We start from the raw sequence: 144,179 nt of genomic DNA, 5'->3' as shown, positions 1-144,179 counted from the left end.
TTGAAGTCTTGTGGCTTGCGTTTAGCTGGAACAATATACCTGGCCTTTAAGTAAAGCTTTTTTTCACTGTCTGATCCAGGATGAAGAGCTAATTTTATTCTGTTTTGCCGTTAGTGAACAAATTTCTATGGGTACAAATTCATAAGCACAACTGTTTTCTATTTTTCTAATGAAAGAGGCATTTACTTCAGGACGTACTTCTTGGTGCATAAAACTTATTACAAAGATACGACTTTTTTAGGAGCATCTTGTCAGCCTGTTCTAGTAGGGAGCGCAAGCTTCTTGAGAGCATGTGTGTGGATAAGTTTGGAGGAGTCAGTTTTGTGAACATATGTCTGTTGCTTCCAGAAAGTGAAAATTTCCATAGAGGAATATTGCTACATGTGTTTAGATTAAAATCATGGTGGTGTTTGTTTGGGCTGCTAGGGAAGTGCTAAGCATCTAATAATTTAAGTAGTCCCCTTCTTATTGTGGTCAAAAGAAGTGGGTCGTTTTGCAATGTGCGTGAAACAGAGAGAAATATACTCTGTGGCAGGATACATTGAGGCTTGTTGCTCAGGCATGCAAAAGACGATGCTAAAGAAATACTTTTTTTATATATATATATATTCTTTACTAAACTTAAAAACCTGGCTGTGGGTTGAATGTAATATTTGGATGAACAGAATCTTTCTCATGTTTTTAGCTGGAAGGTGAGGATGGGAGAAGAGGAGGAAGGCCCTGACCCTGATAAGCTGACTTGTGTAGGTCATGAGTGGAAGGGTAGTAAGCGTTGGTTTATATTTCAATCTTTTTTTTGGTAATTATTTTCATTTTTTTAAATATATCCATGGCCTCAGGCTTTTGAAGGCTCAAGCAGACTAATGCCCACTTCTTATGAATTCAGGTGGTAGATGAATAGCTGTCTACTACAGGGTTTCTGAAAAATGTAATTTGTCCTTTATTTGCACAATAAAAAAAAAAACCATAGAACTGGGAACAGATTATTTATTACTTAACTATAGGTTCTGTGCTTTAATCACAATCATGTGCTTCCATTTTACAAATGCTTTTACCATCTTGCAACTATTGCATCCCATGTAAACACCTTCCACTTGAGGACGATCTTGAGCTTCAAAAAAACTACAAGTTTGTGGAAGGAATAGGAAGGGAATATTTCAAAATAATAATGATAATATTTTTAAGACCCTGTATTTTTATTTATTTATATACACACATATATAAGACATATATGTGTATATAAATGATTTTTTTTTTCAGCTGGCTTCAGTAACACTGAGTAAGATGGCTGGTTAGGGTAGATTAAACCATTTTTGTAAAACCCAAAGAGAAGGAGCATTAGGGTTGCCTCTGCCTCTGAGGGAGCAGCTGTAGGGAGCACAGGTGCTCTGGCTGGGCAGTGCACAGGGAAGAGGGAAACACCACCAGCAAACACAAACTCATGATGCCATTTGGTGTGCTGGGTTGTTGCAGTGCCACTCACTGGTCAAGTCTACGTCAGTTTGCTGGTAATTGTGTCAGATAGAGTTGAGGCTGATGACTCCGAGAGGTCCTGCTCCTTCTGGAGTTAGTGGGTGCTTTGCCCTTGACTGCTGGGGAGGAGACTGGGTAAACTCGCAGAATAAATTGAAATATGTGCAAAGCTAGAATTATGCGCATCTTGGGTGTCTTAATATTTTGTTGCTGCGAGAAGTGTTTTCTAGAAGAACTTTTCTGAGGGATTATTGCAGCCCTAAATTAAGACAGTTTAGGATGGGTGCTATAACTGAAATACTACACAGAGACATGAAAGGTAGGCAAAACTAGCACAGTGCTTTGTGTTGCTTTTCATGAACAGGCAACACTCTTTAAAAAGCTCCTTTTTTCTGCCTTCAAGAGAGTGATTTTTGAATTTAAACATCCTGTCTCTTCTGGTTGTTTGGATAGAGCTCACACGAGTGCAAGGAGGAGAGAATAGATGCTTTATGCACAAGGAAGCATTCTGTTTAGCATCGTCAAAGGCTGATATGTGCCAAATATATAGAAGCAAGAAAATAGCTCTTTATTACTGAGGAGTTATGTATTTAAGGGGGGCGTAGAGAAAAAGGAAAGAAAAAGTATGACGGGTTTCTTCCAGCCCTGACTGATAGGATCTCTGTTGCTTAAATAGTTTGTGAAAAGGAAATAGTCCTAATGGTTTTTCATGGATCATTGGTTTATGGGCTTGGCTCCAGAAAACCTTCTTGCAGAGAATAATTTAGTTAAAACAGTGATGCTAATCAAGTGAAACTGAGAGGGTAGATGCTCAGCAAGTTAATAACAGGATGTTGATTCTTTTGTTGATACTGTCTCCCAAGTCCAGTAACGGTGGGCTTCCTGGTGTTACTTGACTTTCCTAGGTGGCACATGAGAGCTCCATCTGACTTGGGTTTTTTGGTGTGACTGCCACCAGGGTTCAGGCTGGAAGGCAGAGGATCCTCAGTGAGGCTTCTGAATTTGAGGTGGAGGTTTTTGAAAGTAATTTTACTTAACTATGTGTCCGAGCCAGCTTTGGCTCTAGCAGAGACGGTGTTTTCTGGAGGACTGAGTGTGCTGACACCAGGTTCTGTTGGCTTCCCCAGAGCAGCAGGCAGTGCCCATATTTAGCAGGGGGGTCTTGTCCCCCAACCCTGTATGTTAACAGGTCTTTCCACCATCCTTAATGGTCTTCCCCTAGCTTCCGTAGCATCTCCCTTTTGCTGCTTGGCAATGAATACCATTTGGGAGTGAATCAGGTCAAGAAAGCCCTGAATTATTGGACATCTGAGGTTCCCAGAATGATAAAATTCTTGTTGCCTGCAAGATTATTTTTTTCTAGTGGAGGTGTCCCTGCCCATGGCAGGGGGGTTGGAACTCGATGATCTTTAAGGTCCCTTCCAACTCTAACCAGTCTGTGATTCTATGATTCTGTTTTTTCTAAACAGTATCATAGCTTTCTGAATGAATTCCTTTTTACTGGTAACTCCATGAGCAGGCTTATTTTCATCAAGTTGCTAGCTTGAGCTAGAAATGGAGATTTTGTTCATTTCCCCTGATGTCAAGCTCCCTAGTGGGAGCAGAAGTGCACTTCTGTGCAGAAGTAGGTGATACCACAAGCTGATATGAGCTTGTGCACAAGAGGTGTTAGGGCTAGCAACGCAGTGGGATGGCAATAGGTCCTGGAGCTAGTATTGCTGCTGATCACAGCATCACAATGTGGAAAAGCTATTGGTGATAGCTAGGTGTTCCATACATGTTTTAAACTTGTCCATGGCATGCTTTTATCATGAGCAGTTAAATACCAGTGCCAGTTTGAAGCCTCCTCCAAACCACGGATTGACCAGTTCTTCCAGCAGCATGAAGGTATAGCAGGGAAGTTCATGTAGGGGTGATGGAAACTTGGTGCACCAGGCTGTTACTGACACACAGCACCAGCGATTCCTTTTGCTTCTCCCTGCAACTCATAGGGTGTCCTCTTCCCAAAAGTCAAACCCAGATCCACGTTAAGCCTGGCGATGAAATTCAAACCTACAGACTCTCAGAACAGTAGTTTCCTTATTAAGAGGCTAAGGATATAAATGTTTTCTTACACGTGAGATGTACCTGCCATTCATATGGGTGCTGCTTGGGTATCACTTGAAGGATGCTCCGTTATGTTGGTGGAAGAAGTGGTGGGAATGCTTGCTTAGAGTGAGTTTCAGATCACTGGTGGTAATAAACCCCATATTTAGCCCCTTGCATTTGAACAAAACAATTTATGTATTGATTTTTCTGTGAAAATTTTCACGTTGTCAAGTGAGTTTTCCTTCTCCTCCTACTGCTATGTGACACCAACAGCTTTGTTCAGGAAGAGTTTTTTGCTTTTTGGTGTGGGTGGGGTGTGGTTGTCATGTCTGCTTTTGCCTGCATATAATCCCTAAACAAAATTAACTTGCTGTAGTGTATTTTCAAAATCAAACATGCTGTCAAAAATAACCATGTGTTCCTGTGGAGTAGGGAAGGAAAGGACAAGGATAGAGTTCTTATAAGTGGGACTAACTACATTCTTATAAGGCAGAGAGAGCTGGTAGGAGAGAAATAGTAAATATTCTGAGCGGTTTTGAATAGGTTGCATACTGTCTTTTCCCCTGTCTTTTCCCCTGTCTTTTCCCCTGTCTTTTCCCCTGTCTTTTCCCCTGTCTTTTCCCCTGTCTTTTCCCCTGTCTTTTCCCCTGTCTTTTCCCCTCTCTTTTCCCCTCTCTTTTCCCCTCTCTTTTCCCCTCTCTTTTCCCCTCTCTTTTCCCCTCTCTTTTCCCCTCTCTTTTCCCCTCTCTTTTCCCCTCTCTTTTCCCCTCTCTTTTCCCCTCTCTTTTCCCCGCTCTTTTCCCCGCTCTTTTCCCCGCTCTTTTCCCCGCTCTTTTCCCCGCTCTTTTCCCCGCTCTTTTCCCCGCTCTTTTCCCCGCTCTTTTCCCCGCTCTTTTCCCCGCTCTTTTCCCCGCTCTTTTCCCCGCTCTTTTCCCCGCTCTTTTCCCCGCTCTTTTCCCCGCTCTTTTCCCCGCTCTTTTCCCCGCTCTTTTCCCCGCTCTTTTCCCCGCTCTTTTCCCCGCTCTTTTCCCCGCTCTTTTCCCCGCTCTTTTCCCCGCTCTTTTCCCCGCTCTTTTCCCCTCTCTTTTCTTTTCCCCTCTCTTTTCCCCTCTCTTTTCTTTTCCCCTCTCTTTTCCCCTCTCTTTTCCCCTCTCTTTTCTTTTCCCCTCTCTTTTCCCCTCTCTTTTCTTTTCCCCTCTCTTTTCCCCTCTCTTTTCTTTTCCCCTCTCTTTTCCCCTCTCTTTTCTTTTCCCCTCTCTTTTCCCCTCTCTTTTCTTTTCCCCTCTCTTTTCCCCTCTCTTTTCTTTTCCCCTCTCTTTTCCCCTCTCTTTTCTTTTCCCCTCTCTTTTCCCCTCTCTTTTCTTTTCCCCTCTCTTTTCCCCTCTCTTTTCTTTTCCCCTCTCTTCTTTGCCTTTTGTTAAGCTGCTTGTCCTACCCAACTGCTTTACTTGTATCCTCACTTTGCCAGCTTTTGAACAGTAGAAATGTGACATACAGGTTGATGACCTGCAAACGACAACACTTGAACATAAACTGAAATAAAACAGGATGTTAACTCTAAAACTGTAGTTCCAGGTTCCTATATACATGTGATAACCTTTTCTTATATACCAGTCTTGCCAAGGCTTTTCAATGAGTTTTGGACTTGATCATTTATACATAGAAAAGAATGATAAATTAAAAAAAAATGCTGCAGTAGTCTTAACATAACTTTTGCCCTTTATTCTTCCTTTCAGTTACCTTTCTTCTTTTTGCCTTTTTTTTTCTTTTATTGACTGTAAAGTCACCATTAAGCAGGGATAAAATCAGAATCAGTTATGCAAATCAAGTGCACTTTCCTCCTTTCATAGTTCATCTTTACTGCTTTGGACTTGACAGTAGTCTGCTGCTTTCAAACAACTGCAGACCATTTTCCACAGTTTACCATTGCATAATTTAGTAAAACACAAACCAAACCCCATACCTACACCCTCTCTTTCTCTACACACACATACACACACCCCCAAGTAAAAAAATAAATAAAATTCAAAACAACTAAGGATGGAGAGCTGAAGTTCATTTTTAAATAGGGTGCAGACATATTTGCAAGTTGGAGAAGGGAACTATTTTCAAAGCTAACAACTCTGAAGTATTGTAGTGTATGACAAGCTGAACTTGTCTTAAAGACAAAAGAAAAGACTAGATGCATAATACATGCAAAGTAATATGTAAATTTGCTGAAAACCAGTCACTTTTGAGTATGCATATGATTTCTATTGAAGCATCATACAGATATCCTTTCTGGGCCTTATGCCTTACTAATAATACAGAAAGAAGTAACATGCATGTATGTATATCTTTACAATTAGATGATTACAAATTAATTTTAGATGCTAGTGTATTTTGTATATTATACCCAGGGCAGGTAGTCCTGTTTGTGGGGTGCCATGCAAACTTGGGAAGAGAACAAAAGTTACCGTGAGGCATTTCTAAGCAAATGAATTGGAAAGAAGCGTTAAGTTTCGTTGGTAGTCCATGCCAGTTAAACAAACCAAAGGTGTTCCCAGTAAAATGGGATTAAAATTCACTTTGCAACATCTACAGTTTATGTCTGTGAGCTGCTAGGCGGTGTGAGCCTGATTTGTGGTGGAGTAAGTTGGGGAATTCCAGTTTAGTTTTGAAAACTTATTTCTGTTTGAAACCAAAACCTAAATAAATATTTCCTTTTTCTTTTAGCACTGAGATTTTTAGCAGTGGGGAACTTCTTGTCAAAGTGCTTAGTGCATACCTTGTAATGGAAATTGTGGGAGAATGTGAATAGAACAGAAATAGACCCAGCGTTTATCTGATAGTTCAACAAAAAGTAAATATTGAGATTTGTTTCTCTTCTTGTAATGGACTATTAAAGTACAACTGACTTGGGAATGGAGGGCTGAAGGGGACAATTTCCCCAAACAGTCATGTAAAAAAGAAAAGTTTAAATCTAGATGGAGGTGTTGCTCACTTTCCCCACATGTTCGAGCAAATTTAAAGCCTTAATAAAAAGGCTGGAAGAGTGAATAAACTGTACTATGCCCTAGGGAGGCAGCAAAAAAGATCAGAGACATTTTTTTCTACATCCCTGTTACAGCAGGGAATGTACTAAATGTAATTGTCTAGCTGAGTGAGGGAATAGACCATACCTAAACTGCAGAACTCTGACGTAGGAAATACTCGCTCAAAAATATGAATGAGGTGCTGTGCAACTCTCCTGAAGTTTGTCTTCAAGTTGAAGTACAGCTTGTTCTTCAGCTTTCCAGCCGGAGTAATGCCTCTTGCTTCAGGCAGAGAGAGCCCTTCCACTCCTGAGCCAGGCGGTGGGCTCTTGGAGAAATTTTTTTCTGTCTCTCAGGTAATCAGCAGAAGCTATCAATACAGAATTTAAATTAATATAGTATGTGGTGCACTAACAAACCTTCTTTGAACTGCCTCTTGGGAAATTGGTCAGATTGAACACCTGAAGCCTCATAGCAGGAGCACTTGGGTCGCCTTTGTTCCTCACATATTTGAGATTTCATTTTGAAACAGTTTTTGCTCCTGATCTGCCCCATCCAGTTTGACAGGTGCTTCCACCCTCTGGGTTGGGACAAGCCTCTGCTTTTGCACCTTAAAAACCCCTTCCTTTTCCTGTGAGGTCTGCTCTGCTTTACACGAATCACTTAAGGAGTTCTGTTGCTTTCAGCACTTAATTGCTAGGCTAGAGCATTCCAAGTGCTTTAGCTTCACTCGTAAAATAGTTTTTTCTCTATCCTGTATCTTCTGAGTAGTCTTCTCTGCACCTCTTTCATTTAAATTGCTTTTGGGGGAAGGCATGTCTTTTTGTTTTGCTTTGGACTAGCTAGCCACAACTGTATATATAAAATTACAAATAGTGATTTATCGACACTTTATATAATTGATCAGTCCTGGATTTCTACTAAAAATATCATTTTTTTTTGTCTTCTTTTTTTTGGTGCGTGTAGAACTACTGCAAAGCATCAGCGTCAAACAGCTGTTAGAAGGGCTAATAGATCCTGTGATCTTTTGATGCACTGACAGCTCCCTTCTCCCCTTCATCTCTTGTTAATTGGCCCCAGATCACAGCAAAAGTCATTATTCATAATTTTCTTTCACTTTGTACATGCAAATTTCGCTGCATTTGTGTTACTCCAGCTAGTCCAAAAGACTAATTCTGTGAGATGCTTTAGGAGTAGAGAATTCTCTGAACTTTGGTCTTCCAGAAGTCGTCAGTGAATACCTGCTTTTTCGTACAGTCGCTACATAACTTACTTAACAGCCCTGATCTCACAAACCTAAGGAATACAGTACGTTTCCTTTGTCTGCATATTTATTGTCTTTCTTTCAACCAGTGCTTTGTTCATCTCTGAAATGTTATAGGTCTGTACCTTAAATATTATTCCATGAGCTATCACATCAGTTCTTGCTTTAACTCCAGATTAAGTTCACTGTATTATCCTTTTTTGAGGAATAAATTACCCAGGTAAACTAAAATTTGCCTCGTCTTCATGTCACTGTTCAATTACATTTCCTTGATTTCTTTTGTTCAGATCTTGTATTATCGAGGTCGTGCTTATGCGCTTGTAGGGCCAAGATTGCTTTTCCTTCTCTCCCAAACTACTTCCTTTCCTTCTCCCTCTCGTAATGATTTTTGGCATATCTGTCATTGTTGTGGATGCCTATTATTTCAGTGCTGTGGGATGGAGATTATCCAGACCTTCTTATTTCTTTATTGTAGATGGTCTAATTTTGTTTCTATACTGTATGTGGTAATAACCATTATCCTATCCTCATTTTCATGGTGTCATTTTACTGTCTTTCTTGAAACAGAAGGCAAAGTATTTGCTTCAGTGTTTTTTTCTGCTTATTTTTTCCCAAACATCCTCTTAAACCTCAGTGTGTAGGTAGCTGCCTTTCTCTCCCTCTCTTGAAGCTGTGCTGCATACTAACAGTGATGACCCTGTTATTTCCTTTGCGTGATTCAGCTCAAGCAGGCTCCCAGTTGGTTTTTACTCTTCTGTTTGTACCTTGTAACCTCTGAAACATACTTTTCTTTCTTAAGCTTCTTTCCACTTTGTGGAAAAAAGGTTTCCTGCTTCTTTTTAGCGTTATAGGTCATGTTTTTATTCATCCAGGTAGTCTGGAGTTCTCCTCACCAGATTTGTTCTTTACCTTGGAAAACAAACCCAATGAGTAGAAACAGTTTCAGTAAGAGTGAAAATACCTTCTGAAATCGGTCTGCCTCATCAGGCCCATTAACAAATTCCAGTCATTTCTTGAGCTTTGCCCTTCCCAAATTCCACACTGCTTGACACGTTCTTGGGAAGTGATTGGAAACGGTCGGAATTGGCCTGTGACTGCTTGAGCTACTGGTCATCTCTCCTGTCCAACAGCGTGAGTTGACTCTGAGACAGCAACCCTATTGACCTGTGACTGATGATGACTGTTGACCAAAGGAGTTTTTCAGCTGTCGTGTCTGTGCCATTGCTAACATTCATGCGTTTTGAGTTTTTTTAGATAAAATAAGTTGGTTTCCCAGGAGTTCACACTTCTTATTGGCAGTGTATGCGGAGTAATGTATGGACCGCAGCCTGTGTTCAGGTGTAAATCTCTGTAGAATCCCAGTTGCTCTCCAAAGTGATAATTGCCAACATCTGTTATGTTTCAACTGTTCTTTATTTCTTAGCTGTTCCATTAGTATGTAGTGCTTCCTCACTCCTTTATTTATTTAAATTTTTTTTCTCCAGCTTGAATATTTTGCAGCCTTTGTTATCTGTGTAGAGGTTGCCATCAGTGCGTAGAGGGCAGATGTTGCCCGTGTGCTGCACAGCAACTAGCTCTGTGTTCTGCAGTCAGCCTGATCCTCTGCAGCAGTAAAACATGGCAAATCGAGCTCTTAAACTCACTGATATGGTCAGTTGCTCAGTCTTTCTACGCTACTCGGTTTTGACGGGTGGATGAATCCAGTGATGAAGATTTGTGTGCGTTACTACTTCTCTTCCCTTGTTTTTCTCCTCCCTCATTAACTATTCTACCTGGCATCCCTACTTTGGGAGAGTATTGGCTACCTCTGAAAGGTAGATTTTCTGAATCCACTTCTTGCATTTCATAATGTGGCAACGGCTCATCATTTGCAAGACTAAATGCTTTTTCTTTTGAATCTCCTAATTGCCCCCTGTGGCAGGACAATCCAGTGCTAGCGCTGTCATCTTAATGTGGAAAACGATTCATCACGCAAGAGAACTGTGTGGCTGAATTATTTTTTCTGTGTGTTTAAAAAAAACTTTTCTGCAGGAGACTATTACTTTAGGACCAAAGACTGCATGGGAGAGCTGAAATTGCTGGAAACATGTTTATAGGGGAAATTCTGGTGGATTTTTAACTACCATACAAGAAATGTGGCTCTCTAAAAACAAGTTGTACGATTCTTTTTCCAGATGTGATCCCTTTACCTTTAATTGCAATTTTAGGATATGAGAAGGTTTAGGAATGGAAAGACTCATATAAAATGTCTAATCACACCAATAATTGACTCACCCTTTTTTTTTTTTTTTTTTTCAAATTCAATGTGCCCAGTAATGCATCTGCTTGAATGTGCAGATACTGTCGATGCAGTTGTTAGTGGCTCCTCTCTCTAAAACTGGAGGGATAGATGTTAATCATGCTGTGAAACTGTGTAAGCTTTGAATGGTTACAATTTACTTGTGTGTCTGGGTATGATACATACGTTGGTATACCATTTCGGAATGCTCCCTTCATTGAGGACTCGTCTAGACCGTCTCCTGTGCTTGCTGAGTTTTTGTGGCTTTGTTCTGTGTGCATGTTTCTTTTCCTTTTTTCCCCTCTTCTCTTGCCTTTTTTCCCCCCCTACTTTTTTTTTTTTTTTTTTTTTTTTTAAATTTTGGGGGGATTTCTTTGTTTTCTTTGCTTAGCTCCGGTAGGGGAAGGCATTATCAGATCTGTTCTTTGTGGGTCTGTAAGTCTGGGTGTACAGAAGGTATGGGATATTTTTTTGTTGTTGTTTGATTGTTTTGTTTTTCTCCGTTAATGGTGAGGAGAGACGGGCAGAGGGAAAGCGTTAGCAAGTCTTGATGTCTGGCAGGGTTTGATTACATTTGAAGTAACTAGTTGTGATTTATGTTGTTTAGTTTTCGATGAGGAGGAAGAGGAAGTGGGACACATCCTGCCTAACAACTTCTTGTAATGCTCTATGATTTATCTTTGCACCATGTGCAGCAATACTGTTCAGATTATTTTCTATGTGAAAAATGTTCGGTATTGTCAGCTGTTGAGACTTCTGCGTAATGTTGTCTGTGCTGGGGGACAATTGCAGTCTTGACTCTTCTCTGTGGACCTTTGTAGCCAAGGAGTCCCAGGCATATTGTTATTGCTGCTCTCTTAACAGGTGAGCATGTTTTTAATATTAATGCCACCGGACATGGGGAAGGATCCTGAGTGATTCAGAAGGGACAGGATGAGATAAGGTCTCTCTACGTTTGGAGTTAAGTTGCTTCAGAGCTGTGGGGGTTTAAGGTGCTACTGACCTGATGCAGCACATTGGTATCGGTCAATGTCCTTGTAGCTGGTTTGCCCCATGAGAGCTGCCCTCCGCTGCCGCAGGGTGAAGTTGGGGCTGCAGCCAAGTGCTCCCCGAGGAGCAGGCATGTAACCACCCCGGCACCAACGTGGATTCCTCCATAGGCACCCACTGCCTGTCTGTGTCTGTAACTGCAGTGGGGGAATGAGATACATTTGGGTGACAACTTCTTAAAGAAGTCTGTGAAATCTTGGAGGCTGCTTTTTCGGTCCTCTGTGCAGGTGGGATCTTGTTTGCTCCTGTCACTAAGGAACCTGCTTAACCCCTGCTTAACATCATTTTTAAGATGACTTCATGTTGAGATCTGGGAACTATTATAACAGAGTCCCACTTTGTCAAGAATGGGAGCCTTTAGTCTTTATTTGGGAAAGTGCAAATCTTATTGAGTGCTGAGTTCTATTATTTGTCACTTGACAAAAGAAGGGTTAGTGCCAGGTCTTTCAGCTCGCTGCTTTTGGGCTAGGAAGAAGGGAGAGAAACAAGAAATAAGCGTTGGAAATAAATCTTGTTAATGTTTGCTAATCCAGATGTAGATTTCATTTTTATCAAGGCCCTTTTAGGGAATGGAATGAAGCGTAAATTTTAAATCTCTTCTCTCTGTCTGTCCTTTTAATGCTCAGAGGGGGCTGGAATTGTGTATGTTGTGGACTAAGGATTTCTAAGCAGAAATACTAAGAGAAACTTATTAGATTGAGAAGTAAAAAATATCCTTTTGTAATACATCTAAGCACCTCCTTTAGCATAAGAGGAGTCTCAAAACAGTTCCTACCATCAACAATTCATGCTTTAAATAGGCAAGAAAAGCAAAAACAAGGTAAAAGGAAATAAAGGTATTTTGTTGGCCCTCCGTTCTCCCCTCATTGCCAATGTCCCCTATATCCCCTATATGTTATTTCCTGCTTGGTGCTTAGTGTCAAACATGCCCATTTTACACTTTCTCTGTTCCCAAAGAGGTGGAGTTACCACCTTTGTGCACGTTGACAAGGAGGAGCAAACAGTTTTAGTGTCATTGTTTAAAGGCAATCCCTGGAGGAATTTGGGAAGGGAGACAGACCCGTGGTTCGAGCGCTGCTGGGAGTTTGCAGCGTCTCCTTCGGCGGTGCTCCCAGGAGAGCGTCATTGCTTTGGAGAGGCTGTAGGGCTGGTGTGTGTCACATCTGTCACTGGGCTGGAAGCAGCCCTCGCCTCATATTCGATAGAAAAGCATCGCAGCCAAGGTTTGGGAAACAAAATACTGGCTGAGGTGGAGAAATCCATCCTATCACTAGGAGAGCATAGGAGGATTTGTAAGGTCATCTGTGTTCATGTGGCTTGTGTTTTGGTTTTTACATTGTGCATCTGGAATACTGTTGTGCGTACCTCTGAGTTGTTAGACATGTCTAATAAATTACTACTTTGCTAGGTTTTACAGTGGAGTGGAAATGTGGCTGTTCCCTTAATATGGAAAAATCATGAGTTTGTTTTCATTGATATGCTTTACTGCTTTGTTTTTGTGATATGTAAAGGAATTATAGAATTGTAATAGGCACAAAATTTTGGCATACAACTGGAAGAATGAAGACAAGCAAAAAATACAGTCTTAAACTGAAATTTGAGGAATTTTGCACTGATAATTTAGATGTGTGGTTTTACTGTTAACGTGCAGCTCTTCTTAACTGTGCTGGGAATAATCCAGCAATGTCAGCAGAGCAGTCTGCCTAGAGCAGTGTATGTGGTTACTTTTTTTTTTCAGGAACCTGAAATTGTATTAATCTTCAGGAAGGTTAGAAAGGCAAACTTACAGTTCTTCCTTATCAGTTATGTGTTTTGAAATTCCCTTGGAAATGTAACTGCCCATATATATGGCTACAGGTTATTTCGCAGAATGGCACGCACTTTGGTACTTTCTGATATAGCCACTTGCAATTCAGATAGATTAAATAGAAAAGAATTTTAAAGGCTCTCTGCTTAATGCTCCAGTCCAATTAAATCCTGGCTTTGTTTGTAGAAGATACAATCAGCATGCATTGGAACAATTTATATGACCCATAAAAATAAGAGGCTTTGGTCATTTTTGTTGTGACTGTTCAAGTAAGGCAAACTGAAGTGAGTTTTACCAAGAGCTGCATGTGCTGGGACTGAATTCCAGCAATCCTCCTGGTAGAGGAGGCCTTGTGTAGCTCCTCCTGATGTGGGTTTTTTTACATCACCAGCTCTAGTGATAATGAGTATGACTTTGTTGTGAATGTTTCAAAAGTTTGGTTTTCTTTAAAGCCACTCTTGATGAAGCTATGAAGTATGAAGAAGGGGATGTCTGTGTGTGTTTAATAAAACCGAGAAGTTAGCAGCCATCAAAGTTGCAAAAGGAAAAAGCGTGAAAACAGACATCTCAGGAGTGCAGCGTTAAGGAAAAAAATAAGTATCCTGAATTAACAAACACAAGATGACCAAGAAACATTGCCCCCCTCGCAATAATTCAGTGTTGAGGTTGGCCTTGTATTCCAGATCTGCTTTGTAAGTTATAAAAACTTTGATGTGGCAGATACCCATGTATAATATATGGCTTAAACAAACATATTCAATTGAAACTGACACTGTTTATAGCTGTTCTGCTCAAGCTGCTGTCTCCCTGAACTGATCCTGCAGTCTAGTGGCGATGCCCAGCAGACAGCCTCACTCAGTTTATGGGGGGCTTCACTCTCCTCTGGCTACCCCATATATTGAAAAATAGTTTTGCAACTGTAGAAGAAACTTTTTCCTAACCAATAGGAGGCTGATATTCCTCCCTTCCCCATTATCTGGAAACACTGGATCATTTCAAAAGCAAATCCAGAGTACTCAATAGTACACCAGTGGTTTATGTCAGCTGTGTTCAGTTCAGGGGAGCTTGAAACACCGATGCTCCTGTACCTCTTTGGTGTTTTGTGAAGCCAGCAGGACGCTTTGAGTAAGTTACTGCTTTGTGTAGGACTGTGTGCTGTCTTGCTTATACTGCTTAGGTTGGATCGTAAAGAAACCCAAAGCAATGGAACATTAAAAAAAAAAAAAAATTGAAAAGTGGGATACCTTGCTTGCGGAGTTAGTTTATATTACTCCATAACATAAGGGGTGGTATCTATAACAGTACTAGGACAGCAACCTATAGGGGGAAAGGATGACTTTCCATTATTAAGTATGAAGATATTTATTTTTCAGACTTCAATTATACAATCTTACTTTTTCTATTTAAGATTGAGCTAAAACATAAATGACAAATCAGTGACATTTTCTCTCTACGGAAAATGTCTCTGGTATTAACTGGTTTCAGATTTTAATAATTAATTAACTGATGTTGACCAGTTTTCAGGTTTACAGTCTCCTAGGAGGCAAAACTGTCCTTAACATATTACTATATAATACAAAATAATTTTAGTACATAGACTCACCTAGCATTTTAATACATGTTAGTGGAATTCATCTGGTGAAAAAGCAAGTCAGTAAAACCTGTGCTGGTCATGCTTTATGAAGTACTCTAAAGCAGTTTTTTCTGTGGAATTCTATTAAGTCAGCATATTTTGGGGGTTTTTTATCTTTATGAATTTATTAAAAAATTTTCTAAGAAAACAAGTATGAAAAATCAAAGTACTTGAATATTTTGCAAAAGCAGTTTTCTTAACTGGTGGGGTAATAATATTAATAGCCATTCTTTTTATGAAAGTAGCTCTGATAATTGTTGGGAACATTATGCTAGAAGGAATGACAGTATCATATAACATTTACTATGGCCCAAGTTGTCCAAATGCTATTTGGGTGTAGTTTTATTAAAATGTTGTTTTTCAAAAGACTGCAAGGGTCATCTTGAGGATGCCTTGCTTTAATAACTTGTTGGAATTGCCGTGTTATATTAAATTGTATCAGAGCAAAGGGTATAGTAGCCTTGAAGTGAGTCCCCGTTCCCTTTTCAGTCAGCTGGAGTTTCTCACTGGTTTTTAGCCTGTCCAGCCCCTCACTTAGGAGATGGTCTGTGTTCAGAACTGTATCTGCCTTCTGCCCAGTGCCACCAGCAGCGCCAGGCAACCTCCTTCCTGCCAAATTATGCAGCAGGATCTAAAAATTTCTTACCAAATCAAATCTTCCAGCAGTGAATCTAGTTTAAATGGCTAATTTGCTAATGATCTAAACCAAACTCCTGACTCTAGAGGTTTGTGCCAAGTATGGGTTATTTCCACTCTAATCCTTTTACTGAAGAGTGGTACCTTGGAAGCAGTTATCTGTGAGCATTTTTTGGCCAGTTTTCAGGGATGGCTGGATTCATTCCTACAGCTGGTGCCTGGCTCCATCCTGTGTATGTAGGACCAGTCTCCCCACCTGCATCAAAGTGTTCAATGCCATGTATACATGTGTGTGATACAGACAGCCCAAGGCGTTGCTTTGGGTTTGAAAATCAGTAATGTGTTCTTGTGGAGTGGAGGACTTTGCTAATTAACGTTTAAAAATTATTGCCACTACAGATTCAGGCGGCTTTTCTTTTTAATGAAAATAAACATCCAAGTCTTCTGTAGATGAAATGCTCGTCACGTGTTGACGTTGACACGTGATGCCCACGCGCAGTGGTCTCAGATGCAGGCTACCTCCAGACCATATTGTATGGCTCTGGGGTTAGGATCAGATTGCAGATACAGTTTACAGTGTCTCTAGTTTGTTCCTTCCAATGTGTATCCTGCCTAAGGATAGCAATTGATTTTTTAATGAGAAAAGGAAGGAGACGATGCAAATAAGCAGCGTTCTCTCAAGTCGGTTTTAATGCCATAGACCTGATTTCATCAGTGGAGACAGAAAACAGCAAGATGCTTCCTCCAAATTGTTGTTTAATTTAATCCTCTTCTCTCCACTTCTCCCAACTTCTCTCCAGTGCACATATCCTCCATGGGTTTTGAGATGCTGCAAGAACAAACTGATTTCCTCTGATTGCAGGTGTACTTTAAAACCTGTAATTTGCCTTAATGGAAGGTAACGCTGACCACTTCATAGTAGTGAAGCAGATAACTCACTTGGGTAATCAGGCAACCGATTACTGAGGTATAAATAAGAAAATCTTGAAAGGTATGAAGTATAGTCATTTGCAATCCACAACTGCTCTCTCTCTTGACCTTGTTTTGAAGGGGCTGGGGGGAGCTGCCTCCTCATGAGCCACCTTGCAGGGCGATAGACACTTTTCAACAAGGTGTATAGTGACAGGAAGAAACAGCAAAGCAGATTTTTTGCGGAGTATGTTTGAGTTACAAATATGTGTATGCTAAAACGTAAATATCCTAGCTATTCAAGTCTAGGAAAGCTGCACAAGTGACTTGCAATAATTCATTAATTCCTGATTGCTGTAGTACAATTTTATACTTTATTTTCCTTTGTGATGACAGAATGTTGAGCAATTTGACAGAGGAGTGAAAACTTGTGGTTTTGCTTGGATGATGCCTCTAAGGCTTCTTCAAATCTCTTACCTACCAACTGAGTGCATCCTCAAATGATGCCTAAAGAAATACACAACATTTAGTAAAAACCTTAGAAGAAGGGTCTGGAATTTTCTCTTCCTCAGTATTTTAGCTTGTCTTCTCATTCCTACTTAATATCATTCCTTTAATTCTGGTGACCTGTAATATAACTTGGTACTGTATGCTTTCCTGTAGAAGGTTTTTCATTTATGTTGGAACTAGAAAAAGCATATTCATGCTGTAAATACAGCCGAGGGAGAAATACGGTAAAATGTCCAGCATTAAAGGTTTGTTACTTTCAAGCAGATGTTGCTGCAGGCTCTGTTATGTTAGTAAGTCTCTAGCACTTGGTTGACGGAAATAGCTGACTCTTCCTGTTTATAGAGATAGCAGGCAAAACTTTTCTAATAAGTAAAACTTCCACTGCAAACGTAATTTTGTCAGTTGCTCAGTGTCCTGTAAGCTCCTGTGTTGATTACAAACTTATTGATAAATAAATCACTGTTACTGTTTATCTTCTGAAGCTTTGTTTTGACAAAAACTTTTCAAAAACAATGAAATTCTTTTGGCTTGGGGATAGAAAAAGGAAGAATGTGGGAGTTTTGCGGCTTGTATACTGGACTGAATATTTCAATGGTCAGATGTGACCAATGGTATACATGATATAAAATATCTTATTTTTGTTAACTAATTTAGAGCACTTTACTAAGGTTTAGACATCTTTTATGCCTCAAGACTGTCTTTAGATCAAGTCTCACTTTAAAAATTTGGAATATGAAAGAAAAATGTAGACTGCAAATATAATGATGCTTTATCGCGTCCATAATTTAAAAGCTGTGTAGCCATGTGCAGTTACAATTCTGTGATCCTCCATTTGGCTTTATGGAGTGCTTTAATCATACAAGCTGACAGGAGAAAAAGTGTTTACGATTCAAATTGAAGTTGCATGTTCAGGTTGTCTGTAGGTTAGAACTTTGTGTTAAAAAAGAAACACACAAAAATATCCCCAAAACTTGGATTAAAAAAAAAGCTATGCATAAAGGTATTTGTCAAGTTTGTATCTAAAAATCCCGTGGTGGAATTGTGCTTATGTCAGTCTTGAGCATGTAAACTTGCACGTTAGCGGCTATTTACATGGAGCCTACTGACTTCATGGGTTGGGGATACCCACTTGTATTAAGAAAAACACAAATACTGCCACAGTCTGTATTTCAAGAAAAGGCAGGGGGAGTGGGGTGGATAGGCAGGGAAATAGGTTTTTATTCTTTTAGTTTACTTCCTATGCAAACATATATAGATTATTTCTTATCCTAAGTCATCGGGAGTTTAGAACAGTCAGTACTGTTGTCTCTTCTGCTAGTGAAGAAGTTGCTTTAAATTGTAGTCCCATCACCCCTGGTATTTTATTCACTTTGAGAAGGATGAGAATCCATGATCTAAGAACAGATAGGTAAAGTCTTCGTTTGAGGTTTGATTAAATTCCTGTTAGTCGTGACTTCAGTATGTTTTGGATTGGTTTCTTGTTTTCTAGCTGTTATTACTTAAAGATGACTAGGTAGAGCTGGAGCACAGAAGCTTCTTGTGGTGAAGTAAGGACTTAGCCAGCTTGATCACATACTGCTGTAACCATCCCCAGCTCCTAGGGCCGGTGGTTTTGCAGTGTATGAAAATGCTTCTGACGTAATGCGATACCATCAAATTCCTGCCGCTTCTGACCTTTAGTGGGTCTCGGAAGCTTTGGTAAGCTGGATTCTTGGAAAATACGACTGCATTTCTTAAAGCCACCAAGGACCTTCTCCATTTTTCTTGTGTGGTGTTTCCCCCCACTCCCCTCCTCCCTAGTGTGGTGTCTTGTCTACACCGTGGCTGTTGAATCTTGTCAACTCATGTAGACCTTTACCACTGCACACCAAAATTTCCCCTCTCTCTAATTAGTGTTTTTGTTCTTTGCTTTGACCTTTAGCTGTCATAACAGGATTGATGATCCAGAGGAAGAAACTATTTTTTTCCTGACCCATAGAATGGTTTTTCTTGCGATATCAACACACATTTCTGTAGTCAAAAGTTGACCTCAGCCTTGACCTGTGAAAGAGCTACCAATAAAAATGGTGGGTTGTTTCTTGTCTCGTACTGTCTTTTGGTTTTTCTCCAGAGAGGCTGGCAAAGGTATCAGCTGCATCGGTTTTTGTAACATTACTGTTCTGACAGGAAGAATAAATTGGAAATCAATACCTGATTTTGTGTTGATAATGTTATGCAGACTTTCAAGTAAGCGTGACTTCTAGTTTGGCAGATTTCATTTGTTGACTTAGTTGAACAGTCTCTTTTGACCTCTGTCTGTGAACCAAGCTGGTTCCTTCTAATGACAATTTTTTATCAAACAATTCATGGAAATACTGTGGCTTGTTCTTCCCATTTTCTATTCACTATATTTTAAAGTGAAGCTGTAATATAATACTGAGGACACTACTGAAAAACAAGAGAAGTAAACAGGAGTTTCCATACTTGTCTGTTAAAAAAAAAAAGTATACCTTTTATGTTCTTCCAACAGCATAAACCATAAGCCCTGCCTGAGGATTTCACAATAGTTCAATCCTATATTTGTAAATAAACCATGATGTTTATTATTGTGACCCATTTTACCAAGAGTACAAAATCTGCTGTCAACTGAATTTAAAGGAATGACACAGATATAAAAGTGTCTCTACAGATTCCCTTTAAACCACTTTGTTTAGTAGTCTGTGCCATCAGAAGGGTAATTAATTTATGGACTGTACAGCTGTTATATATAATATGTCAAAACTGTGTGGCTGTAAATGATCTTTTGATAAGGTCAAGCTCTGAAGTGTTGTAATAGTTTAAGGTCTGACACCTACATCACATTTGTGTGTACCAGATAACATTTAAATGGGAGATACTGCGTTTATGCTGCATGGTCACAAATGCCAGAGGATCACCCAACCCCTCAGGTGGGAGATCTGGGTTCTGCTGGCGTATGCAGAAGTCTGGAAGCGGAAAGGTGTTCCTAGCCATCTAGATTAAGCCAGATTAGTGTCTGTGGTTTTTCTTCCTCGTTTATGTGCCATACCAAGACACGTGCTTACGTCTGAGCCCCCCTCTGGATGCATTTCTCGTCCCTATCTGCTGCCCACAGAGTAGCTTTCTGCGCACAGCCAGGACTGCCTCATCCCATTGCCCTGCTGAGCCAGTCACACACTGTGTGAGCCCTAGGACATCCTCAATAAGAATTAGTTTTGTGTCAGGGATTGCCCTTTCTGTTATTGGTGGTTTTGTATAGGCTTTTCTACTTCCCCAGCATCTCAAAGTGGATAGTAAATGAGAAACACTCTGGTCTCTGTCATAAATAGTGGACTCGCAAATTCTGCTGGGTTTTTTCACACTTAATTTATTTTTTACTACTTTTAAAAGTAGTAAAAATAGTCATCATTGCAGCAATATGTTAATGGAAACAGGCAACATTTGGAGATGTTTTGATATGCAAAAATGGCATTTAATCTTTTTTTGAAAGAATACACGACTCTTAAGCAAGGTAATATTTCTAGAAGTAGATTGCTTTACTTTGAAAGTACTTTATTAGAAAACACTTTTGCAGTTGGTCTCTTCCCTGCTGTTTCCCCACTTCTGCATAACAAAAGCAACGTTTTTCCTTCTGTTGGCATGACCTAAATGATTAGACAGCATGCAGTTACTTAACTGTAGCTAGTCCATAACCATAGCTTTGGTATAACTAAGAGTAGCCTTATTAAGAATTTTCTTTATTAGGAATCAAACTTTTGCTGATCGCTTTCAGGAAATGGAAATGCTTCGTATTTAACAACCTTGTATGATTCACCTGTAGCTTTAAAAGTTTCAGTTACGCAAAACTTCTGTGTATGAAACTATGTAGGTTCTTGACCAGAGATGAAACTGTTATTATCTCCACAAAAATGCAGACTGCACCTAACAAGGATGCTGCTGTTCAGACTCTTCCTTTTCTCAGGGGCAGGGTTGCACATTTTCATGGGCCACTGTATAGGATAAGTGGTCTGGAACATATGCCCAAATAACAGGAGAAACCTTTTCGTGGCTGTGTTTCAGGTTTAATACGTTCTTGTCTTGTTTGCTGGCTGTTTCTCTATTGCGCTTGATGGCTAGGCAGGAAAGCAGCTGCAAGCAGTCTGCTGTGCAAGTGCTCCAAGCAGGCAGCGGAAGGCATGCTACAGCTGTGGTTTGATGTTATGCTTGGTGAAATACCAGCTTTAAACATCGCCACCCTTCCTACGCTCTGCATCAGCCTGCTGCCACCTCTGTCGCGTTGATGCAGCTGCCCCTGCAAACTAGAGTAATGCAGCTGATGCAGCAGAAAACTCACCTAACAAAACCAGACATTCAGGTGGTTCTTCTTAAAATATGCCTGTGCATTTGGTGAGCTTTGTATTGCTTGTGGGTTCTCTTTTTTTGAGTTAGGCAATGTGGTTTTGGGAAAACAAAATTTTCCCCATTCACATCCCTTTCCTGGGATGGTTGACCTCATGGGTATGGTTTAGTTGTGGAGGACAGCCTCAGAACAACTTCTAAGATCTGATGTACACCTGTTGTTTCTCGTGTTTTCTGCCCGCTAGCTCTGTTTGAGAAAAATGCCCGTATGACGAAGGAGCTGAGTTTAGAGTCTGGGAGGGGTGATAAGGGAACGGCCTCTGGCACCACTGTGTGCTTTCTGCCACGTCCTGCCCTGGCACTGCTCGCTTGAGGACTTCACTCTCTTCTGTATCAGTTCTTGTTTCGCTCAGTTTTCTGGCAATGAAATGTGATTTACAAGTGTAGCTATTTCACAATCCCCTTAAGTCATCCGGGGGCAGAGCTGCTGTTGATGGGCACGGTTCCCGCTGTTCTTTCCAGAGGGTACTGCCACCTCCCTGCTGCTGCAACACGGCTCATTGTGCCATACGACTGGCCTGGTGAGTTTTCCTGTTTTGGTATTGAGGGATTAGTTTTCATGCTGTTCCATATCCCGGTGTGCTTCCCTCTGCAGCCTTGTGAGCGGTTGTGCCAGGAGCAGGATGAGGATGGGAAGGATGCAGGAGAAGGGCAAGGATGCTTATTTTAGCAGTAGCACTGCCGTATGCCAACTGTAAGTGACCTTAATCGTAGCCAAAGGTCCTGCCTTCCGTCACTCTTGGTATTAATGGTTCAGAGAATGGGATTTTAATAGGTTTTATTACAGTGCCAGCACCTGGAGTGAAGAGGAGTGAGCAGAGGCTGCTGGATCCCGCAGGCGTTAATGAGAGCGCTGGATCCTGTGAGGCTGTCCTTGTCCTTCGTAGCTTACTAACCTCTGTGCGCCTCGCAAGTCCTGCTGGAAACAGGCCTGGTGCAATAAGCATCCCTAACTGCAGTGTGTATTTTTAAACTGCTTAATTATTTTTGTCTCATTTGATGAGTTGGTTTTGATCTGTTGTGCTAGTTAGGTGATTGCAGATAAATCATGGTTTTAAAAACAATCTGTTGATTTCAGAAAGGATTCTTTTTTCTTTTTTCCCCTCCTAAGGAAAAAAGAATAAAAGGCCTCAAGTCTTTAGGAATTGGGTAGTTATTAAAGAAATCATTGTTATTCTCTCTTTTCCATGGGGTAAAGGTAATACTGGAACAGAGATGCATGCAGCTGCTGAAAGGTGATACTGTTTGGCCATGGGGTTAATTGCCAACTGAAACATTGCTGCAGTTTCTTTTCAGAAAGAAGAAAGCAAAATAATTGAAGGATTGTTTGCCAGTGGAAACATGATTTGTTTTATACATAAGAAGAAGAAGAATTAACTAGTGCTGCCCTCTTGCAGCTCAAGATCAAGAGAGTCATTAAACTAGTCTCGGTACAGTTATAGCTATATATATATACACACACACACAGAGAGGTTTTCTGAAGGAAAGGTAGGTAGGGAGAGTTTCCACTAATCCTTTGAAGGGAAGATAAGGGGATTGCTTCATGCAGCAGCTCTTGGATCTACAATCACCTAAATTTAAAGATGGAAGTTACCCTTGTTCTGTGGAAACAGACTTAAACTTTTTCCAAATTCCATGTAACTGCAGCTATTTTCTTGGTAGCAGGATCACTTGCCAAGGAAGCTCCATAAATAATCTTCCTGTTTGATTTTTAATGACTAAAGTTGTCCTGGGGAGAAGGTGTCTGTTCTGCAATTTATGCAGCTGGAGGTGCAGTTGGCTTTGGCAGGGGCACCCCTAGTTCCCCGGGTCATTGGCAGGCAATGGTTGGGCTGTGGAGCGGGGGACACGCTTCTTTCTCCTCTTCACATGGAAGCAATGACTTCAGAGTTCACGCCTTCCTGTGGCTCTCTTCAAAGAGCTGGAGGAACAGTTTTCTTCCATCTCTGAAGAAAAGGTGGATTGGAATGGTTTTTGGCGTGGGAAAACCTGAAGTGTGTCTAAAATGACTCCTTTCATAGCTTCATAATCTGACTACTGCTGCTGCGGTTGTTGAGACATCCTCTGTTTCTTCCAGGTGTGTAATGCTCCTAAACACCTGTATGTTGGGGGACAAAGAAACAAAAAAACAGTCTGTACTTGTGCAATGTGCGGGGCTCTATTCCTGATCTTTAACTGGCTTTACTGTGTTAGACTGAAGAGGGTTCGTTTTTTCATGGTGTAACATTGTACTTTGCACCACTAGTATTCTGAGATGTTTTTACCTAGGCAAAGGTTGCTTGCCTAGGTCATATGTGCTTTGTTTTACTCTGTGCCATAGTTTACGTGCTTGTTTCATCATTTGTGCTTACCTAAAACACTTCAGAGGAGTACCTCTTCGTCCCCAGTCATTCATATTAAATACCAGCAGGGAAAAGGACCCTGAGATGGTGTTTAAGGCTGGAAAGGTTAGAGACGGACATCTGTTGAAGATAGTGAGATTGCTTATGGGCCAGAGCTGGAAGAGTGAAAAATCCTGATGAGGAGTTAAGACTTTCATGAGAGACTTAAAGGCAAATCGAGGAATTTTAAAGTCCTCAACCCAGCAGGGAACAGGTGATGGGTGGACTGAGACTGCTTCTGCCATTTTCAGGGTGAGCTGTATGCAATGGGCCATCTGATATCTAATTTAAAATGTTACCATTCAGAGAGTCATTCTGAACGTGCTCTAACGTTTGCTTTGGTTCCTTCTGCCACACGCTGCATGCTCTTGATTCGGCAGGAATTAAGCTCTGTTTAAAATACTGCCCTAATGCAACTTCTTTTTTCCCCTGTGCTGAGGAAATTCCTTCTTTTTAGAGCGAAAAATCAGAGTCATAGATATCTGGAAATATCAGTAATTTATATCCTCTTAGTACAGTTGCAGATCCTAACCTTTTTTATACAAAGTGTCGTACTTACTTTAAAAATGAGATATTCTAAAAAATTTTTACTTGAACTATGTTGGATGCTTCCTGCCAGTTGTATGTAATCTGTCATTGTTTGGAGCACTAATGAAAACTTAAAATGGCAAATCAAGCCTCTGCCTGCTTTCTGTGCCAGTCTTTACCAGCACAAACAAAGTCTGTTTGGCCTCATGGAGGATTTTTGCCTGTAATTTCTTTCAAGGCTTCACAGTTGTATTAGGATGTTGAGTTTGAAGGGATACCAAAATGTACGTCTGTGCGTGTTAAATAATTCTGTGTCCAACCCACCCAAGATAAAACTCAGTTTAATCTGATGAAGTGAAGGTTGTTTAATGTGATGATGTGATGCAACACAGTGGTTGGGACAAGTTGGAAGCATGAGTTCTTGGTCAATCCTGGTGCCGTGGCTGTGTGTTGAAGCCCTTGGCTTTAATTAGGGCCCTTTCCTTAGTTGTGTGCCCTTGCCTTTTCCCTTTATCATTTTCGACCATGCAGTTTTTTAGTCCCTTCCTTTTATTAATCGCAGTAGTTGGCTGGCTTCATACTGCAGAGCTGCATTTAGCTGACTGCCTTTCTTTTCTTTTAAATCACTGCAGAGGTTGATTCCTCCAGTGTATCAGGAGCTGCTGGAAAATGAAGATACTGCTGAAATTATGTAGACTGATAATTCTGGGGAAAATATACAAACCCCATTGTGTGCTGTCTTAACTATATGAGTTGTTATGAACCTTCTTATCAAACATTTGTGAGGGTGGAAAAAAAGTGCTGCCCCTCCTTATTTTTTGAATGGAGACATGGACTTCCCCCGTGTATTATTTTTTTTTTTCCCCCCTATCCTAGTGTTGTCTAGAAATCAAAACTTTAATCCGGAGTTAATTAATATGCTTGCAAAGCTTGAAAATAATAAACTATTTGAAGTATGATAGAGAGAAGAGGCAAAATATATGCAGTATATATTCACAAATAGTTTTGTTTTGACATTTATCTTGCTGTAGTCATTCTGCCAACTGGCTTCAGGCACGGCTACCAAAAGAATGAACACATGTTGCATTCATTAGTTCTCATCTGGCTGTGCTTCATCTTGCAAGACAGACGAAATCATGATCGTGCTAAATAGATTGTAATGCGTTTGTAATACGAGTTCCCTTCTGCTGAGCAGAGCGATAGCTTTGCAGAGCTGCTGCTTTTAAGCCTCGGTGTTTTGCTTCGTTTTAATATCGTGGGTACGAGTGTATGGCCAGTGATGTCAGTGCTTTCTCGTCTCGGAAGATGTCATATGAAAAATATTCAAATATAATACTGAACAAACAACCACCCCCCTTCCTCTCCCCCTTCCCCCCCCCCCCCCCGTGTGAACTTTTCATGTCACGTTGTGCTTTGACTGACGTTAGGTCTGTGCTGCTTCTGACACAGGGACAGGACCACGCTTTGGAGCAGTAATGGCTTATCTGAATCGACCGAGTACAGAAATCCTTGTCGTCAGTCATTTCTGGTGTTTCTCTACGCTCCGGCCGAGGGCAAACTGATTGCTCTCTCCTTTTTGTCTTTCATGTCGCGATTTTAACATGGGCCCTCAGTACCGTGCGATGCGATGGCCACGGCGGGGGTGGCGGGCAGCCGGCGCCCCAGCCCCCTTCCCGCCTGATTTCAGGCGGGAGAGGGGTGCGAGCCCCTGTCGTGTCTCTAAACCGTAGCCGGTTCCCCGCGTGGGAGCCGGTGGCCGGGCCCCGCTTCCCCCGGGACGAGGCACCTGAGGCCGCCCACGCCGCGGCCTGCGGGGGGCGGCCGCCTGCCCGCGCCCCGCCAGCGCCCGCTGACGTCTGCGGGCCGGGCCCCTCCCTGCGGCGGCCGCCGGGCCCCGGCCCCGGCCCACCCCCTGCCGCCGGGGACCGGCCGCCTCCGGCAGGGAGGGCTGCGCCGTCCGGAAGGGGTCTCCTCAGAGCCGGCCGGGCCGGGGCGCGGGGGCTCGCTCTGAGCCTGCCCGGGAAGGGAGGCGGGGGGGGGGCGCGTTTTGGCGGCGGGGAGAGGGATGGAGGACAGCCTGCCCTGCCTGGCCGCTGCCTGCGACCCCTCGGCGCTCGTCAGCTTCTGCACGGGTAAAGTACCGCCGCCTGGGCACCGGGCACCCACCGCCCCGCGGGTCTGTCCCTGAAAACCACCGCCCGCTCCTTCCCTTCAGCGGTTCCCTTCCCTGGAGGGGGGGCGGGAAAAGGGAAATCGGTGAAGTAAACAGCGGGGTAAATATTTATCCGTGCCATTAAGTTAGCTCTGCGCCCTCATTAGCAGCCGGCGAGGTGTGCTGTGCTCCAGGGCTGCGGTGCGGCATCCTAATCTTCAGAGAGTTTAAAAGAAAAAAAGAAAAAAAAAAAAACCAAAACAACACAATTTTGATGCGTGTGAATAGCGGATAAAATGAGGGGAAGGAGGATGAGAAAGTTATTACTGGCTGGGCAGAAGGCTCCTGGCGTGGGTGCTGGCGGGCGCTCCCGGCCGCCGGCGCGGGTCCCGTCCCGTCCCGCCGGGTCCCCGTCCCGGCCCTGGAAGGGGGAGTATTTTGTGGGAGAGCCTCTTCGCGGTCCTCGGGAAGGAGCTGCCACTGGGTGTCCCTTTCGTTTCGACCCCTCGGCGTTAGGCTTTCCGAAGGAAAAGGGGGAGGAATCCCGGCGGGAATCCCGTCGGGAAGCCCGCGGGCCTCAGGCAGGAGGCGGTGCAGGCTCGGCCAAGGGTGCTCCCTGCGCATCGCTGTGCTGCTGCTGCCTCTCTGAAACGTGCGTTTGCCCTTCAGAACTAAGGTTGTTTGGGGTTTTTTCCCGGCTTTATTTTTTACTCCGTGTCGTAGTAAAAATGAAATATTTCCACACATACTTCTTTTCTTTAACAGCTGCTTATCAAGCCAGCCTCTCTTGAGCATAAACCGGGTAATCAATCACAGCATGCTAGCTGTATCAACCAGAAGTATACGAGTTAAGTCTTAGAAAGCCTGACCAAAAAAATAACCCCCACCAACAAATCGGATCAGATATACGTACAATGTTTGTATGTACGATACACAATATGTATTGCTCTTATGTGCGGTGGAGAAGTGAGTTATTGCGAAGGAAACAAACGTCACTGAGCAGCTCTTCTTTGTTTGCTGATTCATTCCCCGTGCTTTTGATACGAATACAGCATCTTGCATGGAAAACCTTACACTTTTGGCCTGAAACGTGATGATCAACAGGAAAGTTTATTTAAAAAAATAAGAATATAAAATAAGGGCAGGTATTTAATCTATAGATTTCAATGTGTATTTAGTGGGAGAAAGGAATGACCTTGCTACAGTGTACTTTCTTAAAATGAGCAACGCAGTGTACTTTATCTGCTTCAGAATTCAAAGCATTCAGTTTAGAATTCAAGATGTTGCAACGCTTGGGAAAGAGGGAGGGTGAATTGGAACTTTTAAAATTACAAGTGCTTTATACAATCTTTTGCAGGCTTGCAAAGATTTTTATGTTAGAAAAGAAAGACCATTGTTTAACTGTTTATCTTCAGAACAAAATTCAAAGAGCAGCAATTTTTACGACTATAACTTGCAACTTTGTTTCTGATGAGTTAAGAGATTTCCGTTGACTTTAATGGCTTTTAGCAAGAGTTTCTGTGATCGTCTGTAAAAAATATAGCAGTGTCTCAAACTTGAGCTTGAGGCATATCTTGAATTTCAGAAGTGAATGTGGCGTGATGGAGTTGCCTTCGAGATTAATCTAGAAATCCAGCAGAATAAAGTGCAAGAAATACATTAATTTCTTAATGCATGTGTTCTACTTTAATTTTTTTCTGCATCTTAGAAAATAATTTTGACTAGAGTCTTGAAACAAGACTGAGCATTTTGCTAAATGAGAGTTAAAGACAGCGTTTGTAATTAAAAGAAAATGTGGCTTTGGATACTCTTAGCAGTGTAATGTATTCTGGTGATTTAAAACTTGATTCCTACTTATATCATTAACCCTAATATACCTTTATATAAAGTTTTCTGAGGAATGTGTGTTGGCTGGCAAGTAAGCTTAAAGCGGTAAGAAACTGGTATGATGGAGAGTCAACAAGTGCTTTGTTCGTGTAAAATTTCTAACCTCATCCTCAAGAGCTCCTTGCCTTGAGGGTTTTTAGCAACTTTGCAGTGGTAACAAGTAAGAAAAAGCCTGAGATTAAGCTGTAGAAAGAATTTGAATTTCTTCATTTGGCCATACATGCTTATTCTTGTTTTATTTGAAGGAGACCAAGGCTTTGTTCTAACAGTAGGGTATTTCAGGTGAGATTCTGGGGGATGACTTTAATTTAAAAAAAAAAAAAAAGAAAAAGTATTCTACAGTAATATGCTTCTCTATAGGAACTTCTCTACCTTACCTTTAATTGTGTTTTGGTTTTGTACACATGTCCAACTGCTCATTTCCTGCTAAAGCTAGAAATACATTCCTAATCCAGCAGTGAAGAGCTAGCACTCCCTTTTAACATATGGGATATCAGTGCTGATGGGCATCTTAATCAGATTTTTAAAAAGCTTGTTTGATGTCAGTAGGGACAACTTCTTTTTTCTACTTGTATTTAATTAGCCTTTTATAATTAAAGCTAAGGCAAGGGCTTATATTATAACATGTCCTTTCAGGAAGATCTTAGCTATCAAATTAGACCTGGGCTAGAATTTAGCTTAGGTGATACAGATTGGGATAGAAATCTTCAGTTACCTGCAAACAAAACTTCAGTTTTGCATGCTTCGTGGTTAAATTTTTGCCTCCAATGACACTTAGCATTGTAAACAGTATTTATAGATGGAAAGAAAACCCCCACCAAGGTCCCCAGATTTGTAACCTCTATGGCTTTCAGATTCTTAAATTGAATTGGATACATTTATCTTTAATGTTAAGACTAGTAGAGAGTTTGCTTAGGTGGTGTTTCTTAGTGGAGAGTTACCAGTTGCTGGAGGCATTCATGGTAAGGATGTTGTGATGGCTCTTCAGGGCTTCTGCAGAGGTGACACCTAGTCCTCCTTGGGCTTAGTGCTGCTTACCGAGGAGGTGTCACCCTGCCTTGGAGGCCACCTTGGCCAGCAGAGGCTTTGCCCTCTGCCTTGCTGGCAGGAGGTGATGGTGGCCAGCGCATGGTGCTGCTCCTGCTGCCTTGCTTCCCTGCCCAGGTGCTCGAGAGAAAGAACTTATTTTGAGTTAGGGTCTAACATATGAAACTTTGCTTTAAGTATTCAGATGTTACAAAGGCTTTTGTCTCTCTGGTCCCTGTTTTGTAGGCAAAAATAGACAAATATGACATAGAAGTTCTACTTTCAGCTTGATATTTTACCTAAAATGGTTAGATACTGGATGGAGACCAGTTAAATAAACTAAGTATCAGCCTATTCCAGGGGATTACATCTCCCTCAATAGTGTTTTTCTTATAGTCTTGGACTGCCACAACTACATTTGTGTTGATGCAGTGAAGCCTTTTTAAATGAAACAACTTTTGCTGTAATTGCATTGAAAACTTTTGAGCTAGCTGTACTCTAGGTGCTGCCAATAATAATGATGATAAATGTAAAGCTCTATTTGACTATCTTAATACTTTTTTAAAAAAAAAATTCAAAAAGTCTGAAAAAATCTGTATTCTCTTAGTTAATTCACCTAAAATGTTACAATATTCAGTGTTTGATTAAAAATGTAATTTGCTCTATGTTTCTTACATATATACTTGACACACGACTATGTGAGAGTCAGTGCTGTCACAGCTAGTTTTAAAACTACTTTAAATTATTTGTTTTGAGTAATTGGGAAGTAATCAATCCACATTATCATGTCCATCTCCCAAAGGTATCAGACACAGAGCAAGTGCTCCTCCCTTCAGTTGATATATTTTTATGAAGGAGGGGAGAAATCCCACCAGCCTGCCTTGTAAACCTACACTGGTTTATCTACTACGAGATTTCCACCTGGCAAGACAGGGGAAGGCTTTTGACATACCATAAGCACTGCTGCAAGTCCAAATTTGAGCATTCAGTGAGCAGCCGTTCACTCTGGGGGATGAGGGTCAGCCTTACTGAGTTTTTGCTATTGGCAAGTTATATTAGTGAGGAGGTTTAAAGAATTAAAAGCTAGATTAGAATAATATTGTTCACAGGCCTGGGCTAGAAATGTGTTAATAGTTTCTCTGAACTTGCTTTCCTGTTTCCCAGAAAAAACTATTTGATAGTAGCATGCTTAAAGAACCTCAGTGAGTTTGCTGGGTGAAGAAGGCAGAGTGTTTTATTTTCTGGAAATAAAGAAATGCAACCCAGCTATTCCCCAAGAGCCCGGGGCTCCATCTCTCCAAGGTTACAGTATTCCAAATGCTTTGGGCTGTATTTTGTGAAAATTCTCTGCTTCTTATTGATCCCCTAACAGAAGGACAAACTGATCCCTACCAGGAGGAACAGTAGTCACCCAGAAATGAATGCAAAGGGTTGCATTTTTGTAGATATGGCCATTCATGCTTGTAATTGAAGGGCTTAAATGTCCAGAAATGGGGCTTTCCAAATGTAGAGATGGATGGGATATTAATGTCCTTTTTTATGCTTCTTTGCTAGTTATTCCACACTTTGTAGGAGGAGATGATGACAGCCACCACTCTTTACTGGCATAATTTCCCACATCAGTTCGTCATCTTCAGCAGGGATCCTTGTCTTAAGTTTAGAAGTGAAATCTCATCTCATTATAGTTCATGAAAATACCATTGTTGCCTCAACGCAGACATAAGTTGACTAGAATTTGCAGAATAATGTATACTTGCTTTTAAGTTTTTATTTAAATATGGTTTTACTTACCACCTTCTACTAAATTGCCGGAGTTAAATGAAGCTTTTATTGAGTGGTTATATTAAGTAATTATAAGCACAGTTGGACTAAGCAATATTTACTTGCTTTGTGAGTTAGCTGAGCCTATGCTTAATGAACTGAGCTGTAAGCTAGATGGGCTAGCTGCTTCCAGGCTTCATTACATTAAATTTATTGTCAAAGTGCCATTTCCTCTTCAGATACTACCCCCTTTCCAGGTAACGGAGAGAAGGGACGTGCCTGGTCTGACCTGGCTGTGCACAGGACGGGCTGGTGCAGTGGCATTGGGCAGAGCCATGGAGGTCCCTCTGTTGGGTCAAACATGGTGTTTGACTCTGCACACCGCGGACTGCAGATGTGTTGTGAATGTTTGCATGTACACAGCTCATTAAAAAAATCTATCAATGTATGTCTCAACTGAGAAACAAAAAAAAAAGTATACCTGGTACATACTTTGGTAAATACCTGCATTATTGTGTCTCAGCATGTGACTAAATATCTGTAATATTGCCCTGTAACAGCAGTGCCATGTAGATACAACATAAAATTACAAATATCGTAAAGGTCTGTAGGGGTTTCCATCTTACACTGTTTAGAAGGTTAATACTTACCCTGACTCAATGGAAAAGTCTCATTTCTTTAACTTAATAGTTAACTTACAAAAATGTGGTTATATTTTTTGGTAACGTTTCTTCTGCTTTGCTATTCGTGTCTCTATCTCACTTCTGACAGTTCTAGGAATATGTGTTAGTCATCAAAAGGAGGTTGATGAGGACTTGGGCAGGGTAATGGTTAGCATTTTCTTAGCAGTCACAGAAAGTAATTGCAAGGCGAAGTAACTGCAACCTTGAAGCTGCTGAAATATCAAATTTGGTGAAATATTAAGTTGATGCAGCAAACTTGTCATTAAAGGTCAGATTAAAAGGTTCAGACTGTACACACTTCTCAGCACTGAGTCTTTGCTCTCAAATTTTGAGTAACGCCCAGATTAAGAAACCTAAGAAAGTATTTTTATGAACCCTATATCACACCCTTGCTTCACACAGGTAAGTAAATTAATCAGGAAAGCAGCAGCATCGAAAACTTCCCTTTTGTGTTGCATGCTGCAAAAGTGCTTCTTCAACCTGCTCCTTGTGCAGGGAGCCAGAGTGGCTCGAAGAGCAGAACTTGCAATGAAACACAGAAAAGCTGCTGGACATGCAAAACCCGCCCTGTGAGCAGGGAAGAAGGAATGCCTGGATGTGATGGTCATTAGTCACAGTTGTTCATTGTGTGATGATAAGATGCTCTGATGTATCATAAAACCAGATAGAATTTAGGTACTATGTCTTCTGCCTTTGCTCTTCTCTCCCAGCACACTTTTTGTTCTTCATATGCTCTAAAAATGCATGAATTTGATGGATTTTGTCCTTGTTTGCCTGTGGTTCTCTTGAGAAGCATTTAAAACCATGAGAGTAACCACAGTCAGATTTCTGATACTTATGAAATGTGTCAAAGGGAGAGTTCCCTTCCAGGAGAAGCTGATTGAGTTGGTCCTTCAGGTTTCTGCATGCTGTTGCCACAATTGTTTTTACCCATTTGCTCAATGGCTTAAGTGGCACAGTGTCTTGAGCAATAAGGTTTTTGGGGGGTTGATGATAAAGGGGAAAATATTTGAGCTGGAAGTGGCTTTTGATTACTTGAGTGGCTTGCACCAATCACGTGTGGTTTCTTTATCAGGGTTACATTAGGTGGCTGGTGGTGAAGCAGCCCTGGGGGCTGTTGGGCAGGAGTTTGGCAAGAGCTGGCAGGGGCAAAGCCAGCCATGCTGGCCATGTCCTGGCCCTCCTTCCTGCTGTGATGCTGCTGGGGCAGGGTCTGGGAGGTCTTCCCCAGCTCTCAAGAGGTACAGGCTGTGGTTAGTGTAGTGCTCTCATAGGAGGACTTGCCATGCGAGTTGTGGGTTGCAAAGGATGGTCACACCTAGAGTGTGGGCTTGCACGGGAGCTGCAGAGGGCTAAGCGAAGGTGGAAACTTACAGCGTGTTGACACAGTATGTTAGTGAATGTGGATTAGTAGGTTAAACAGCCTGGCATTTACTCTTGAGTAAGAGCCTGCGCTTGAGTAGTTACTACGTGGAGGCTGTGGTGCTGTCAGCTCCCTCTCGGGCTCACTCCCTGGTAGTTCATGTGGCCGTACCCCAGGTTGTAGCCCAAAGAACATGCTCGTACTAGCTCCATTATAATTCTTCCCTTGCTAATGCCAAAAAAAATTTGTAAAATAAGATTATTGGAAAGATTAGAAGATGCTGAAAATGTGTAAAACAATTTTGTTCTTATTGATGTATTCTCTTGTGACGGGGGGATTTTTTCATGCATGAAGGATCCTGTTATTTTGGCTGGCAGTATTATGCAGAAGTAGCACGCTCCTGGATGGTTCTTTTATGTGTATAAATAGCTGAATTAGTGTAGCTAATGCTTAATAAGTGTATGTGGAAGTAATCAATCTTAAAACATAAGCATTAAAGGAATAAACTGGATAATTCTGTGGTTTAAGATGATAGCCGTTTTCAGAATACCTATTATTTTTTTGTTTTAGGCTGTCTCCCCCCCCCCCCCCCCCCCCCCCCGCCCCCAGATATATCAAAGAAAGTTATAGAAATCTGCAGGTTTTTAAAAGGGAAGACAACTGAATTGCAAACACTGGAGGCCTACAATGTAGAGCTTTTTCCAGTATATTTTGCAGTTCATTTGTTTGAAGTGTATTAGTGTGAAACTATAAACTTTCTTTCTGTGGGTTTGTTGCTGGTGTGTTACAGAAAGTAGAAAGAGATGCCCCGTGCACTGAAGAGGAGAGCTTTGTGGTAGGGCTGCCAGGGCAGACAAAATACCTATCAACTATTTGTAGTACTTGTTCATTTCTAATACCAGACGCATCCATGGTCAGTCCCATATCCCTTACTATTTGTAGGGATGTTTTCTTTACCTAAAACCCGTTACTTTGTAGCAAATCGTGGGAAAAGAAACCTGAAGATTTTTTTCCACTTCAGAGAAAGAACAGATAATAAGTAATCTGTTTATGATACAAAATGTGATGTATTTAAGCAACTTTGATAAAAATACGGTCCCTTTTATGTTTACAAAAATTAGGCAAACATTCCACATAAGAAATATATGTGTTTTCCTAAAGGATCCTTTGAGAAGGAAGGAAGAGGTATCCCCATGGAAAGGTGATGTCTTTCCCATGCACTTAAATTCCATCCACACATTCACGATGGTTTCATATGATTTATCAATAATGATTGTGGCATTTCAATTTTGTGTAGGACTTCTACATAAAATATGTTCGAGGTGAAATTTTAGAAGGTCTCAGCCTTCCTACGTCGTCCAAAATGTTCTGTTCAGTGATTGATTTTTCTCTGAGAAGCTGTAGCATCACATAACACTGTTTGTGTGCATTTGTGTTTGCTTGCAGGTAAATTGATTCTGAAACCTGCTTTGCGGCTTAGCCTAAATAAAGATGAGACCTAACTCTTCCCTTTCCAGTGGAGTGATCCATTTTAGGCATAATAGTGCCAGGATTAGCATATGTATTCATTTCTGTGGAAGCAGCCTAACTATAACTTTTATATATATTTTTATATATATATATATATATATATATAGTCACACATATAGAAGTCTGTCTTGCTCTTGAAGAGTTCTTCCTCTTCATAAATTAAATTAGCTTAATTTCACATTTGTTTGTAGAGTGTTCATGGAAACTTATTGTTGGTAGTGTCCTTACTGAGGAAAACATGGCAGCATTTGATGGTAGACCTGCAGTCTGAATGGTTTAAAAGAATATCTTTCTTTGTAAAATAATAAGTGTTAGTATTAAATATTTCTGCAGAACGGCAGGATTGATGACCGGGCAGTCTGTCTCCTGTCAGGCAGCAGCAGCCACAGCAGCAGGAAAGGTGTGAGCAATGCTTTCCACCCACACCTTGTTTATAGGTGTTAACTTCAAAAGTGTCTGTTTAATCGCTAATGTAATAAAACAAAAGGAGCTTAACTAAAGAACTAGTCAGTTTTTTAATTGTATTTATGCTTGCTTCCCCTTGTTGAGGGTGGCTGTTGACTTACACCAGTATAGATATTTCTGCTTGCTGCCTGGTCTGAATTTTTTTCTGTGACACACAATGTGCAAATATTCCCTTTATTTCTCAACACTTGCTCCTCTGTAGTAACTGAAATGGAGGTTGTGAGTAATGTGCGATGAGTAGTTGCAGATACCATCTCACAGGTTGGCTGTGTGGGAGTCACGCAGCTTGTGCTTCATTCTTGAAACTAAGCAGATAGCTCTGCAGAGTCTATACTATGACTACTCAAATATGAGGAAAAACTTCTTTACGGTGAGGGTGACAGAGCACTGGAACAGGCTGCCCGGGGAGGTCGTGGAGTCCCCTTTTCTGGAGATTTTCAAGACCCGCCTTGATGCAGTCCTGAGTAATGTGCTCTAGGCAATCCTGCTTTAGCAGGGGAGTTGGACTAGATGATCTCTAGAGGTCCCTTTCAACTCTGACAATTCCGTGATCCGTGATTACTCTGTACAGAGAAGTTTTGGTTCTTTTCTATGCGGGAGGAGGAGATGTGCTCCCCTAGTACCAAAGCAGCCAGCAGTTGCAGAGGTTGGGGAAGCATCTTAGTGGAGGTGAACAGAAGTGGGGTTTTGACTGCAGCTGTTGGAAGTGTGTGTTGGATCTAGCTGGTGATTAAAGAGATTTAGTCTCACACTCCCAAGAAAAAATAGACTTTTCAAAAAACCAAAAGCAAACCTTATGTCTGTTCTTGCCTACAAGATAGAGGAGAGGTTTAATGACTGCGAGACGGTGTCCCCTGCTGCAACAGCAAGTGTAACGTTTTCAACGCAGAGATGGGGTAAGGAGTGCCTTCTGCAGGAGATGCTGCCCATCACTCTCCATCCCAGAGGGCAGCAAGCACAACCCGTCACTCTGGACCACTGCGGCAGCACCTCAGCCATGGTGGGTGGGCACAGGAGAAAGCTTAACACTGGAATTAATACTCCTTCCAGAAGGCTTATCTCTTAATAAAGCTTGTTTTTTTACAAGGAAGGGAGCATATTATCATAGTAGTATTATTATCCTTAGCTTTTGGATAAAAAAAACACAAAGAAGGATGGTAACTTTTCAAAGTCAATTTAGCTTGTCCGAGAGAAGGGTGGTATTTTACTGAATAGACTCTGGTATTGAGAGGTAAATAAAGCAGTGGCCACATAGGGCTGTGAATAAGGGGAAGGCATTCCTGTACCTGAAATACCAAAAAACTAAGATAAGACAGTGACTTGCTAAGTCTCTTTCGGAACAGATTTTACCTTTATCTGAAATCACTGTGTCTGTCCTGTGACTTGGAAAGATAAGAGCTGTCAAATACCCACTGTGAGTACACAGCCCTGGTCCCCCTCCTCTCTTCTGGTGTAAGTGTGTTTCTGCTGAGCACAAAAACCTGCCAGATCCCGCTCTTCCCAGCAGAGCCAAAAGGGAATGCTTCCCCCATGGGAGAGTGGAGTCTTGTGGGAGAGGGAGCTTCAAGAGCCCGGGGGGATGCCAGCATCAGAAACCCAAATTGCAGTGGGTTGGTGGCCCTGGGAGGGCGCACAGGGCTCTGTCCCATGGGGAGAGCGTGGCATCCTGCCCAGCTGCCCTGGCACCCATGAGAGGTTCGCTGTGAGTTTGGGGGAGTGCTGATGAAGCAGGGTGTCTGCACTTTAAGGCTGAATTTTGAGCCTGAAATGACGCTATCAAGGACAGGCTTGGGCAGCTTTCCCTTAAGCATGAGGGATGATGAAGATGACTGAGAACAGCACACGCTATGCTCTGTGTTTGATATCAGTATCAAGAAGTGAATCTTTTTAATGCGGCAGTATCCCCTGATACCGATATTTTTATGTGCACGTCCGTCATTCCAATAGGAGAGTGTTCTTGTTGCATAAACATAATACTAAATCTACAAGATAACATCCCATTGCCTGTGGAACACAAGCAACTGCTGACAGCTGCACAACCTGTACAGCCTAGATTCATAAATGGACATTATGGACAAAAACATATTTCTTTTGGGAAAGGAAAATAGGCTTTATTTTTCCTGACTTCGATGGAGTTTTGCATAGTGGCATTTATGATAGAGTGGCTTGGAATAGCACAGAATGAGATCAAAGAAACTTAGTTTGTACAGTGGTATTTTTGATGTTACAAATTAGATAGTTATTTATGAGTCCTGGGGGAAGGAAAAAAGAGTGGCACAATGAAGCAGCCAGTACAACAAATTTCAGAAATGTTCCAACACTTTTATTTACAGAGGTAATATCTAACTTGATTGCTAGATAACAGAAGCTGGAGATTATTCATTTGTGTTTCAGGATTTGAGATGAATAAAATTTTGCAAATAAACACTGCATGGTACCAAATAAATTGTATCCGTAAAAGAGATTATGTTGCTTTGCCTGATGTTATCATGTTATCTCACTTAATGTTTTCAGTGCTTTTTTGTTTTGCTGCTGAAATTGTACCCTAGAGTTGATGAGAATATAGCAAGTTTAAAGAGTAGAAACAGCTTTCCTCAGGGGCAAAAACGTACTTGTGAAAAGCAAACCACAAACAAAAACTCAGATAAGTTTGTTGCTGGAATAAGCAATAAATATTTAAGATGTTGAAGGTTTTCCGTAAGTTTCAGATTAAACGTTATGTTAGTACTCCTGAATTCAATTTTTTTTGCAGCAGAGGATATGCACTGCAGTGATGGGGAATGTCGAATTTTCCCTGTGTTTTTGCAATCTAAATATTTAATGTTTTGCAAACTGGATTTTATTTGCACATTACTGGAAAAATACATTTTTGAAATATAGTGTGGAAAATCAGTGGTAACCTGTATGAATTGGTGCTTAAATTCTGGTAAAAAAAAGATACCCTAAATATACAGAGACTTCTCTGAGCATGAACTGGCATCATTGCTTTGACGAGAGCTGTTAAAAAATAAGTGGCCCCACGGGGAGGGAGGGGTGCAGAGAGAGGTGGAGAATGAGATTACTGTGAGTGGCCTTTTTTCTTCTCTTCTCTTTTTTCTTCCCCCCCCCCCGATGTTTGTGATCCTGATGCTTTTGTCCAAGCCTGAATGTGGTTATTAGTATTCATTCTGTTGAGCAGATCAGTGGTAATTAACGCTGCTGTCTTTGTAGATGTATGCACTAATGAAATACGGTTAAAGAAAAATGTTGTGATGGGAAGTCAAAGAGTGAACCTAAAAGCCAAAATTAGGGTAGTCTTTCAAGCCTATATTTAATCATCTGGATCATATAGGTATTAAGATGCAGCCTTAAATTACTTGATCATAGTCTCCCCAAGTCAGTACTCGGAAAAGGTGATTCTGCCTACAAAGCAGTTGCTCAGTATTTTGAGTTGCCTTTATTTTCTTTGCGTGGCTTCCTATGTTATTTTTATGGTAAGGCTTTTAGTCTTGCTTTTCAAGGAAATGTGTGAATTTCAACATTGACTTTGCTACAGCACTTATGTTAGCACCTCAGTAGCCCACAAGTGTTAATTAACCTTTATGCTTGCGTTTAACAGATGAAGAGTGGTGTTAAAAAAGAGATTAAGGTCAAAAGCATCTGCTAATTACCAATTTTCTTATTAAGTAATTGCCCAATTTGAAACTCGGAAGACCTGATTGTCAGAGTGCATAGGTAGGACAGCCCTGTACATGTCAAAAGCCTGATTGCTGCAGGCATGAGGTACCTGTGAGAGCTCAGCACTTTTCCATGCCGACGTCCGGTGTTTCAGGTTAGGCAGAATATGCGGGTTCTTCCCCCATGTGGCCTTGGCAGTGTGGGAGGGATGCTTTCCTCCTCTCGGCGTCCTGCTCTGGCCACCCTGGAGCCCCCAGCAGTGTCTGGCTTTGCCTCTGCCCTGCAAAGCTGGAGCCCGTTGAGTGTCTCCGTGGGGCAATTGGGGTGCTATCTGCTCAGGGTGCAGGGAGGCAAGTGGTGGCAGAGCCTTTGGTGACGAGGAAGACCTCAGAGATCCAGTCCCATGTGAAAAGTTGTTTTCTTCGAAAATTTTAACCAGATGAGTTTGGGCATGGGGAAGCATAGGGGAAAGGAACTCTAGGTGTGAAATTTTTAGCCTACGTAGTTTCATGCTTGGCAAAGTTATTAATTTGTAACTTTTAAATTAGCATTTTTATCATGGAAATGTTCTAACACTTCTAGCACAGCGTGAAATGTTTTCGGCAATGTAATACTAATATATGTGTGCTGAAGTGTTATTTTTAATGCATGTGTAACTTACAGTAGAGCAGTGCACTGCAGCTGTCTCTTTGGTTGCTATGTGAACTTCCAGGCATACGTGTTAGAAAAGATGCTCTCTGCTTCTCTCTTTCTCTTAGTGTGACATGAAAATAGGGTGCCATCAGATATTAAAAAGAGCTGGGGGTGACTGGGACTGCTGCTGAGCAAGTTATGTGGGGGATCCCAAGCAGGTGCCTGTAGCCACCATAAATTCCATCTACGGAGTGTAGAGGTCGCTCATCTTTTTAGCAAAACCACCTTTTTGGAAGATACAGACGTGTCCTGCTGGTCGAAGGCCAAGCGTTGAAGTGTCTTGAGCTTCAGTATCAGGACCATCAAGAGCTAAGCAATGCTAGGGGGAGAAAAATACTTAAAAACCACAAGGCCTTTTAAGTAGTGGGTGGTGAAAATCCTGTGAATGGTCTTACTGTTGAGATTCATCTTAATGGAGGTGGAGCTGATACGAGGTATGCAGTTGGGGAAGGACACGTGAGAGAGCCAGCAGAAATTACCTGCCTCTTCACGTAATTACGTGGATACCAATGTCAAATATAAGAAGTGTGCGTAAGTGTTGGCTTTGTTTTGTTTTCTTAATCTACATATCAAAACTAGTTTTGGCAAGTATAAAGTCTGACCTGTTTCTTCTTAAAACTTGTGTGCTCAATAAATAATACAGTTATTGGAAACTTAGGCAAGCGGAACACGCATGTTGGTCAAATACGGCATGGGTGGAGTCATGAATCTCATGCTGATATATTTCTAGATTATCTGTATTAAAAATAATACGAGTGTTTAGAGCAGCAGATGCAAAGGATTATTACAAAAATATTTTTGTCATAATAGCTGTAATTTGTGGTTATTATGAAGTTATTTTTTTCAGGATGTTTTTGTATCATCTTTTAATCTTTCTCCTTCCCTTGCTTTTTCATGTCAGAAAAAAATAATAAATCTGAAAGCCTATGTACACAAGTCTGTTTAGCATACATAAGTAGAACTACTAATTATTAGGCATGAAGCTGTAGATCATCTTGGGTGTCAGACCAACCCTTTAAAATGAGATTGCCTGAAAACACAGGTGATGTTCTCTATAATGTAATGGTGCAGCAGTAGACTCACAGACATGAACTCACTTCAAGTGAACCATAAAGCAGTCCACAAACAGCAAATATCAGTAGTGGCTATTGCATTGCAGAGTATCCACGTACTTGGGTAAAATGTTCTTACGGATCATCTACAGAGAAAACACTGCAGTTGTGTATATGTTGTGCTTAATTGAAAAGTACTAAGGAACCTTTGTCCGGTGTAGTTACATATCTTTGTTGTTCTTTAAAAATTTAATGCAGTGCTTTAATGATCTAAATGTATAGTTTATGGGCTGCTTTTGTTCTTTGGCTGGTTTTTTGAGTTTTGGGATGTATTATTATCTATACGGATCTGTATATATCTGTATACATCTATTCCAGATAGGTCAGTTTACATTTATTCAAGTCATGAATAAATTCTTAACATCATAAATTATATTCCTGTCCAGGTTTTGACTGAGATTTTTATTCACAGTCTAGATTTTCAGACTTAAAGGAGGGTTGGGATTTTTGTTGTTGGTTTGTTTGGGTTTTTTGTGGCCCAGGTCTGTATCCATCAGTTAACATGGTGGCTTGCACTGCCATATTTTATAAGCTATCTTTTTACATAGTTTATGACTAAAAATGCAGATTAGCCATTGGGATGATCACTTTTGATGTTTGAGGCACTACCACTGCACATTGCACTCTCTTTTTATGGTCTGATTCTGCAGTAGGATCTGTGCAAATGAACTTACTGCTTACTGTGGACTTGTGTTTCAAGTGGCTTGTGAAAGGCTAGTGCAGAGTAATACATCTCTTTTTATTAACTAGCACGTAGGGGACTGAAATCAGATTGGACTATGCAACATTAAACAATCTAATGAGCTGCACCAGGAAGACAGTTTCCTCAACGCGATGGTCCTCATGCAGCATCAATCCTGAGCAAACGATTGGTGTGTGACAACATGCGTTGTTCCTGAAAACCTGAAGAAATGTCTGTAGAAGATAAAAATACTAGGTTTAGCTGGTTTTGGAAGTACTAACAATGCCGCATATTTGAGAGCCATGAGTTGGGGACCACTGTCTGCAGTCAGTGACTTATCTGTACCCATCTCAAAGGATGTGCATTATTGTTCTACAAGAAAATACAGAAAGAGCTTTTACCTTTGTCTCCGATAATTAATGTGAGATCAAGCAGTACGTTGTCTTTAATTCTGAATCAGAAAAATTGGGAAATTAAGGAAAGAGATTGAAAAAGTAGGAAACGAAGTGAAAAAAAATACGTGGAGTAATCCAGAGTGTTAAAGGTCAGAGCCTTCTATTTGTAGGAAGGGAAAACTTGAGGACAACTTCCCACTCCGTTTCTGTGCCACAAGATCTAGCTCCTAGGGACACATCAGAAGTTAATACAGTAAGTTAATACAGTATTATTTGGGGACGGCTTTTTTAATCTTCCACACTTGTGTGGTTTAATTCCCATTTTTATGTTCCTTCCATGACTCACATCCTTTACAAAACCAAGATAGTTTGTGTGTGTGCTGACATTTGGAGGAGGTGAAAGAGATGCTATGGGCAGAAGTGTAGAATCTAATTCTACCTTCGTGGTTTTTTTTTGTTTTTTTTTTTTTAAAGAGAATTATGTATTAAAGATATGGAACAGAATTCCTGTTCTTCTGTAAGCACCTTTTATAAGCTAGTCTTAAGACAAATGAGCTGCAGAAAACTGCAGAGAATTTTCTTTCACTTAACAGTGTAGGAAAAACAAATTTGTCAGTTATCTCTCTGGAAATATAAGCCTCATCTAGGGTCAAAATATTCGCTGCTCTTCTGAATAAAAACTACAAGTTGTGCAAATACTACTTTCCTGCACACATGGACTGATCATAGACCTAGTGAGAAATGGTTCTTTTGGGCCAGTTCTCTTGAAATAGTCAGCCAGATCTTTATACCATTCCAAGCAATTTCTGTTGCATTTCTGTAATAAAACTCATAACACTCTGGGGAAAACATAGAAAACTGTGTGGGTGCCTTGGCAGGCAGGGATTTAAAAATATCTGTGGTTTGTGTGGCTTTATTGGATAAAATGCAGGATTTTCCACCCTATGGTTTAAAATTCCATGTGCTGGAGTTTGTAGAATTTGTTTTTCTGAAATGTTGCTTATGTCTAAAATGAATCCCTTACTTATGTTTAGTCGGGGCTGGCAGGGATCACTCAGAGAGGTGATAATGGATGCTTTGGAATTGTTGAGGGACCCCAGAATAGAGGTGCAGTAGTAAGTTGTTTTGTTTTCAAATGCAGCCAGTTCAAATATCTCCTAGGCAGTGAGTGATGAAGGGTGATGCTTTTCAAAAGCTGTTATCCTCACGTGCCTGGTTGGTGACATGTGAGGAGAGAAGTGATATGTGGGCTGGGAGTTTAAGTACCATCTCTACATAATGGATACCCCTTTCCAAGTTCCTGTCTAAAGTCTTAAGGGGCGGTTTGAGCTGCTGCCTTGTTCAGTCTGCTGGGAGTGGTCTGACACAGGTGACTGTGAGGAGTCACACTCAGTGCAATGTATCACTTTTGATGCTGTTCATTGGCTATAAAAAATGAACCATAATTTTTAGGATCATCCAGATGTCTCATGAGTACTGAGTACAAACATCCCATATACATCCCTGCTTACTCCAAAAGCAGGGGAAGAATTGGTGTTTTAAAGGCTAAAAGTCAAAATCAAACTAGTGAGCTATGATAAAATGATAAGACATCTTATTTTGAAAGTTACAGTACTGTATGTTTAGGCCTAGAATGTCTTTCCTGTCATTTGAGTACCAATACCCTTATTATATACCACTTTTTAAGACTGAAGGGCCTTAAATTCACATCTGTGGGTGTCTCCTCACTATGACCAGCAGGCACTGCAGATGGTGATTTTTTTGCAATGGGTCTTGTTCCTAGTGACTACCTTGAAGGCATATGTCATGGATGGCTTGGGAATTGTGACCAACACATCAGAAAGGATGCTGTTTTGTTGTAATAAAGATAACCAGGTGACTAAAAAGGTCATCTTAAAATGAATTAAGTGAATGAATCAATAGTCAATTACACTTACAAATGTCTTCCTATGTTCCTTAATCTGGTTTCCCTCTTTAAATAAATAAATAAATCTCCCTCTGGTTTAGTAAATTAAGAGTGGCTCATGGAAGGCCTGGATAGATGTCTGAGACAGCACGAGGGAAAGGCCAGATGTTTAGGAGTGGGAGAAGAGAAAGGGAGGAGATGGACTTTTGCTTCATAAGTGACTGACTTTGTACTTGCATAAGAGCTCTTACCCCTCTGAAGCAGGAAGGGCATGCCCTTGAAGGAAGCTTTTTGTTTAAACTTCTTTTGAAGTAGTTGCTTAGATTATAAGAACGTATTTTTAACGGAAGAAGAAATCTGGAAGAGATTTTGAAAACTTCTATGGCAAAAAAAAAAAGTACAGTTTTGTGCAGATTTGTCAAAATGATCTCAAGGACTGCAGTTGTGTTTACTTTCAAGGCATCTTCTTTTAAGCTAATCCCTTGACTTGACTGACTTTTCAAGACGTTGCCAAGAAGGGCATGTTGGAGTTCAGTTGAATATTTACTGTCATGGATGAGGTATTTGGGTTGGGAATCGTTCATTTTAAATCTCTAATAGTTGCCAGTGTAATGTATGATTGTCATCACTTGAAACAGATGCTGCTTCGGTAGAGTGATAAAGAACAATAAAATGACTTCCCAGTGTGCTACTGTGTTCTTTGATCAACCAAAATGTTCTTGATTTCCAAGTTGGCTTCTTGCTGTCCAACTTCTCCTTTCAGTGTCTGTATCTCATGTGCCCTCTCTGCTGTGCAAAGCAGCTGCAGGTGCTTTAAAACCTCTTCGCTCCCATTGTACACATGTAGCCCATGTTTTTGAATCACTAAGTGGCTTAACCTTCATGGTTTCCTAATCATGCCCCACTTACACAGCCATGAGCTTTGTCAAGGTTAGTTAAGTTTTAAGGTCTTTCTGCCTCTCCATGCCACGTCTAGGGGTTAAGCTTCCATAGCGTGGATTGCTGAGGTAAACGTTGGCCAACTCCTCTACCATCTCATTTGCAATGTTGAGGAGGTCAAAGCATTGCAGCTCACCCTTACCAGGCAGAAAGACTGGCTCTCCCATTCACCTTTGAAATTAGTGACGTAACTGTGGCTTTGGGAGCTGCAGGAGCCACCTGATATGCCCCTTTTTTGGGCTGCTGGGGTTCAGCAGAACCACGTAGTCAATGTTAGTAGTCGGTGGGGAAAAAAGATGCCCATGTCAGGCAGCCAGCGCTGTGGTAGAGTGCTTGCATCTGTGCTCATCGGAGAGACCGACCAACAGTGGAGCCTTTCCTGGTTTGGTAATTACTATTATTTGGACTCTACACCAGGAACACAGTAATGTCTGGCTTCTGAAATGATGATCTGACATAGCTACTTACTCCTTTTACAAATGTTTTATAGTAATCTGTATATTTATACAGCCTGGGAATTTATCCATAATTTATCCATTATAAGACCTTTTAATAGTTCATTAATTGAAAGCTTTGGCAGGCAAAAAAGGAACAAAATTAAGCTTTCCTTTTTTTTTTTTTTTTTTTTTTCTCCAAGGAAATGTCAAACTTCTCTCTTCTGTGTTTGGTCTACTATTGCAGCGTAAGATGAGATGTAAAGATCGTAATATTTTGAAAATAATTGTCACTGTTTTCTGCAATGTTCGTTTGTCCACTGCATGTGTTTAAAGGATAATATTGTGAAGATAGGAAAAGTATGAATTATATGGTACTTCTTTCAGTCCGTTTACTTCCCTAAAATAAAACTATCTCTTCATGAATTAATTTATGTAAGTTTACCTTAGTTCCTTTTTATATGCTGCATAAGTACATGTGCTTGTAGGAACTTCTGCTAGCTCCTTAAGAGATGGAGTTTTATGCTTTGAAAATGGGAGTTTTAATAAAAGAATCTTACACAGTCCTTCCCAACCTAGGGTAGCTGTCACCTGATCTGGATTTGTAAAGTGCTATTGAGAGAGCATCAGATATGCTGGGCTGTAGAGTCGTTAAAACAACTTCTCTGCATATAGGAGGTTCAGTTGTGGCTGGTGATACTAAAGGCATTTTGTTCACAGTTGTTCTGATCTGTTGTCTCCAGATCTCAGTCTGATTGCCTACCTTATTAGTTCCCCTGCAGTTCTTTTTATTTATATGAATGAATATAGTATCAACCATGAAGTGATACGCTTCTGCTTTTGGTTTAACCAAATAGTGAATTAAACCAATATGCAAAACTCTCTTCTTGTAGGAGTTGTTTTATCAAAGTAATCTTAGATGTTCCTTTCAGTTTAATAATAACTGTGAATACATTTCACTACTAATATTAGTTTGTTTTACTAATTCTTTGTAGGTATTTTGTTAGTGTTGTGGAAGTATTACTCTGATTCTTAATTTTGGCTAGTTCAGTTCTTGGTCCTTCAGTAGTGAATGTCATGTTTTAACTGAATGGAAGTTGGCATTAAACTCCTTGATTTCTTTCATATTTAATTCATTGCGGGGGTGTTGGCTCAGTGTTTCTTTTGCTTACATTTATTTTAAAAGTGCCCTTATGCAAGTATTTCAAAGATTAAGGTTTTTTTAGTGAAAAACAGTGGTTTAGGATTGTGGCTTATATTAACTTTTTTTTCCTTAGTATGTCTTCATAAGATTAGGGAACTAAAGTCTAGATTGTATATAATCACAGTAATAATACCAGCTATTTACTCTTACATGTCCATTCGCTGTTTGTATGTATTTCATAGAATATGGGCTTAAACTGTCTGTTTGTATAATACAGGTAAATTTTGTAAACCTGTGTTAGGAGTTCCTTCCTGAGGGTTTTAGTAAGCCTAAATCAGGATGGATAAGGAATTCAGTACCTTGTGATTGAGCAACATAGTCTTTTATGGGATTTATTTTATTTTTTTTTTAGTTGTTGGCCTGTGATTTATTGGAGCAGCCAAATATAAAAATCTGTTATGTGTTGTTTTGGCTTGGCAGAAATAATGCAAAGAACTGTCAAAGGCAAAGAGTATGCAGAAGCTGTAATTTCCTTTTTACCACTGAAGAATAGATTTGGCTGGATTATGCCTTCAATGCTAATCTATCTCTGTGTGGCCAAACAGATTTTTGGAACCTTTTTGTAGCATATTTATTTTCTGTTCACTTCAGGCCAAATGTTATAATGTCATATATTTTTTTGGCACGTGCAGGGTGGTGATGTGAAAAAAGTTAGAGAAGGAATTGGAGTTAGTAACTCTGATCTAGACCATTTGAATTGAGATTGCCACTTGATGCAATTAGGTCATGGCTAACAACACTTGCATGTTCAACTGCGGAATTTTACTTTTTTTTTTTTTTTTTAACTTTACATCTTGATTTAAAATTAGGGATCACATTTAAAATTCTTCAACAGTTCCAAAAGAATATATTGTGAAATTTGACCACAGTTTTATACCTTTTTAGTTAATTCAGTTGGCTATTTAAATAAGCTTAATTTCAGTCTTCCTTTTTCTGATGAGCATGTTTTTCTTTCTATGCTGTTTTAACAGAAAATGCATTTCCTCTTCCGATTGTAATAAGGCCACACTACTTAAGCCTTCTGTCTAAGCTAACAATTAGTAATGTTTCTGTCTTGAAGCATTAATTTGATACGTTTAACATAATACCCACTCTGCCTTTGCCTGAACATGCTTGAAAGTCTTCACTATTTCAAAATGATGGGACAGACATACTCATGCTGTATACGCTTCTTTTTCTAAGGCTTTTAGTTTAGAACAAAACAGTTAAATACCTCTTTCTACTCTATTTTCGCACTGCACAGATGACAGCATCTCAGCTGCGAGTACGTCTGATGTCCAGGACCGTCTTTCAGCCCTGGAGCTGAGAGTACAGCAACAAGAGGATGAAATCACTGTGCTGAAAGCAGCATTGGCTGATGTGCTGCGGCGTCTTGCTATCTCTGAAGACCATGTAGCTGCTGTGAGAAAATCAGCACCAAGTAAAGGTAAGCCCATATTTGGTAAATTCTTTCTAGAGTCAGGATGTTATCATTTAGAATGTTCTCCATTGATCACTTCTTTTTTCCCTTTTCTGTCTCATTTGTAAAGGCGAGTATATTTTGAGCTAGAGGGGTTAGTGTTTTTAAGAGTGGCTTTATAGTGTATGGCTAGTAGATATCTGAAATATGCTTATTAATTTTGCTGTTTGTTAACATTTTAATGTACTTAACTTCCCTTAAAATTTACCTTACTTCTTGTTGAAAGCTTCCTGTTTTAATTTAAAGAGTGAAACGCTTTACAGCTGAGATCTTTAACCTGTCACTTGGGGTTCTGGGGCTTATGAGGAGCTCTTGAGTCTCAGCTTTGACTTCATCTAGAAGTTACGCAACTGAAGGAGTGTATGAGAGGCTACGTTTTCCCTGTGTCTAAATTAAAAAAGCAAAACTAAACAAAGACCCCAAAACACATTGCCACCAAATAAGAAAGTTTTCTGAATATAGTTAGTTTTTGTTCATCTACAGAGATAACTGATCACTGCTAGGTTTCTTGTAAGAAGTGGCCATGAAGCCACTCAGTAATATCTCTTTTGCATAGTGGCTAGTAACTTTTACATTGTAACTTAGATATATGTAGGACTGTTTATAAGTAAAGAAACTAGGTGCTGTTTGTGCTGATTTTTTCATACTTTTTTTCCCCCATGAACATTTCCTTTTCTATTCTGGAGAACTACCTGAATTGAGTTGTTTGAATTTACTCCAACTTAAAATTGTGTATTTGGAGAGAACAATGGCTGTGTATGTTTGTGGTACATATTAAGCTTCTGATTAAATAAAAGTTTAGGTCATACTTCAGATAATTCACAGTTCTAATTCACCATAAATGCATGTGTCCCCATCAAACCACGCAGTGCAGAGTTTTCTGGGCTCAGTCCCTATATTTCAGCATTGAAGTACGCCCATTACACCAATACCAGTGTAACACCGAACTCATCATAGCCTATGTTTGTTTGGGTGGCTGCATTATACAGGCTAAAATTGCAAAAGCTGAAAATGTTGAAAGTTTGAATTATTTTAGATGTGGCAGAGAGATCAAATTCCTTAATCAAGTGTTTTTGCAGTCTCTCTGCCAGATGGAAGGAAGTGATGATGCTTAATTGGCTTGGGCTTTGAATCCTGCCATTCTCTCTCGCTTGCTAAATGATAGACTGTTGTCAGCCCGGCTTATAAATGCAGCTTTTGTCTACCCGATATGCATCTCTGGTCTCATCAAGATTGAGACTTCCTTCTCTAACTGTGTGTAAATAGAGTTCTAGCTAGTATTTCGACTAAATCAATCTTTGCTGTCTGCTGTCTATTATGACAAAAAGGAAATGTCCAAGTGGAAAACTCTGGGCAAAAAGTATGCAACATAGGACCTTGTTTTTCCCATTTAAATGCAGAGAATATGCACAGCCCTTGGTTTGGAGCTGTCTAATACCCAGCGAACTCCATGCACAGGCAGGGCAAATGTGCTGTCTTCTGCAAAACACCTTGGGGCCATCTCCTTGCTGGGACTCTGGGGGTCCTGGGGCAATATGACGTTCTCCAGGTGAATTTGTTCAGTGAAAAAAAATTAATTATTTCTCATGGGAGTGGAGAGTGTGTGGAATATCTGAATATCTTCAGCTTTGTGCTCTTGCATCTCTACCACTTAATGACAACAGCATGTAACTGCCAAGAAAGAGATGGCTGGGGGAGAAATGTACACATATGAGCTAATACATTGAACTTAAATGAGTTATGACTAATTGACACTGTATTTAATTTGTGGTGCATGTGTCCCCATTGTGTGCAGTTACCTAATACCATCAGTCAACACATTAACTTCACTGTTTATCATTAAATCAGCTGCGTATAGATGGCATAAAGATGTCACAAAAAATAATGTTCACATACAATCACATGCATTTTGTAAAAGTCTACAATTAGACTTGAAGAATGAGCTTGAGATTAATATTGACTTAAACGTCAATATTTTAATAAATATTTCAAAACAAGTTCATACATAGCTTTTTGCAGTAGCGTACGTTCTGCTTTTGATTTCTGTATTTTAAGTTCATTCAATAGATAAAGAACTCTTGAAATGTTTTAACAAAGTGAAATGTATTATTTTCATGAATGAGTAGGACTGGCAGAAGATCTGAATTTTCATACAAAAATAATACTCAAGGAAGTTATTGTTAATTTTTCTTTGAAGTTTTTTATGGGTACATAACAGGCTCTTACTAGTTGAGTCATGGTTGCTGCAAAAGCAGTTGTGTTCCTCCAAAGCTCTCTGGTATTCGTGATCTTGTCAAGAATCTGGATTTCTGCATTACAACAATTGCAGTTTCGCGGTGAATATTATAGGTGTGTTTTCTTTAAAAAAATGCTGAGGCTTTAATTCATAGAAGTATTTGTCTCTACAGCAGCCCTTAAATACATGCTGACATAAATAATGAGCAAAGAGAATAGATGTGTATGTATTTCTGAATACACTGAGAGAGATGCGTTTCATTTGAAGTCTGGCAATACAGTGAGATATATAATATTAAAATAAGCTGAATTTACAAGAATCATAGTACCGGAAAAAGCCAACTTGAATCTTTCCATCAAACAAAAGAGTTTTAATCTGAGTAAGAGACAATATCTAACCTAGCTCTAAGGAGTCTTTCCTTTTTGTTGCTGAAATGAGTTTTTCTAAAACATCTCCATTTTTTTTCTTGTTGCCACCTCAGCAGTGTCTTTGAAGAGAGGTTTTTCATATGCGAAGAATAAGTGATGTGAACAGACTGTGCTGAAAGGGACAAATCCTGATCGCTTTTTCACTGTTTTTTCTCATTCTTAAGTTGATTGCCCAACTTAGTGCCAAAAAGAGATCTCTTCATCTTTTGTGTTAGTTTGTCTGCGTTGCTTATCTGGTGAGCTAATTCTGTTCTTTTTCTCATCCCTTTATTTTAGATTGACAGATTGAATCAACTATAGCTGAAGCTAAAATTTTTTGCATTATCCTTGTAGTCTTTGTTTTTCTTTTTTCTTACAGTTCTGTTGCATGCTTATTTTGAATTTAGTCCAGTCTTCAGTGAAGCAATTCACATGGGCATGGGTAGATTTATATTTCTAACCCATGGGCTGTCAGTCAGGAGGTTGCTACCTATAATTTTGTCTGTCTAGCCCTGCCTCAGAAAGAAGCTGCTCTTCATATAGGGATAGGTGATTTGCAAACTGTATGAGATAAGGTGAGATTTTTTTAGCCACCTTAGTGCCTCCAAGTAAAGCATGAAGTGGAGATACTGTATAAGGGAAATACCTCTAGTAGGGCTTGCAATGGAATTAGTCATTGCACAGTGAAAAGCGGACAGGGAGTGTTCACATGTGACTTGTTTTCCTCTTTAGTAGTTCTCAATGCAAAGTCATTCTAAATAGAGAAAATCTTTTCAAAATAAAAAAGGCTATGATAGTACTTCTCCATCTCTGCACACAGCTAAGAATAGCTACACAAAGGAGAAATCACCAGGTCCAAAGATAGTGTTGAGAATTAGAAATGTGAAAGGGCTTGAGCAGGGAACAGGCTCCTAGCCACTTCTAGTGTCTGGGGGGTTTATAGTGTGTGGGTACGTTTGTGGGGTTTGTTTCGTTCTTTTCCCTTTTTCTCTTCTTTTTTTTTTTTTCTTTTTTAATAGATTACTTGGTAAGAAGAATTTTTTTGGTGAGAAGTTCTTTGCTTTTGGCAGCTCTGCACTCTTGTTGCCACATGTCTCAGCTCTTGATGCATGATTGATGCTGTTAACATTCACAAAAAATTCCAAAAACTAAGATTACCTGGACACTGAAGAAAAGGAAAGCATAAAGCAGTCTGGTACTTTCGGCTGCCAGCAAGATAGATTGGCTCACAGCTGGTGCCTGGTAAACCTATTAAAAACTTCCAGGGTGTCAAAATGTGTGTAACAGGAGAATTCATCCCTCAGGCTCTGGGTGTGGAGACAAGTTTGTGGCACAGAATGGCACAAGTGAAATGTCTCAGACTAATTGTATCACTGGGGTATGATCTCTTGCCTGAAAAAGTGGCCATCTACCAGAAAGTACATCGGATGTCTACCCGCAGAGACACAAAGAGTTCATGTCCTTTTTCTGGGCTCTGAAGTAATGAGGAGGCTTGTCACAGGTTAAACCTCCTGGTGCTTGGACAAGAATTGATATCAAATAACTCATATGCAAATTCAGCTCATAAAGTGAAATTGAAGCAGTGGACGGCAGTTTGCAGAGAAGAGTCTCCCACGACAGTGCAGGCTGGCAGACTGAGGGGCATTTATTTTACTCAAAGCAGTGATCTTGGGGACCTGCAAAAGCAGCAATGTACTGGGAATGCAGATTTATTTATTTTTTTAATTAATTTATTTATTTCCTTTGTGCAGTGGATTTTTATAACAGGAACCTGGAGAGTTTTCCTTGGTTTCCTGCTCCCTTCTCTCATGTGAAATAGTGTGTCTCTTCAGTAGGAAAAATCCTAAGTGGTATCTTGCATCAAATTCCATCTCATTGCACTAAAGTAAGCAAAGCACTTCAGGTGTAATTTTTACTTTATTTTAACAATGGTTTCATTTCAATAACACTAAGTAATTTTGTTTTATATTAACAAAAATTGACTTCATTAGTGAAAGCCTAAGATAGACTTGCATTTGTGGTTTTAATCTTAGGACATTTTAATGTGCAGAATTGCTCTAGTAACTGGGTACATGTTTATGTTGTCTAATCAGTAAATGTTAAATATAAAAAATATAAGTGTTGATAGGAAAATGCTTATGGTAGAGGTGGGATGTAGGCTCTTATCCACGATATTAAAACTAAACTGGCAAGCTTGTACGTGTGTTATTTTACTCATGGGAATAGTCCAATTGAAGTCTGCAGGCAGTATGCTCACATAACAAATAATGATACTCTTGAGGTCTTAATGGATTTTCCAGGTACTGGTTTTAGTGCCATCTGTTCTTTCTGCATTAAAATTATTTTTTCTGCATTTCTTCCCCATTTTTCCTATCTTCTTCTCTGTCTTTAATCTTTTCTTTTTTTTTTTTTTCCCCTGTTATACTTACTATTCTTGGAAGTTTTCATATTTTTTCCATTATTCAAAGAATTTGGATATAGAGGGTATTAATGAACTAAGGGTCACTAACCAGCTAAAACAAGTTTAAGGAAACAGAACAGAAGAAGAAGAAAGTTCAATATTTTTTTTTTTAACTTCTGTGACAATAATCTTGTTTATTGGAGAAGATACGCAGAGCATTGTAGAGGAGTGCGTTTCAGTTGTGGTGATAAGCGTCATTCTTTTTCCATATGCTTCTTATAGTTTTGGATATGTTTTCTGCATTTGTGTGCTTTTTTTAGAACATTGTGGGCACAAATTCTCCTCAGAAGTACTCTGCTGTTCTCCACAATGCTTCTCAAACTAAGAATTGCAATGTTGGAAGAGTTAAATGGTGCCACTAACTTTTTCAAATAAAGCCTCTTTTTGTTTATAATACTTGAGTAACTCTTTCATCACTGTTTGCCAGAGTATATCAAATTATTTCAGATTACCATAGTTCAAGCTTTATTTTCTCTGCTTGGATATAGCTCGTTTGGCAGTTGGTTGAGGAAGTAGATGGTGCCCCTGGGAAAGTATGGCAAAATAATAAGATGGTAGGGAGGGAGGAGGAAAAGGGCTGTGTGGTTTGAATAAGTAGTTGGCTGTCCCATGCCAAAGAAGTCTTCAGTTTCCCTGGGTAGGAGGCTCAAAGAGCCAAGTGTCAGAGTAGGGGCATGGCTCCCCTAGACTTTTAGGAGTTTTAAGTCTCTAGGAGTATCAGTTATAGTGAGAAATGTATGCACTGACAGGTTGAGTCACTAGTTATAAAAAAATTCATAGGAAATCTCTAAATAAATATTTAATTATTCTTAACATTGTAGTCAATTTATCTACCTATTGGGAGAGATTCACTTGCATCTCAAGATGTTTATGCGTTAGCTATATAGTCTCCAGCTGTTGCATATTAACATGCCTCTATGTAGAGAGTTCCTTTCCTTTTAACAGGAACTGACAAATAATCTATGTTTAATAGCCAATTGTCAGTTGAGATTTGTCAAATTTTGCTTCAATAAAAAAAAGTGTTAAAAGCATTTTATTCTTTCAGCTAGATATAATTGTTGTAAGAGTAACAAAGTTTGTCAAAACTTAATTCTGTCTTAAAATCGAATTATTAAACAAGATAAAGCATAACCCATAGGTAGCGGACTGAATTATTTTTTCCTGATTAATATTGGTCATTATTGAGAACTAGTATCTCACCTTGACCTGAAACGTTTGTTCACGTGATGGAATAAGAGAACATTTTTTCAACATAAGAAGTCTCAATCAGAATTTGACTCTTACTACCTAAATGTAGTAGTTAAATAAAACAAAATGCTGAAGAAAATTTTCCCCTACCCTTCAGAATACAGTTCTCTTTTTAAAAAGAGTTTTAGTGCTCCCAAGCTATTTCTCTGCCAGCATCTTCCATGAGCCGAGACACCTTACATCCTTTGAAACAGCTTTGGTACAATTTACTATAACATTTTGAAGTGAGTTTAGGATTTGTCGTAATTTCTATTTCATTTTTGATGTCTTCATTTTAGGAAGGAAGTGCAGATAAAATCTTATGTTCTGCTACACTTAGAACTATTTCAGACTGTTTTTCTGTGGCTCACCTGCGTGGGTTCTCTGGTGACTAATAGTGTGGTTGAACACACACTGTACACTTCTTTAGTAAGAGTGCTAAATTATGTTTCTGTACTTCAAGCCATCAGTTTTATTTGTATAAAGCCCCTAGGCGTGTAATATATTTGAAATACAGAAATCTTTGTCAAGTTTTTTCCGAGAAGGAAGTATTCTAAGGTCGTTGAAGGACTTGGATATTGTATGTCTTATTGTTAAAAAAAAAAAAAAAAGGCAAGCTTAAAGAAAAACACTAAGTACATCCTTTTTTTTTTTTGGAGCATGTAATTTGTTGAGCTTTTTGTTTTAAATCCACTTGAATTAAGTGTCCAGAGAATTTATTTTAATGTAGCTGTAGCTACTTACTTTAAATTGAAATTACCTGAAGAAGAGAAAAGAAGGGTTTGTTTTTTCTTTGGAAGAAAGGCAGTTTACCTGTCAGGATATCAGCCAACAAAGATATTAAGAAAATTGTTCTAGTTAACACAAGTCATAACATAATAAACTATGTTTTAAGATTAAAAAAACTGTGACTTTTGGGTTTGGGAAAAAGAAGTGAATTACTAACTAATCCTCAGCTCTACTACCTTGTATGTATGTTTGGAAAGAAAAGCTATCATGTTATCACAGGACACACATTTTCAAAACTTACCACTGTCTCTTACAGCTTGGCTTCAGTTTTTCCCCACTTAGCTAATCAAGGCTGATAAAGAGTTGGAAATAGATTCTTGGTTTATTGTGGTCTGTTTTTTCTAATCCTACTTATCTTTCATTCACACACTTGTATACTTGACAGATGTTAATGAAATGCTTCTTTTGAACTCAACAGATACTATTCTATGAAAATTATCAGAACAGAGATGAATCCATTATCCATAAAAGACATTTGTTACCGCTTTGATCTCTGACAATTTGGATTTAATCCCGGTCACCGTACACTGGCTTTCATTTTATGTACAGTTTGTGTCTGGCTTTTGTTCCAAACTAGCAGATAAAGCTGAGGGCCATTCAGTCTGACAAATTTCAGACTGTTTATGCTAGCAGGGGACGTATGACATGATATTGGCAGTGATGTGCAATCCGAGTGCTGGGAGAACTCAATTGTTGTAGTCTGTTGATCTGGAATTTTTGTTCTCCTGTGCCGCTTTGGTATTTCCCAGGTCTCTGCAGGAAAGTTGCTTGACTGCTGCGAAGAACTATCTCTGCAGTGAACAAAGTTATAGCATTGTTAATTTTTGACATCTTTTGACTGTAGAGATGCCCTGAGTAAAAGTCACGGAGAGAGCTCTGGCTGTTTTGGGACTGGTGTGTTGGCTTCCCTGGGCTCCTGGTCTGGCTGGTTGTGTGTGCCTGACCCTGTAGGCAGCCAGGCTTCACTGCTCCACTGCCTGGGGTGTGCACAGGGCTTAAAATTGCCCTTCCTTCTCACTGCTTAAAATTTAAATGCATTTTCTTTACATACAGTTGCAGAGTAATTTAATTTTTCAATTTTTTTCCCCTTTGAAAATAGGTGTTCTAAAGGTCACTTTTGAATAGTTAAAATGGAATACACAGAGAACCTCGAAGGGGGCTTCTTTGTTAGGGGTGTTTTTTTCTCTATTGTTCTTGTTGTTTTTTACATTTTATTGCATATTGAGTGTGGTACACTCAACTGTGATTGACCAAGATTTTGTTCTGGAGTGCAAGAAAGCCTGATGTATTTTTGACACTTGAAAAAAATCTTCCAATGCAATTTTTCCTACATCTTGATGTTTTCACCTGTGGCCAAACGTTTCAGTCACTTTTTCAAGAAATGAACGATTCGGGAGATCTGGGTTATGTGTAATTGTTAATCATTTTACAAAAATTTTTGATTCAAAAACCTTCATCTCAAACTTTATTTTGCATGTCACTTGTTGAAATTAGGAAGCACTCTGCAGATCTACCATCAGCATCGACTTTACTGAAAAACCAATAACCCAAAAACTGCATTACGGATGATTATGACTAGTATTATTAGTATTGCATTCATTGTTGCGTGGAACGGAGCACATTCATGAGTATGCATTGATGTACAGTTTTATTTGTCATCGGTTTTGTCCCTGGATGCCAGCAGGAACTAACACTTTTCATACTTAATAGTGGGAATTCTTCTAGCTACCATCGGTGAACAAAATAGCAACACGCTCCTTGCTTGAGAAAATGGAGCTTTTTTTTTTTTTCCCCCATCTTACTAAGTTCCCGTACCCTGTCGGTAGTGCTGCTGTTCTTCACTCTTGCTGCTGAATGCTTTCCCCACCGCACTGAGAATTACCGCTATTGTGCCTCCTGATTCATGTTTCTGGAAAGCCACGGTCGCGCTGGTTGGAGAGGCATTGATCCATTACGATGAGCAGACGGAGATGTTAAGGTCATACGCAGTTCAAGAGTGAATCATAGGCCTTGATACTATGCATCTCCACAAAGAAGATTATTTACTTTGTCACTGAAAATAAAAGAAGTTAATTTATAGTCTTCTAATTCTAAAAGTGCTTTTAAAGCTCCTGCGCTTTTGTTCTTGCATCTAAGTTACAGAGGGGTAAAAATCTCTTGAGCTTTAGAGGTTTTGTACAGTATATTAACTTTTAAAATAAACTCTGTATTCAAAACATGTATGTTGCAAGTAAAACGGTCTCCCAGAAGTACCAGTTGGAAGGGATCATGCAAAGTTGATTTATGCAGAATTTGGGAAGAACAACAATGATCTTTGCAGAGTTTCTGTATTTAAGTGTGTCTTTACTTTCTTCAGATTTCCTTTATTCTCATTTCTGCCTGGGATATTCCGCGTGCCCCTTTTGGCTTTCCTGATCTGAATTTCAGATGTGGTCACATGCTGCCGGCTGCGTTTGAAGCCGTGTATGGTTAGCGCAGGTCAGCGCGTTTCTGCCTCCATTCAAATAGTTCTGAAATCTAATATTCCCTTGATGGGTACCTTTTGTGAAGTGCTTGTTTAAAATAAGGATGGATTTGCCTCTCAGCCTGCCCGATAGAGCTGCGATGTGACAAACGGACCAAATTGCTGGTATTGTTCAAACGATGCATCCGTGCGAGTTTGCCCTCAGTGCGCAGAGCAGCCGATTCTCCCCCACTGCTTTTTCACTCCTCATCTTTATCTTCAATGTATGGCCTCGTGCCTTATCTATCTCACACTATTCCAAGCCTGCCGTGAACACAGACCTGTTATTTTCCTGTCAGTCGTGTCCTTTGTGCGTGTTGCTGCAGTCAGAGTGGCTGGATGCCGCGACCCCGTGAGATGCAGTAACAACTTGCTGTTTGTGAAGTGGGGACGTGGCACGGAGATGGGGTCAACAGTGACCACTGAATTTTGGATGCTTAATGTGAGATTAGCTCAGGGATTTTTTCAGGGCTTCAGAGAGGAAAACCACAAGTTTAGCACTTTGTGGGGGAGGTGAGGGCAAAACTCTTTTCTGAATAAGACCTTAGAAATAAGGCAAGCATGCAAAAAGGAGAGATATACAGTTAGTGGGAAGGGGTGAAATGTCAGGTTCGAGTAAAATGCCTTGTATTTCACTGGTGGTCTGTGGCAGAGGCAGGTCTGGGAGCCAATTGCTAGGCTGGTGTTCAGATCTTTAAATAGAAGAGCCTTCGCTCCCCCCCTCCATCTTCCTTGCAGTCCCCTCCCCTCCCACATTCACTGCATAGTTTCAAACTTCTGCAATGACTGAAGTGGGCATCTGACAGACAACGGCCTGCTTCACGTACACAGTCTTGATTCATCCCCAGAGGGAGTCTGTAGTGTTCGCTGGATGTGGCAGATGTTCTACGGAGTGAACTAGATCAGAAACTTAATAACTAGATCATAGTGTATTTACTGAAACGTCAATACCTTTTTAACATGGAAAGGACAGCTGAAAACAAGCTGAAAAAACTTGATTTTTGAATCCTTAGAATCACAGCCCTTGAATAACTTAATAATTCTTTCAGTGTAGGGGGGGTGTCTGTCTGCAGCTTCTTTGAACTTTAGTGGAAAACAAATTGAAAGCAACAAACCTCATGTGGTATATTAGCTGAGCTGTGATGATTTTGACCAACAGTTGAAATTATCAGATCTGCTGTTACACAGCTGTTGGAGCTACCAGCTTCCTAAACCTAGCTGTAATCTAACTCTCCCTGTGGCTCACAACTGGAAAGAGATGTGGCGTGTCATTGAATTAAAGTATTTGCTGGCAGCATGGTAGTAGAGCAGCTAACCCTTATCAGAGCATAATCTTGCCTTAGTGTCCCAGGTCTCCCTTTTCCAGCTGCCTAAGTTAAGGTTTTCATGAGTGTATGTCACTGGTTACAGGCTAGATGGTTGTCCTGAATGCTGGGGCTGCTGCCAGGTGATACCAGGTCCACATTTGAGAGCCTTTGGTTTTTTCAGATGGATCCTTGGATACAGCTGTAAAACCTTGTGTTCTGCAATTATTTTTTTTTTCTAGGTCAGCCAAGCCTCCGGGAAGCTATCTCGATGTCCTGTATAACTAATGGGAGTACAGGAAGCAGGAAAACAAGCCACAGTTCTTCTGTTTCTGTTGCCAGAAAAGAAACTTTTTCATCTGCTGCAAAGAGGTACTGACTTTTTATTAAATTTAAATCGTAGTTTTTTGAAAGAAAAAAAAATATCCAAACTGAACAGAGCAAGAGTTTGATTTTTTTTCCTCTGCATGATCCTCATCAGAGCTTCCTGAGGTCTAGTAAGGCACAAATAAACTTTGGAGATGTACCATTTTGTTGGGCTGCTTACAGCAGGATTCTAAAAAGAATTCATAAATGGAAAGTATTTCTATAGTGTATAGTGTCCAAAATGCATTCTCACTAAGGGACAGAGCGGGTAAATGTATTTCCAATAAAAACGGAAAATTTTTCATTCTGGTATTCATCTGCATGTTTATTTTTTTTTTCAAGGAAATTAAAGGACAAAACTGACTCCATTGTCTGGATGGTAAACAGTAGGCATTAGCAAAATAACTGTGAAACAATAGTGAATTGTGTAAGATAAAAGTTTACATTTTTGTGTAGAAAATCTTAACCCAAAATATAGCTACTTAGTCTTTATGAAGGATATCTGTATCAGAACTCAAATGTGTAGAAGTAACACTGCTTGAGTATTTGTAGGTTAAATGAGCTAAGCACCTAAGAGTAGCTTTTTCCCTGCATTTAATGGTTTCCTCTGCATACAGTAAACAGTGTTTGTATAACTACTTTCTTCTGTTAGATATAAACAATAGGTTTTGCACCTATTCCTATTTATTGTGAAGAACAGGCTGCCAGATACAGACACAGGACAGAGAATACTCTAATGTACAACTGTGGTACATTATGTGAACAAATTCTTTGCCTCTGTAGAGTACTCTGGTAACTCCAGTGGCTGGTTTATCTTCTAGTGTGAATGTAAATACTGTACTGTACAAGAAGACAGGGAAATGATATACTTTAGGGAATAAAAATGCTGAATGCAAATACAAACTGTATGAGAACATGAGAAAAAGCTTTAGTGCCCTTTGGAATTTGGAAAGCAAGGGTAATGCCCTGCTCTTCTCTCGTCTCCATTGTGTAGCATTGCATATCTTTCTTTTTATTCAACCCTTATGTTTACTTTTTAATAATAAATCAGAAAGTGATCACTTTATGTCTCTGTCTGCTAGTGTGACAGGCACTGGGACAAAAGACATTCCTCCAGGAAGGTTTTTCTTAGTTAGCACTTTTCCATTAATCTTACGCCTGTGGCTCTTGGCACTTTGATGAGAGCCAGTCCGGTTCCCGTGTTGTTCAGCTTGCGTTTGTGCTGAATCACCTTCTTGATTCATTGGCTGCTCAACACTTGACTACAGAAGAAGAGCAGAGTGGAGTGGCCGGCATCTCTTTCATCTGAGTCAAGGTCTTTAAAAGGAGACCTGGATAGGCCAAAAGAGGAAAGCCTTAATACGCAGAGAGCAGCTCTCCTCAGGCACCCACATAACTTTCCAGGGGAGGTTCTGGTGCTTTCAACACATCTGAAGATATATGACTGCCTTCTTCAAGGCTTGTTTTAGGAAGGCTTAAGTCCCCTCTTTAGTTTCCTTTTCAGCAGTTCCTTTCACTCTCCTGTCTTTAGATGCTCTTCCTTGAAATTTATTTGGTATTTGGAAGAAAACAGAGTTGGCCTTTTGTAAAATTACTGGCTCAAGAAAGGTGAAAGAAAAGGTCAAATCTAAGGCTTTGTGGGTGTGTTTTTAACAGCAGCAAAACTGTTCAGTACCAAATAGCGTTCCTAGTTGGAGACACTAGTATTGGCATTCACATAAGTGAATGTCAATAGTAGTCCCATTTCCTTAAAGCTAGGGTAGACGTGTCTATTTCTAACATTCTTGTCACGGCTGAAAAGGAATGATGCCAAAGGGGAATATCTTAGCTGGTGGACGTAGTCATCTGTTGTAGAATTACACTTTAGCTACCAAACAGCCCACATGACCTGCCTATAGTTTCTCATGTTCTAAATAATGTAGTCATACATCTGGTCACAAATAACAGAAGGTCTGCTTGTGTCCAAACTGTTATTGTTGTTGAAGCTTAGTGTCAGTATTTTGTGCAGTCTTAATATTGTACATTTCTGGGGCTCTGGCCTCTGTAAACCTGCCATCTCTCAGAATTCCTTTTGTTTCATTTCCTGGACTGTTTAATTCTTGATCTGATGGCTCAGTAGCTGCACAACAGCAGCACATCTGATTTCGACAAAGGTATGCTAAAATATCAGCTGTCGCTAAAATCAGAGCCCAGGAGTGTACCACAAACAACAGGTAGATGACGTCCCATTGACAGAGATGAAGTCACGTATGTGTTGGCAAAATTTCAGCCCTGTGGTCTGGAACTGAATTGCCACAGAGGTGTTGGAACACTTTAGAACGAAAACTACACTGCATACCTTGTATTATCACTGGAGTTGGAAACAGATTTGTACTTCGTACTGCAGATGACTGTTACAAAGTCCTGCTTGATCATTTTCTTTAGAAGTGAACATTCTTCTGAAAACAGCTTCTGGTAAGAATAGTCTTCATGTTTCAGAATGACCACCCTCCACAGTAGCTGCCAATGTGTTGTGGTCCAAAGGCTGAAACGTTGTGTTAAGTGAGATTAGAGAATCTGCAAAATTAGGACAAATAGTAATAGATCTCAACTACTCACATGTAGACTGAAGAAATGCCTCATCGAGATGGGATTAGGCAAGAATTTTTGGATGCATTAAATAACTACTTCCCAGAACAACTAATCTTTAGAAACCCACAAGAAAAGGTGCTGTTCTTGATTCGATTTCAGTTGTTGCACAAGACCTGGTTCAAGAGGTATTAGTGGGAGAGCCGCTCTGTAATAGCAGTCATAATACAATTAAGCTGAAGAATTTAGCAGGAGAGAGCAAACCAAATAAATTCAGCACAAAGATACTTAATACCAAGACTGCCACATGTCTACATAGTTCACTTTCACATTAAAATGGCAGTCAAAAAAAGAAGCCCACTTGCAACCTGATGGTAGATAAAAGCACTATGTTGGAAACCAAGGTATACCTTGTGCTGCAACTCGGAGAAACCAGAGTGGTCCAGTGACTCTCATGGCCCAACAGAGAAGTTAAGGAGTGAACGTAATGGCAAAGGTGTGAAACAGATAGTCCACAGCTGACAAGCTCGGTGAAGCCGTTGAAGAGATTCCCACGTTGAACCTGTGGCTTCTAGGAGATGGATCAGATGAGGTAAATTATTTTTGGGTAAGAACACAGAAAATAGGAGACCGAATTGGCAAGTTAGATGATATGCTGCTGATGACAGATAGCATTCACCTGAGTGTGTTGGAGGAATGCAGAGGTGAATTGCAGGATTGCTGGTGTGTCATTATAAACAGGAAATTACAAAAAGTACGGGAAAAGGGACTGCAGGTAATGACCTCACTGAAGAGCTCTTTTATGCCACCATCAGAGAGAGAACACTGTGCCAGGTGAGCCGTTGTTCTGACCAAGTAGGACCATTCTGTGTAGACTTGCAAGCTGGAGTTATGGAAGTCGTTGGGTTTGTGTATTCTCGTTCCTCCTGCATCCCTCATCTCTTTTACAATTATTAGACTGTACATGGGAGAGTGAATGCAGAGGTCTGTCACTGTACCTGTTGGAGCAGGAATAGAGAGATTCTTGTTTTCCTTAGTGACAAGAGATGCCAAGAATTTATTTCACTGTACTGAATTTCTTGCCACAGACTACGAAAATATTAAGATTGCATAGTGTGCTTTTAAATCCAGCAATGCGAGCTAAGTCTTCTGATTAAAAAATAACAATAATTTTTATGCTTCTAGTTAATTAAGGACTTCTGGCTATACATTACTAACCAAAACCCCACAGTTCTTCAAGCTTTTCTATTATCACACACATTCCCTCAAGAAATGTGAAAGATCTTTCTGGTTTGTTTTCATCTGTTTTTCTGAAAAGAAAATGTAACTTTGATGGATTATATTGACATTTTTAACTAGTTAATATGGTTTATGGAAGAAATCCTGAGTGATCATTATGAATGTATTTTGGGTTTTATATTATTTTTCATGTTTTGACCTGTTCTTCAATGCTTCTTTGGAAGCATTTAGAAAAGTTGAACTCGTATAAGGCTTTCTTTCATTGGTAGATGATATACTTTAATTGAAATAACAAATAAATAAAAAGGAGGGTCCTATGAATGTTATATTAAAATCAGGGGGCCATTTTTATTCATTTATTTTGAATATTGCATTACTGGTTTTCATTGTTTTGTGGGGAAAATTAAATGGAAACACAAATAATTAAGATCCTACAAAGGTTTAAGGGGGGGAATTGGTGTGATGTAATAGAAATCTAGATTCTCCCCTTCAGAAAGTTACTATTTCTTTTTTACTTTGCAGGTTACTTTGAACCTGAGAGAAAAGAAAAATCTTTGTTTTTCCTTTCTAGCCAGTGTTTGTATCTTGCTTTGTTTATGCACTGAGAAATTTATCTTGGAAGGTGGTTTTTTCAATCTTAAAAAAGAAAAAGGTGGTGTACTACAGAATAATCTTCTCTTTCAGGTCCTGCTATTGTTTGTGTGATTCAGTATATTGCAAAGAATGCTATTTTATGAAGAGACTTTTAATTAATCTTTCTGTTTATTTAGCGGACCTTTGGTTGGGTTCTTAATGAATTTAAGGTTGTTAATGACATGTATTTAAATCTTTTTCAAATGTTAACCTAATACATACAGCACTATGAAAATAAAGATATATTCTTAGGTCTCGTTTAGTGAAAGAATTAAAGAAGTGGCAAGACAGACTGATGTTAGTCAACTACAGATCAAAACGGTGATGAGTTTTCAGGGATGATTTCCTTTGAACTCTGGTGCAGCCAGGGAGAGCCAAGGGACCAGCAACAGCATTTCACTCTCTTGGTGACAGCGCGAAGATAAGCGGGTACCATACAGAAACACAGAGAGAGAGAGTGGGAGAGAGAGGGAGGGTATAGTTTCATGGTGGGCTTAAGCTAATTGGAGATAGTTCAGGTCACACCCCTGCCTTTCGCTTGCAGTGAGCCTTGGCTGGCAGAACAGAAAGGCAGGCAGTGAGCTGAACCACAGGATGATTATTTTTTTTTTCTGAGGGACAGCAGACTGGTGGTTCATTGACTTGTGTCAGCTTTGAATGCTGTAGAAGCACCCTCAAATGAAGGACATACTCAAATCAAAGCTGTATTCATTTTAAAACCAGAGTAAACTTAGTAACTTAGTGCAACTACACAGTAAAAATAAGTAAAAAATCTTCCATGCCTCCTTCACCTTTTTTATTTCTGGAGCTTGTGAATAAATCTTGTTTTAGCAAAACGCTAAGCTGAAGAGAGTGAGAAATAATCGAAGCGTTCTTTTGGTGATTATTTATAGTAAGTAGTTACATGCTTCTCCCATCTCTTCACAGAGGGCATTTTCTCCCACTTTTTAAATTTATTTGCTTGATCTCTTTTTTTTTTTTTTTCCTCCTTTGTTATACTTTATTTTACAGCGGTACAGAAAAAAAGAAGGAAAAACCTCCAGGACAGAAAGAAAAAAAAGAGGAATCTCATTCTAATGATCAAAGTCCACAAACTCAAGCATCACCTTCTCCCCAGCCCTCCTCACAGACTCCGCAAACACACAGGCAAACTCAAGAAAACAAGAGTTCTGCTCCAGCTAAAAGGTTTCACAGTACCACAGTACAGAACTAGAAGATGATTGTAATGATACTGAGTTCATATTTGACAACGAGTCATGTGAAATAGTTCTAATCTCATGATCAAGTTAATAAATGTTTGATTTAGGGTTTTTTTTGTGCTAGAGAGATAATTCATTTAGCATTCATTACAACAGAGCAAATACTTAAAAATGCGATTTTTCTTTGAGCAAATTTTTAAGATTACAAAGGATTTTTTTGTTCTCTGTGATTGAAATCCTAATATGATAGATTACCTCTAATCAGTCATTACTCTAAAATATTTAACGATGTCTATGACTTGATCATTGTCAAAATACACTTCACAGGTTTTATCTGGCATCTGAATTGTGGAGTGTATTTTGCACATGGCCGTTTACTACATCTCGTAGCAGCATTTGTTAAATACTGGTATCATTAACTAGTATCATTGCAACTCTTCCTCTGGGAGTTTTTCTTCTCAAATTATTCTATACAGTGACTGCAATTTGGATTTTTTTTGTGGCCCTTCCCTTTTCAACCCCTGCTAGGTTGCAGGGTGGTTCACTTCAGTTTTATTCTGATTCTTTATATGAGTGAAGTTCTGGTTTTACACCCAAAACATAGAACTGCTTGACTTGAGTGAACGTAGAAGTTTATTTAGGATTGCCTTTAAGTTCCCACTCATTTTCATGGGAATTAGGCACAGAAAAAATGGTACTTTTTTTTTTTAATGGCTTTTTAAAATCACAGAAATGGATTTTAAGATTTGGGTGATCATTTCTGAGTTTCAAAACCATGCAGACCACTCAGTGTGGTTTCTTTTTTCTTTGTTTAGATCCTTGTCACCTTACTGTTTTGGAAGGTGTGAAATTTTCTTTTACTGTTTCTCATTTAGGAGACCGAAACAAGCTCTTAAATAAATGAAATTTATTTTTCTGAAATTTACTGTAGTTCACAAGATTATGTTGTCTTGCATTGCTCGGATTCGCAGCCCTAATAAATATTTAAACTTTCACTTGACTGATGCATGTTATAACACTCCATAAAGGCTCTGTCTCTATGTCTTGCACAAACTCTTAAGTTGTCTGAAGCTGAACTTGCGGCCTGTTTTTCTCCTGCCTGGTATCTCACTGTAAAGATGTTTGTCTGAAGTCTCGCTTACTAATCTTTTGCAGTGTGGGGAAAAAAATAAATGGCTTTTTTTGTCTCCTAATGGTTTAACTTGATTTGATTAACTTGTTTGTCGCAGGACCTTTCAGCCTCTTGAGGTGCTGTGGAAGGAGCTTGCCATTTCTAAGGTTGCAGTTCAAGACTTACTCCTGCAAAAAGCATTTCTGACGGGATGAAGTATAATACTGCTAGCAGGACACATTCAGACTCTAAATGAGCTGGTTGATGAATAATTTGAGCTAGATCACTTCTGAACATGTTTTCCATGATTAAGCTGTGTGTGAAACTAATGAACTAGTGACTGCAGAACTTGCAGGTTCCCATAAATGTAAATTGACTACAATAAGAGTGCTGAAAAATTATGTCAGGATTCATGGATTTAATTGTCTGTAATATTGGGCCAAACCTAACTTGCCTTATTCATGCAAGAAGTTTGCAGACATTTCTTTCAAAAAGATTAAAGCCATTAATGTGGCTTAGAATGTGCTGTCTGAAAAACAGCCATATGCAACTGTAATGTGATAGAACTGTTTGCCTCAGAAATCAGTGTGTTAAAGCTGGTGAACAGTTAATCAGGGAAAAAAAATCTACTTTTCTTTGTTACCTTCGTGATTATTTTTTAATAATATTTTTTATAATTCTTTAAGGCTAATACCCTGTGTATCCACATTGTTTTTCCACTTTTATAATTCATTAGCAATATAGTAATGAAGTAGAGAGTTATTTTGTTCAAGTGTTTATGTAAGAGCATTTGGAAATGGAAAGGAATGGGTAAAGCATTTGGCAACTGTCTTGCTCAATTGTTTTCATTCATCCAGTTAGAAATTTTTGACTAATCTTTTTTTTCCTGTTTCATGCTTCAGCTTGAAGGAAGACCTAGCTCTGCTTTTGTCTCCTGCTGCTTGATCTGTCCATTGCACACCCATTCCAGTTACTGCTCTCTTATTATTATGTCATTTTAAAATATATTTTCGTTTCTTCTAGCATAAAGAAATCCTTGACTTCTGAAAAACCTCACAGTGCTTGGGAGAGTTCAGATGACAGTCGTAACAAGCTGCTGAGAGTAGCATCAACATCTAAATTAATATCAAAAGTGGCAAAGAATGCAGACAAGTATGTATCAGTTTGGTACAGAGAAGCAAGTGAACTTTAGAGTCAAAATATTATGAAATTGCATAATTTTAATGAACTTATGTATATGCTAAAGCCATTTACGTCTTTGTTTTTACCAGAATTAATTACTTGTGTAGCCTGCCAATGTGGCACTCCAGTGCCTGTGGAATCTTAAAATTATTATATAACGTGAGTGCAGAATTTGAATGCCGATATAGTTTAATGTTGCCGACTTGAGTTAGCAGAATTATGCAATATCAGTTAAGATTTATGGCTTAATGCCACTGTTGTGAAGCTTCCAGCTGTTTTTTTCCTAATTAAAACTGAGTTGAAAATGCGAGTATATTTCCTTGAAGTTAATTTACTGGATTTGACATAGTATGTGTGTCTCTAATGTTGACTGTAATATCATTATTTCAGGTAGGTTTCTCAAATTAACTGTTTAACAGGTTCCTGATTGCAGGTTCTAGATAATAGGCAGGGATCTCCTTTTCAGCTTCATCTTCACTAGGTGATGTGCTGTAGCCCATCATTCCTCTTGTCCTGTTCTTCCGCAGGAGATTTTCTCAGTGTGTGGTCTCCAGTGGAGGCCTCACCAGGGAGGAACAGCACAGAGTAGTTATTTCTGCCCCTGTCAGCACACAGACAAGATTTGCTTTTTGCTGTAAATCCACATTGTTGGCCCCTGTTGTGACCCACTTGTTGTCCTCTTTGCCAATTGGGCTTCCCACTTCATGTTCACACAGTTTCTTTTTTTGACTTTGAAATTTTGATGAATTTGTTGAAATTGTTGTGTTGACTTTTTGACTGACCCCTTTCCTATTTGCTGAGATCCCCCCAGCGTGCAGGCAGCTTCCCCCAGCTTGATGTCATCTGCAGATTTCATACATCTGCTCATTAATCTTCATTCAAATAGCCATTAACTGGTCCAAGGCAGGACTACCTGAAAACCCCTCCCACTATGACAAATAAAACTCTTCAGACCTTTCAGAGTAATTTCCAGTCTTGTTATGATCATGTCTGTAGTGCTTTCCTTAGCTTACATATAAGACTATCAAATACATCCTTAGAGTCAAGAGTGGTGCAAGTGCATTCCTTCTTTCCTAGGAATGGAAAGAACAAAAACATCTTAAATTAATCTTGGGTGTGGGTATCGGCACATTTATGAAAAGCTTTTTGCTTAGCCTGAAGAGTTCTGCAGAGCAGTGAAGTGCTGTGCGTGAGGGATTATGGGTTACATATTTTGCAAGTCTGTCTTTTCCTTTTATGATTGGTTTTCACGTTGGAATTTAAAAGCCCTTTGGCAATTTAGATTATAGCAGGGTACTGCTAGATAGTATTTTGAAATGAAAAAAACTTCTGTCTTGATTTATATTTATCAAGTTTCTTGGGTTTTGTTATGCTACTAAAATATCTTTCACAATGTGGTATATACTTCAAATTTGCTAATAATAAAAAATAAATTTTACTTTTACTGACACTTTGTATTTTGGTTCAGGCATGGTCAAAATAGAGGTATCTTGTTTCATTTTCCTGTGGTTCTGCTTATTTTCTAAAAGAAATATTAAATGCTGCCCTTCTACAATCTCTAATGTGGAAAAAAGAAATCAGGTATCTAACAAAAGAGCCGACAAGGAAAGACAAGGATTAATTATTGTTACAGTTGTCTGTTTAAAACTTGAAGCTCTTGTTTCTTAAAGGGTTTGGCAAAAAACCCAAAGCTTCAAACATTATCAATCGTAGACCATCATGTGATTAAAGACTGCATGTTGTTTGTGTACCTTGCTCTTATGCTCAGATTCATAATAAAAGCGCTATTTGCATTCAAGAGCACACATTAAAACTCATTTCTTGCTCACACCCCATGTGCCCGATTTCTGAAAGAATTTGTTGATGTCGTGCAAAGGCATATTGTTGTATTGCATTTATGATTCCCAATTAAGAAACGTTGGCCTAATCTGCCTGAAGTTACCCACGTCTTTTGCAAGGGAACAGAATTCAGCCCCTAATGTGGGCCCCAGGACAGAAATGTTTTACATATGCTTTGCGCCACCAGCCCAGGATATGAACTTTGTTTAGTAAGCTCAGTCTTTAAGCCAGCACTGAGCTGTAAATCAGGCTGATAAAGCCATAAGAAGTAAGAGGGTTCCCACGGCAGCCCATCATTCAGTGTTTTTCAGGCAAGACTGGGAATCCAGTTTTAATTTTTTATTAGGCAGTGTGGTGAAGGGTGATTCTACCAATAGCCAGAGAAGGCTTTCCTCATGCGTATGCTTGACCCTTTAACACTGTTACAAAAATTTGACCTCCATCCAGCTAAAAATACTGGATGCCACTCATACCTTCCTTCTGAATTTCAAATGAATTCAAAAGGGGTTTTTTATGCAATACATTCTTCCGTCAAGGAGTGTTATTCTGGTAAGAAGTAGCTCTGATGCTGGAAATTAGTATTTCTTTGCTCTGCACAAAAAAAAAAAAAAGATTGAGGTTTTTTTGTGAGTAGTTCATTCCTGGCTCTGGCGAGGAGAGATGTCTCAGCTGCTTTGAAGACTTTGTGTTTTACATCCAGTAATGATGCGTGGATCCAGTTTAAATGAAACTGCAACTTGCTTATGTTTAATCCATGTGTCCAACAGGGTTAATTCCTAGAAAAATTTGTGTTGTTGTGTGCTGACAGTTTATTTTGACAGGTGTTGAAAGCTTTGCATGCAGGCTTGAGGGTGTTTGGCAGCTTAAAACGTTTGGTAATTACAAGTTTGCTCTCTCAAAATGGAATTTTCCATGCACAAGGAATATACCCTCCATTTTTAAAAGCTTTTTGTTGTTATCACAGTAATTCTTAGGAACCCTTACCATAGTCTTTAAGTTACTTGAAATATATAGTGAACTGCATAAAATAATATATGGGTGAAAACGCACTATGATTAATAAGATTAGTTATTTAGCATCTTATACTACAGTGACGCTGTACACAGAATCTGATGAGATTGCCAAATGCAATAGTGTGTAAGAACTAGATGATATTGGCTTGATAAGCACTTCACATATTATTAACGATATTACTTTGAATTTTTCCTCAGGCACAAAGATGTCATCGTCAGCCAAGGTAAATAAAGACCTTTATTTTTAAATACTGGATGAAGTTAAAAAGACTTGCTTTTTCTGAATAGTATTTCCTGTAAACAAGTACATTGGGACGTATGCATATGAAACAGGGATATAGAGCTAAAATAACATTAATAGTTACTCCAGGAATTCATCTCGCCCAATGTTACTCAAGACCTGTGTAAGGATCTTTGAAATTATGAAGAAATGCCTCATCAGATTAGATCTTTAGGAAGGACAGAATTTTTTGGTGGGTGGTGGGAAGATTCGTTTTACTTTTATGAAACAATGTCTTTTTTGATTATTTTCTCTGTGCGTATGTGCATAAATAGAGAGAGGTTATGAAAACAAAAATCTAAAGTTTTGACCTAAGTGCCAGTCTTCATCCAAGCAGGTGTGAGTGAGACTTTAGAAATAGTTTTAAGATATTTTATTTCTGTCCCATAACCAGCAAAAATGTCAACTCGTGAAAAAAACAGCCAAGGTAAGAATTAAGCTATGCCCTTTGGTCGCTTTCTAATTTAGCGCTGTTACAAATCTTTTATTTGGCTTTTCACCATCAAAGAGCATCAGTGCGTGATGACTTAAAAACTTTGAGCATTTAAATAAGTATTTCAGCTTTCTTATTATAGAAATATATATACGTATGCACATTGCAGGCTATGTGGGGATTATTTGGGGGTAGTCTAAAATAAATTACTACATGCATAATTTCCTCAGAGAGGAATGTGTGCTCAAATAAGGTTCTAGAAGTCTTGCATTGTTGCTTAAGATATCAGAATATTAAGAACTGCCAACTAAAAGATTTGTTTTATCTCAGCTTTCTGTCTTGCCAATATTACAACATATACACAGTGATTAGACAAGAACAGAGACTGAAGGTTTTAATATAGTCTCCTAAAATGAAGAATGAGTCTCTTCTAAAGTGTATGTTTTCGCACCGATCAATCTTGCGTTCTGTGGCTACCTGCTGCTGCTGGCTTGTTCAGACAGGAAAAGGAGCCATCTATCTCAACGTGGTGGGACATAACTACAAAAGAAATCCACTTCTTGTGTCGCAAAACTACTCTGCTTTGATGTCCTGCAAACTATACTGAAGCATGCAGTTTCTAAACGAAAGCATGTAACCCAAGTGCATGCTGTACACAACATATTTCTATGTACAGAGGTTCTGTCTCGTGCTTTTTTTGCTGCTAATTAACAAATCTATGGTCTCCAAATTCTGAGCTGTAAGCAAGATTACATTACACACAGTTTCATTACTTTTGATCTCCTCTGGATTTTCTTTCAAAAAGAAAAAAAACCACTCAAATTTTTGGAAGTTAATATATGAATTGTTGTAATGAAAGCAAAATCAACTCAAATCCAATTGCTTTATCTTTTCTTAATTAATAGATAAATTGCAGATTTAGAAATATTCTAAATTGATGCTTACCAAAAGCATTCTTCAAAGACAAGAGGGGTGAAAGAGGGTGAATAAGCATCAGGAACAAAGAAGAAATATTTCTTTATGCCAGGTTGCTTAACACCAGCTGTGGAGTGGTACATATGTGCAGCAATGGTTACTGTAAAAAGAAAACTAATCAGTAATGTCCAGACCAGCTGCAATTTAGCTTTGCAAGAATTAAATAAAACTGTTATATTAAAAACACCCTTTCTACCAAACACAACTTTTCACAAAGACAAGTCGCATATAGCTGAAATACCTTCAATACTAATTCTTTCTTTACAATGTGCTTGTACAATTTTGTGTTCTGCCAAGAACGGGCCGTCCTTCAGTTCTCTCATCCTGGAAGATATAACGTAGGTGGGCTCAATGTGTACCCTTCTGTCTATCGTGTTACTCGGCAGATGGTGGGAGCTTTCACTGACTCTTGAACGGGTACCTTCTATGTATGTCATGATCTGGTCTGTTCTGAGTCCAACTGGAATGAAAGAGAAATATGATGCTGGTGACAGTGGCCACAGGTGTATGGAAGATAGAAAGTCTTGTCACAGAAAATGCATTTACTAACCTTTTAAACACATACAGTGACAAAACGTCATTCTGCCTTTAACATGGATGAAGTTGCGATTAGCAGGATTCAGCCTCCATAGATTTTTTTTTTTTTTTTAATATGGACCAATGAGTGTATTTTTTGTCAGCTTTTAGAGTCTGTGTCTGTGTGTGTGTGAGGCTGTGTTAGGTTTTGTGTTGTTTCCTGCCACAGAAGTAACCATCTCTTAGTTACTGCAGTTGCCGAGGGTCCCCCCCAATCCTTTCCAGTATAAGCTTAGCAGTATTTAGGCAGTTCTCTGTCCTGCAACGTCCTGTTCGGGGCAAGTAAAGTCGCTTGCCTGTTTTGTACTTGATAGTTGCCACATAAATAAACCCATTTCCAGTTGACACCTTGACCCAACCGGTCAGAAAGCTGGAAGAGTTGCACAGAGGGTTAACGTGGTTTCTGGAGGTAAATCCCGTGCGGCGGGACGGAGTTGTCTTGGGCAGGGTGGGATGATGGGGAGCCTTTGCCCATGCTGTTTGTGCAGGACCTTCCTGTTCTGTGACCTGAAGGCATGAAAAGTTACAGCTGCTTTAACTCTCCTTTGTGGCTCGCCAGCCTTTGCCTCTCGAGGAAAGCTGTCTCTAGCATGGTGTTAATTAAGTCCCCGCAGCTCCCCCGAGCTGCTCATTTCACTAGGCTCTATGTGAAAGGCTGTGTGCCCCCCCGGCACGCACCTCCTGCACTAACCAGTGTGTCAATGCGCTTCCGAGAAATTGTGTGAAGGAGACTCTTGGGAAGAAGACTGCTGGTGTGCAAGCTGTCAAGCTTCAAAGCAAATCTCCGTAAAAATACTTCAGTGTCTTTATACACACATAGAATAAGTTTGGAAACACAGTGAACTTGCAAATTATCATAGCAGAAGGTGTTTGCATGGGATAATAGGATGGAAGATGGCAATTCTGTGTCTCTTTGAACATCCTGCAATCACTTTTTTCCTCCTTTCTTGATTCAGCTATTAAAGAAACTGCTTTGAAACATGTCACTATATTTTAGTACCACAAAATTTAGAGAAATATGGTTTTGCATGTTTAGTTCTTGGAATCTTGTTCTTCTTGCAGCAGAAGTTACTGCAGTATTACCTGTGTGGTGACCATCTGTGCACGTTCATTGTGATTTCTGTTGATAGTATGTGTTAGCTACCAAAGTGAAGGACTTAAGGAGCAAGTAAGAATCTTGGATGGGCTTCAGTAGTGAAAGGCATTAGCTTCGGTGTCTGAATTGGCTTTGGTGTGGACCCCAGAGAACGTGCTACAGGTGTTACCTGTAAATCTCAGCAAGACCTGGGCAATTCTCCTGTCAGCGGTGGCAGCAGTGTGGGGAGCTGCAGCCTGAAGCTGCCTTGTGGGCAGTCTCTTGAGTTCTCTCCGCTTAGCAGCGTGCCGAGGCCATGCCTGTTACCAGTGTTCCTCACGTACCTTCTGTCTCAGTACACAGTTTTGTTCCCTCAGTGCCTTTATCTCCCCCACTTGGGCTGAGTTGCATCTGGTTCACGTTAAGGTTACACACATCTGGGAATCTGCTAATACAGACAGGAACACTTTGGTGATGCCAGTCCAATGAGGGAAGTATTATACACACTTCCATACATTTGCTGAAAAGATTTTTGAGTTTAGGTTTTTCAGCTTATTTTTGAACATTTGTTTGTTTATCCTTTTAAGCCAGGACAAGCTCGTTACAATAAAATCCAGTATTAAAGAAGTATTAAAATTCTGTGAAAATCCAATAAAGCTATGGGTGAAATGAACAGGTGCTTACTACAACCTTAAAAGGACACTAGCTAAAGTTATTATTTTAAATTCTTTACCAGCAGGTACTTATAATTGCCTATAAAAGCCATCTTGCTTTTCATTTCAGCAGAGACATTTTTAAAGTATTAATCATAAAGCATTCATATTTTCATACCCATAAGTAAAAGACCTGGCTTATTTTAAGATAAAAGGTAATTTTTTTTCACTGAGATTCCATGTTTCAGTTTGGTTTTCAGTGATAGCAGCTCCATATATGAATCATTTGTTCACTTATTATAAAGTAATAAGAGTCACTTAGACATTTTTGGATGGCAATAAAAACCATATGTGAAAGAATTAATGAAAAACATTTGCTGCATTCCTAAGTTTGTTTCTTTTTAGATTGTGCTTTATTAGTTTCCAGTACTTCTGTTAGTTTAACGGTGCTATAGTTCTAGCTTCACAGGATGGGGCAACCGTGCAGCACACAATGGAAAAATTTACCCTGCTGACAGTATGTCCTGTCCACTGAGAGTAATAGTTCAGCAACAGTTTTTTTCATCAGACACAGATTTTCTGTCAGATTCTTATTGAAGGTGCTCACGTACCTGAGGGCAAATGGACACCCGGTCTGTCTCATTATTATTGTGCTGCTTGCTCTTATTCAGGCACAGTGGGTGATATTAAAAACCATAGATACTGTCAGAAAAACAAATTGGTCTTTGGGAGTTTTTATCATTGGTTCTTGGTGAAGTCAGGATTTAAGGATTATTATTTAAGCAGGAAGCATTTGGATACAGTCTTATTGAGCTTGTTTATGTCCAGTACTCCTTTTGAGTCCTTTTTTTAAAGAAAAAGCTAGAGTTTAATATTAAACTTGAATTATTTAAATGCAAATGCTAACTGTTGTTAATACCTAGATTCTTTATGTCACCTGGTATATGCAAAACCAGGTTTTTAAATATTATTTACTTAAGTTATATAAAATTAATAACCAAGGATCTATTAAGAAATCACAAGGCAAAGCACAAAAATCATTCCAAATTGAGGCAAATCTCTCATCTCATCTGCTTTTTTCAGCAGTTTGGTTTGCATTGCACCAGGGCTCAGTAGCGACAGTGCACGTCTGCTTGTCGGGTTCAGCAAGCACTGAGGGTGAGAGATGGCAGACCTGCAGCTGCATTTTAATTCCACTGTAACGTAAAATGTAATGGCCTGGGCATGGTGGCTGAATTTGGTTGTATTCGTCTCTGTGCTGTTAGCACTGGTTTAAATTAGAAACAGGCTTCTAAGCCTTTGTCCCTCAGGTTAGTGGTCCTATGGAGTTCTTGGACATTGGCCTGAAAGCAGAAAGCTTGTGGGAAAGAAGCTATTTGTAGTATTAAAAAGCATAACTTCACTGGTCAAGCAACTAGAAGGTGAAGACAGATTAATAAATGTACTCTGGATGTGGTAGTTTACTGTATATTATTAGAGAGTTCTGCTTGGCCAAGCTAGTTGGAGTCTTTGGGGTTTTTCCTTTGTTTGTAATTCACTTTAAGGGTAAGATTCAGATGCTAAACACAAGCAGAACTGAGCTGGGGGTTTTGATGCATCAGTCCATGTTGCTCTTTCAAACTAGATGGGGTAGGACCTATTGAAAAATAGTCACTAATAATTTGCAAGATAAGATTATTGTAATGAGTCCTCACAAATTAAACTTATGTAGAAAACCAGATAATTTTGTTATTTATTAACTGTTATCTAGTCTGTGTGAGTGTGTGTATATATATATAGGTAATCTACTGTATGCTCATTAGACTTCCCATTATGCATACACTTGCTAGCTGAAGAGTGGTTAATTACAGCACAGATTTGTGGGGCTACCTCAGGGTCTGTCTAAATAATGAGGAATAGTGTGATATAAAATATGTTTTTCTAATAATTTGTCCAGTTTTGTTGAAGAAATCAGTAATTGAGGAGGAGGGCTTCTTGTGTGCTTCTAGGAAACCACTGTGTATTCCTTGATGATTTCGTTTTAAGTCATGTTTTTTGGAAACCAGCAGGATTTTGGTTTTGGATGTCACTGTCTTCAAATTTTTGAAGGATCTAAACAGTAGCTTTCATGTCTCCTGAATTGCTCTTCTCTGTAGATACTTCTGAGTTAATCTACAAAGACTTCTTTGGTCTTTTTTTCTCCTCCTTTCAGTTCCTATTATTTTTATTATTTTCCTCTGAAAACCTTCCATATTCCCCTAAGAATATGATTCACAGAAAGTAATAAATTGCATAAGTGTCATTGTATGAGTCTTTGCTGACTTCATGGAAGCACTAATTTCAGCCTTTCAGATGGTTTGTATTGCCATATCTTTGCTCACTGTTATCACCTGCAGTGTTTTTAGTTGCTCTTACCTTCCAGCTTGCTTTCCCTGAATTGCTGGGTGTTAAACTTTCTTCCAAGAGCGAATCAATAGGCATTGTTTGAAGTTGAGTTTTACCTTTGTGCTTTTTCTTTCTTGTTTTGTTTTGTGGTATTTTTTTCCCCCCTCCTTGTATAAGACTAGATTAAAAGCTTATTTATGTTAATGGGATTCTCATTTTGATACAAGGAGGCTTTGCAGAATATTTTCAACTACTGTTTGTCTAATATTTTTTATTTGCCCCTAGTTTTAGTCCTGGGTTCTTAGTGTTGCATGCTTTACCAGCAGGCTTTTTGTATGCGAGGTAAGTCCGCTGGCTTGCAGTGACTGTCAGTGACGAAGATGCACTTGTGTCCTTGGAGATCATGCAGGCTTCTAGGGTTCCCTCTCAGTAACAGCACCTTGTTTCACCGACATGCTTATTCCTCTCTACTCTAGCAGGCTATAAACTTTCAAAGAACCTGCAGGAGATACTCTGGGTGCTAACATCTGCCGGCAGCCTGTTGGGACCTATTTGGCTTAGTGTTTCCACTAACGAACTTAACACAGGGAAGTAGGAACAGCGATGAAATTTCACTGGTGACGTGAAGCTGAGAGACCAAATTGAGGCAGTGGAAGCTGAGATTTTAGTACATTAAGGCCTAGATGTTCCTGAGGGCTGGAGTGGTATAAGACAGAATTAAATGATTCAAAGTGCAAGATCACACGTGCAAGAATTGCTGGTAACATTTTAGCTGTAAACAGGTTGTCTGCCAGAATTAAATGGTGAGGAAAAGGGCTCTAACATGCTAGTCAATCACACAAAGATTGAACCACTTGCTTATTATGAAAACACAAGTGCAACCCCAGGATGTATCAGAAGTAATTCTAATAGAGATACATGGCCCTATGGAAAATGTGAATGCATCCAAGCCCTGGTAGGTTCTCTTCTGTAACACTGCATGCAGTTATAGCCACCTACAATCATAAAAGGTAAATTTTGTGGTGGCGTGGAGATAGACTGAAACCTTATCATGCAAAAGAAAAGTTAAATAGCCGGATGTTTTTATATTTGCAAAATGAACGCTGCGAGGAGGAAGGGCATGGTTGCTGTTTTCATGCTCACCTGATGCACTTTCAGACAGCAGATGGGCAGAGCTGGGCTGAAGTTAACAGCCATGCAGCCATGCACACAAAAAGTGAAAAACCTGGCCATGCTTTATTGTCGCCTGGAAGTTGAGAGGTTCCCAGCTATTAGGAGAAGGAGGTTTTTGGATGGTATTCTGAAATCAGTAGAGCATATTTGTGTGTATCCCAGTGACAGCCAAGTCTCTGCTGTCCAAAGCGAGTGCCGCAGTATCCTGATCAGAGTGAAAAATGGAGTAATGCAGGCAGAGACAATGCCCTGGGGGACACCTTGTGCATCTGTCCGAGTGGGCTCAGCTGTGGTGCTCCTCCAGGTCATGACACAGGTTTGCAGAGCCTCGTGGCTGTTTGGCACTCAAATCCACCTTTAGGTGGACCCTTGCCAAGTTGCCTGGCTCTGTCTTTGAGTCACTCTACCTGAGTGATGTTTTGTGTCCCTTCAGCTGACTGGGGCTATGCTCTAGTCAGATCAAGTGTTTCTGCATCTTTGGGGCTGAGGTAATAATTTCCCCAGACCCTTGGGGGATCACACAGAGAGCTGAGACCTGCATGGAGTTTGCTTGGGTCCAGCACACTCTGAGGGCTCCCATGTGAGGCTAATAAGCCTGAGCCAAGCCTGGGAGCAGAAATTGGGAGTGCTGGTCCTGCGTACCCTGGCACTTGTGCAAAAAGATTGTTGAGGCTCCAGAGGTGAATTATTGCGGAGCCAAGCAGAGTCTGGCAAGGACTGCGAATTTGAGCTTAAAGCTGCACAAAAAGCAGCTACAGCTGTTCCTGGTGAAGAGCTGGCCTCTGAAGCCAGACCACTGCATCCATGTGATGCTGCCTTGTCTAGCAGCCCTGGGCCTGAGCTACTCCTTTTTGTGTGGCATGGATAATTCACAGCACCTGGGTGCGCTGTCTACAGAGCTTCAACTGTACTTTTAGTTTGATTTGATCCATATTTGAAAGGATTTGTAGGACTGCAGTTGCTGATTAATTAACTTAGCAAGCGCCAAGGTCCTTTCAGGTATGCCCTCCTGCTCTTCCACCCCCACATCCCTCCCGAAATGCTTCTGCACAGTGGGTAACGGGGTCTGAACATCTGTTTGTACCAGGTAGAGAATTTTTACTTTCATACCTACTGTTTTGAGACTGGTAGGTATCAGAATTGTTGGGGTGTTGGCTCTCCCCCTACCCCAGCTCTCTTTAAAACTTCTGACTTCATCTCCCCTATACACCCTTACCTACATATCTGTTATGAGGTGACCAGGGCACTTTTCTTTAAAAAGATCAAGTGAGGAAAAAAAGTCTTGGCATACTGCTTTGTACCTGGAAATAGTGAGAATGCAGGAAAGAAACAGTCTAATGCTCTTGAGCATTCAGTTGAGCCAGTACGCTATGAAAGAGTTAAATCACTAGGGTTTTTAACTTGCAAGTACAAGAATTTGGCCTCAGGCAATTAGTTGCTGTTTGAGAATGGTTTTGTTGATATGCTGCCATCCTCTCTAGTATTTCAAAAGATTTTTACATTAATATTATATCTGCCCTACAGGTTATTCTGACGAAAGGAAATTTACAGTCTTAGACAAAAATCTTTCAGTGGGTTGTCTCTTTTTTTTTTTCTTTTTAATCCTTCCTCTTCTGTAGGGAGAGGCTTAATCAAGTTACACCTAGCTTATGTCTCTCTAACAAGAGTGTTAAATATGTAGCTTCAAAGGTAATCTTGAATAACATGCAGCTAGCTAATAAAAGCAAAAAATGTTCTTTATTTAATGGGGAAGTTCAGAGAGCTAATTTGTATCTGAATGCCCTGCAGATAATCTTTTCCCTGAGCTCTGGGAGAGCCTCTTCTCTTCTGGCCAAAGACCTGACTGAATTCCTCTTGGACTCTTCATCTCTCTCATCTGCAGAGTCTGACAGGTGCAGCTGCCTCCATCCGTATGAATTTCAGTCGCAGCTTGTCTCCACTGTTCTAAGCAGCAACGAGAAATTTGATCCTAAATTTGTGGTGTCGTTTTGCACTGATCTTGTGGAACCAGAAGTGCCAAGCTCAGTGTTAAATCAAGAATTTGACTTGCAGAAACGAATGGTCTTTTCTAAGTACCCTCAGGCTATGCTGTGCTTTAATTTATAAGAGTGTGAGTGCCATGTTTTAATATAAAGGTCATTATTAATACGTTACTCTTGGGTTTGGCCGGTGTTATTTTATCTCTGTAAAATACACGCTATAAAAAATATTTTGGTGGAAAAATGAGACATGTTACTAGTTTGGAGTAATTATCTAAATATTTGTGTCAAACTAGTGACACTACCAGTCTTTAGCTTTTCTCAGCAATGCAATTAAGTAATGCATATTCTGCAAAATAACTGTTGTTTCCAATTTAGCTACTGGGAAGTGATTTTCTTTGTTCTTTGATACTTGATTTGAGGCAAGTTTTCTACTCTTGTCAGTGGATGGACTCACAGGGTTCTCGTTCAAAGGAGCTGAACAATTTTTTTTCATCTTGATATTTGTTCCTTTGATACTGGACTTAAACGGCTCAACTTTCATTGTATTAATGTTCTAAATAAGGAAAAACTTTTATGCATGCGTTAGTTTTATATTGCTCAATTATTACGATTTCTGTTCAGGAATTATTTTTTGAGCCTGTTTTGTTTTGGGTTTTTTTGGTTTTTTTTTTTGGTTTAGTATTTGGGCTGTCATAGGAAAATTCCCTTCTCTTGTCTCCAGTGCAGAGTAAACTTACTATCAGGGTCAGAAGCAACACAAAATTCAAGCAAAATGAATTCTTGGTCTCAGAAATTTGACTTGAGCCCACTAAAAGTGGAAAAGGAATCACACTAATCATATCTTTTAAGTCTGGGAGCTTAGTAAATATGATAAAATGTGATCTGTTAAAAAAATAGTTAAAACTTAAACATCAAAAATCATCAAAATCATAGAATACCATGTTGGAAGGGACCGCAAGGATCGTCTGGCCCAAGATTTCCTGTCAAAAGCACGGTCTAGACAAGATGGCCCAGCACCCTGTCCAGCTGAATCTTAAAAGTGTCCAATGTTGGGGCATCCACCACTCCGCTGGGGAGATTATTTCAATGGCTGATTGTTCTCATTGTGAAAAACTTTCCACTTGTGTCCAATCGGAATCTCCCCAGGAGTAACTTGTAGCTATTACCTCTCATCTTTTCCATGTGAACCCTCGTAAAAAGGGAGTCTCCATCTTCTTTGTAGCCACCCTTTAAATACTGGAACATGGTGATGAGGTCTCCCCTAAGCCTTCTTTTCTCAACGCTGACCAAACCGAATTCTCTCAGCCTTTCCTCATATGCAGGGCTTCCCAGTCATCTTTGTGGCCCTTCTCTGGACCCTCTTCAGCCAGTCCACATCTTTTTTTGTATAGCAGGGATCAAAACTGAACACAGTATTCCAGGTGTGGCCTGACAAGCACAAAGTAGAATAGGATAATGACTTCTTTATCTCTGCTGGTGATGCTCTTGATGTAACCCAGCATCTTGTTGGCTTTCTTTGCCGCTGCAGCACACTGTTTGCTCATACTGAGCTACTTGTCCACTAGGACCCCCAGGTCCCTTTCCACAGAGCTGCTCCCTGGCCAGGTAGATCCCAGTCTGTGCTGCACTCCTGGATTATGTTTTCCCAGGTGTAAGACCTTACACTTTTCCTTATTGAACTTCATAAGGTTCTTGTTAGCCCGTTCTTCCAGCCTATCCAGGTCTTCCTGCAGGGTGGCTCTCCCTTCCAAAGTGTCCACTACTTCACTCAGTTTGGTATCATTGGCAGACTTCATCAGAGTACACTTGATCCCATCATTGAGATCACTTATGAAGATACTAAACAGTGTTGGGCCCAATATCGATCCCTGGGGGACTCCACATGTGACAGGTTGCCAGTGTGAAAAGGAGGTATTTACCACCACCCTCTGGGTGCTAACTGTCAGCCAGTTTCCCAACCACTGTCTGGACCGTAACGCATCAGTTCCTCTAGATGGAGGCTGTGGGGAACCGTATCAGAAGCCTTGGAGAAATCCAGGTAGATAATGTCCATCATTCACCCCACATCAACAGAGCAGGTTTCTTTGTTGTAGAAGGCGATCAGGTTTGTCAAGCATGATTTGCTCTTGCTGATTCCATGTGGGCTTTTCCGAATCATGTGCTTCATTTGACTTGTGATAGCCCCCAGGAGGATTCGTTCCATAACTTTCCCAGAAAGAAATTAAGCTACATCTTGTTAAAAGGAAAACCAAAAGTTTTTCACAAATTAAGCCATATGCATTTTGAAATCTTCAAAGTGATTATCGTGCACATAGTAGAATACTTGTAAATAGCTTATATTCAGGTACATGGATTCATTGACCTAGTTGAGTTTGAGTAATGCTGTGACAAGTGATGTTAAAACCACGCAAGTTCATAGGTAGTTCTTTCTCTGCCTAGAAGTTACTGGATATGATTTGGTTGGCATAGATTTTTTCCTGTATGTGTCCGCACTGTCCAAGTCACTGGTGTGTGCTGAAATCATCACTGCTGTATTCAAAGCTAGTGCTTTCCAATGTCTTCAGAGCTGGGATGGTGTTCCACAGAATTTCACTCAACTCTGATAAATCCTCTATGATCAGAAATACTTCTTTTTAAATGACCTAGAATATTCACCACATTTTTTCATTGGACTGATGATTCTTGGTCTTCTGTCTTGTCTAGCTGTAGAAGAAAGACCTTGAGTGTCAAGAATTTATTTCCAGACTTCGTGCAAGACTGCTTTATATCTTTGGTGGATTAAAGGAGTTATAGAGTTTTTCCTCTCTTGTTTTCTTCTGACTGCAGTAAGACAGAATATGTTTCTCCAGTTTATATAGTAGGGTTATTTCAAATTCAGAGAAGGGTAGAGACCTTAGCTTAAGGTTAGTCTCACAACTTTGATTATTTCTTGATCGTTGCATCTTCTAAAACGTTTCTGTAAGCAAGAGACTATTTTGGAGTCTACATTGCTTCTGCTGTCACTGAAATTATCTGCTTTCTCTCACTTTTTTTTTTTTTAGATCTCCAAGTCTGACTTGAGCTGTTAAACTACGATTTTGAGGCAATAAGTCTGAGATTCTCATAATTTCAATTTTAGATGTTTTAGGGAGTGCAAAACATAAATTTCACATTATTGAGGTCTGAGTAATAATCTTACACTTAATTGGGGAAATATTTACAAGCGTTTCCTGGGCATTTATGGGAAAACTGTCCCATGTTTGTCTTTTGAAAGAAATACAAAAGTAATTGTTTAAAGTTCTTAATTTTAGAGCTCAATATTGTTTGCATCAAATGTGATTAGAGATTTCTTATTACTGTATTGCTTATTCACAGCTATTCTTCTACTCAGTCCTACTCAACTATTTACATTTTGGTTTGAAACTCTTGAGTTCTCTCTGTCTGCTGTGATTTTCAAATCCCTACTCAAAAAATATCGGAGTTGCAGATTCATGTCAGAATATTATATTACTTTGGGTTTGTGTTTTTACATTAACAATGGATATCAATTGCTAAAGAATTTGAAGAGTGATAAAAAGTTACCATCAGTGCTTTTCAAAATGAAACTCCAGCATCTCCAGCTGTGTCAGCAGCATCGGAATTTAAAGGCTTTTAAAAGTCTCCAAGGGCTTTTCTGGTCTTCTGAAGTTAGAAAATTATTATTGTCACAGTGTGGAGGGAGACTCCTGTAGGGCACCTACTATACTAGTTGTAATTGTGTATTCCTGAAATCCGGATGATTTACCTTCCAACAGCTAGCTAATGTGTTTGACCAAGCCACTCAGCTGCTCTCTAATTAGTTTTCTTTGGTGGAAAATAATCTCATGTTCCTTGAAAAGGAACTCCTTAAAGGTTTGTGAAGCACTTGGATGTCGCAACAGAGATATACATGTATTTTGTCACAGCTATAGACAGTGTTGCAGCTGGGGTGATTAGGAACTGTTGCTTCTTTCTGTTCTTCAGGATATAATGCAATATGCAATAGCATGAAATTGGAATTATTTCAATAAATTAATAATTCAGGCTAGTCTATTAGTTTGTGATGATATATAATTTCAGATTATATTCCTCAGCAAAGCTTTTGATGCTTTTTTCCTGCAGTATCCTTGTGTCTTAGCTTGGCCATTGGGGGTTGGATAGATGGGCAGCTAGATGGGTGAAAGAACCAGCTGGATGGTGGGCCTCAGAGCGTTGTGATTAATGGGTCATACTCGACCTGGTGGCCAGTAGGTAGCAGGTGGAGTCTGCAGGGGGTCTGTCCTGGATCTGTCCTATTCGACATCTTTAGTAATGACCTGGGGCAGGCAATACAGTACACTCTCAAGTTTGCAGGTGACAGCAGACCAGGGTGCCCAGTTGATATGCTGGAGGGTAAGGCTGCCAACCTGGGGTACCTGGGCAGGCTGGAGGGATGGGCCTGTAGGAACCTCACAGAATTAAGCAAGGTCAAATGCCAAATCTTACACTTGGCAAGGGTATAGGCTGGGACAGAGCTGCAGGGAGCAGCTCTGCAGGAAAGGCCCTCAGAGAGCTGGATGCCAAGAGAGGTTGTGCCATCTCTGTCCTTGGAGGTTTTCAAGAACCAGAGTAGGCAAAACCCTGAGCAACCCTAACCTCGTGGCTGAGCCTGCTTTGAGCCAGAGGTTGAACTTAAATACTTCCTGAGGTCCCGTTCAACCTGAAATTCCTTATCCTATGATTCTGTGACTACTTATTTATGCGATTTCAGTTTTTAATTTGACTTTGAAATTTTCCTCTGTCATTTAATTTGCATGTCTAAAATTTTACATGCTCAGTCTGTTCTATCACAAATTCAACTAACACTTAGTCTGTGTGTGTGTATGCGTGCGTGTGTGTGTTTTAGTGTTCTGTTTAAAAAAAATAAATAAATCTGGGCCTTTATCAAGCTCGCATTTCAAAAGTAATTGTTATATCACAAGTGTTATTTGCATCTCTGTGCTTATTACTTGTTTCTTTTGTGCTTATTTCTTGTGTAAACTTGCCACGTGATTAATACACTTTTTTGTTTCAACAGAGGGAGAATATATCAAGATGTTCATGCGAGGTCGACCAATCACAATGTTCATTCCTTCTGATGTAGAAAACTATGATGATATTAGGACAGAGCTGCCTCCTGAAAAGTTAAAACTGGAGTGGGTGTATCCTTGATATCAGTAACTACTTGCTGATTCCTTTTTCTCTTGTCTTGCCTTTTTTTTTTTTCTTTAGAATCTGGTCTTGTGTCTTCTCTGTTCAGACGTAAAAATCACTTAAAAGTGGGGAAAAAAGTTCAATTTAGTATAACAATTGAACTGGTTGGTAGGTACTGTATAGTACGACTTCAAGCGGCAAAATATGTAGGCATAAAAAAGCTGTACTTTTGTTTTGCTGTTGAAACCAATTGAAATTTATTTTTAGTTAGAAATGAAGTGTCTTCAGAGAATTACTGAGTCTGAAAAATTTCCCCCTGCCCCCTCTCTCACCTCCCACTCCCCAGCCCTCCCCACAGTAATGGAAACTTTGTGTTCAGGAACTTTGTTAGTTTTCAATCTCTGTTCATTTTTAGGAGGTTTTAGAGCTGTGGAAGATCTTGAATAAGATCCAGAATTTCTGGTTGTCCTTACCTCCACGGCGAGGGTTTGCAGAAGCAGTCACCTGCAAGGTCCTTTTTCAGCTCCAAAGTGAAGGGGCTCACTTCGTGGAGAATAGTATGCATGAAATACGTTTATCATGTGAAGAAGGGAGTTACTTCATGTGTGGCTGACAACAGTTCTCCAGACATAGTAAATCAGACGCTAAGTTCATTAAAAGAGACGTGCTTCTGCACACATTTGGGCTTTCCTGCAATCCCTGCATCCCCCATCTCTGCAGATTCTTCTGTAGTAAGCTGTGATTATATAAGGAAGTTTCTTAGTACTTCAGTAAAATAACATGTCTAGGCAGCACTTGAGTTGGTGTAATAGTCTCAAGTTTGATCCTTCTGATGTTACTGAAAGCAGGAAGATTTTCAGGAATGTTGATGATACACTGTCAGATGTCAAGATATGTACAGACAGAGGCTGCCCATACCTCCTTCAGCATATCTGTTAGTGACTAAGGCGTACGTATATTTTAAGCCAGCCCTTGTTACTCCCTTTAGGGAAGAAGATTTTTTTCTATTATTTTCCCTGCCTTTATTAACTAATAGATGTTTGAAACAGATAATGTTAGGTACTTGGTTATGAAGAGCAGCTGTGCAGCTCATGTCCTCTGAACTGTTCAGTGAGACTGGAAGCTTAGACCATAAAGGAGCAAAGTTTTGGATTAAAAGTCTGGCTGGAAGGAAAACAGAGCTCTTGTTAATGCTTTGCAAAGCTCTGGTGCCCAGCTTTCCTACTGTCATAGCTCTCGGGTGCTGATGCCGGCACTCACGTGACTGTGGAGTGAATTGGGTCAGTCATGGATCTGGCTGAAATGTAATCTTTTTCTGTGGGGTTAACTTTCAGCAGGATCAAGTCATTAATTTGATTTGCCCCACAGACACGCAAGGGCTAGAGCTGGCACACTGGAGGAAGATCAGATCTACTTTTTCAGCAGCAGTGAGGAGTTTGGACTGATGAAAACTGATCATTAAATCACACCCTCTGTTAAGTAGGTGCAAATCCCAGTGTGGACACACTTATTTAATGTCCAAGGACCTTAAGTTCAGGTTAAACCAGTTTCCTGCTGAGGGCTAATTAAAGTGAAATAAATCTAGTCTAAACAGACTGTCCATATGTTTTTGGAGTCTGTTTAAGGAAATGCCATCCTAAATCAGACCAGTGTATTTATGAGTGTAGGGTATCTTTCAGATATGAAAGACGGTGAAGAAAAGAATGAGGAAAAGGCAGTAAAATTTATGAGGGCCTGGTCTCTAGGAAGTTGCACAAAATTGCTCTTCAATTCTGGAGACAGGAAGATACAGCAGCAGCAGATCTTGTATTTCATGCACAGGTTTAGCAAGGGGAAGAAATCTGCAAGCCACCTGTAACTTCCAAATATGCTGGCAAACTGTGAAGCCTGTACACCTTATTAAAAAGGCATGGGGACAGTGATTCACAGAATACTGTAGTAATGTCAGTATTTTGCACCTGACAGGTCAGTTGAGTGTTGAAATGTTCAATCTATAAGTTTTGTTTTGAACTCCTTTTAATTCTTCTGCCTTCTGGATGATTGTTTCTAATTGGGTTTTCCTTCAATATTACTGTTTTGGAAGATGCTGATCAACTATGAACAACTTCAAGGCAAAACCAGAAGGATTCTTGGGGTGGGTTTTTTTATTCAGGTTTTTTTTTTTCAGTTGGTTGGTGGGTTTGGGAGGGGGGGTGTCATTTTCAGATGAATTGTGTCCTGCAGGTATATTCAACTACTGATACCCCTGTAGATTCAACAGAACACACGTAGCTTTTGTCTGCCCTGCAGATTACTGTCAACTGAAGAAACACCTAAGCTGCTTGGCAAGATAAAGTAGCTCATGGGGAACTCTGAGCTCTTGACTCTGTCTGTTTCCTGAGTGATTTCATTTAAATTTAATAGTTTTGTTTGGGTATCCCTGCTTTGTAGTGTGATCTTTCCGACTGCACTTCAGAACTGGTTAAAAGGTATCTGACATTGCTTGGAATAGTGAAATGGGCTCATTTAGTAGCTACAGAGGTCACCGTCAGCGCTGCTGTTGACAGGCAGTAACTTTATAGACTCTCTCCCGATGTATAGTAGCTCGGTTTCTGGAGGGTATTTCTGACTCCATTTTATAAGCACTGGTGCTCTTCTTTCTAAGAATAATTGAAGCCAGCATTAAATAAACTATTGAATTCTGGTGTACAGGGGATAACTTCTCATGAGGGCCATGGCTATGGCCAATTATTAGCCAATTAGAACAAAAAAAAAAAACCCAAAACAAAAAGCTTTTTTTAAGTGTATCAAAGGTTGTGACAAAACAGTCCTTGTAATTGCTGAGAAACAGTCACAGTATGAAGACAACTATCTCTGAATTTCCCTGGTTGAAACATTAGTCGCATTGAAAGACTAACGTTGAAATTTAGTGGAAATTAGGCATCAAAGTTGTGCCACCCCTTTTTCTCTTGAGAGAGATGGTCAATTATTGTATTAACATATCTGCTGCTTTGTTCTGAGTGTGTGGAGAAGGAAAGAACCACTGCGGAGCAACAACCCCTCTTGTTTTCTCTCAAGGTAGTCTGGGATGGAGAATGAAGAAGGCAAAAAATTTCTCCCACAAAACAGATTGTCCCTTTATGTGCTCCTAAAAAACACGCTCCTAGAAAACACAGCCGCTCTCTGGTACTTTATTATGTAGGAGGCGTAAAGGAAAGTAATGGAGTGAGAAAATGTAACCATTTTTGCAGCCTCATGAATGCCAGAGCTCAATGGTGGGTGCCAAAATATTTAGCCTTAGCTTTGCATGGTGGACTTCTGCTGTAGAAAGAGGCGTGTTTGCATAAATCATTAATACTTTTCTAGGATGAATGTTCAAAGATGTCAATCTTAATAAGTCCTTATCAATACACTCCCTATTACTTGCAGCAGATCAACAAGATCTGTCTTTCTCCTCTGAGAATGTATTTAGAATAGCATTCTTCATGCTTCAGGATAGAAAAAATATTTTCATTGGTTTGTAGCCCATCCTTTTTGAAAGTTCAGTGGTCTGGTTGTTTTCTTTTGGTTTGTTGTGTTTTGGTTTTTGTTTTTTTTATGAAGGGCCACTTTGGATTTCTTTTTGTTTGATTGGTGTTTAAAGAAGAAGAAAGTGGAAAATTTAGTGGGAAAGTAAATAGTGATGAAGGAGAAACAAAGGCATCCTTTTTTCTGCCCTCAGCATTTCTCTTGATATCATTTGCTAAGCAAGCCAGTGAATAATCTCTGCTTCAGAGGAGCCATTGTATTCTTCTGAAATAAACGGAAGACAGCAAGATATAAATCTATTTTTGTTTTCCATACTCTTGAAGAGATTTGATTGACAACTGAATGCAATGTCCCTCTTTGAACCATTATTTAGTTACACTGTGTGTTTAATTTTGCAAGTGTTCCTGTTGTATAGCAGTCCTGTCGTTTGATGGGAGTACAAAAGAGGAAAGGTAGTGTGGTAGGAGGATTTTGGGGGTGAGGGACTGGCATTGGGAAAGGGTGTGGTGGTATTTTTGGTAAAAGATTGCCCTTTTCCAAGAAGAAGAGAGGCCAGGCTGTCAGTTTAGGAGATGCCAGTTTACATATTCCCAAACTTGGATTATGGCACCTGCTTTCATTTATGAGAAAGGGCCAACTTCATGCATCCAGCTTTCTCCTGGGGGGTCTTTAGCTCCCTTTTATCTTCCTGATTAACCAGGACCTAAGACTGGAGTCCTTCAGCTAAAGTTGCTTAATGTATTTCCCATATTTTCCTTGCTGTTGAAGGTGTATTAGTTGGCACTGAAGTGGGGAGCTCTCTGAAGTGCAGGACCTAACAGGAAAGGAAAATTGTATTTTTTGAGGCTAGAGAGCTACAGTTAAAGTCTGAGTTACGATGTTAATTGTACCAAGTGACCCTGGGAACTGAAATACAGGTGACAGCCACATTAATAGTCTAGGTGAAGAAAATTGCACCTGTTTCACAGAAATAATGAGTTGTAACAACATTTGATCAGTGCTGACCGAGGCTGGTTTGCAGTGTGTAAAACTTCTGAATGTCATTAGGAGTCATGCAGGTTTCCTACAAAAATCATCCCTTTTATATATTTTGGGTAGATGTGGATACAATATTTTTCACTGTGTCAGTTCCTTTTGAGTTTTGTTTGGTTTAAAAATACTCTAAAACATTCTAAAGAAATATTTCCTGAACTTGGCAGCTGCTGTGCAGAAGCTTTTCTTTTTCTGAAGGGCATTAGGAATTTTCACACGCTTGTTTTAAAAGGCCAAATGGACTATTACAAATGGACAAATACTCTAGTGCCCAGGGTGAAGATGTACAGCTCTGTTGCCGTAAAACATGTTAAGACAGTACAGTGGGTCCTGTACAGTGAGGATTTTTATAAAATGGCAACACTGTACTACTTTTACTTCAGTGTGTGTTGTTTATGTTTTTTAAAAATCAACAAACATCACTTTTTAAGGGGTTTGGTTTCCTGAAGTCCAGTTGTGTGGGGTTTTGTTTTTAAACTGTGTTATAGAAATTGTGCTATAGTTCCACAGGAAAAACATAAAGGGTATTTGCTGACATGAGAGCATGAATCCTTTAAGGGGAGAAAAAAAAAACCACACTTTTTTTTTTTTTTTTCTGGTATACAGTGATTATGAAAACCTTGACTTTAAAAAAATATATGTATAGATATGGGTATCGTGGAAGAGACTGTCGAGCCAATGTTTACCTCCTTCCTACCGGAGAAATTGTATATTTCATAGCATCAGTGGTGGTACTATTTAACTATGAGGAGAGAACTCAGCGACACTACTTGGGTCATACAGACTGTGTTAAATGGTTAGTATATAACATTTGCATGTAAGTATGTGTTTAATAATGCAGAAATGTTTTTTTAATTCTCTCTTACTGTACGTATGAGCTCATTAATGCCATCATAATTGTAGTTATTTTCTGTTTCATCCCAGTAGATTTCACTAGAGTAAACACTGCACAAAGGAACAGTGCTAGAGCAGTCTGTGCTAGTTTAGGGTTTCTGGCTTAAATGTAAAACAATGGGATATGTAGACAATCTAAGAGTGTGGGATTAGAGAAACAATCTGTGCATAAATTATTCTAAATAGATGTCTCAGAAATTAAAAATTGTTGTCAGCCTAATTCTAAATCAGTGATTTACAGGCAGTATGGCAAAAGCATAGTCTTACAGGAGAATTCGAAAACCAAATGGAAAATTGAGCAATAATCTAATTTTTTAATAGATGCCTCATCCAAGTATTAAGACTATCTGGAAAATCAGAAAGATGTTTGCAAAAGAAAACAGAGAAGCAGGGAAATAGGAGCCAACATCATTGTGGGTGCAATGGCAGTTGCTGACTCTACAATGTTAGTCTGAAGAGTAGTGCACATAAAGTAACGGTGAACATAAGCTCCCTACTGCACCTGAATGGAGAAGAGGTGCCATCTAAACCTCTTTTCTCCTGCCTGTGCTTTGATAACTGTAATTGCTTCCTGTGGGAGCCATGCTGTCAGTCTTGTGTTCTTCCAATTTCATTCAAAAAACTAGACTGAACTGTCAATGGTTTTGTTGTCCATCACTCTGACCTCTTCGGGCCCCCCACTTGCTCTCCCTTTCCTGTTTCAATGGCTTTCTTTACCTTTGGAATTTTACAAGAAAAAGAGAAAGCAAATGAGAAGGTTGGTCAAAAAATAACAAGAGGATGTGTACTCTGAAATTGCACTGTTTTTTTCACATCAGCTCCAAAGCAAAATGTGATAAGCAAAACCAGATTTTTACTTACAGTAGTAATGCACCACACTGGAGAATTTCATTAGTACAATTACATCAGTAACTCATTTCAAGTGGCAATAATCCCCAACTCCTGGGTGCACAAGCCCTCAGCCAACTTTTCAGCTGTTTCTTCCCCAGTGTTGTGCTATCTATAGGTTTAGGCATAAAATATGCTGTAGTGTTTATAAATATGGCACATAACTAACTACATGTAGGAACTTCATAATGAGATAATGTATATTTTGTTACAGTGGACTCCTGATACAGTGCAAACCTTAGATTTGTCAGAGCACATGTAGAGGTGGTTCTGGCACTCCTGGTTTTGTGCCAGGAGCTATTGCAAGAGCCTGTACCCATCAGTACAGTGTGTAATGAAATAGTCTGATGAAAAACATTCAAGCTGTCTCATTAAAAGTGGGATCTAGGATCATAAGTGTCTTCATGGGCTTCTGTTGAGAAAGAAAGAAAAAAAAAAATACGAAAAAACCTCTCAGTTTTGAAGACCTATGACAGCAAAAGCAAGTCATGTTTCTGTCTGTCTTAGTCTTGCAGTTCATCCAGACAAAATTAGAATTGCAACAGGACAGTTAGCTGGAGTGGATAAAGATGGAAGGGTAAGTAATAGAGCTGTTGAGCAGTAGTATCTTGTTTTGAAAAATCAGGAAAATGTGGTTTGTTTTTTTTAATCTCATCACCACCTTCTGTTTGCAGTTTATTTTATGTGCTGCATTTACTGAGATATTTTGCTGTTTCTAAGGTAACAGCCTATATCTCTAGCAAAAGACAGTAACAGCTAAGCACTCAACCATACATCAAAAAGAGCAGAAGCTCATAAAGTCCTTTATATGTGATACAGGAAACTCAATTTTAATTCTGCAAGCAAATGTGAAGCTTGTAATTAATTTATAAGGCCACATCATTTTGGTCACACTTCTGTCAATGAGTCTTCTCTCAGAGGAGAACAAGTCCCTGGTTCTGTGGGTCAGTGTACTCTTAAGGCTTCGTGGAAGAGGAAACCAACTTTGACAATTCATGGAAGGTGTGTCAAGCTTTCCACAAACTTCCTCATTTAAGAGCAAGTGCATTTAAATGCTCTTGTCCCTAGCTATTGGTGAGCTCTATCAGAATTTGAACAAGTGGATTATCTTCGTGAAGTTATAGACAGAGAAAAAAAAAAGGGGGGAGGGAAGACAGATAATATGAGGTGTAGAAGCACATCAAACAACCCTTATTCAGATGTTCACCTTAATTTCTTAGATTCTGTAAGAAATTGATTTGGGTTTTTTTGTACAGATATTGTTATGATTTCCACTGAACATCTGTTGCATCTCTTGTTAGGGTTGGTTGGTTTGTTTTTCCATCAGTGGGATGATTTATTGTCACTTTCTGTGGTGGATGTTGTCCTTAAGCCAACTTAATTCCCACTTCACTTGTGGTGGTTTCACTTTGTGAAGCTAAGCTGGTTTGGGACAGTATTTGTATGAAATACAACCTTGGAGGTTTTTATTGAGGTTGTTGGGTTTTTTTACTTTCTTTTTTTCCTACCTTATATATATAAAAAAAAAAACACCCATGGTTTGATTGTTATTTTCAATTGTTGCATAAGATTGGTAGGTCTGGGGTCTGAAATGCAGGATGAATCTTCCATTATTTTTTCAATGATTTAAATTGGGCAAAGATTTATTTTTACAGCTACCAAATGCCACCATACTTAATTTGTTGCCTCAATGGCGCTGCTGCCATGTTTGTAGCCCAGACACAGGGAGCAAGATTGTCTTGCCTCCCACCTTTTGAGATTCGAGATCCTATCCAGAGGCATTGTTAGCACCCTGCATTTTGGTCTGCAGTTTGTAACTCAGGTAGCATCTGCTTAAACAAAACTTGACACCTGCATATGATGCTTTCACTGTTGATGACGCTGCTTGTCCCGTTGCTTTTTCACGCAGCCTCTGCAGCCCCATGTTAGAGTGTGGGACTCGGTGAGCCTGGTGACGCTGCAGGTTATCGGCCTCGGGACTTTTGAACGTGGAGTGGGGTGTTTGGATTTTTCAAAAGCGGTAAGATGGGTGCGATTACTTGGTGTTGGTAATAATTGTTGTTAAATAATTTATCCAATCCTGTGTAAACGGGAAGGAATCTCTGGATTTTTTGGATGTGGTTGTCTAGCTGATCCATTTTGGTATTAAAAGTGTGTCAGTAAAGTTTACATATACTTTATAAAACCAGCTGACGGGGAACTAGCTGGTAAAACAGGAAATCGCACATGTAAAGTTGTGGTAACAAACTAGCATAGTGAATAAATAGCAGGCAAGAAAAGCCTTAACTAGAAATTGATGTCTGTGCTGGGTTTGGTGGTTTGGATTTGTTTGTGAGAGGCTTGTTTTTTTGTTTGGACATTAAAAACAAGTTTGTTAGTGAGGTTCTTGAAGACAAATTTTAGCTGGAGTAGGTTTTTATCCACCAACAGGAAATTAAAAAAAAACCAACACATTATCTTGTGTTTTTTCCCCTGAGGAGTAATTTGTTCAATTTGTTTCTCTACTTTTACACAGAAAAAAAAAAAAGGAAGGGGTCATTGGGCCCACAGAAGTTATCAAAAAATCACTAGCAACTTGGCATTGATGAAGTTCTTATTTCAAAACTGGCAATAAGTTTATTTTTTGTAAAATATGTGTATATTTTGATCTTTAAGCTGCCTTTGTGTTTTCACCAAAGCACTGAGATATATCAGACCTGAAAGCACAGGCTGTGATTCTTGCATGCCAGCAAGAAGAACTAATATGTGTAAAAAATAAAAAATGCAGAAAAAGAATCTCTACTGTATTTTTGCTAATTGGGGTGGTTTGCTAATAGAGGTAGTTGAGGTGGGAAGGGAGGTCTGGAGATCACCTCGTCCACCGTCCTGCTCACAGCAGGCTCAGCCAGAGCAGGCTGCTCAGGGCTTTGTGCAGCTGCGTCCTGGGTATCTCCAAGGATGGAGACTCAACAGTCTCTCTGGGCAACCTGTTGAAAAGAAATGCTTATGCTTTCTTGCTGCAGTTTCATCTAATGTTGAAGTGTTGTTAGGTTAGTTATATCTAGGTTTTGTCTTTCTGTAAATAAAATAATTTTTTTTTTTTTCAAATAAGGTAGTAGAAGTAAAATAGAATAATGTGAGAGGAGTACTGTCACTGTAATTAACCAATAAAACTTTTAAACTCAGATACTTTTTTTTTTTTTTTGCCATAAATACACATTCGATCATTTTAAAAGCTAAACAAATAAACAAACCACTAAGGAATTTTTGAGGACTAGATTTTAGTTTTTATTAGTTCTGGTTTGCAGCTGAGACTGCTTTTGATACCTTATTACAGTCTCATGTGATTCCTCACTAGACTGAAACAGTGAATGTGCAGTGTCTAGAACTACCACATAATTTCACTGACCCAGACACGAGCTGTGTTTATCACCAATGCTGTCTTCAGGGCTTCTTTCCACTTAGTAATTGACATGTATATTTGTATATTTTTGCTCATAATAGTATTTGGGAATAAAAATTTCAGCCACCTCTATTTTCATAATTTGTTAGAGAATGCGGTTGAACTGCAAGAATCAACTTTAAAATAAATAAGGCCTCCTCCAAATCTTTCTACACATGTCCTTGAAACAACTGCTTTGTGCAAGTATGCGTTGCTGGGAATAAGTATGTTTTTGTTCTAAGATTTTCTGTCTGCTTTTTTAATTCCGCATGGCCCTATATTTACCATTTTGCTGTAAAATTGCTCAAAAGAAACTGTTTCAGTTGTTTATTACCACAGATGTCAGTCTTTCTGCTCTGAAAGCATCATTTTATTCAGAAAGTGTTACCTTTGCTGCAGTTTTACCAACCACTTGATGTAACTGCAGGTACTTAATGCTACATGAGGAAAAAATGAGATGTGCTTACAGAATTTGATAATGTAAAGTTGTGGTGACATTTAAGAAAAAAAATACAAGTGGAGCTGTGTGTCTGTCCTCTGAGACCTGAGGAAAAATAAAATATTTGCAGAATAGTAAAAGGGAGAAAACCCTTTGCTACTAGCATGGTATTGCAATCAAGAAAGCAAAAAAAGACGACAACAACAACAACAACAAAAACAAACTGAAAGGGAAAGATTTTTATAAGATACTTTTAAAGCTTTCCTAGAATATTATTTGAAGCATGGTCATTTTTATGAGATTATGCAAAAATCTATGTCTTTAAGAGTAAAGGAAAATACCAGATATACCAAGCTTAGAATTCCTTTAAAAGGACTTGCTTAATTTATACTTGTACCTTTGTGGGGTTTTTTTGTTTTGTTGTTTTTTTTTTTAAATATTACTGCCCTGCTTTGTTTCTAAATGAGGTATGATAGTTCTTTCTCAGCACTTCTTTTCTTTTTCCTTTAGGATTCTGGTACTCATTTGTGTGTAATTGATGACTCTAATGAGCATATGCTCACCGTGTGGGACTGGCAGAGAAAATCAAAAATAGCAGAAATAAAGGTAATTATTGCACAAATTAATATTCTTAAATGCAAGTGGGTTTAATCCCATAAATACAACTGGTTTTGAGACATACATTTCCTCTTACTTGGAAACTACAACTGTGTAATACTGCTGGCTTGTGTAAGGGCACAAAAGAAATATATTCTTAATTTGTATATTGGAAAGGGTTTGAATATTGGAGCACTTATAATTACATTTTACTCATCCCTAAGGGCCAATCCAAATAAAGCAATTCTCTAATATTTTCCTAATTTAAAACAAATAAACCCTGGGAACTTTATGAAACTGAAGTGATGATTCAGTCTGTAGTTGTTTATTTTTTAACAAAATCCCAACTTTTAGACATTCCTTGTTTTCGTTTTTTGTCTGAATCGAAGTCCAGACATTGATTCTTGGGAAGAGCTGTGTCTCTTCTCATTTGAAGTCCATTAGTACTTCTGTAGATTGCGGTCTTGTTTGCTTTCCTGTTTCTTTCGTAACCTTCTAAATTTCTGATCGATGAGAAGCCTTCAGAGGCGTTAATGCTCAATGTTCATGTAAAGTTGATTCCACTGGGAACACCCAATCCAATAATAACTTGTTGTTGAAGTCCGTATTTTGAGACATCTTTTTTTGCATTATACAATATAAAGCAAGGCGATATTACATGAATGTGGAACTGAGTATTTTTTTAATCTTTTTAATCAAAAGTCAGTAAGCAGAATATTCTGCAAGCCTTTAAGTCTGTATGATTACAAACTTGCAAATTCAGATAATAAAATCAGGTTGGGTTGACCCATTTTCTTGAAATTCTGTTGACTAATACTAATTATATTCCATTGTGTAAGTTTTAATGTAATTCTATGTCCGTATTTTCATTTCCTTGCTGATATTTAATGTCAAGCTATGTGGCATATGCCCATTTTATTTGACACTATGTTTTTACTATTTTCACTCTTCAGGGAGTTCCTTGGTGTTGCAAAATTGGTTAAAACCAATTTGACAGGGACAGCTTGACCTTCAGTATTTATTCATGCTTAGGAATTGATCTTGCACTATGTTAAGCACCTTCTATGCTAGTGGGGTGGGGTTTGGTGTGAGCAGAGTTTCATCCCTTGAGGTAGGGTGCAGAGCAGAAGACTTTCTTCGGCTGGACTCAATTACATTTTTCAGTCCTTAGTTTCCATGCGATTTGTGGATTTAGCAGATCCACTCATGTGGAAGAAACTGTATGAGAAGCATAATTCAATCAATGTGGACATCAATAAAAAATGAAACTTAAGAAGGTTGTTTTCCTAAAGTGAGCCAAAAGTGGTGGAGTGGGAAAGTGTACTCCCACAGGTGCTGATTCAGCAGCACTTTTAAATATAGTCTTTTAAAGCATGGGCTTAAATCCCATAGAGGTAAATGCATTGATGCATTGATGTTTTTTAGAGTCATTGCCTCCAGGAGATTGTCTTAAAAACAGTTTGGTTGAATATACATTGGAAGTTAAATAAACGACCAGTCTGGTTTTTATGTTTGTAAAAAAGGATTAAAACCTTGGTGAGGTGTTAGTAATTCAGGATCAGTGCACGAAGCCAGTAAAAATGCAAAGGTGGGCCCCTGTGTTTCAGTGTTTGAACCTGTGTTTGAGTTATGCAGGCTTCTTTTTTTTTCTTCTTTGTGAGGAGGAAAGGAGAGGAAGAAAGAACCCAAAGGAATTTTTATAGAATTTCAGAAAGAGAATGATGTAGATAATCCTACTATGTTACGATTGTCTCAGTCGCCTCTGTCACAGTTTTATCTAGAATAGCAAACTAGTCTGTGTAGAAACTAAGCAGGATTTTCAACCCCAAAAAATATCTATTATACATCATTGACTACTGTAGCAGAATTCTTAGCTATTCCAGAGGGCAGAAGCTTTTGTGATTTTAAAAAGGGAATGTAAAGCCCTAGAGAAAAGACTTTTCTCCTGAAGTTTTATAAAGATCTCTGATGAATGTAAAAAACCAATATCTATAAAATGGTATGTGCAGTCATTCAGACAGTTGATTTAACACAGAACACTTACAGATTCTTTTGAGCATACAATGAGATGTCTAGTTCCACGTATCTCTGTTCTGAAACTTGATTTTACATGTGTTTGTAGCAGTTAATGTCACATCTGAGTAAGTAGTATTTCTGTTATTATTTCAGACTACAAATGAAGTGGTTCTTGCTGTAGAATTCCATCCAACTGATGCAAATACCATAATAACATGTGGCAAATCTCATATATTTTTCTGGACCTGGAGTGGCAATTCATTATCAAGGAAGCAAGGGATATTTGGGGTAAGAATGTGTTGATATCAGGTCAGTTTAAAATCAATGGAATGATCTGCTCACGCTTTCTGTAAATTTGCTCTGTTGTTACCATGTACTGTTTGAGCAGAGAGATAAACAAAGAAAAAAGATTAAATTCTCCTTACATGTATGCAGGATGTAAGGTTGTGGGTACATTATACTAATTACATAAAGAGTACAAGGAATTATCCCTTTCTTTTGCTTATTTTGTTTCAGAAATATGAAAAACCCAAATTTGTTCAGTGTTTGGCTTTTTTGGGAAATGGAGATGTGCTCACTGGAGACTCAGGAGGGATAATACTTATATGGAGCAAAACTACTGTAGAATCTACTCCAGGAAAAGGACCTAAAGGTGGGATATATTCACAGTTAATCACAGATTTTAGATAGCCTGTAGAGGACAAATCTAAAGGATTGCATTAGAAAAGGGAAAAGGGAAACAGACCTGACTAAGGGTGTACACTTTCTATTATTAACAGGTGGTACTAAACTCCTTCAAGTCTCATGAATTTTCTGACTTAAGAGCAATGTAGAGTTTCTCAATAATTAATGAGATAGTTTTCATTCATTTCAGGCACAATTTTATCTAAATGTTTTGCATTTTAAAAATGTGCAGTTAATCAGCTTTCCTTTCATCCTGGGATATGAAAAAGGCTGTAGGATCAGTTTGAGGATTCTGCAGGCTACCTCTGCCTCTGAAGGCTTATGCTGTACTATGCTTTGTCTCACAGGAATACCATTAAGTGTTGAAGCTGATGTTAATAGGACTTGTATGTGAAGGAGAAATATAATGTGTAGTTGTACCAGTTTCACGAATAACAGTATCTGGTTTAGCAGATGCTCAAGTCTTGGCTGTAAAATATATTTTAAAACCCATATTATTTGAAATTTGGGTTAAACTTACTCTTTAGGGCAAAGCTTTTGTAAAAAAGAAAGGAAAATGATTTGTTACCCAACATACGCAGACCTGGCACAGTTGAGCCCTAAGGTAACTTATAAATTCAAGGATAATTTATTTTACTTGGCAGATATTTCAAACACTGGTTTAAATTGGTATGCCAGGAAAACATTCATGTAAAAAGTAAATTTTTAACAGTAAGTCTGTTTTTGTAGGTAAATCTTTTTCTTGTCTTTCGAGCTAACTGCAATGGAAAAGTAATTTAACAAATTATTTGATATTTAATTTTGAAGTTCTTGTGCAAAAATAACCATTTCCCAGTACAATCTTAAAAGATATCAAATAGAACATTTATTTACATTGGCTTAACTAAATACGGGACCTTTTAGTTGGTTTGTCGTATTAGATTGGTCACGGGTCTTGATCTCAAACTCTTCAGTGTGAGAGCATGCTAACTTGAACTGACTTGAGACACAGGCAGAGTCAGCAAAGTTAAGCTTTGGTGTATTTGGGTGGTGTTTTAGGCTTTTTCTGTGATCACTATTTGAAAATATGCAAGTCTCAAAGTACCAGAATCTTGCTTTTTTTTTTTTTCCCAATATACTTTCCTACAAAAGTTCTTTTGACATGAAAACCAAATTACAATGCAAAAGGATCATTACCTTTGTTGTTTAATTTTCTCATCTCTCTTTCATTCTTCCTACTGTGTTCCTTTTACATCGATAGATGCCAAATGCTGGTTATACTACTTTTAAGTGAGGCAACATCCAGCATTAAATATTAGGTTCGTGCATCCTGGAAACTTTGCTATAAATAATTTGCTTTTTATTCCCATAAGATTATAGACAACAAGTCTTTGAGTTTCTTTTAATAAAATAACTTTAATCCTTTTCCAATAATGACTTGCTAAATATTTATTGACTCTAAAGGACAGTTTCTCTTGCATCTGGAAAAACTGTGTTCCCTTGGATAGCCGAGAAAGGATAGCATTTTATAAATAGTTGTTGTTCTTGCCTTCACAAGTTTTAGGACAATCAGTCTCAAAAACGTTTCTATTCAGAAAGGCAGGTCCTTTGTTTTATCTTTTTACGCTGTAAGAAAACACTACCACCTTGTGTTTGCAGTACTAATGCAATACTAATAGCCTGACAGTCCAAATGTAGTTATTTATTATACGCTGTTACTCTATTCTTCTGCCAAAAGGCACAGCTTCTTTTAAACCCCAGGTGGAAAAATGAGTAGTATTCTTTATTATTTTCTTTTTGTGCATGTAGGAGTCTATCAGATAAGCAAACAAATCAAAGCTCACGATGGCAGTGTGTTCACACTCTGTCAAATGAGGAATGGGATGCTGCTAACTGGAGGTGGGAAAGACCGAAAGATCATCCTGTGGGATCATGATTTGAATCCTGAAAGGGAAATTGAGGTAAGAAAGCAAGAGTGACAGGGAGACTGCCTTGAGCAAGGTATTGACTAGCAAAACAGAGCCACTGCCCCCACCCTTTGGAGAACCAGTAGTTAGGATGATGGAGTGTCTTCTGGTTGCTGTCTCTTTAAGTGGATGACAATATTTTATTATAAAAACATTGAAATTTTCAGCCTATAAATGAGCCTATATGAGGTTTCAGTTCTCCTCTGTTTAAGTTGAACAGAAAATTTATGGTTTTTCTTTCCTCCAAGCCCTTCCTTAGTTTCTTTTATTTGTCCCTTTTTTGAGGGTTTTCTTTAGTTATCACTTGTGTTTTTCTTAAGTTTGCCTGTCTGGAGAAAGACAGTGTTACCAGGATTTGACTTGGGGCGTTCAAAAAAAAAAGTGCCTATCAAGATGCATGATGGGGTTTTACAGATGTTTCTTTTCCTAGGTTCCTGACCAGTATGGAACAATCAGAGCAGTAGCAGAAGGAAAAGCAGATCAATTTTTAGTAGGCACTTCACGAAACTTTGTTTTGCGGGGAACATTTGATGATGGTTTTGTAGTAGAGGTACAGGTGAGCACAATTTTTTTTTTTTTTTTTAAACTGTAACCCAAAAATGTGAAGTCTTTCCCTGCTGGTGTGTTATTTTGAGAGAGTCTTTATTCATTGTTAAATATGTTCATAGTTATAATGTTCATATGTGTTTTCTTTCCAGGGACATACAGATGAACTCTGGGGACTGGCATCCCATCCTTTCAAAGACTTATTTTTAACATGTGCTCAAGATAGGCAAGTTTGTATGTGGAACTCTGTGGACCACACACTGGAATGGACCAGGCTGCTAGATGTACGTCAACCTTTTAATATTAAATATAAAGCTGGAAAATAGGAAAAAGCATTAGTTTTCTGCAATACCCTTGTCCCATCTGATCACAAGAGGAGCAAAAATCCTGTAGTTATGGCTTTAAAAAGAGCTATTTGGAAGCTTTGATAGACTTAACTAGGCTCATCAGACATTGTATAGACTGTAACCTGGTTACCATTGTCCAATGCCGTTCTGACAGCCCAAGTTGAAGAAAACTTAGTCCTTTGTTCTTGTTACAGTTTAACTTTTTTCACAGTTATTCAAACAAGCTGAAGAGGATATCATACAGTTGTGCAAGGTTTGACTTTTAGATATGACTCCTTACTGTCATTGTTCATTTCATATTTTGGCTAGTCCTGTCCAAGTACCTGAACAAAAGTATCTTTTTACGCAGAAACTTAGGCTTTTTACTTTCAAGAAGGTCAGGTAGTGCATGTCACTGATACATTAAAAGAAAATCTGAAGATTATAAGCATGCTGCTAACTAACCTGACACAGGTTTTCCCTGTGTCAGTTCACCTCAGACAAAATTTTAGGGTAGCTTTGGTACAAAGAGAGGTGTTTGACTGTAGGGAAGCAGGTGAGTGATGTGTCTGTGTCTCCCCATTCAGGAACCAGGGCACTGTGCTGACTTCCATCCCAGTGGAGCAGTGGTTGCGATAGGAACACACTCGGGCAGGTAAACACCTTTCGACTGAGTTGTGATGATTGAAAGAAAGTTTAAAGCGTACAATGTGATACTGCGTGTCTTATTCTTTTGCTTTTTATTCACTTTGCTTGAGAGTGAGTAGCCTAAAAAGCTTGGGGGAAGGGTGCAGATCATTCTTACATGGGTTAGGTGAAGACAGAAGGATTATGTGACTGTTATTAGGCTGTTTTGTTTTTCTAAATTCTCTTTCATGAAAGCCCAGATCTTGACTTTTTTTAAATATTTTTTTAAAAAGGTTTTTTTTTTTCAGGTGTTTCCATGAGCACTTTTATTGGCTTTACCAAGTATCATATATTTTAATATTGCTTGTGTACGTTATACTAGTTTATAATACAGGTACATTACAGATCTTTCTCCAATCAAACACACTTGCAACCTTTTAAATTGACATGGAGAGGAAAGTGAACAGGCTAGGATTTTGATTTTTGTGTAAGACAAAGTTCAACATCGCACGTTGCTGCAACGAAGTGCTATCAAGCTGTTGATATTCTTCCTAAAATCGTTGTATATTTGAAAGCTATCAAAACACAAGCTGAATCTTTAAACTCAAGCTTCTTTCAGTGGTGGAAAAAAATTGTTTTAATTCATAGTCAAAGTCTTGTTTTGGTATCATCTCCCAAGAAAGGAGTCTCATGCGATGGATTTTTAGCAAGTGCCAATTAAAAGAAAAAACAGGATATTCATAGCATTAGAAAGGTGAGAGCAGTAGGTATTAAATCTACTAGCGTTTTTGTTCAATTTTTCAGTTATACCTTATTTTTGACTACTCGAGGATAAAATAATGCATATGCACGTAAGAAAATTTGGATTCTTTGTGTTTAATTCGCCCCCTACAGATTTTTTTATACCTAACCTCATGCCTAAAAACCATTAAAAGTTTGGTTTTTAGAAACTGCTGAGTGTGTGCAACACCCTTAAATTATCCTGGAAAAATGAAACGTTAAATACTTTTAAAGTATTTCTTAAAGATGAAGATGCAGTCTGCACTAAACTCATTAGGTATAACGTCAGGCTAGAAAACCTGATTCACCTTCCTAAGAAAAATCATGCTAAGCTTTTGTATATTTGGTTTCCATGTTGTACCTTTCCATTTTTCCATCTCTTTCTAATGATAGCATTAAACTGAACAAGTGTTTCTACCTTCATTAAGCAGAGCAGAAGATACTGGCCTAAGGTACTTCAAATAGTGAAAAGGGAAAAGAAGGTCAGGCTACATTTCTTGAGAGTTATGAGTCATTTTTGAAATCACGTCAAAGCACAATGAAGGCATATTGGGCAGCCAAAGTGTTCAGTCTTTGCCTGCTTTTGACTCTCCCCCACCTCCAAGTGTTTTAACATTACTTTTTCAGTTCAGCACTTTTCAGTTTAAATTCATATTTTGTAATTACTTGAGGCAACCAGTTTATACTGTGTTGGATAAATTTATGATTATGTCCTCGGTTTTTGGTTGGTTTTCTTTTACCCTGTTCTTCTTGGAACTGAGCAGTTATATTTTCACTATTATATTTTATTGCATTCTGAAATTGCATGATTCAATGATAGGTTTGAGATATAAAAATGAAACTGAATTGATATGAGGTCTGGTAAGTGTACAAGTGTATGAGAAATAAATGGAGTTGTGAATCAAGGCAAACAGAAGAGTTTTAAATTTACTGCCTAACCAGCAGCGTCACGCGGTGCTTTCTGCGCCAGATAATCCAGTCCAAGAGAGTTATTTCCCAAGGAATGAGGGCTGCATGATGTATCTCGATTAACATAAGAGAGAAAACAGTCTCAGGCCCTTAACAAGTTATTTAATAACTTACTTGATTCATAGCCCAGAAAGCATAAAGCCAATATTAAATGAGTCTAATTCATTTAGCGTTCAATAAATCTTGGATGTGCCTATCTGTTCTCATTCTAGTGCTGCTCTGCTTCCAGTACGGAGGTCAGTAAGACAGGCGTAGGGAACGGATGATGGTTAAAATTGTGACAGAAAAAAGAAAGCTGAATTTTCTACCTCTGTTCCCATTCTTGTCTGTTATTTCACAGTGGTGTGTTTTTATCAGGCCAACACATCATGGTTTTGGTGTGCTTTTCATGTACCACTTCCCATGATGAGTATTTCGGTATCACTTCACTTTTTGGGCTGTCTGCAAATGGTCTGCTGCAGGTTTTGTTAACCACTTCTTTAAATACCTCTGTGTGCCTGTTCGTCAATTGTCTGGGATTAAGCCTGGTTTGGAGAGAACTAATACTTTTTGTGGATCCTGCTGTTTGCTCAAACACTAAAAAGGGCTGGCGATCAGAAATCCTACCACGGAAGTGGGTTTTTCAAGGCATTATATAGATCCTTTTGCCATGCCGCCAGTGGTATTATTTGCAGGGAAGTAGACCTTTTTGTGACTAATGGTGTAGAATATCTTGAGTGCTGTGCACTGCAGAAAAAAAAAAAATTAAAGAGAGTCTTACAAAAATACTAATGTTATTAAGAAAACTGAAGGCTGGAGGACAAGACCAGCGTAAGCCAGAGCCACAAGGTAGTAAATCAGTCGGTAGAACTATTGAGATTTATACCAGTTCAGGATCTGTTGTGGTAATAAGGTGAAGAAGCCTAAATATCCCAGGGAACCAATCTTGTAAGATGGGTTCGTTCATAGAATGGTTGGAGCTGGAAGGGACCTTAAAGATCATCGAGTTCCAACCCTCCTGCATGGGCGGGGACACCTCCCAGTAGACCAGGTTGTTCAAAGCCCCATCCAGCCTGGCCTTGAACACTTCTAGGGATGCCATTACCCCTTGTCCTATTGCTACACTCCCTCATAAAGAGTCCCTCTCCATCTCTCCTGTAGGCCCCCTTTAGGTATTGTAAGGCTGTTACAAGGTCTCCCTGGAGCCTTCTCTTCTCCAGGCTGAACAACCTCGGCTCTCTCAGCCTGTCTTCATAGGAGAGGTGCTCCAGCCCTCTGATCGGCCCTAAGTGATTTGTGGTTTGTTCACTCTGATTAATGCCTTGCAGGTTCAGCATTCAGTATTAAGTAAAGGTGGGAATTGCAAGTGTAAGTGCAAAAATATATTACCACTTTGGAACACTGCTGATTTCATCAGAAAAATTCCGCATTCACAAATGTGCATTATCAGTAATAAATGTCTGTCATGGGTCAGAGTTTGTTTTCCAAAAGAGAGTAGTTTAAGGGATTTTGTTTCTGAAAACATATATTTTTAGATAGGTTATTGGTATTATTTTTTAAGTGAAGAAATAGGAAGACAAAAAACAGATGAAAATGGCAAAAGTTCTACCTTTTTTATGTGAATTCGCAAACAAGTTAAGCGTGTTATCTTCAGTAACAATTGGGAGAAAAATAAAAAAAAAAAAATCAGAAAAAACCAAAGGAGCCACTGTCTTACAGCTGGGATACCATTCATCCATTTATTTCATCCAATCTACAGATCAAAAGTTCACTTGGCAGCCAGGCTTTGCACTCCACAGCCCGATAGGACTCTTTCAGGGTCAGTTGCCGTTTGCGTGTTGCGTACCTTCATGTTGGAAGGAAGATCCTCTCCCAAAGCCCAGCTCTTTGCGAGAAGGTCCTTTGTGGGGCATGTGGATGGGGAACTGCTGTAGCCACTAGACTGGAGACACATTTGATGGAGACCGACTTTCTTGCTGGTAATTGCAGTGTTTGCCACAGCATTAGGAGAGCTTGGAAGATGGAAGAGACCATGTCTGATCACGGCTTGTGGAAGCATCAAGAAACAGCTGAACTAGATGTGACCAGTGCTTCCTTTCTTAAATTAACATCAAAATTGGTGCACTGACTCTTTCTATGGTCAGCTAAGATTGCTGCTAGTACCTCTTGTTCGTAAGAATGTTTGGAGAAGGACTGGTGTCACGAATGCTGTCTCCTAATGCCAAATGAAGCTCAGTGTGCACTCTTCAGAGCAGCAGAAGTTTTGCATTGTGTTTGATACTGCACAATACCACCTCTGTGCTTTCAGTAAAATGTATGTGTGTGTGTGTGTGTGTTTAGGCTTTGGGTATTTTTCATTTTAAACTGGAGGGTTAGCTGGTTCAGGTAACAGTCGCAAAGGGCCAACCTAACAAGGCCAGCACCAAGAGGCATGTCCCTGCCGCAGCAGCCTCCCTGCCCTGGTTGTGCATTTTGGGACACGGAGGGCTCAGCCCTCCCCTTGGCTGTCTGGCAGAAGCACTGTGCAGCACGGTCACCCCCGGGAGGACATGCAGAGGGTATGCCCATCTGCTTTGTGGAAGAGGCTGCTTTTGGTTGTTACTGTGCTCATAATCAGATTTTATATCCAGACACCACAACTGTGCTGCTAAAAATGAACAAACAGGCATCGTGCTGCGTCGTCTTGGTAGATAAATAGATTTTACAATGTAGAGCCCAAGTTTTCTGATAAAGCAAAAGGTCTTCCTATCTCCTGTTTTCCTGTCTGTGCACAGAGGTGTGTTGCCCACCTGGGCTGAAGCGGTAAAGAGCCTCCACCCTGTGCTGGATTCCAGGAAAGACAAATAAGAATGACACAGTGGGACACTGGCTTTCAGACCAGCTTCTCTTGTTGCTTGAAAACCGGATGACTCCAACTCAGTGATGGCCTCCATGAGTGTTCTTCGCAGTTCCGTTGTTGTCCCATCGGGATGTACTTTTAGAGTAGTTTTGTTTCATGATGGCATGATTGGTTATCTTTCTGTGGTGGCAAAATGGCCTAGGGTATCCTCTCTCTTCCCCCCCGCCAAACTCATTTGGGGTTCGGTTTTTGTGTTTTGTTTATTTATTTATTTTTATTTTGTTTTGGTTTCTTATTTAATATCCACACCCCATCAGGGTTATCACCCAGGTAACATTTTAGTGAAGAATTTGGCAGGGCCAAAGCCCAGCATAGTTTGAACTAAGTAGCAGAATAGTAACTCCTAATGCGTTCAGAGAACCTTCAAAGCTTCAGTGTGTAGATTGGAAGAAATCAAAAGTCCCCTTTCAGCAGAGGATTACAGCAGAGAAACTCTGAGCGTGGTCTCTGCTGCTGTCTAATGCAAATATATTTGCTGTTTTCCACTGGTTCCATCTGTCTTGCACACAGATTGTTCAGTCTGTGGCATGTGGGGCTGAGGTTTTTTTATGTGCATGTCATTTAATTTCTTTCATGTGGTTCCCTAACCACAAGCTGGTTTTAAGCCATTGGGACCAGGTCACTTTCCAGACACCTAGCTGCCGGACACTGGATCAGTGTGAGCTGGAATTTCATCTCCATCCATAGAAAGCAGCGATGTGTGCTGCTGTTCCTGGAGTTTATTTTAGGTTATGTAAGTTTGTTACGGAATAAATGGTCCTAGCTTTAGCGGCGTTCCACTGAGTTCACTCTGAGACAGTGGGTGGAATTGCCTGACTTCTTTCCACAGCGTGTGAACTCAGTGTTTGCCACTAGGGACGGAAGCCTGGCTGCAGTGTATGCTTATGGTTGTGAGATGGGTTTGGGGCAAAGGCATTAAATTCTGAGTACAGCTTTACTCCATGCTGACATCTTACATTTTCATGATAAACATGTCTGTGTATATATATATTTTTATTAAATTATCATTGTCTTTGTTTTGCTAATGTTCACTGTATTTAGGAGTTAGATGGGCATCAGAACCGTTGCAAAACGCTCAGGTTCTGCTGATCGTGCCCGTCTTGCTGTCAGTGGCCATCTCAGTGTACTGGCCACTGACTTTCTGTAAGCTGCTCTGAGCTTTTTACACGTGCATCATAACTAATAAAACAGGTTAAAAGTTATTGTTAAATAATAAAAAATGCAATTAATTATCTTAGTTATAAATCATCCAAGCAGGAAATTAAAAAAATGCTAGGTTATGAACCATCAAATTTCAGTAAGTGGTTATTCCTTCTTACTTTGATAAAATTATTCATAGAAATGGAAAGGACTGAGGCGAAAATACCAAATTACTTTGTGTTTAAAAGCAAATTACCAAATTACAAAATACTTTGTGTTTAAAACAAGTATGGAAAGATTTTCCACTCCGTACTAGTACTTTTTTTTGTTGGTTTTTTGTTTTTTTTAACTTTGCTTCACACAATTTGAAAGATCGAGTTTTATATTAAAGCTGTTCTTAAAAATGGGGAGGTAGTAGATTAAAATTCAGCTGTAGTCTTACAGCTTCAGGATGATAAGATGCAGTCATATTAGCTATCTGGTGGCATGTTTATCATCCAGTAGACATTTTGATGATTACTACAATGTTCAAGGGAGTGGGGGAAAACAGGCCAGTTCTAGAATCTTTTATATATTCTTCACTGAAACTTGTATTGCTTTGCGAACCAGAAAAGCATTCCATTAAAAACAGATGTTCGCTGTGCTTATGCTTGAGGGGCTAGCATAAGAAGGTGAAGGCAGGCAGTGATTACTGCTCTTTTGCTTGCTTTTTTGTTTAGTGGAAGTGATACTTACTGGAATTCTCCTCTCCCTAGGTGGTTTGTTTTGGATGCGGAAACGAGGGATCTGGTTTCAATACACACTGATGGCAACGAACAGCTCTCAGTGATGCGCTACTCAGTAGGTAGGCAGACTTGTATGTCCAGAATAATTGCTGATAAATTAGATGTCTGTTCTGTTAAACAGTGTTAAGGTACTCCCCAGTCACTAGAAAAGGCAGAGCTTGGAAAAAAAATTGTTTTAAAATGCTTACTATATAACTGAATACTTGGTTACAGATTTGTTTGTGTATGCTAAATCTTGGAATTTTGTAACTGCAAACATCACAGTCGCCTTTCCCAGCCTTTCCTTAACGTTGAACCATGCTGTTATAATACGTTAGCTTTGCTCCCAGAAAAATTAAAAGTTCTCAACTAAATAGTTGACAGGTTAACAGAAAAGTCTGTACAAAGCTTAGTATTTCAGTGATATTTCAATCTAATTCTTAGTTAATTTTCAAGTTTATTAATAGTAAACCATAAAACTAAGCTCAGGTCTGTCTGAAACTCAGAGCTATTTGTTAAGTATTTGCTGTGGGATTACACGGAGCCCAAGCCAGTATTGAGTCTCCTCCTCAGACGTGACATGACAGATCATCAGAGGCTGACTCCTCTCTGTTAAAACTGGATGGAAGAACACTCATAAATCTGTTTCTTGTTTGCTTTTGGATAACATGCCATGTCAGTGGGCAAAATGTTTCTCCGCTGCTGCCACATCTGCCAAGCACAGCGATTTGTTTAAAGCACTGATGTTTATTGACACTAGAGGCATTCGATTGTGATTCAGGGCAGCTCCTGTCCATGTGCTTTTTTTTTTTTTTTTTAATGGAGACAACACAGGTTAGAAAACTGCTTGTGTTTGCAAGCTCCGCTTCTTTAAAAATTATTCAGTGCTGATTTATATTCAATCCTCCTCTCCAAAGCTAAGCTAACTATAGAGTAAATACTGTACTGCGTTTTTTGTGATGCAGAAAACTCAAGTCTGCCTGCTGTCGACTGTTTCCAGAAATCCAGTGCAATCTGAGGATTTATACCCCATCCATGGGACAGTTATTTAAAAAAAGCAGAAGTGAAAGATCTTGCCCAGAAAACATATCCACAAAGTAAAGATACTGACTGAAAAACAACATAATGTAAACAGTTATGTGTCCTTAAAAATTCTTAAACTGTAGCTTATTTGAGACTATTGTATTAGTGATAAATCTGAAATCAGTAAAATTTGGAAAACAAACATTGTGTTAATTTATGTCAAATATTTTCTCTTGTAGATGGCACCTTACTTGCAGTTGGATCCCATGACAACTTTATTTACCTCTACGTAGTAACAGAAAATGGAAGAAAGTATAGCAGATACGGAAAATGCACTGTAAGTTTTGGAGCAGATATAATCAGCAGTTCTTGCAGTTTGATGTTATACGTACTCTAAGCAGTGGAACTCTCTCAAGGTTGATGCTTTTCCGTTTTTAGTTTTGGTTATATGTTTTATGGGTTTTTTTCCAGAATTTGATGGATTTTTAACTTCAGTCTGATGGGTACTGTTAGTGTTAGGTGAACACTTTTGCATCAAATATGACTAATTTCTCCGACTATTAACTTTTTCTTTGAAACGGGAAATTAGCAGTAAGATGGAGAAATGCCTTTTACCTATATTCTGAAACTCTTTTGGGGAAAATATTTCACTTCTGGGGGGGTATTTTCCCCCTGTTGGTGAAGTACTCATTGGACCGACATACATTAGATGGTGGAATTTCTTTAGAATATGCAATTTTGGAGGTTGCAAATATGCACTATTTTCAGTGGTAATTGTTACTACAAAATTTGGAATTGGGGGATGTGTTAACAACAAATTTCTGGCCCAGGGTAAATAAATGTAAGTGTAGCACAAGTAGTGGAGTTTATATTAGTCCTATATAAGTCCTCAACTTACGTGAGGTTGTCCCAGTGCTAAAAAGACATACTTCCTTTTTCCTTAAGTGTTTAGTTGTCTAACAACCCGGCTTAAAGTTCAAGTATCTATTTAGGTCAGTGGGAATATTTATCTGACCCTGAATGGGATTTGCAAATGATACAAGAATATGTTCACATTTGACATGTGAAATACTGGGTTTTTTAAGGAATGCATCCCCTGCTCAAACGCTTTTCATATTTTTGTCACCAATTGCATTTCTTTACCTCTAAAAGCACAAGAAAGTCTCAAACTGCTTTGTTAATTTGAAAATGGAAGGTAAGGAGATCATAAAGCTAAAGTATGGGTGGTTATTTTAATTTCTAAGTTTGTTTTTTTTTTTTTTTCTGTTTTACAAGCTTTGATGCAAGACTTGCAGTGGAAACTGTTAGTTAGGGGGAAACAAACAGGCATTAGCCAGTCCTTTAGTGCCACGTACGTTGTCTTTGAGACATTTCTTCCCATCGTTTGGCTGAGGACACCCCGTGCTGCTGGAGCATGGGGGTCCAGAGCAGCCTGGGTCCAGCTGCTGCTGGGGGCCAGGGGCTTCTGGGGGGGTCAGCAGCAGTGGGTTTGCCCCATCCCTGTGGTGTGCAGGCTGGCAGGGAGGGCTTGGCACTGGCATGGGATGTGGCTGGGAGGGAAGAGGCTGCTGGGTGTGCTGGGGACTCCTCAATGGCAGGGTTGCGGTGCGGGGTGAGCCAGGGGGTCCTGCAGCCCCTGAGGAGGGTGGTGGCAGGGTTAGCTTGACAACCACAATGGTCGTGAGATGAGAAATCAGATTTGCAGCTTTCCTGGCGAGTTCAGGCAGTGGGGAAAAGGCTGAGCCTACAGGGAGGTCAGGCCGGGGGCCCAGTGGGGCTGGTGGGGAGGGCAACAGAAGGCTGCACCTCAGTCCAGCATTTTCACCCCATCACTTATTTTTTTAACCATAAAAGATAAAGTCACTCAAAGATGGGTAGTATTAACATATGTAATATTTAGTTCGCTATGTACTTCAGGGTCTCTGTGAGGTCTTTGAAGATGTATGAGATCATTTATTTTTGTATGTTATATGTATTATGTTCAGGAGAGAGCATATGGCAGTTTAAACCACCATTGATTGATGCTTGGGCCCCCTTGCCCCTACATCATAGGACAGTGTTTTGGAGATGCAATTAGTTTACAGATAATACCACTTAATTTAATAGTGTTAGTAGTGCCAGTAAGCGATCTCATCATTCTAAAGCTGCTAATAGCTGGGAATATTAATCAATAGCCACTTTGCAGTGTACTGAGTATGGTGAAGCTGCACTGATACAGAATGTACCACCCCACTGAAAAGGGTTTCTCTCCTTTTTTGCCTTTTTCCTCTTCTATGAAGCTTCTTCTCAGGCATCTCTGTTTCTGTCTGTACCTCTGGCAGGAAAGGGGTTTGTAGAAATTGGGATAGGAGAAATGAACATTGTTATACTCAGACAGAAGGGTTAAGGCTTCAGAGCAGGTTTCTGTTGCCCTTTTTTTTTTTTTTCCACTTCGGTCTGAGTGACTGCCTGTAGAAGCCCAAATTAGCAACCTGGTTTGTGCCGGGGCTGAGCTGCCCTGACCCTTCCCGGGGTGTGCAGAGGCAGCAGCGTGTCAGCTCAGGCTGCTTGGTCAAGTTTCAGGTGCCCCGTGGCCCCCCAGCTGCCTGCCAACACGCTGCCGGGTTGGTACCAGCTGGATGCTGGGCAGGGGGACACCCAGGCACGCTCGGGACCCAGAACGCTCTCCTGGCTGGTGCTCAGGCCCTGGCACCGTGTCCTTCTGGCGTTCTCCTGTCGTTCAGTAGCCTCGCAGGTGACCTCCAAGTAGCATGACTCAGTCCTCCAGGTAGTCAACTTCTGGTTGTGTCCTCCAACTCAAATACATTGTTTGAATACTTTCACAGGGATTTTATCTACTGAACCAACATCAGCTCGTGCATAAGAGCTGTATGCCCACTGTTAGATTTAAATCCCCCTTCAGTCATGACCAGGCTTTCTGCTGCTGCCAGAGAGGCGAGCCTCTGACCTGTGAGCATGTCTCTGCAGCGAGGGATGGTGTTGGTTGGGATCAGAAAGAATTTCAGATGAGCTGAAACAACCGTTTCGACTTGTGCAGCTGTTTTCTGAGGGCTCCAGCTATGCAGACAGCAATGTGAAGGTATAGGCTGGGTTATGAACTTCCAAGCTGTCAGCAGCTCCAAGGTAGCTGGCATTGTCTCTCTTTGTCTTACATGGGAGATATCAGTTAGCAAAGGAGAAGCAAGTGCTGTGCATTTACCGAGAGGGCTGTGGGATGAAAGCCACACGGGCAGCGATGCTGAAGTATGTGATACACTGGACTTAACCTGAAATAATTAGTGTGCCCATCCTATAGGCTGTGGGAATTTCAGCCCTTGCACCACTCAAGGCTGATGCAGATAAACATTGCCAATAAAGGAGAGGGTTTCCATTTAGTCAGATAGTTTTATTAGCCAGTGATAATGTGAGTAATTACGTTCATTGTATATAAAGGTACAGAAAAGGAAAGAGTAAAAAGTCACCTTATCAGTGGGCAGCTACTAAAGAAAGATTTTAATAGAAAATGGGATCGTCCCATTGAAAATATTGTGACAATGTTATGTTCCAGTTCATCGTTCAGTGATTGCTTCTCTGAAGGGATTTTGCAGCATGGAGCCCCCTGGCCGATTGCTTTGTTCCCTCCCCCACCGCCCCAAGGAATTTTAACAGCTGCCAAATGTCTGGCAGGATTTAGTAAATGACTGACCAGTTCTTTTCCATGTTGGAGTTCGCTTGCAAATTTGAAGACTTGGAAAATAAGAGGGGGAGAAAAAATCCTAGCCAATTGTGCATTTATTTTTTTTTTTTCGAAATACCAGGTTTGCCTGTCAATATCATATATCCCACCCATGACTGCAAAGTAGTTATGTCAATACACAGTTCCTCTATTTGAGGCAGAGACTGGTTCATAAGTAAATAAATGTTAAAGGCTAGCTTTTCTTCTGAATGTTTTTGCAGTCTCGCACAGAAGTCCTGGGGACAGGGAGACAGACACGAGTGTGTTTCTACATTTAATTCTGGAAGCCATCAGCCTCTGTTGGAGTTCTCTATAGAGGAGGCTGGCGTGGTGGGTGGCACGGCAGCCAGGGCAGTGGTCCAGCGAGGCCCGGGTACGGCCGGAGCAGGCTGGGCCAGGACCTGCGGGGGACCAAGGGACACAGTCCTCCTAATGCTCACCGAGAGAGGGAGAGGAATTGGCATCTGTCAGTCAAGAAAGTGGCGTTTTGTTGCCTGGTGGAATGACTAGGAAAGGGAGAAAATGGATGGCCTTACAAGGGGAAGAGGGAACAGTGAGAAGAAATGGAGGGGTGGAAGAAGAAATGAGTGGTGTGGATGTCACTTTTATTAATTTCCTACCCCTTCCACTACACAGAAATAATTTATTACTGCCTTACACAGATTTGCGGCTTCTCTGGAGGCCCTTATGTCTTTATTATTACTACAAAGAAGTTTGTGCACAGGAAGACTATTCTGAACAGCTGCTTTTAGCTTCTCCCTTAAAAACAAAGATGGGTGTTTAGCCCTCGGTGTGCTCTTGATAGTGATAACTAAGTAATTAGGCCAAAGTATTTTGATTTGTGTATAGATGACCCTGTGCCTTTAGGGAAGACTCCTTTTGAAGCTGGCACTAACATGTGTGCAGTGTAAGAAGCACATGGTGGTTGTTACTATGGTATCTGAAGTTTTTAGGATGAGCAAAGGTTAATTGAAAGTACATTTAATGGGAGTCACTTTGAATGGATAGAGAAATAAAATAGAGTCCTATCTGTTAATTTTCTATTGGGATCTAAAAACGATCCTCTGCAAGTTGCCTTTCTCAATCAGTAGCAATGTATACTTTCTTAATTCAAGTACAAAATTTGAGTTCATCCGTATTTTAGCAATGTACCTTGTGGGAGTAAATTACTCTGGAATCTGAGAGGGACAACACGGTTTACAAGTGAAGAATCCGCCATGGGGTGGGAGAGGCACGATGCCCAGCCTGCCTTTGTTTGACACTGGGGAGTAAGGAGTCTTTAAGGGAGCACGAGCAAATTGTGGCAGACCTGGGGTGGGTGGGGAAGGTGCTTTTTTGCTGTCCCATCTGCAGATGCAACTTCTGCCTGTGTTTGAATTAAAATACATGTTTCACGTTGGTGTTACTGCATTCTTCTCCAGGGACATTCCAGCTATATTACACACCTTGACTGGTCCCCGGACAACAAGTATATAATGTCAAACTCAGGAGACTATGAAATACTATACTGTAAGTATGAAATTAAATACAGTGGAAACAGAACTATGCATTAGCTGTCAGAATATTTAGAAGAGTGTGTTTGATCAGGACTGTATAAAATGCTTACTGACAAAGGAACCAATTTGAACTTGTGTAACCCTATATCTTGATGTTATTCAGAGCTGTGTATTACCTAATGGCAACGCCAAATATAGCTTACTTCTTTACAAGGTCATAAATCAGTTTAACAGCATAGAATTTACAGAACAAGTGGCAATACATTTTGATGTCAGCCCAAAGTTCTGTAGATTGAAAATAATATATACAGTAGTTTAATGTCAACAGTACCAGTTATTTTGGGGGAATAAAATCAGTGGGTCTGTGCCACTGTTCTGTCCTGGGGTTTCTTTTTTTAAACTTTCTCTTGGCCAGTAGTGTTGAAAACTAAGCAAAGCAATGATACTAATTTAATGAGTTAGTGGTGGTAATGTTTTTGTTTGCCTTTTTTAATGTGTGAAAATATGAATTTAATATATAGTGGTGATGTCAAAAGTTCAACATGCATAGTGCATATCAGCTGTTTTTAAATTGTTTTTTGTATTCTTGTCTTCCTGTGGCTTTAACAGGATCCAAGAGAATTGTAGTTCTGTTCCTGTATAGGCAAGAAGAGCCATCATTTTAAATATCTACCTCTTTAACACGTTCTCTCCGTGTGTCACAACTTAGGTTTCAAATCTGGATAATGCAATACCTCAGTCTACCAAAAGAAAGTGTTGGTGTTTGTAATTGCCTGTACAGGGAAGCAAAGAGCTGTGACCCATTAGTACTGGGCTGGCGTATTGAAAGATGAATGTTCTTTTGGGAAACAATCTTTCCTTTTCTAGTTAGAAGAAAGAAAAGCAGTCTAAGGCTCCTCTAGCAGGAGTTTCTCACTGTTTTAAAAGCAGAGCTCCCTGAATGATTGATTGAGTTTTAGCACATCAGTGGAGCTGGTACGAAGGAGAAATTATTCTATTATAGATTCTATTAGAGCAATTAGTGGAGTAGGTAGCAGGGGACCCAAGCTGCAGGGAAGTGTTTTCAAGACACGCTGATCTGAAGAGGGAAATGACAAGTAAATATGACTCTTAAATACCAAGTGAAGCTTCGAGTATCTGGAATTTGATAAAGGTACTGGTCTGCCTTTGCCTCTACAATGTCATTCCGGATTGGTTTTAAGATGTGTTTATTTACTGTCTTAGCACTGTCAAAGAGCACATGTGTAAATATAAAATTGTATGGCATAACTCACCATTCACTTTTTTTTTTTTTAACAGGGGACATTCCAAGTGGCTGTAAGCTAATCAGGAATCGTTCTGACTGTAAGGACATAGATTGGACGACATACACTTGTGTGCTAGGCTTCCAGGTGTTTGGTAAGCACCATTTAATTTGCTTTTAAGCTATTCACACTGTGCTTTTGTGTTTGCTTTTGCTTCAATTTGTCATTAGAAATACTCTGTTAATGATTATTGAGGATGGTACTGAGATGACAGACCAAAGAGACTGACCACCGTACTTGCCTGTGATACAGAGAACTGGATGCTCTATAGACAATGTATAATTGATTTCTATTTAGCCTTGAAGTTTGGGATTTGATTTTTCTGCTGTCATTTTAGGCTGCCAATTTTAAAGGCACTGAAGCAAAAAGCTGATCTTTTGAAGTGCTCATATAGCATGTGTATTCTCCTTTGCTTTCCTTGTTTTGGGATAGGAACAAGACAATGTGAGTGTAGGTTATAGTTCATGACTTAAAATCATGACAGCACTTTGATACGTGTAGTCAAAGGTGAGCAATATACACTGCTTCTAAAGAGTAAAAATGCTTTAAAGATTAAACAGATTCTTTACCTACTCGTGTATATTTTTTTTTAAATGTACAAAAAAAATTTACAAAGCTGACAGATCTGATTTTAATAGTGCAGTTTGAGACTGTGGCCAAACAGTTCAAACTGCTTTTGCTGAAGCAGCTCTGTTGGCCATAAATGAGGAGTCCCTCTGTAAGAGGTTCAAAAGTGTGGTTCAGCCTGTCAGTGGTGTAAAACCAAGTCGTGTGAGCAGGATGCTGAATGCCTCGCTTCCACTGCTGAGATCAGATACCTGCCTCTGTTCTTCATGTAGGAAACATCAAAAGCAGGTAAATCAGCAAATTCTTTAGAGGTGAGGTTTAGGTCTACACGTCTTTTTGTCACAGCTACTAGGAGTTAAACTCGGAGTATCAGTTCATATGCAGAGCAGAAGAAAATCAGGTTAAGTCTTTCTGTAGCTTCTGACACCTATCGTGCGTATTTTAGGACTGTCATGTGCTTAGTGAGTAAATAGTCTTAAAGGATTACAGTTGATTTGTGGGCTAACACTGACACTCTTCTGTGGCATATCACTGGCGTGGAGGGCATTTGGTGCTTTATAACCAGGCTTGATTTCCTTTCTGGGTACCAAAGATCTGAGGCAGAGCAGGGAAAATAAAGGTATCAGAGAAGGAAGCTGGCTGGTTGATAAACTGCACAAATATTTTTGAGTTGTTTGGAGCTTGAGCTAGGCAGCAGAAATACAAAGAAGCATGGTGTTTCTGGAGCTGAATGCTGTTGCTTATTGATAGTTTGATGAAAATATTGGCTCCTATCAGGCTGAGAATTGTGAACCACGCTGTGTACATGCTTATTTTTATTCAATGTGTCTGGGTGAAGCAGAGAGTGCGTGGCTGTTTCCTCCAGGTGCTCTGTGCTAGGCTAGGCTAACAAGGAATTGCTTCACAGTGGTCTTTTCCTCACCGTCTTTGCTGCTGCAACTGAAGTAACAGTGCAACACATGCTTTTTTTTTTAAATGCAGTACCAGAAGATCAGGAGACGCTAGAGAAAGTGAAAAGCAAAACTCTGACACTAATCTGACATTTTTCTCCAGGAGAGATGAAAAGAATTTTGTAAGGACTTGATTATTCCTTCTGGAATAGCCTGGGAGCTGAAGCCGGTTTACATTTTATACAGAGTACTTAAATCTATCAGAAAAGTGGAGGTAGCAGATGGTGGCTCTGTTGCTACTAAACTCTTACCACTACATTTGGTGGTAGAGCAGACAGAATAAGGGGACCGGCTCTCTGAATCCCGGTGCTTTCCCAGAAGTGTCCTTTACTCCTGACCTAAGGAGATAAGGTGAGGGAGTGCAGAAAGAGTTTGGTTTCACATCTAAACCATTGGCTTTGTCTCTTTAACAGCTATTGGATAGAAGCTACTGGTGACTGGGGCCAGGCTGGAGATGAGCAGCTCCCATAACTGCTGTTTTGAGAAGCCTTTTTACTTTTTGTTTTTAAGTAATGGATAAGTCTGCTCATCCTGTCTGCGTTCTCTTTTGGATTAATACAAACTTGGACCACTGTGGATTAAGTTTAATTAGTTTCAACTGCTTCCAAAATCTTCAGTGTTCCAGAGGACCTGGGAGTGAAGTAGATAAAGCAGATAATGTGATGTTATTCTGGGGCAGAACAGAACATATTTAAACTTCCTAGCCAAGATTCATCATGTTTTAATTTTATATTGTCTGGTAGTCTGACACCCTTTTCAGAATCTTAAAATTATGGCTTAGTCTCAGACAAAGGCAAGTATTTTCCCATTAAATCAGACAGTGCAGCTAAGCCAACCTAGCAGATATTTGCTGCCCAAAGGAGAAATCTGGCTTTGACCCCAGGGTCAGCTGGCTCAGGGATCCAGACAATCTGGGAGCTGCTCACTTTGATGTTCAGGAGAGAGGGTTAAGTTTATGGGACTGGGGCTTTGGGGGTATATGTTTTACTAATTTAGCTCTGTGGATAGTGTGTCCGTAGGCTCAGGCATTGAACTGTTGTCAGAAGAAGAAAGAGGATGGAAATGCACGGTTCGGATGAGAATAGCATCACTCCTTTTTGGCAGTTGATCTTACTGTATTGGCTCAGCAGTATCAGCAGTCTGCACCCCCAGCACGTGAAGTCACTCTGTCATTTACTGCACACTCCCCACATTTTTATCTCAGTAGATTCTTTTGAGAGGCTTATTGTTGACTAGCAGAATTTATTAAAATTGACGTGCTGCTGTCATACTTAATAACAAAGCCTGATTATTTTGGGGTTTTTTGTTACTTTTACAGTTATTAAAAAGTAAGAACTTGGTCATATTAATGTCTTGTTTTTCCATATTTGCCTGATGCATCAAAAAAAGCAAATCCTGCTGTCTTATGACAAAGGGTTGTCTTACCTTTAGAGCTGCTAAAGGAACCTGTGAACACAAAAGATGTTTAATAAGAGATGCAATCTTGAATATTAGTCTTTTTAATCTGACATTATGTTTAATCTAAAATTGAAGAGGAAATGGCATAGTTGTTCAGCACAGTCTGCCTAAGGTGGTAGCTGAAACTTCAGGAAACTGATTTGACGTTCATCTCTTACTCCCACCTGATGCCAGTACTTTATATATAGAATGCAGGAGAAAGTTAAAATGCATTCATTTTGAACTACTTGAAAATTCTTAAATAGTATATATTTTTCAGGTTTATTTAATTGATGTGAGAGCACTAAAATGTTTCTGAATACTTTCCTTAGTATCTCGCATCTTTTCGTAGTAAATTACCTACAGTGTAGTTTATTGGCACTGTAACAAGCTTAACAAGCTGCCTTTGTTATTCTTCAGAGAAAATAAAGTTCTTAGTCTACCCGCTGACAATGGAAAAAAAACCACTTTAAAGTTAAATGCTATTTGCCATTTTGCTTAAAAACAAGAAGAGATAGTGTGGGAGTTTGAAAAAGATAAGGTAATTCTAAGTCAGCGTTTTGTGCTGTATAAACTAGAAGACAGCACATGTGTTTTGTTTTACCAAAGTGAAAGGGAGGAAGAGGATATTTTCATATCTGATAGTGGACGTCCCTCTCAGACACGCAATTTTTTTGGGGTGGGGTGTGAAAATTCAGGAGGGAAAATTCCTCCTAACTCCTGAACTAATCAGAAACCCAAGTCTGAGCTGGAAAATTATAGTACCTTTGGCATAAATAATTATCTTATAACCCTTTGCTTACCTTTTGTTCAGCTTTTCTTGCAGATGTGAATCATCAGTTTTGTTACGGAATTCTCTAGGGTCTTTTTTTTTTTTTTTTTTTTAAAACTAAAGCCTCCCCCCTCCCCAATTTGTTCAGTGCTTTTCATCCAGGCAATGTTGTTATTCTTTTGTCTAGACATATCAGTGTCATTCTTTTCAAATAAAAGCATATTGAATTGTACTTAAGCACTTGACAGCACTTACATCTATGAAACTTGTACAGACTGGGTTTCTGTGCAAAGTATCATCAATCAGTTGTCTCCTTTGAATCATGCAAATACTAAAAGTTGATAAAGTTTTAAAATAAAACTAAAAGAAATCTTTGTATAATGTACAGTACCTGGGCTTGTTCCACGCTTCAGCATCAGTCTTGCTTTTAAAATGTTTGTGCATGAATGAAAGTGTTAAATTAAGAGTTGCCAGATTTAGCAGCAAAATTAATCTTAAAATAAGCTTTAAGGAAGACTGAGGTTTTGAACGGGAAACATGTCAAGCCCGAGAGGTTATCCTGGCCAAGGCTGAGGGTTTGGAGGGACAGGGGGTGCGGGAGCGGCATTAGGCTAGCAAAATATCAATGACATTTAATGCAATACATATTCCATTTTCCACTTGAATGTTTTATTTACTTTTTGTTAAGCTTGCCTTTTCTCACAGCTTTATAGATTTTGTTTATGGATTGTCTTATAATTTGTTTCTAAAACTGCCGTCACTAAATATCTGCTTGACTCTCTGCTAGGAGTTTGGCCTGAAGGATCAGATGGGACAGACATAAATGCCCTTGTGAGATCCCATAACCGAAAAGTGATAGCAGTTGCTGATGATTTTTGTAAGGTCCATCTCTTTCAGTATCCCTGTTCCAAGCCAAAGGTAAGTCTAGACCAGTCTAGCCTATGTGCTTGTTTGCATTGCATAAAGCTTTCCTTGCCAGACACCTGCTTCCAGCTCGGTCGTTTGGGAACCTGGCAGCCAAATAGCTCATTTATGTCTGAGAACAGTGCTAGAGACAAAAGCATGGGTTTCCCCATTAAGTTCATATATAAAATAGAAAATATAAAATAATACAAAGTAAGAAATAATATACCAAAAAGTGAAGTGGCAATAGTTATCCTTAAGTTCTGGAGCAGAAGCTTGAAGCTTTCTGAAGGTGGCCTTGGTGTTAAGTCCATTGCTTTTTGCACAAAGATCTAAATCTGTCCCACACCACAAGACTTAAGAAGAGAGAGGTTGTATTGTGGGGGGAAACCTAATATATATGTAATTTTTTACTCTTACATGAATAAAGAGCTCTCTTGAAGGGCTAAGCAAAAATAGTAGTAGTTTTGGATTTCGCTATCATGTGCTCTTCTAATCAAGCATGTGATTTGTCTTTCTGCTTGTTTTTGGTAGGCTCCGAGTCACAAATACAGCGCTCACAGTAGTCATGTGACAAATGTCAGCTTCACCCATAGCGATGGTCACTTGATTTCAACTGGAGGGAAAGACATGAGTATTATTCAATGGAAACTTGTGGAGAAGGTAACCCTACCACAAAATGACATTGTCGTAGACATCGGTGCAACCAAAGTGCCCATCCCTGTCAGTGAAAATGCTGTACAGTCTCCCGCACCTCTCCCGCAGCCTTTTAATGAAATGAACCAAAATGAAAGTGTAACTGGCAGCTCTCCGGCTTCTTTGGAGAGCAACTTGGAGCAGTCTGCGGAGGCCAGCGAAGAGCAAAGCGAGGAGCAAAGCGAGGGGAGCAGCCTGGATCCTGCCGAGCCGGGCTACGAGGAGCCCTCCAATGAGACGAGTGAGGAGCACAGTGAATCCACGGTCACTGAAGAGCAGCAAGATAACTCACCGGTGTCTTAACGCTCCCAGCTCAGGCGGTTGTTATTTTCCCTTGGTGTGCGTGCTTTCATTACAGGGTGAGGGTTCAAATAGGGAAAAGTAGCTGAGATTCATGACCACTCCAGCTTTTGAGTTTCAGTGAGATTTTTAGTCTGAGCTTCAGTTCAATGTGTGGAACCATCCCAAGGGCCTGGCTTGATGGTCTGTGTCAAGATCTGGTCACAGTTAGTAGTGAACATTACCATAGATCCATTTCAGTTCTGAAATTGCTGTCAGGAAGTGGCATGAAATATATACTGGAAAAAAACGGTTAGCTCTGAGAATTAGCTGAAGTAGACCACCTTAACTATGTGAAAGTGCTTTCTGAAAGAACTAAGCTGATGGGAAGCGCTGAGCTGTTCCAGCTGGGGAGCACTGTGCTGCTTTTTCCAGGTGCAAAGACAAACAAAACAACAAAAAATACCAACCAAAAAGCTCTTTGTAGGGCTGTTTTCCTTTGTTTTTTCTTAATTAGAAAAATAGAGGAAAAACAATGTAACGATGCCACATGTATGGCGATGCCTTCTTGATCTAACACATATGCAATTTTCTAACACTACTAATTCCTAGTGGAGTCTGGATGCGTCCGCGGTTGGTCTGCCCTGGGTGCTGCTAGTCCTAAGGCAAATCCTGTCAAGGAACGGTGTCAGCTGTTCCATTTTCACAGACTATTTAATAACAGACTAACCAAATACTGGCGCGTTTCACTTTTCACGACCTGAAAGTTGATTTAAACTGTAAGACGTATTTGTCTTTTCAAAGAATTGCTGGCCTAGAGAGTTTGAAACTTAAGAGAGTCTTTACAGTGACTTTGATGTGAACAGCAGTGAAAGCGTGGCAAGAACACAGAAGTCAGATGGGCTCCAGAGTTAAAGTTTAAGCCTTCAAGCAGAACTTGCTCCATCCTAGTAGGAGAAATATAAATACAGTTAACTTAAATTATTAAATTGGTGCTTAGGATTAGTGTATTAAGTTGATATTTTTTTCTTTTGAATTTTTAGAGGTAACTCTAAAAATCATTAAACTGCAATCTCTTTCCCTGCCCCCCCAGCTCCTTTAGCAGTTGTGATATAAGCATACAGTAATTTAGATGATGATGTGATTTTTTTTTTTTTTTTTCCTAGACTTGCTGATTTTTGTGATTCTTTTTTTTTTGTTTGTTTGTTTCCACCCTACCACTCCCCGGGTTGCTCTAAGCCATGCAGCTCTCATGTGGCTATACCTGGCCAGTTACGGGATATCTTGGCATTTGTTATGCGTTTGGAAAGTACTTTTTTTACGAAGTTTGTCAGATAGCTACATTTTTTTCTTAAGTGCATATGTTTCCTACTTTAAAAAGATATAGATTTACTGACAGATACCAATTTCTTATGTACTTGTTTATATTTTGATTACATAGAATTTTCTTTTTTAACTTGCTGCATTGTGCTGGTATTTTAGTTCTTAGTTAGAATATCATGTTTAGAAACTTTGGATGAGTTCATAAGTCTTAATTGTGCAAGCGTTTACGTGATTGTGCCATTCCAAAGTGCATCAAAACTGTCATTCCCTTACTAGTATCTTCTCAGGAGAAATGCTACAGATCAGGTATTTAGTCATCATTTGGAAAGATAAAAACAAATGGACTCCCAAAGGACATTTAGAACATTTATATATAAAATATATAAATATATATATACACACATATATATATAAAAATATCCTCTTGTTTACAACAGTTCCAGAAAACCTCAAAGTAGTTCCCTTCAGATGGAGGGAGATATGGATTCCAAGCAACCCATCTGTTTAAACTGTGCTCTGTACATAGAGTTTTACTGGAGAGCTCTAGTATGCCTGACTTGCAAATTTGCCAAATAGCAGCAATGGAAGATAAAGGTCGACTCATCAAAGTTCTTGGTTCCAAATGAGGAATATGCTGTAGGTTTAGAAAATAATCTTAGTAAAGGAGAAAGGATTTTAGGGCTAATGAGGCACAGAGCTCTCTCTGTCATTTTTATGAACTCCACGTAAGCAACACATTTCTTTTTGGAACATCTGCCACCTGGGGTTGCCATGTAAAGTGAGAGTTATAGTTGTGATATTCTTGTGTTTGTAGTTCAGAAGACTCTACTAATATGCAAAAAGCCTTACAGCTTTCAATTGCTGGCAACTACTGTTTAACAAATAATTAAATCTGTGATAATGGATGGAAATGGGTGGGATTATGTAACTTGTAGATGTTTTAGAAAAATAATTGTGAATGAATTATGATTAAGAGTGTTTCATGTGAAGATGTTTGAGCCATTTCTATCTATCATGCATTCCTGTCTCAAGGCAGAAAATTTTGAAGATTAAAAAAATAAAATAATCGAAATAATATGTTGCAGTGTCCTTCTCCATATCTGTTCTGGTTCCTTCTGTATTTAAAGTGGGTGCTGTGATCGTTGCAATGTCTGGGTCTGTGATTTTGGAAGAACCTTTTTAACTTGTGCTTTTTTGATAACCTCCCAGACTACCTAAAACCAAGTTAATTCAGCATTATGAGTAATGCTGTCACTTCTAAGTGTTGATCTTGTTTACTTTTTGAAAGTTTTGTGACATTTCCCTCTTCCATTTTTTATTAATAGCCTACTAGCATTATCCTACTGTAGCTAATCGATGGGCAGCAGAGGATTACAAATATCTGTTTGTCCTCATGCGAAGTGCAGTCTGCCTTCCAGGGCTCTGCCAGAAGCTTGCTTCTGGAAGTCATGCAAAAAGTACAAGCTTATTTTGGATATAATGTGTTAAATACCGTGATGCTTCCACGTCCCTGACAGTCTCTGTCCAGTTGCAGATGCAGGAGGTTGCAATATGCGTAATATATTCCTTGTGAAAGATTCTCGGTCTTTTAAAAGGCTTTGAATCATCTCCATTTCTTGCAGCTGGTTTCTGTCCTTCACAAAAGGGTAGGGTGGGGTAGAGAAGAAAGAAACCTGCAAGATAGCCAAATACCTCCTGTTTATCCTCTCTTAAAGGAAAAACAAACAAAAAAACATCACTGCCACCCCCTGAGTTTGTAAACCTCAACGACTCTTCTTTTCCACCAAATTGTCAGGAGAATGCTGCTGTTCTAAGTTGAGCAACAAGCAGATGTCCTCGGGTCATGCTGTGCTGTTCCCAGCACCCTGGAAACACCGTGTACCACTTCGCCCTGGGGGTGGCTGCACAGTGGTGTGCTTTTCTGGGCTCTGCTCCCTTTCTCTCCAAATTCAGCTTAAGGCTTTTTTGCTACTGCTTCTCTTGGGGTGCTCAGGAAGGCAGGAGTCATCCTGAAGAGCAGGTAAACTGGTCTTCTGTGAGCCACCCTCGGCATGGAGGCAGGATAGGGCTCCAAGCATCCGCGTCCACAGTATTATTTGGGGCAGCAGCATCTGCTGCCAGCTTTGGTAGCTGCAGCCATGGTGGTTGTTACGTGGGGCTGAAGTTCAGGGTGGGAGCTTCACTGCGGCATGACACTGTAACGGCATCACATTCCACACGGTTGAAACTTTAAATTCGAATTCTGCACCAAAATGTTTGTTCAGATTGCGTGGTAAAATACTTGAATGATAGGAAATGCCAAGCTTCTGGATTCTTGCATTATGTGTCCATGTTGGGCGCATGTCATGACAAAGTGATATTAATTGGATTTACATATAAAGGGCACTTTTAAGGACATGACCACGTAGTTTGGTTTGGTTCCAGGATAGGTGAGGAAGAGGCTGGGGGTGTGGATGCGTAATGATGAACCAAGCATTTCTTAGGTTTGATCTTACTGTAATTCACATTATAAGTAACACGTACTAGTTTTTGCATACAATGCATGGCAAGTTCTAGCCTCTTTTAATCATCCCTAAAATGCATTGATACTGGCTTTGTCTCTGAAAATAAGGCAAAAATTTAATTTTGATTGTAATAGTGATTACAGTCTGCGTTGAACAGTACATTGTATTTTCTACTTTGTGCTTCACCCCTTATGTTTCCTTCAGTTGGGTGCAGTATTTTGGTTGAATCGGGACAAAAATAAGTAGAACGTCCTTGTGAAATTTAAGCTCGGCCGAGCCAAACAAACAACAAACTCTCCTTTCCGCTGCCTCATGCCAATAAAATCTTGGTTCCTGGCAATGAAAGGATTAATATTACATGAGGTGGATTTTACTTGCGCGATATTTGTGCTGCATGTTTGCCTTCCCTCTGAGCAAGTCTGAGCCCATTGCCTAATCTTTATTTCTGACAGATGTTTTATGTACTAATACTTTAATCAATGGAGAATGAAAAACTGCTTACAGTAGGATTATACAATTTAGAAGACTGGGCAGTGTACACATTTTAATGCATTTGATGTGCGTGGTGGTGTCTTCGTGTGCGTACGTGTCTACAAGCATCAGGCAGATACGGCTGCTCAAGGCCATTTCTTTTCTTTGAAAGAGGAACGTGGATGACTTCACGCCACAGTGAATTAAGAAGGTTTTAGGAGCACAGGGTAAAGAGGCGTTCCCAGCAGGACGGCAAGGCGAGAGGACTGGGAGAGGAGGTGCAGTGGTGGGACAATGGTCATACCAGAGCTTGTTCCAAGGTCAGGTCTCCAGTACGCTCCTGTGTGCTGGTCCAGCTGTCCTCCACCATCAGGATGGGCTAAGCAGAAGCTCCTGACACATCCGCTGAAGGCTGAAGTTCCCTAAGCCATATTCTACAAATGCGGGACACTTCCAGATAAATGAAACCTCCCTTCAGAGGTCTGCTAGCCTCGTTACCTTAAACTTGCTCGGTTACCTTAAACTGAGCGTAGGCCTCACATTCGTCCTTATAAAGAGAGAAAGAAATGAAATGGGGAAGCTCTGCTGCCTCCAGGCACAGCTGAGCATGTTACAGGAGCACGAGGGAGGGAGGAGGGATGAAATGCCCTGTTGAGGAGAGATTCCAGTGGATGGACTTCTGTTGCCATTGAAAAAGGGGAAAAAAATCAAACCAAAACAAAAATTTCCTGATATTTTATTTAAGGCCCTGTGTCAAAATGACTACACCGATTTTAAGGAAAGAAAGTGACATTATCACTAGATAATTAAAAAAACCCAAATAAATAAATATAATTAACACTTTTAACACACACACACACTCAGATTGCTCTTTGTTAGGTTTTGTCTGTGCGCTAAAACCTACCAGAGCTTTCGCTTCTGTTAGGAGTACAGGGTGGTTTTGAGAAACAGCAAGTTCATGGAGATTTTGGCCAGGTTTTATTTTTAACAAACAATTCTAAAAAACTCATTTTCTTCCCAAAAGTTCTACTAACAAACCAAAATCTGGAAAGAGTCTACATCTTCAAGGGGTATGTGTGTCCTTGTGATTTAAGTGGTGGGTTTTACAGCTCAGTGTCTCTTTCTGAAGGGGACCTCTGGGCACTTCCCGTCTCTCACCAGATGAGTGATCCCCTGCAGATACAGCAAGGTCCATGCCTCGTTAGCAGCCTCTGCTGTGTCCCTCTGTGTGTGTGTGTCACGTTATTCTGCTCTCCGATAACCACCACGCTTTGTAGGTTCTTTGGGACTGCTGTAAAAAACACTTTCTATAAATTCTTAAAGACTGTCTGAGTATAGTCAGTTACGTTGTCCCGGCTTTATTTTTTTTGATAAAGGGCCTTACTATTTCTAGAACACGCGTTTGTATGGTGAGCCAAATAAGTGCTCCAGATAGCTCTTGAGACTGTATTCCCTGTAGCAGGATGTTTCAGCAATTCCATGTTTCTGTCATGCATCGCTTGTTTCGCAAGTTGACCTTGCTCTGAATCCTCCCCGTCGCACAGCCCGCTCTTCATCCTATGCGCATCACTGCCCTCCCAGGCTCAAAGCAAGAGGTGACATTTGCTTTTAATGCTGTTTCAGAATTTATTTCGGCTTCCTTTAAATATGCTGTCTTGTCATTCCAGTTTGTGTGTGTGTGTCCCCTTTTTTCCCTCCCACAGCTCTATCAAATGAGAGATCAGTCCTTGCGCTGGCAATAATTTTTCCTTTTAGTCTCTCTTAAGTCCGTTCACTCTTTCTTCTTCTTTTTATCTGTAACTGCATACAGAAAAATCATAGGGAAGGAAAATCATAAGCTGTCTGCATCAGACAAAGGACACAGCTTCCAAAGCTATCTAGTAAGTATAAAAATCCCTCATATTTTGTATCATATAAATGAGAGTCTCTGGTGTTGTGTGGACACTGCTAGTAGAATTGGAAACTTAAAAAACTATTTATGTCCTAGGTAAAAGGAACTTGGAACAAACTTGGTGTTATTGCTACATCAGAGAGTCCTGGAGGCTCGCCTCATAGCTCAGGAAAACAACAAAAACAAAAAATAAACCCAACGGCTAAAGCCTTTGGCTTTAGCAAGGCAAACAAAACAAAACAGAAAAAAGTTTTCAATTTGACAGCGAAAGAGGAGGGAGGAAGCAGAGCTGCGCAGTATTGTGTGTGCAGAGGAGGTGACTGCACGCCAAACTTGCTCTTCTCCTGGTCCAGAGGTGGGTATGAGCAGCAGCCCCCTTCTGGGTGGGTGCTGCCTTTTCTAGTGACGCTGCAGATTCTACCATGGGTGGAATTTCAGTGGAAAACCTTGGTTTCAGCATTGAGTTGATTGGCATTTTCCCTTGAAGAATTGGGCAACATAGAATTAAGACTGGAGTGAGTAGTCGGCGTCTTGTCCATACACAGGTATCCAACATTGTTAACGTTAAACAGAGGTTTGTCATGAATGTTTAACCTGAAATGGCTGTAGTATACACAGGGTGATTGAAAGGATCCTTTTTGCCCCAACTTTTGCAAATGGAAAATTAAATGTCAATTGAGCCTGTGAAGCTGGATTTCTTGTGTCAAAAGTTGCAATGCATTTTTTTAGATTGATTCACAGATCAGGAGATATGCAATCCTGCCAGTTGGGAGGGAAACAGATGTTGAAGCATTTTAAACTTTCAAGAAAGCATACCTAGGAGGGCTTTTTCAGGACATATGTCTATTCCACCCTTTGCCAGGACATTACAGATCTGCTTACATTACATTTTGTGTGTGTACACATTTAGTTCTGCTTATATTGGAGTATTTTGAATTAGACTCCATAATTCTCTAGGAAAGAAAAGCAAACAACTCCCCGAATAATTATCTTCCAGATTATTCTATCAGAGCCCTTCCTAGAGTTGTGCCTCTGAAACATCTTTCCCTGAGTAGGCCTCTTTTTCTGATAGATATATTGTTTTTCCCCACAATTATACATAATGTTTCAAAATGTTTTTTCTCTCTTAAGAATACAATGACCATCCAGGTTATTTCCAGCAATTAAATCAGAGTCAGTCTCCCTAACCATCAAAGAGGGGAACGGCTGCAACTGGCGTAGACCTTCTGTCTTGTGAAAGTTTTGGCTAAGGCTTCAGCTGTCAAGACAAAGTCATCCTGTGCCAACGTTGCAGCTACTGACTAAATAGGGTTGGTCGTGTCTGTGGGTAAATGCAGATGCCGACGGGGTGGGTGGAGGGCAGCAGCTCACCGAGCTCCATCATGGGGCCACCCTGTTGCCACCAACACTGAGCTGTGGCACATCAGCCATGCCACCCATGGGATGTTCCTGCAGCAGATTCACTTCCTCGGATGACTTTCTCCCAGAGTGTTTCCAGTTTAGCGGCAGCAGGCAGGCTATCCCAATCTATTAATTTCTCAGAGAGGTGGTGAAGAGGTTTTTTTATGCAGCATTCTCATTTACTGCCTTGATATTTTTCCCTTTTTTTTTTCTTAATTATTCTATGAGTTTAATTTTTTTTTGACTGCATATAGGCAAAGCAATGCATTGTCACAAAGCCTTCCGCAGGTTGGACTGGAAAGCTTATTCCTATTTTCCCCATCTCTTTGGAGCCTGACCAACATCACAGATTTTAATCTCACAGATGGCATGAAAGACGTTCTGTTTTAGCTCTGCTGTAAAGAAAGAACTAGGGAAACTACAGGCTGTATCTCATTTTTGGGTCCTGAATTACTGCCAACTACACTATCCCCCCACTGCATGCACTATCTCCCCAGAATCACCCCGTGGGAATAAATCATAACCCTACAGGCAAAGAGCAGAAAGGATTTCTGTGCGTAGGGGGGAGGGCTGCAGATGGGGAGAGCTGCCATAAACGGTTTACTTGATGGTCCAGCTTTTTGCTGAATTGAAAACATTTCTAGAAACTTGTCTTGCTGAAAATCAGGGGAATTGGCTCCTGAGTGTTAGATTAGGTGCATCTGCATGAAGTTGTATCCGCAGAAAGCTTGGCCTGGGGATACTGTGCTCCGTGCACATGTTCTTGCTGCACATCTGTTGTGCCGCGTCTCTGTAAAATATGTATTTAATGAAATGGAGAGAATGAATATCATGTGTGAAAAGGAACGGGCAAGTTTTTAATCAGCTCAACACACAACTCTTTTGTAAACCTTAACCCGATTTGCTTGTTTTCCCTTGTTCTTTCAAATATTCAAAGGCCCTCCATGAGGTTTATACCTGGTAGCTCTCAAGGAGTTCCAGTTCAGACCCAGTTTTAGGGCAGAGCTGCATTTAAACAGCAATAAAATGCACCACTGTTTTCTCCTGTGACCTGAAATCGATCAAGCTACTGCTGATGGTTTGATGAAGCATTACAGTAGTGAGGCTTTGTGGTTATTGAATATAGTAGTGAGAAAAAGCCAATTCTGAATAGTAATGGCAAATAAAAGCCAAGTGCAGTAAAGGCATACTGTTTTAGTACAGGTGTATAGATATGATGATTAGACTTGTTTGCCTCTATTGGTTGCTTTGGCTGAGCAATGCTGATGCTTGTTTTCCCTTGGATCCCATGCACCGACCAGTGACCATATATGAAGATAATGGCAATTTCTGCCTCCTCACCTGTTGTGCTGCATAGGAACCTGTGACTTTTTGTTGACATTCATTTGGAAGAACATCCTCCCCTTCTTATCATGAACACAGAAATTTTACACCAGGCAAATTTTAAGCTAGCACTAACAAATATTCCCACATAGGTGCAAATCTAAGCTTTGAAGTGGAACGGTGACTCTGAGAGTTGATTACAGAAAGGAAATAGGGGGTCTCATATGTCTGACACAACAAAAGAAGGGGATTGCACCACTGAACTTTCTTAATCATAACAGACTGGTGGTCTTGAAACACTGGTGTAGCTAGCTGGGCTAGTTCAGCAGTGACTATATTCTAGGAAATACTTATATTGAGTAATTTGAAAACTGTAGGGAGGGAGAAAGCTGTAAAAGGGAATTTGCGTGGATGGGTCATCCTACTTTTCTTAGCAAAGGAGTATGGTCACCACTACAGCGTAGTGCTAGACAGTGGTTTTGTGATTCTCATTCTCTAAACTACAAGAATTTGACCTTTTAAAAGGGTCTTTCATATTCTAATAGAGAAAAGGCAATAGGAAGTATGTTGTGCAATGCTTTGTCAAAACTTGTTACAAAGCAGACTTTCCTAAAGGATTTTCCTCACTGATTATTTTTAACCAATTTTTTCAGTGTTCTTTTTTTGTCTAGGACCACTAGAATTAGACATACTTTCAGTAGTGCTCTTAGCGTTTGTTTGTAATTCTTGTTTTCCAATACCTGTCTTTATCCGTGGATGTTATTCCACTAAAAAAGAGGTTGTGGAGTCAGTGTGTGGATACAAGCTCCTTGTTCCCTGGAAATCATGCCCTCACCCTCCACTATACCCTCTGGGAGACTTGGATTTCACTATTTTCCTTTTCTATTCAAGCAGGTTCTGAATATCTTCACTCCCTCAGGTATTCTGTGGCTCTGCATTAGCACTTTCCTTCACATATAGATATTGATAATGGTTAATTTGACCATTGCCCTTAAAGGAAACACATTGCCATTGGGGAATTACGTATTCAAGCTTAAGCTTTCGATCTTTGTCCTCCAATTTTCCACTTAACATCCCATCTGTTTATACAGACTATATAGGCTACCTCTGTCTACCTATGAGATCCTGGGATATTCTGTTTTGTAGCAGAACAATGAGACTGTTTTCTTTCTCATGTTGGAGCTAGTGTATAGCTTAGAAAATCCTACAGCTCTATGGAAATCTCTACAAAGCAATTTTGGATTTATTTTTTTTTTTAGATATTTTCTCATTTTGGATGAACTATTTTGATTAATTTACATTACCTTTGTTTTAGCTGTGATTATCTAAGTTGGCCCTGTGTAGGCTTGTGCTAAGACTGAAACTAAACAGTGCTGCACAGTTGCTTTTTAACTTCAGAAATGTTTTCCAAAGATATATCCCATTCTGGATATATTTTTCATGTTGTTTATTTTTACTTTCTGATTCACTTGCAGAACATCTGGTATTTCTCTTTGCTGCAGGTAGAAACTAATCTCTCTACCAAAACTTTGACCCCATAGTGAATTGTATCAATCATCAGGATCTCTAGTCTGGGCAGTGGCCAAAAAGGTGTTTCTCCTTTTTTCACCAGAGGAGAGTGTGAGCATGTAGAAATAGGATTTTACCTCTCAAGAACATTCAGAGATGAGTTTTTGTTGCTGGTTTTGGTTGTTGTTTTTTTTTTTTTTTTTTTTAATTAGCAAGTTGTGTTTTGATGCAGCTGGTCTATAAGACTTAGATTTAAGCTTCTTATTTTCTGGGAAGGGTTTCCAAAGGTGTCCTGCTAGCACTGATGATGTTTTATTGCTGTATTTGCCTGTGAACAAACACTACTCTCCAGCTCAATCTCCGTGTTGCAAACAGCTTCTTCAAGACACCATGAAGGGCAAGTGAAATTCCACAAAATACCTTCAGCAACATCTTAAATCAAAGGTATTGATCTCTTCTTTGCAGACAGTGAAAAACAATTACACTGGTGAAATATAGGTGTCGTATCCTCACATTGCGCTTCTTGCTGCTGACGTCTGCTTCTGGGTGTGTAGTGTGGGTGTGAACCCTTCTACCACGAGCAGCTGGACCCAGGTGCCATCAGGGAGGCTGAACCCTGCCTAGTAAATTAAATTAAGCTGCTTGATCTGATTGTACATGGTATGGAACCAAATATTTGTATCAGTTTTAAATTTTCTTTATATATTATGCTTCTAATACACAAGTTGCTTTCAGTTCTTTCACTGAAGGAGGAAGTAGACCTTCTAAATCAATCCATATGCCCACATGTCTCCATGGAGGTGTGAGAGTTTGTACCAGCTCTGGATGAGGCTGGAGCATGACGGTGGTGCTGCTGGCTGTCCAAGGGAGCCCCAGCAGGGACTGTGATGGTAGGAGGCTGCAGGGCACAGGAAAGGGTACGTATGGGCTGTTCAACAACATCACATTTCCTATCAAATCCAAAATCCAGACACAGACCTTCCAAAGGCGTGTATGCCATCACAGGCTATAGGTAGCTTTTGAACAGTAGTTTTGTTTTCTTTGTAGTATGCTGCATCTTTAAAATTTCCAGCCAAGGCCCTTGGAGGGCTGCATGTATTGATTTGTTTGCTGAGCTCTCCTGATGGGGAGAAAAGCCATTTTAATGGGCAACTCTCACTCTACCTCTCCTAAGCTGGGAAAGACAGACTCGGTAGTCAATTATTGGGTCCATTGTTCTGAAGGGCCCATGATTACGTAAGGTGGCAATGACCAAGTACTAATAAGCTTCTTGTCATGAGGAAAAGCACTGAAAAAGTTGAGTTTTATGGAGAGATCTGATACAAACATGAAGTCTGACCCACCATCTCCTAAAACTGCTGTGAGGAGGGTGAATAGTCCCACACAAAGCAGGGTCAAGGACTGTTCTACCTCTGCTCTGACCCCAGTCAGCTCTAGTTGCCATCCAGGCTGGCAGGGCTTTTCCTTCCCCTGCTCCGGAGGTGGCCCTCCTGCCGCGGTGGGTTTTGCAGCATTAGCTACATGGGTTTACCCTGAGCTCCACAATATTGCAAGGAATGTTGAAACATTTAGACACCAGGGATATGACTCAGATGCCTGTGCCAGATACGTGAAAAGTAAATGAGAACAAAAAGTAAACCCTCCAGGAAGGGAGCGCCTGCGTGCATGTTTAATTGAACAAGAACCAGGCATTTTGAAGTGTTTTGGACAAAAACAAGACTAAACCTTAGGCTAAAATGCTCCATGGCCATTTTGAAAGCCATGTCCTCCCCCCCAGCTGATATAACAACTGGAACCAGTATCCACCCCCGTCCCTCTTTTATCTGCTTCCCTTCAGTAAAGTCTGAAGAAAGTATTTCCGCTCCCTTGCCTTCCTTAAACCGGGAGGCTGCCTGATATCCCCTCGGTCCAGGGGAAACAGAATGAGAACTGTGATGGGATGACTTATTCCGTTACAGATGTGCACAGCTCCTTATCCCCAGGACACAGGGTGCCAAAAGGTGACAGTTCTGTACATGCCTGCGACTGCCTCAAAAACCTGGTCTGAAATATATATATAAATATATGCTGTGGGAGACAAGCATGAGGTTTTTAAGCACACATCTTTGAAAATATGAGAGCTTAAGAAGAATTGGGTCACATCTGACTGCTACCATCTGGCCCACTTCACTCCAAGATTACCAAGGAATGTATTTCACATGTGCCTTTGGAACAAGATTGTGAGCTGCCAAAAAGAAAATATTTTACAGCTGAGCATTGCGTTTCGCTCTGAGCAGTTCAAATGCAATAACCCAAGGAGGAGGATTCCACCAGAGGGTATCACGCAGGCTGTTCGGGCTCAGCCCTTTTGTTTTGTTGGTGCAGTTTTGTCAGACGGGACTCGTCATTGATTGCTGGATTGGGTTTAAAGGTCCTTGGTTGGGACAGCAGCTTCCCAATGGAGAGCGATCTTTTAAACTGGAGTCCTGGCTAGGCAGCTGACCTTGTGCTAAACTGGAGTCCTGGTTTAAACAAGGTGGCTGACCTTGTGCAGATGGTGCCTCCAGAGCAATGGTGGGGAGAGCTGCGGCTGGGTGGAGACACCTCGGGTGGAGGCTGAAGACATCAGGGTGCTCCTCCCAACTCAACAGGGAAGCTTCCCCAAAGGGCTTCGGCCTTGTGTCTCAGTTTCCCTGTGTGTGGAATGAGGGCATCTCACTTCTGTGAAACTGAGGTGTGCTGCCCTACCAGAAATAAAGATATATATTTATATACAGATAAATATTATTCAATAATATGTTTTAAAGCATATAAAAATAGATGGTGTGATGATGATGATATTTACTTGCAAAGATGCACAAATTTCTCCATGGCAAACTGGCATGCGGGCCAGGAACTTACCTGATGAAAGAGCACGTTGTGCCTGTTGTACTTGTGCTGAGGTAGGCTCATTCCACGCAGCATGAGAAACCTTTCTCAGTAAAACAGGGGATGTGAGGGACAGCAGCGCTTCCCTTTGCCTCCAACTGGGCGTCCTCTAAGAGGAAACAGAGCTTTTTCCGAATTACTCTAACCAGGATGGAGTTAATCCTCTCTCTGCCTCAAGCAAGAAGTTTTGCAGGACCAGAGCGCTGAGCCAGCTGTGGAGGATTCATTTCTTGCAGTGTGCTGGAGATGGTGGGATGCTGAGGTTAGTGAAAGATATAAGCTCTCTGGGGGATGCTGGGATGGTCCTGAGAAGGGAGTGGGAGTGCATCATTCCTTTTTATTTTTTAGGTTTTTTTTAATAATTGGAATCAGCTACACTTCAAGTTCAATTTTGTCTTAATTATTATTTTATGTTTTGAGTGAGGGGAGTTCTGCTTTTTAAGACTTAAAAAATGGGGCACTTTCATTTACCTCTAGGATATGAGCTCTGTAACACAGAGCTCAGAATGAAACTGTATGCGACTATGCAACACTTCTGCTAGCTTGAGCCACCCGTCCCGAGCTTTGATGGGGGGGAAGGTGTGTAGTGGGACCAGCTTGATGCTTCAAAAGGGTGATCACGAGCAAGTCTTGCTAAAGCCGCTAGCCTACAGAGGCATCTCCGCACCCTGCCTGCTAACGTGCTGCTGGACTTGCACCAAATTCTTCTACCATGGTGACAATAGCTACAAATAGGCATAGTCTCAGCAGGGTGGCACCTCTCCCATCTTTCAAGATAAGACTTTTGGGTCAGAGAAGATGACTTTTCGTTGCAACATGAGGAAAGTAGTTCAGGTTGCTTTTTTCCATACAGTAGTTGCACGGTAGACAAAGGGTTCAAATTGCTACACCTTTGTGTTTCACCCCTCTCAAACTTGACCTTAACCAAAAAGAAAAGAAAAAGCAACTCATGAATCATGCTAATTCCTCCCACTGCAAGGGTGTATTTGTCGTATTTGGAAACATTTACTAAGCAGCTATGAAATCTCTAAACCAGCAGAATTTGATAACTTTTATGCTGCCGTCCACACTTGTAAATTATAATAGGCTCCAAATACTGACAGTGAAAGTGGTGTTTTGTGGCTCTGCTGCAGTCTGAAAGCACTGAATAGCAGGAGACAAGAATAAGAGTAATAATTCAGAATAATTTGTTGAATTATTTCTTGATGCACTCTGCCCATTTCTACTAGCCTAAAGATAGGCTGTGTTTTTCATAGTAAATATCAATTAGTCTCAGCTTTCTCTCAAACACACCCACAGAAGAACTCAGCACTGAGCAGCAAATAGACTTTACCTCAGACTGTGTTTTCCTGGGAATATCTGTGCTCCACCCTGACAGTCTGTGTGAGCCAGTTGTTCATAACCACATGTAGAGCTCACCAAGAGAAGGGATTGAGGTTTCTGTAGTCTGGGTATTATTTTCTGGGAAATCTTGTTTTACAGAACACCTGTTGAAGGTTTAAGAAATTTAAAAAAAAAAATAAAAATTGACATTTCTCAATTTTTCCTTTGTCTCGGAGAAGAACATCTACAGCATGGGAACATCATCCTAGCCAGGAAAATGCTTTCCCTAGCTTAATACTAGGAAATGCTTAATCTCTGTTGGAGCTATCAGGGAATTTCTTCCTACCCCCACTCTCTCTTGGCCTAAAATCTCCCATGGAACACCAGTAAAAGCATTTAGGGAGTGAAAACTTCCGTGTCTTTCATCTCTGTTCATGTCTAAGGCCATTTTCAGAGCCCACAAGCAGAGTTTTCACCTCATATCTCTTCAGGGAGCTGTCGGGCATATAAAGCTTTCAGCTGATGTTTGCTGGGGTCAGTAAGTGCCTTTCATCTGAAATACAGAAAATGTTCCTAGCCCTGTGTGACATGGTCACTTCAGCAGGGAATTTAGATTTTCTCTTGGTGGGAAAAAAATTAAATTTTATAAAGCAAAGCTTGTCATAAACATGACTTCCTTCCCCCAATTCTTATGCATTTCTAGAGTAGTTTGAGCCTATTTTTGTCACATTTTCTTCTTCCATTCACATACATCATGTTATATGCTAAAATCTAGAGCACGTATAAGACTCTAAATGCACTCACCTAGAAGTGCAGGGCTTTGTTAATGGCAGAGCCTTGTCAACTTTATGAAGAACATAATTAGTTTAGGTTCTTTTATAATCCTTCCCTCTGTTATTTCACATGCTTTTCTTCCACCGTCTCAGAGAGAACGGAAGTGTAATCCTGCCAGTACAACTGAAGAATGAGTTTTTGGTCAATTTCTTACAGATAAGAGCATGCCTTTTGAATTCAAACCTGCTTAGCACTAGGTGGCACTCTGCTATAATCTAAATTAGTTTGCCTTAGTTTTGTAGTTTGGTAAACATTTTAGTCATGGGAACAACAACAAGAGATTAGATTCATCAGTAAGTTACTGGGATATGCACCCATCTTGTGATATGAGGGGAATTTTAACTAGATTGTAAAGCTGTCTGAGCCTCTCTAATGTCCACGGGATGAGAGAGCAGGGAGGAAATTAGATCCATGTACATATTCTAATAGTGCTGTGCGTTGTACTTACTGTTGAGAAATCAGGATGATGTTTTGTAGGGTAAATAATGTGGTGTCCTTTGGGGGAAGTGTTACAATCTGAAATAATTCAAGGCCACATCAGTAGAGAATAGGATGGGGACTGTGGGACACCTACTAGAAGGGCAGCCAACCTGCCCCATTTGTTCTTAGTACATTTTGCATCATGGAGGCTAGGAGAGGGGAAGCTGTGCTATTTATAAGTTTCATGGTTTTGCATTGCCATGTTATTTTTATTTTAAGGGACTGAATGTATGATGTGTGTGAAGATTTTATAGACAGGTGGACTTTTGGGACAAATACTGCGTGGGTGGGTGCAAGACCAACTATCAGTCCATGGCAGGGTGGGGTCCTGGTAGTGGGTAATGATGTGAGCATGTTTGCAGAGCAAATCATTAGAGGAGGAAATTAAATCAATAGATGTAGGGCTTGAGTGCTGGAACTCAGTTTCTAGTGATAAATAATAATCTGGAAACTCTGGAGTGAGGCATTGTGATCCATCCAAACTCTAATTCCAGGAAGAGGTGTAGTCTGGGAATGCTGCTTAAGTTCTCCTCTAATGACATCAATAGCTTGACAAATGGAAGAGGAGTGTCTCATAAACCACATACCTGAGAATGAGCTCTGAAATTCTCTCTCATGGGTCTAACTATGGGCAATAAAGCAATTTCCTGGATTATGACTGAATAAAAATCCTCTGCAACCAAACATTTCAGGAACAGAATCAGGTGCCCTAATTTCAATTAACAGAAGTTGTGTCTAAGTTAAAAAGTAATGTGGCCCAGCAAGAGCAAACCTGTGGATCTAAACACCTGGAGCTGAACTCCTAGCATCCATGCTTTACAGATTTTAAGTGCATACGCTTTGGGCTAGCTCTAGCCTGACCCCATTGAGTGCCCCCTACCAGCTGGAGGATGTTAGGTGTCCTCCTGAGGCTCATCATCTAAGCAGGTTTCACATGAGTCTGGTTTGCAACCTGTGAAACTTAAGTACACTCAGGTGATGACAACCAGGAGATTTGCTCTAGAAGTTCTCTCCTGATTCAGGTTAAAAAACCCCCTGTGCCCTAGGGCAGCCAACATCTAGAAATTGAGGCTTCCTCCCTCCCTTGGAGGTGATCAAAACACTGGAAGGCATTACTGTTCTTGGAAGCTCTTGCCCCATCCCTCATCACACAGCTGAGTTGCATGTTGGAGATCATCAACCAGCATCAGTGATCAGCCCTGAGCAGTGTAGCACAAATGCCATGTATGCTCTCTGCATGTGCTCAAACCCTTTTTGTTCATGGATGGGACAGAATTTGTATAGGTGCTGCTCGTCAGGAAGAAATAGTGTTAGAAAAAGTCAGCTCGTGAATGCTGTTAAGAAAAATATGTGACTTGGAAAATAACTGTCAACTGTTGATCTTACATCAATGTTGTTTCTGGACAGCTTCAAGAGGAAGGGTGACCTATTGCTCAGGACAGAAACCCAGCCCAGGGATTACTGCTTTGATGTTTGAATTCTGATGCTACAGACTTCCTATGTGACCATGAACACTGAAGGCTGGGTTCAGTCAAAGGCTCAGCTGCGTTAGCCTAGCTCATCCCCTAACGCACAGAGTTTAGGATCTGAGATTCTGCAGCCAGTACATGATGAGAGTTAGGATGTGAGATGTGTAAAAGAAGCATCTCTGCTGATGATCAGAGAATCATAGAATTGTCTAGGTTGGAAGGGATCTTTAAGATCATCTAATCCAACCATCAACCTAACTCTGATAAAAAACCATCACTAAACCATGTCACTCAGCACTATGTCAACCTGAAAGAAGAGAGAGTTGTTGGTTAAACTGAGGCATGTAGGGAAGTTTCTTGTGTTCGACAAAGCTGAAAAGCAAGTCTGAGGCTGCTGGAGGTACCTGTCCCCTTGGAAGCCAGAGACTGGGATCCTCCCAGTGGGCAGGCAGCCAAAGGCATTTTATGAGAAACCTGAGCTAAACTCACTGTTCATCCTTGAAAATGGGGCTGGCAGAGGAGGAAAAGGGCACCGGTTTTTATGAACTAGTTTAGGTCTTAGATATCTTATCCAGACATCTTGGGGACCCTGGGCTCAGTTTCTTCCTTGGCATGTGGAAGTGCATGTGCAGATTTGCTGTTCATCAGGAGAGAGCTCCAGGGAACCTGTAGCACCTGGCTGGAGGAGCTGCAGGGCTTCCACCTCCCACTTGAAGCTGTGCCGGTGGGCAGGAGAATGGACAGAAAGAGGAGAGAGCCTGGTCCAGCCCAGAGCTCAGAGTATTCACTCGGGAGGGAGGACTGGTCTTCAGGTGCCTCTAAATGCCAGACTTTGCCAAAACAGAGCAAATATGGTTTATATAAAGTGGGTGTGTGTCTGTATGTTTCTTTCTGGTGAACATTGACTTTTTGATGCTAGTCTATGACTTTTGTGGTTTGGGTCCTGTCCCCAAAATTAAAGGCTCCCTCCTGAAATACCTTTTCTTGTGCTCTCTGTAGATCAGTTCTTATTGTCCCAGGTGACTGGTGCCATTTTCCTCGGCTATCTGGGCATATCATTTGTTCAGCACTTTTCTTCCAATAGTCAGTTTACTGGGTTGTTTTCATTTCCCCTGAATTTTAGCCCAGGGCTTGTTTTGTGCTGTAAGACAGCTCTGATATTTTGGAATGCCCTTATTATTTGCTCCTCTTCACATACTTGCAAATAATTAACTTACATTTCTGTTCCATAATAGATCTTTGATGGCTGTAATGGCAAAAAGGGTCATATTTTGTAGATTTCTTCTTTTCTAAGGGGAAAGAAAGCTCAAAACTTCTGTGTTTCTACCTGGAGGCATGCATGCAAAGAAAGACAAAACCAAATGAGAGTAAATGGCTATCCGTACACACTTGTGTAAGGGCTATTTTTTTCTTTAATCTTTCTGTGAGTTATTGCTTCCCTCCCTGTAAATATTACATTACAAAAATTTCCATATAAATTCAAATCCTTCTGAGGTGGTTCATGGTGAAATGTGCCCGATTTTACTGTTCTTTGTGGTGGAATACAACTGCAATTCGTGGTTTCAAATCAGTCCAATATGTGGTGGAGTACTGGTAAAACACACTGAGGCAGCCTGTCTTCCAGTGTATATTTCTGCTGGCAGAGACCCTAGATCTCCTTGGCCAAGCCTTCAGCGCTAGGATGTAATCTAGATTCCCAGCAAATTCTCAGTTAAGTGCAAGATGTTTCTTGAGCACAGAGCCAGAGATCAAACCGAAATAAGGCTCACTCTCAGAAATATCTTGAAAACTGTTTGAATAACCTAGTGTATACAAATATTTTAGGTCAACTATCATATTCTCTCAAGACTCGTAGGCGTTTCTGTATGGGTGCCAGCAGCACTGCATCTCTAAAGAATGGAACCAATGCTGATTTCGTACTTCCACTACTGTGTCAGTGAATCCACCCACGGCTTGATAATGTCAGTGCAATGTGATGGAAAGTTTTAATTACCATTTGGCTCTTGTGTTGTTTTAGTGCTTTTTGCGTCAGCATTGTGAGAAAAAGGAGAGGGTAGTATCCAGGCATATGAATTGGAAAGTAAATCATCCAACTGTTTGAAGATAAACTCACCTGGTCTCAGTTTGCAAAGTGGTGCTGGCAGCCAGTCTCTTTCACCTTTAAAAGCCTGGCTTTAAATTAGAGGACAAACAACCTTCAGCAATTTCTTCTCTTGCATTCCTGAAAGTCTATAGCATCACATCTGTGAATAGCACACACCCACTCACATGCCTTCCTATGGCCACAGACACGTTTGGATATTCTGTTGAAGGGAGCAAGTATGACTTAGGATGTATTATACCGAGAGATGAGCCCAGATCAACAGGCTGTACCGCTAACCAGCTACCAGCTTGGTTAAATTTGTGGTGCAGACAGAGCTTAAGCTGGTGTCTCACTTCATCACAGTAACCATGTGCAGTCTGCTGACCAGCTATATTTAAGTATTTTGGCAGAATCCTGTTTAAAATTGGAAGGAATGCTTTTAACAGTCTGCATTTCTCTTGGAGGCCTGCATTAAGGATATAGTTGCTTCCCACACATACATAAGTCTGATTGGAAAGCACGATATGGCATGGACGTACATTGTGGCTACGGGATGTCAGCAAGACAGATTTAAAGTACTGTTGGCCGAATGACAGACAAAAGATTCCGACATTTTAAGGTTAGAGGCCAGATTCAGATCTTTCATATATGAAAGCAGCAGCGACTTAAAGTCAGTGGTGTTACTGTGCTGTAATGCAAGTGAAAAGACTCGGCATAGTTAATTATTTGAACCAAAGTATATCTGTGCTTTTATGTCACTTTGAGATTTTGTACGTGGAGCTGTGAACCTCCTAAGAAGCCACTGCACTTGCCAGCTGCTGTTCATTTTCACACAGGAGAATTTAGCTCATCCAGAATTCATGCAGCAGTTGAGAAGATGAGAAATCCGTTGCTACTCTGCAGTCTGTGGTATCTGGAAAGGGATGAGGCTTCTATGTACCTCCAATGAGGTTTTTGGGGTTGTTGAAAAGACACCTGGTCGGCTTCTGAGTTTTGTGCAATTAGAGAGAACTCTGTGGTTTGCATATGCAACGTACAGGTCTCACTTTGCACAGAATGTTTGTAAATACTGTCATGGGGCTGCATCAGCATGTGGATTGGATGAAAGAGCTGTCAACCGCAAGAATTTACAGCTTAAGCATTAGTCCCTTCTCTCCCTGTCTCCTCTCCCCAATTAAATTACAATAAGGAAAATTTATTTTCATATTAAATATTTTGGCTTATTTTTTTATTATTTTTTTCTGGCTTGCACAACGAAATGACAGTCTCGGATTACACTATAAAGCTTTCCTTTACCACTACCAGGATGAGAAACTTATTTTAGAAAACAAGTGAAAATGTAACCAAGAGATGAAAGTGAGGATCTTCCCAAAAGTTGCTGATTCCTGAGGGAAAACACCAACAAAGAGACCACCAATATCCAGAGACTATTGATAGGACCCCGAGAAGAGACAACAGTGAAATTAAGGATCTCTGTATCTTTTTTCATTATTATTATTGTATAGATGCTGAAGCATGAGCAAAATGAACAGAGGGTCAATTATTACCTGAGTAGGAATAAAAATTTCCTGGGAAACAGTGACAAGCAAAAGCACCTGGAAAAGGGAACATATAAACTGTCATCCCACCAATCAGAATTTTGCTGAGCAGAGGCATATTCTCTGAGAGAATGCATATTCTACCTGGCTGAGAGGTAGATTCAGGCTGAGAGGTCATTCTCTGCTGAGAGAAGGCATATTCTACCTGGCGTGTAAGTGGGTGCATCACTTCATGATACCCTCTTCTTCTTTGAAGGATTAGAGAATGTTCTACCGAGTTGAGTCTACTTGAATTAGGTGATGTGGATCCAAGCTTACTCTTCAAATGGGAACTTTGATAGCAACTTAATGATTTGTGGTATTTAAATATTTTTCTAACGCTTCCATGCAGAATTATGGAATCAAAGCTTGGTCTGTGCTGTGGATGTGGCTTCTCTTCTTTATATACAATTTCTCTCAGTTCCAGTGAAGAACTTGAATTGTGGTCAGCTGAACAAACCTGAGTGTTTTCAAAGACTGCTGACAAGCCTTTGAGTAATCTGTGTTGGATATACACTGACTGCGTGTTGGCAAAACAGTTTCTAAGTATAAAAAGACATGTGAATCTGCGGCTAGGTGATCTCATCCTTAGAAGCCTTGGTAGTGAATTCTGCAGGACAGCCATGCCTTTGACAGCATCTTTATGAGGACATGTGGTAGAAAGTATTTCCTGCGATTAAGTTTGGACACCTACTGAGACCGAGAGACCCACCTCTTCTAATAGCTATCATGGGACTCACTGCGACAATGACAAACATTAAGCGATATAAAAGAGGTATGTTTGAGAGGTATATTTTTAGGTGAGATGTTGTGGGTGGAAAGCCAGTCAAAAGAAGGTGAATTAGGAACATACAATGTCTATGAATAGACAACACAAGGCAAAGTAAATCTTTTCAGGTCTCAGTTGATTCCTTTTCAGAGTGGTTTGGATGAGCTAATTATTTCTCTAAGGTTATGCTGACATTAACAAAAAATGCTTTGCAGTAGGACATGATTTGTAAGGTAAAACAGTTAATGCTGGGGAGCCTGATGTCTGCAGCATGTGCCTTGGGGGAACTTATTTTTTAATAGCTCTAGGCTGATCCTGTGGACTCGCTGCCCATTAGCACAGTATGTGCACTCCTGAAGCACATCGTCCTGTTGAATTTAGTGCATAAGGAATTAATTGTGTGCTCTGAGATATTCTTGGGATACAAATCAAAATGCAGTGAGTGAGATCAACCAGGAGATTTGCTTCAAAATTGTGCTCCTGACCCAAACGAACACAGAGGCACTCCAGACCAAGCCATTTGTCCTCTCTGTACCTGGGGATCTTAACCCTGCTCAGGTCTGCACATCTGTCAGTCTGTCCTGCTGGAGACTTTGGGAAGCACCCCTGCTGTTGGCAGCTTGACTGTACGGAAACAGGAGATTTAACCAATGGGGATTCCATTCCAGAAAATCCAAACCAGGGTATTCTGCATCTTGGCTGCACAGTTTTAAGTATCAAATCAACACAAAGGAAGTCAGAAAGGAAGATCAGAACAAATCCACCTGATGTTTGCTATTTACTACACAAGTATTTCTTTTAAAGCCAGGAAACTGGAGAGACAGGGCTCACCTGCTGGTAACAGGTTCTTCCCTATATTTTAACACTGAATGCTCACAGACTTAAAATCTACTCTTTGTATGTCAGTAAAAAAGGTGTGTGTTCACTTCATTACAACACAGTGCCTTTCATTAAGGAGTCCTAAAGCTTCCTTCCCTATTGTCTGACTTCCCATTTTTAGCTTAAATTTTTATATTCCTTTGGGAGATTCCCCACTTTCATTTCCATACAGTCTCGAAGATGGGAATCCCATTACTGTTGTTCATATGACCTCTGGAATGTGAGTAAATGTTTCATAGTAGTATATCTTCTTGGCTGTTCTCCAGCGCCTGTAATGAACTCCGCATATATTCCTCTATCTATTTTGCCGGCTTAAGATCTGACCTAATAGAAGCAGTGGAAGCTGAAATGAAAAATAAAGCTTTATGGAAAAAATCAAATTGGTATAAAAGGGTGCCTGTCTAAAGAAAGTGCTTTGCTTGCTGATAAGTCTTTATGTGTTTACTCTGCATGCTCTCTCCTTTTAACAAGATTGCACTTCGAGGAAAGCGCTGCAATTATAAAGCAGCCCTTCTAAATGATCACTCCTACTTGCAGTGTACAAGAGCACGCAAAATGGTTGGGCATCCTTAGTTTTTTAAAGCATGATAGTGAGCATGTATCACTTGTAAGTGGGTTGAATAAACCTTTGCTTAGATAACAAAACTTTTTCATTTAATAAGTCATTTAATATCTTGTCATCCTGACTATCTAGTGCATTTTTCAAAAGTAGCTGCTTTTCAAGTAATATACTTATGTCCTTTTTCCTTTTATTTGCTATGATATTTGC

At 39.9% G+C, this 144,179-nt stretch overlaps 1 protein-coding gene across 3 annotated transcripts; it reads left to right on the top strand.

Moving 5' to 3' along the window:
• Positions 1–42,624: 42,624 nt before the first annotated feature.
• EML4 (EMAP like 4) lies at positions 42,625–121,106 on the top strand. 3 transcript variants are annotated; one of them, XM_074144288.1, is made up of 23 exons: positions 47,105–47,281; positions 58,484–58,613; positions 64,059–64,232; positions 66,381–66,509; positions 69,590–69,615; positions 70,066–70,098; positions 83,956–84,079; positions 89,257–89,406; positions 90,900–90,969; positions 92,302–92,412; positions 94,763–94,858; positions 97,019–97,153; positions 97,382–97,517; positions 99,338–99,489; positions 99,926–100,051; positions 100,194–100,325; positions 100,955–101,022; positions 107,517–107,605; positions 108,788–108,885; positions 113,685–113,772; positions 115,059–115,157; positions 119,577–119,707; positions 120,227–121,106. In XM_074144288.1, the coding sequence occupies exons 2-23, from the start codon at positions 58,513–58,515 to the stop codon at positions 120,689–120,691; spliced, it is 2,733 nt and encodes a 910-aa protein (XP_074000389.1). In that variant the 5' UTR covers positions 47,105–47,281; positions 58,484–58,512; the 3' UTR covers positions 120,692–121,106. The 3 variants fall into 3 exon arrangements, with proteins under 3 accessions (XP_074000391.1, XP_074000389.1, XP_074000390.1); XM_074144290.1 differs by lacking the exons at positions 64,059–64,232; positions 70,066–70,098 and adding an exon at positions 42,625–42,634 and having other exon boundaries at positions 47,099–47,281; XM_074144289.1 differs by lacking the exon at positions 64,059–64,232 and having other exon boundaries at positions 47,107–47,281.
• The last annotated feature ends 23,073 nt before the right edge of the window (positions 121,107–144,179 follow it).

Source organism: Numenius arquata, chromosome 2 (genome assembly GCF_964106895.1).
Source record: "Numenius arquata chromosome 2, bNumArq3.hap1.1, whole genome shotgun sequence".
NCBI lineage: Eukaryota > Metazoa > Chordata > Aves > Charadriiformes > Scolopacidae > Numenius > Numenius arquata.
The sequence above is the reverse complement of the archived record's forward strand: the minus strand, read 5'-3'. Positions and strand labels throughout refer to the sequence as shown.

Bases quoted from the DNA above. Each gene is read 5' to 3' on its own strand.
- EML4 (XM_074144288.1), top strand. From the start codon at position 58,513: ATGTCCTGTATAACTAATGGGAGTACAGGAAGCAGGAAAACAAGCCAC. The intron at 99,490-99,925 runs GTAAGAAAGCAA...TTCTTTTCCTAG, and splicing joins ATCCTGAAAGGGAAATTGAG to GTTCCTGACCAGTATGGAAC. The intron at 100,052-100,193 runs GTGAGCACAATT...TTTTCTTTCCAG, and splicing joins GTTTTGTAGTAGAGGTACAG to GGACATACAGATGAACTCTG.